This window comes from Epinephelus lanceolatus, chromosome 18 (assembly GCF_041903045.1).
Source record: "Epinephelus lanceolatus isolate andai-2023 chromosome 18, ASM4190304v1, whole genome shotgun sequence".
NCBI lineage: Eukaryota > Metazoa > Chordata > Actinopteri > Perciformes > Serranidae > Epinephelus > Epinephelus lanceolatus.
The window spans coordinates 33,840,413-33,954,579 of NC_135751.1; the positions used below are offsets into that span (position 1 = coordinate 33,840,413).

A 114,167-nucleotide genomic window follows, 5' to 3' on the forward strand; every position below is an offset into this window, starting at 1 on the left:
ACTTATAAACCAAGAGAAAGGCGAATCTGTATCTATGCATACTGTAGCCTCTCACATGGCCTACCGAGAGGCGTTTTTTTTTTTTTCTTCCCTTGTCTCACAAAATGTTTTAAATGTTTCATTGAGTACAACAAAATATTACTTGCTTTTTTTTTTTTTTTTATCGCTCTCATTGCCACAAATGGTGTTTTGAAAAAAGGAAAGAAGAAAAAACTTTAAAAATCTCTTTTTTTTTTGGTTGAAGATAATATTTTAACAGTGCAAAAGTCGTCCACATTTCATTGCCTTGATCCTAATTGTGTCCGAAGATGCAACAAGTCAAGTGGCTTCTACCTGTTTACAAATAGAATATGATTGTATTGTTGTACTGTTTTTTTTTTTCTTCCTTTTGGGTCGGGGAGGGAGGGAGGGGGGTGCTCATCTGAAGTTCCTGATCTGATGAATCGTGTGTGTGTGTGTGTGCATGTGTGGATGCTCTGCACCGGCATATGTGAGTTGTACCGCTGGAGGGGAAGGTGTCGGGGTTGTGTGCGAGAACAGCGTGAATGTAAATCCACCAGTGGCGTTTTTGTTGACAAAATACACGTGTGAATAACAGATTTACCAATCTACCAGTGATTGTTTATGATGCACAACTATCGGGGAAAACAAAAAGCTTCAGAGAGTGCGTGAACGAGAAGTCAGCATTAGCGAAGCCATGGACCTTAATTTCTTTTCTTCATCGTGTTATTATTCTGTGTTAAGCCTGTGTGTGTGTGTGTGTGTTTTCCCCCTCAGATATAGGTTTTTATTTCAGAAGTACTAGAAACGTCGGCTTAAGTTGTGTTTTTAAGTTTAGTCGTGAATATTTAACAACTTCAAAGCAAACGTAGTGAGACAGAAACCTTGAGTATTAGCCAGACTTGACAGTGGTGTGTGCCAGTATTGAACTGCTCTCTACCAAATAATTCAATCATACAAAAGATTAGTTTACTTAATTCCAGATCTCTTTGCTTAAACTATATATATATATATATATATATATATATATATATATCTTATTTGTATTTGTTTTGTTTAACAAATGTTATCAAGTGGAACATCTGAACCATGTTTGTCATGTCTTTTTTTTTTTTTTTTTTTTAAGTTAACTTAATTTGACAAATTGAACTGAGGAGCCTTGGATTTTGCACTTGGGGTGGATTAGAGGAAAAGTCGAGCAACGGAGAGCAAAGCTTGAAAACGGAGGGTCGGACAGACGGCTTGGCGGTGTAGTTTGGACTTTCAGGTCTGTCGAGGAGGTGCATCTGTGAGAGTATTGTGACAGGGTAATGTGTGTGTGAGTTTTTGTGTGTGTGTGTGTGCGTGCGTGCTGTGACTAGAGAAGATGGTGCTTTGTTGGCCCCGGTGAAGGGAGCGAGAGAAGAGGGAGGGGGCTTTGTCATCCTCCTCTCCAGGTTTACCTCTCCCTGTTCACTGGGCCGGCTGGTCAGAGCGGCGACCTCGCCATGCCGCCTGAACTGAGCCAGAATGTAGCTGAAAACGGTTTTAAAAAGTATAAACGATGACTGGAGACTCGATCTGCCTTCTCTGGCACCTGATCAGCCTCAAACATGGAACCACCCTAGGGCTGGGTATCGTTTAAAAATGTCAGTACCAACACCCATGAAGTGATGACAGTAGGGTACTTCATTTAACACCCACAATGTGAATGGAGTGGCGTGTAGTGTAGTCAAACCTTTAAACATTTTGCGGCATCTTGGCACACTGAACTGCCGTCAATACACCGTGGTTGACTTCACGTCACAGACTGGGTTGTAGCTTCAGCTGTGGGACTGCGAACTCTGCGCCGGGTACATATACGTGCATCCACTCTGCCCCAAGCACACAGTGACAGCGCTAACTGTTAGCAACACATGGCTAGTGTTACCTAAACGTTATTAAAGGATTTAATGGCAGAGTCAAGCTGTTTTGGTGTCGGTTTAACCGTTGACATCCCTAGAATATTTTAACTGGTCATGTATGTCGGTTTATAGATTAATTTTACTCCACTTCACTGCACTGCGTGCCACCTAGGTCTGGTGATGGTTAGCTAGCGGCGCCGCTCATTCTGTGATTACCGCCAGTAATGCCTCATGAAACAGTGCTAAATTGTATGTGTCATAACCAGCCACATGGCTTAAAATTTTCAAAATTTGTGTTTCTTGTTATGGTTGTTACTGCATCGTGTATTTTCCTGATTTAGCTCTGTTAGCATCATTAGCAGCGTCAGCATGGCTAGTGGTGCTAACATAATTAACAGTGCTAAAGGGGTTTTGCGGCTCAAATTGAAGCTGTTAACTCAGTGGGGCTACCTGGGGGGAGGCTGGAGGGTAGCCACCATGTTTCCGCAGCAATGTTGCTAGCTAGCTAGCTCCCACCCGACCCAGTTGTTGCACAGTGCAGAGTGGCCAAGACTCATGTTAGCTAGCCAGTGGAAACCAGAGGTTGGGCAGTTTGCACCATGTTTACGTGGCAAATGGCTGTCTGTCAGCAAAGTCAGCAGAGAATGAAATAAAAGGCGAGACGTTTATCATAGAACATTGAAATTACACCACCTCTACATGGATAGTGCTTTGAAATGTGGCGGTAAAGCTCACGGAGTCAGCCAGTTAGTTATCTGTTGATGCGTGTTGAGCTATTGAAAGCAAATTACCCACAACTGACATCCGTAGTGTCTGTGTGACTTTGTTGGGACTGTTAAACAGCTTAGGTGTTAGGTAGTACTAAATGGGCAGACAAGAGAACAACAGCTCTGGTAATGGCAGCAACAGAAAGTTTGGCAGTCTGGCGGGGATTTTGGATGGTCCAGGATTAGACTCTGACGCAAAAAAAATGCAGGGATCATTTTCGATCAATACCCAGCCCTAGAACCACCGCACGGACAAATCGAGTGACGCAACCACTGCTCGTTGTTTTTGTATTTGAATCAGTATTGGATTGCTGCTCCGACTGCGCCTGATTGTCATGGTGATCGCTAGCTTGACTGAAAACGAGGCGAGGCTCCTTGTTGGCTCGTAGTGACTCAGGCCAAGGGGATGTGACTTGTGATCGGCTGGTTCTTCCTGGCTTTTCAGGGACACAGGGTTACACTTGCCTCTTTTGCCGGCTCATCCAGGATCAGCTCTCCCTCCTCCGACTCCTAAGCTTAACTACAGGAGAGGAGACACAAAACTGACAGGAGGTCAGGGGCAGGTGAACTCTTTTAATAGTCGATATTCCCTTTCCGCTCTTGATGGAATTATTTTACACTTCGTTCATTCTGATTTTGGCAATGCTTCTCTCCGAGCGCTGATTTAAGGGTGCAGTTTGGTCCCTCATCAGTATGCTTACCTTAACCAATTAGCGGGACGAAAACTGACCCTGATCAGCGGCTCAGGAGGCTCTGCTGTTAGAGAAGGGACAAGCAACGTCTGTAAATGCCTCTCATTGATGTTAATGTTACTGTTTTGGTTCCCAGCTTAATCTCGCTCTGTTTCTGTCTCGTCCAATCTACTGTTAGTGTGTGTGTGCGTGTGGGAAGATGCCCAGTCTTGTGCGGAAACTGTATGTTTGAACACATTATCATGCCAAATCGAGGAGGGAGGGTGAGAGGGAAGGAAAGGGATTGATAATTTTCTTTTTTTGTGGTTGTTGTGTATGTGTGTGTATGTGTATTTAAAAAGCTGGACAATGTTAAATGCTTGAAGAAAAAAAAATGTCATTTGCAAAAAGGACGATGTGAGGAAAAATCTTTCAGTAAGTGAAAACCACCATGAGCAATGTACAATCCCCAGGGCTGCCAAGCAGCTTCCCGACAGGGCCAGACGAAGGGGGGAGGAAAGAAGGAAGGATAGTAAGGAAGGAGGGGTAGGAGAGGAGGGAAGCTGGCTGGTGATACTCTACTACTTTTTAAATGTGTAAGAAAAAATAATGTGACTCTTGTTTTTCTCTTGACTTAACTATCCTGTGAGCAAATGCTATATTATATCATAACACACACCCGATGGCTCCTACTGTCGATCAACAGGCTATTTTTTTTTTTTTGACACAAAAAAAACAAAAAACAGAAAAAACAAACAAAAGAAAAAACACAAAAACTGTGAGAATCTGCTGTCTTTTTTTGTCATTTTACATTTAGTATGAATACACACAAACAAAACCCTGAAAAGCTTTAGTCTAACCAGCACAAAGATGTGGGGCGGGTGGGGTGGGCGGGGTATCAGAGGGCGGGGCGGGCGGGTTACAGTACAGAGGGGAGGGATGGGTGTCGCTCAGAGAGACTATGCAGTGGAGTGTTGAACCCAGGCTTCCATGTCCACCTTGGGTTTTTTGCTTTCTTTAAATAAAAAAACGACAAAAAAAAAAAATCCCAAAAATTTTTTAAAACACAGTTGAGATGGGATTCCCAATAATATTCCTCAAACATGTTGTGCCATCGTTGAATCGTACTACTAGTACTAATAATAATAATAATAAAAACTGAAAAAACCTTTATTACCTAGCAACCGTCGGGCCAGTTGTAGCAGGAGAGGAGGACAGGTTAAGATTTGCAAAGTCCATTTCTTTTATTTTCACAGCTTGTCCCCTCGATACGCCGCGAGGGGAGCGAGGCCGGTGAAACTGCAAATTTTACACAACTACAATGTTTTTTATAGAGATTCTATCAATCCACAGTGTGTAGTTGGATCACCTGTAAACCTATTATGCACATTGCTTTGGGAGACTGTTGAACTATATATATATATATAATATATATATAAATATATATATATATTAATGAGAATATAAACGTACAGTGTCTATAATCAATGAGAGGGAGTCTTCCTCTCTTACAAACAAAACAGGAAGTACCTTTTTATTTTCAAATGTCTTCCTCGGGTCATCAAAGGATTTTATCTTAAACTTCGGGGGGAAACTGCACTTTTTGAAGGACAATCTTTATTTGTATGGGTATAAAAATTGACAAAAACGAAGTCGCCTGATCTTAACAAGGTATAGAAAACCAACTCCAGTGTGCTCTAATAATGAATGTCTCCTCTGATGCTGTCTATTTGTTTGGTTTCATTTAATCTTTTTATTCTCCTTCCTTTGTTGCTTGGTTTGTTCTGTATTATTATTTTTTTCTCTTATTTTTTCTGGATTTTAGTGCTCTTAAGAGAATCTGTACTAAGGTGTAGAGTAGTAAGTAGTAGGTCTTCTGTTGGCTGTACTCGTATACTGATTACTGTTTGTAACCCTCTGGCTCCTGCAGCCGTCATACAAAGCTGTAAAACTTGGGTACAACCCTCAATAAAAGACTAACAATGACTCAGCGGTTTCCACCTGGACTCTTTATTTCTCCTCGTCTGCTTCTTGGTAAAACCGTTTCCTGGTACAGTAAAAGGAAATTATTTTCTGAACTGACTGGACTGATGTAGCTGATGTATTATTTTTTACCTTTACCCACTTCGTCATTCATATCCACATTACTGATGATTATCTATAAAAAAAATCTCATTGTGTAAATATTTTTTGAAAGCACCAACAGCTCTACAATATGGTTGACATCAAGGCATTTGGTTAAATAAATTTATGTTTGATTGTCTCCATATTGACCAGCCCTAGTAATATCTCCCAACATTTAATTTTTTTATTTTATTTTTTATTTTATTTGTTTGTTCCTCACATGAAAGTGGACAACAGAATTTGCACAAATACAAAGGAATAAATTAAATAAATAAATATCCCATACAAGTAAACTTTTATCAGCTCAAATCAATTGATCATTAACATCCAGTTTAAATTTCAAGTGCATATTGACAATTTTTTTTGCATTTGTACATTTTTTTTAAATTGATGAGTATCTGTACAACCTTTCAAATCCTGTAGTTGGGAATTCCATATTTTTACATGATGCTATGTATTTCTGCAATTTCCTCATGTTGTTTTTCTCTGACAGAAAACTTAAGTCTAAGCCTCAAATAAAAGACAATTCATCAGTTTATATATGACAAGATTTCTCCAACTATATTTCACGCTCAATATTTTACTGTGAATTTGTGTCTGCTCTTCTGTCTTGAGAGAGACTCTGGTAACTTTGAAGACTTTTTGCAAAACTTCATTGACATACCAAAGCTTTTGTGAGTTCCACATTTGTTATAAAGAGCAGTGACATTTGTAAAACATACTTTTGACAAGTTTCTGTTAAAGGAGGAAAAATCCTGCAATCTTAACTCCTGAGAAATCTGCAGACCCCCGAAGTGGACATGGAGGAGGAACATGACTCAAAATTTTTCTCCAAAGATCGCAAAAGTTTTTTGTAAGGAAATGCAAAAGTATATCTTTTATCACCCATTTACCTTTTTTTCTCCCCCATCTTGTTTTTTTTTAACCCACATGTCCAAGTGGCGCTGTAGAGATCCTAAAAAGAGGGGAAGCATCTTTTTACTTAAATTGTTGTATTTTATATTATATGCTTAAGTAAAGTCTCTATCTAAAAATTAACCAGTAGCTACAGCTGTCAGATAAATACAGCAGAGCACACTATATTCCTCTGAAATGAAGAAACCATAAAGTACCTTAAAACTGTACTTAAGTACAGTTAAGCGATTTTGCCTCTCCATTGCACCTGTTGTCACTTTGATTTGCACCAAAGCAGCTGAAACTGATTCACAATCACTTGTGCTTCCTAAATAGACAGATTGATTTCACTTAAGTTTAACAGCCTTGGTGTTAGACTGTGGCCATGAAGTGTTCCTTTAATTTGTTTAAGCAGTGTATTATGATACCACTGTGAATAGTCTTAATGCTGAGGTCAAGGTCGGTTATCACATTCATTAAATCTTGCTCCCCAGAGGGCGCTGTTAAAAAAATTGGTTGGCATTTTAAGGATTGGGGTCAGAGGTCACCTACAGGGTCACTGCAGGAGAAAGACAGTAAGGTGAGGGGCCTTTGTTTTCCATGTCAGGATGTAAATATCCAGTTAATCTAATCTCACCCAGGCTTTTATACAGTGGGTTTATAATCAAATAACTAAAACCATCACAACCTATGAAGTTGGAGCCAGTTTCTTTTCGTAGCTAGGCTACAACATGTGGTTGTTAGCTTAGTCGCTAGCAAAACACCCAGTTGGGGATGCTTGTCACATTCGCTCGGGGTTGGTTGTTGCATGTGTTGTTCTTTACAACAGAGGTTCCCAACTGGTCCAGATTTCTCAGCCATCTGTTCAAGGTCCACACAGTTTAATATATTCAGTGTCTATACTTGTGTTTGGCCATGTTGTTGAGCTAGTTTGCTGTCTCTGTTAAGTAGCTGTCCTTTAGTTGCTCACTCTGCAGCAGGAAACAGCACTTCAGATTAAAAGCTCTGTGCCAGAAATTCACTGTACTTCAAAATTAAGTGTTTCCAAGTCACTTATGGTCCATTCAGAATCAACCTGTGACCCATGTTTGGACCATGACCCAGCAGTTGGGAACCACTGGTTTAGATAGTTCTTTTTTTTAGCTAGCTGTTGGGGTTGGTTGTCACATATATTGTTCTCTATATGGTTCCATAAGGATATAAAATGTACTTGTAGGAATATTTTTTCTTGCTTATGTTGTCTTGATGCAGGTAGTTGCATGTCATTGAAAAATTAAAATGAAATTAAAACTTTAAAATTCATTTCTAAGATTGCCTCTATTTTTTAGTTTTCCCCATGAAAACATTACAGCAACCAAACCCATAGTGTGACTACCTACCTACCCTAAGATGGTGATGGTTGCCACAAGCGCACAAGATGTATTTGATGATCCATATGATTTCAACATAATAAACTTAAGGAGAATAAGGCCCTGGTCACACAGAGCATTTTGCAGGTTGCAGAACATGAGGCGCACCACTGCCTTTTTTGAAAGAAACTAAATGCCATCACCTCCTTACCTTAATCTTTCCGTGTAATCAAGTTACTATATATGTATATATTTCACAGTAATCAGTGTGTAGTTGCTGACATGTTGAGGCAGAGGGTGCTGTCTGTAGCTCTGGTTGAGGGTGAGAGGCTGTCAGCAGATAAACAGAGATCTGTGTGGGTACATGAGACCCTAAAAAAGAGGCTGGGTCATGGGGAGTACCACCAGTTGGTCCAAGAGCTTCTCCTCCTTGATGGACGTTTCCAGGCATATTTTAGGATGACTCAGGGGCAGTTTGACAACCTGCTGTTTATCGTCAGGCCGTATAGCTCTGGGTATCCAACAACCACTACCACCAGTTTCTCCTCCATCTCCATCCACCAACTGTTAACTTGTTGTCGTGACCACCACAGAAGGCCCGCCTCTCAAATCATCTGATTGGACAATGGGGAAAAAAGATGACGGAGATGACGTGGGGCGCTTTTCTGCTCTGAGCTGAAGTTTTTTCAACTCGAGGAGTTCGGAGCGCTCCAAAAAAACGCAAACAAAAAGCTTTGTTCTTGTTAAAAACAATGACAAAATAGTGCCTCCAGCTGCTTAAACACCTTCTGTGTGATCAGGGCCTGAGGTCACTCCAGTCCTACTTGAAACTGTAGACTTCCATTACACATTGAAAGGGAATTATTATAGCTGCACTTTGAGATTCAAATTTAAGTAAAAAATGTGACAACTAACCCTGTTCTCCCCTACTGTTGGTGCCATTTCACTACGTATCAGTGTTTCCAAACTCCACTGACGTCCTATTGGCACATGAAGCTTCAAAAAACAGCTGTAATGTGACAAACAATGGAAAGACTAAATTATAGTATTTCTATGGACTGTATGCTTTTTTTGTAGGCTAGAAAAATGTGACCTTCAGACTGAGACCCGCTTGTTTAAAGTTGTGTCAGAACACTGTCTTTATTTCTGAGTTTTGCATTTCAACATTCAGACCAGGCGTCAGTATCATACAGCATGTGTATTTATTGATCTATTCATGTGAAATTATACATCGGAACCACGTTGTTGAGCTGGAAGAAACAAAAAAAAATCAAAACTGTGAGATAACCTTTTTTAATGTTTTATCTCCAAACTCCCAAAACACGTTCATTTAAATACAGTTAAACACGAGACACGGCAGCTGACGTCAACGATGCCGCAAGAGACAGAAGAGCTGACGGGGAGGAAGTGGGAAATGTACTTCCTGTGGGGTCACGCAGGGGTCAACCTCTGGAAGAAATAAAGAATGTTGATGAGCATCAGACGTAACAATAAAAGGCACTTGTGTGACGTCAGAGAGGAAGGAAACAAAGACTCACCTCTGTGGTGAACTAAAGAGCAGATTATTCATACACGTCCTTCTTGTCTGCGATGTACTGTACAATGTCCTCAGGACTCATCAACTTCTCTGCTTCTGCGTCAGGGATCTCAAAGCCTGCAGGAAAAAGACAGAATACAAAAACTCAGGCTCATGTTTTCTGTTAAAAGCTGCACTTGAACGCACCACAGAGACTAAAGCCAACAGCTGATGGCTGCAGAAATTTACTGTACTTCCAAATAAAATGTGTTTTTTACAAACTTGAAATGTTTGCGAGTCACTTGCGATCCATTTATAATGGACATGACCCACCAGTTGGGAACCACTGGTCTAGGCCATTAAGGCTACATTCCATCAGCATTGTGTGCGCTATTTTGCCCTGTGCATGTCCTTGCTTATCGATTTCATGAACTTTCTGTTGCTACATAGGACGCAGCACTGAAGGACCGTCCTCAAAGCTGCTCTCCTGTTGGCGAACGGTCAGCTCAACATCTGCCCAGTTAACGCGAGCAAACGCAGCAGCAGCAGCTGTCCCAACAAACTCCAGCCGACACCAACACGGCTTAGACTCACAAGTCAGTCTTTAGACGCTTTGCTTAACTAAAGACTGATGACTTTCTCCCTGATTTTGTGTTTAGATGGGCGGATACAATTTCAGAGTTTAAAAAAACTCCCTACGTTGCAGAACCAATAGTAAATCCGCAGGGCAGTCCTTCGGTGGCTCGCTGAACTCTTGTGCTTGTAAACATAGTCCCACTAGAAACACGTGTAGCGGTACAAAATGGCTCAGCCGTACTCGCAGAAAATGCCGTCAAAGTTAGTGGGTGTTTGTCGCGTTTGCGGCGACGCATTCTCGCCAACTAAAAGAAACAAACATAATCTTTTACAAGGCCATGACTCATCCGTCCGGCCGGACTATAGAGGGATTCGCCTTGTTGTTTACAAATAGCCTACTTCCGTGTAGAAAACCAGCAGAGCTTTTAGCTCTATATATATATATATATATATATATATATATATATATATATATATATATAAGCTCTGCTGGTTTATATACATCACATTTTTCACGTCACTGTATCACTGTTTAGACTAATCCGATGTTTGTAAAGTCTATAAACACAATGACTGAACAAACATTACTATTTCTTAGCTGTTAGCGGTGTCTGTAATAGGTAATAACTCATTAAACGGTCCGTGAAAAAAATATTTTTTCCAGCAGATATCTTAGTTACAACATGATTGAGCTAGCAAAGCAGTTTTGTGTTGCTATGTGTGGTATTTATTCAGTTTTGTGAAATCACAATGTCTAGAAAGCATCAGTGGCTGCAGCTGACAGGGACAGCTAACACTAGCAGCAAAGCTAACATCAGGACGTCATCTGTTAAAAGCCTCCTGTTGTCGGATACGACATGAAACTACTCCAGTTAGCTCAATCATGTTGTAACTAAGACATCCGCTGGAAAAAATATTTTCTTCACGGATGAGCACACGTTTGATAAAATGGAGTTAAATCTCTCGGCATCCATTTTCAAGCCCTCTGTGTGTTTGTTTCCTTGCGGACGAGAAAAGGGGGAGCGCACATTTCCGAGAAGGCGTGTCCTTTTCAAAAATGCAAGAGGCGATGCTTTGTTGCCGGCCGTTTTTGCCGGTGTGTTAAACACACTTTAGAAAGGATTGTCCCCAGACTATCAGAAGGCGGAGATCTCTGATTGTCTGGTGGCGAGACTAAACACGGCTAGGCTTTGTTGTTAAACCTGTTAGGTGACATTAGCTGTGTGATGCTGTGTGCAGTATCCTGTGCACCTCTGACAGACTAGCAGCTGCATGCACGGCATACTGACTCACCAAACTCATCCTCCATGGCCATGATGATCTCCACCTGGTCCAAACTGTCCAGACCGAGGTCTTTCATGAAGTGGGAGGATGTCTGCAGCTGTGGAGCAACAAAGTCACACAGACATTAAAAATGTAATTTATTTACGATCACTTCAGCTTCATTTCATTCATCAACAGATGAAAGAATATTTAGCCCATGTGCACGTCTGACAGTTTCTGAGCTCTCACCTTCTCTGGGTTGATCTTGTCGTAGAGCTTCAGAACATACATGACACGGTCTTTGATGGTTTCTAGGGTGAGGGGGGGCAGGTCACCATACTGTCGGCACAACACGCCCACTGAGGGGATCTGAGGAGGAAGAGGAGGGGGGTCAGGAGGTGAAGGAAGGTCGTGGAGATGCACAGAGGGCAGAGACGTGGTGACCAGAGAGAGATAACTCCTGTGGTAGCCTAGCTTGAAGCCATTCATGCTCACTTCCTGTGTGTGGGTCAAAATATTGGCAGTCGAGCACAGAACTAGCTTTTTTAGCTCTTGGTGCAATACGAAACCAACTTCAACATGTATCTGGTTTTACTGCCAAATATATTTGTGCTGGTCTTGACCACTCACATTATCAGGTGATGTTTTTTTAACTGCACAAAACAAGAGATCCAGTGAAGGTGCTTTTAGTTACTTTGGTCTTGCTTTGTCCTACAATGACCTGAGATCAGTCAAAACTGTCACTATTTTTTGAAGCTTATAATTAGCTCCTGTGTGTTGTCTTGCCTCCCTTTATAACTATTTTAACGTGACTTTAGATCAGGGGTAGGCAACCTGAGGCTCCGGACATGCAAGCAGCAATTTCACCTCTCTCCAGTGGCTCGCTGTCGCTTTGTCAAAAAATATAAGGAAATTAATATCACCGTTTTTTTTAATAAATAACATTTTAATTTTCAAATTCTGCAGCCTGGCACTTTCTCCTATAAATTTTGCTGCACCTAAACAGCGGTGACTTGTCTTCAGTCCGTCTAGTGAGGCTAGCTACGGCAGCTACAGTTTCCAGGAGGGATACAGGAAGTGGATTTTTTGCCAGTATCTTGCCGATATATAACTACTTCAAGTCTCTTCTGTAGTGGAATTACCATCATATTATGCATGCATACCCTTATCATGATGGCCCACCAGCAGATGGAGACATGACATACAATTTTCAACATATTTAATATTCATTCATCGTGCAAAATAGGAAAAAGCGTGTTGGCATGTAGTTCATTTTAATGCCAATATCGGCCCACACCCATGACGTGCCGATATTATCATGCATCTCTAGTTTCCTAATCAAAAAAAGAGCATTGCTGGAAAATAGAAAATTTGCATTTTTGTGCTCTGTTGTCTTCCTCCCTGTTCTCTCTCCAGGTGCTAACAACCTGATTACTTCCCACCGTGTGCATCAGTCTGCTGATTGGTTACCTCATCCTTTCAGCCTACCTGTCCTCAATAAAAGGAGCACGCCTACAGAGTTAAAGCCTCTCCTTTCTGATCGTCTGCACTGAGGCTGACTGGGCTGCTGCTGTTTTTTTTTATTAAGGTATGTGGCGGGAGGCTGAGGACAACAGGTGAGTGGGTACCCTGTACATATCCCTCACATAGTTATTTCGTGTCTAGAAACACTAAGTTTATTGGTTGTTGTCACCCTTGTATTTGTTTGGTGAAGCTCTTTTTTAAGGTTTTTCGTTTGTGTTTTGTTTAAGATGTTAGTTGATGCCAGGTTTTGTTATATTGGTAACTTTTATGTGGCACCACCACTTTGTCCCTTCCTCCCCCACATTTGGACGACCTTGTGTTACACTTGTGAATAAATCACCTGTTAATTTTTTACACTTCTACTCTGATTCCTTCAATTATTTGATTGTCCTGTTGTTGTCTTCGCTCTTCAAAAGAGGACATAAGAGCATGGATAGATTTATTTGCTTTCACTGCCAATAATGCAAAGTTTAAATACCAAATTATTAAAAATGGCTCACCAGGAGTGGCCACTTTGTGATGAAACATATCAGTAGATGTTCACTTAGACCTATTAGTAATAATAGGCTAATCAAGACTTAACAGGCTGTGTTACATTGTAAGATTTAAATGTGTTTTGCAGCTCCAGAGAGATTTTTTATTTATGTGTTTAGACCAAAAATGGCTCTTTAGATGGTCAAGGTTGCTAACCCCTGCTTTAGGTAATGCATGCAACATGACATCATCCTCATTGTGAACAGCATGTCATTTAGGCATCACTGAAAAAGTTAGCATGCTGTGCACACCTACAATACTGTACTTGCATTAACAACATTTACACAACACAAAAACACAATTCATCAAAACAAGCACTGTTTATGTGGCAAAGCATCATTAGCACTGCCTCAACTAGACTTAGTTTTACAGTATCAAAGGAGATTAGGTTTGAGTTGAATCATCCCCTCCAGACTACAGGTGAGAAAACACAAATGTGTCTCAATGGACTTTGCTAACTAGCTAGCTCGCTAAAAAGCAAAACATGGCCGTTGTGTAATCAAAAAATGTGACGTTACAAAACTCGGTGGACTTCTGTCACGTTATCGCACCGACAGAGTTACACTCATGGTAAAATAACTGCCTGCATGCCATAATGAACTTTAAGCGGGCTAGGTTAGCCTGACATGTTTGAAAGGCGTCGGTAGGTCACAGGAGGGAACGCTAGGCCACGACTGTTCAATGTTACCGGAGACTCACCGGGCTCTGTCCGAGCCACCGCGTCCTCCGGCTGTCTGCGGCGAAGGAGAGAGGTCGGTGGACGGCTGCTGCCGGGGCGGCAGCGGCTCTGAGTGCCAGGTTACCCGAGGACAGCCTCAGCGAGGGCCGGGCGAGCGTGCGGACACACTGCTGCAGGACACGGGCCGCCATGACGGAAAGTAGTGATTGAGTTCCCAGCATGCACAGCGAAGAAGAAACGGGGTCAAGGGCTCTGTTGTACGCATGCGCATAACACAAACTGCGCCTTATTTTGTATTTTTTTAAATTTTATTTCTGATGTCTACAATGTCATATACGAAACAGACCATTAAAAATATATAGTTATAAAAAATACTTTGAGAAAATGTAGAATACGAAGGTGACGAAAGCGAGGATTCGGATCAGGCAAGACCAATCAATCACAGAATCATATTACGGATTAGTGATTGATAATTACCTAGCCAGCTGACCTGGATTAGCAGGATAATTCAAAAATTCATATAAATTTACAACTTTTATACGATACAACTCAACTATAACAAATACGAATGGACTATTTCACTTGTTTGTCTTAACGCAATCCATCGATGATCTGGCGCTCAACTCATATTGTCTGACAAGTCATTCATTTAGTTGGCAGAAGACGACGCTGAGCTCTGACAGCAGAGCACAACAGATTGTCATTACTGAATTATCCCCAGTGTTTTAAATATTTTATGATATCTGTCATATTTATTCCTAACCATGGAGTTATCTGAAATACTGTACAACAAAGCGGAGTACATTGAAACGGTAAGGTGTTTGATTTTTAGCCGTTGTTAGCAAGCTAGTCGCTAGCTATTTGGCTAGCCGAAGCTAACGGGGCGTTGGGCGTTTGGTCACTGAAATCATTGTTTGTGCTCAGTTTTGATCGAAAATAAAGACAGAAACACACTTTGATGCAAATATTAATGCTGTATGTTGTATTTCAGGCTTCTGGCAACAAAGTGAGCAGACAGTCAGTGCTGTGTGGGAGTCAAAACATTGTACTCAATGGCAAAGTAAGGAAAAAAACATACAGTTACCTGCAGTTATGATGTTATAAAAATACTCTTTTGGGCTGTGATTTAGCTTACTGTGTGTGTGTGTGTGTGTGTGTGTGTGTGCTTTGTTAATGTATTTATCTATTTTTATTGTATCATGTTGAAACCACACAGTTATCTTCAAAGAGGACAAGACAGAATTATACAAATGGGTTATCGCAACAAGCGGCAAAGACATATTAATACATGTAAAGCATGTCAAATTTCTATCTGTTTTCATTGCTTTTTTGTTCCTCCATCCATGTAATGTTTCAACATAGTGTGTGATTTCTATTTTGATTTATTTATGTTAATTTGTGTGGCATCTTTTTAGTCCATTTGTATAAGTGAATGTGATATATAAAACGGAGCTGTTCAGTCTTTTAGAAGTGTATGTTGTGTCCTTCAGACTATTGTCATGAATGACTGCATCATCAGAGGAGACCTGGCTAATGTCAGGGTGGGCAGACACTGTGTGGTGAAAAGCCGGAGCGTCATACGACCACCTTTCAAAAAGTTTAGCAAAGGGTAAAGAATTTTTCTCTTATGCCAAATTGTTGTAGATTGATTTGTAGAATGATCAGTCTTGTCCAATTGAGTATTGTCTTTGTGTCAGGAAATTACAGGCAGAATTACATTTTATTTTATCTACCTAATTTCTGGTTGCTTCATGCATTTAAACAAACACGTAAACTTCATCTCTCCCTTCAGAGTGGCGTTCTTCCCGCTGCACATTGGAGACCACGTCTTCATTGAGGAGGACTGTGTGGTCAACGCAGCACAGATTGGCTCCTATGTCCACATTGGCAAGAACTGTGTCATAGTAAGTGGAATAAAAGAACACACACACACACACACATATGTATATACAAGCAGAAAAGGGAGACATGACAGAGACAAAGCTCTGCCCCAGAAGGAGAGAGGACATGAACAGGAGCAGTGTGTCTTCTTGCCTCTGGTGAAACAGTCACATGGTGGTCATGTTCAGATTAACTGAGAGCAGCAGCAAACTGCAGGCAGGCTGCTTTGAGTGGGCACAGACTTGAGATGGGATATGAAAGGGACACTTTTAAACATATTTATTAATTTTATTGCAGTGAAGCAGTCTTGCCACAGCTGAAGTAGATATAATTTAATTGCCATTATCTTGCAAGATTCCACAAATGAAAAGGCTGAATTCGAAATTGTTATATATGCAGAGAAGTCTGTTAAGTGTGCATAAATATACAGTTTGTCTTGATTGTGGTTTCTAAAAACGATGATTATTTTCAATATAAAACAATATGTTGACTTTTCTTCATTTTACAATGTAACTGTGCCCATGAGATGTTACCACAGCCCAAACACTCAACCCTGAAACGACAGGTACTTGACTGTGCATCAGATCATGAAGCCAGCTAATAAAAAATCAGGAATAACTTACAAAGGTGGACATGCAGGGTAGACTTTATTGCATTTCCTGATGTTTTGGCAATATGGTGCATTTTTAACCCTTTGAAACCTGGAGCGACTTCACTTTTCTTGCGCTGCTTTCAGATACCTTTCGCAAGTGTTCAAACCTTTGGTGCTCTAGATCCCTATATTGTTCTGAACAGCCAGCCTCCATTATTAACCACGGTGTAATAATCAGAATAAATCAAACACTTGCAGTAAGTTAAAGCATGTGACTCAGTAGCGGATGTTTGTTAACTTGTGCTGTGTACTGTGTGCAGGGTCGTCGCTGTGTGCTGAAGGACTGCTGCAAGATCTTAGACAACACCGTGCTCCCTCCTGAGACTGTGGTGCCGCCTTTTACCGTCTTCTCTGGATGTCCAGGTCAGCAGCAGCACACAAACACACACCTGAGTAGGGCTGGTTTCAATATTATAATACTTCTATGGCACAGGCCGAATTGCTTTCATACTGTCGAGTATCGAAAAGTGCCTTTTCATTCGGTACCAAGTTGAGATACATCAGCATCAGTGAGCCAATAAGCAAGCAGTATGGTGTACCAACATCTAATAAAGCTGGTGATGGCTTTCTAACATTACGTGTCATAGAGGCACAAAGGAAAAATGCTGTTACACCCAGAGATGGGCTCACCTCTGTGTGTGTGTGTTGCATTTTGAGAGGCCCGACTACAGTGTGCACTGAATACTGTAGGTGTACAAATATCTAAGAAGAGATCAAAAGTCTGGCTCCATTTTATCAGGCTTGATGCCAATAGTGCGCAATGTGTTATACACAAAAAGGACATTGTTGGCAAGACTGGCAACATTGCAAACTTGATGAAACACTTGAACGTGCATGGAATTATTAAGAGCATGAAGTTGCTCCACGTTCGACTGGAAGAAGAAGTAGAACAGACCGCAGCCATCTTCCTCTCAGCATCAAGTCCACCTCACATTACGGTGTCTCCTTCGAAATCTCCACCACTGGATTTACTTTGATCTGAGGTGAATGAGGACGGCACTATGCCGGGATTTTAGCAGGTAATGTTTGGGAAACACAAAAGTTCGGCCAACATGGACATGGAAAGGTAATGTTACTGTAATAGCAGTGACTTAAACTGGGACCTGTGTTACGTTAGATATTTTTATTTATTGATATTATGTTAGCAGAAAATAGATAAATAGGTTTCTTTTTTTGTTGTAAAACTGCTTTGATTGTGTAGAAATGCCAAGATACCCAAACAAAACTACCGTAGCATTGTACCACAAGGTAGAGTGTCCATATAATGTTTTTTTCTGGCAGATTTTAGACAGGAAGTACTCAGAGCGGTCACACAAAAGTCTGAGCGCTCTGGAAAAAGATGCTGGATGCAGTGCTGTTTCTGTAAGTGACAGTATATGGTCGCATACACTCACCTCATTGGGGATGACTGATAAAAGATGCTGGCGCTCAGGAAAAAAGAAAAAAAAAAAAAACACCACATGGACACTAAGCCTGATGTGTTACTTCATTTTCTTTTTGTTAGAATAGAATTTATTGTAAAAAAAAAAACTGTCATCAAGTCAAGGTATCGGTACTGGTATCGAAACATTTTTAACAATACCCAGCCCCACAGCTGACTCCTCCACTTTCTGTTTATCTATCACGTCCTGACTTTTGTTCTTCTGTGTCTCTCTCAGGTCTATTTTCAGGAGAGCTCCCAGAGTGCACACAGGACCTTATGATTGATGTCACCAAGAGTTACTACCAGAAGTTCCTGCCTCTCAGCCAGATCTGAATCCTGCCCCAAAACCATCAGCAAGATCCACACCCTCTCCAGGTCACGGCCAGGGTCTCTCATCAGAAATGGATTCTGAGAGCTCACCTTTTATCCTTCACCTCCCACAGGCCCTGAGTTTCTCTGCCCAAGAACAAACATCTGGTCCTATTAATGAAGTGATTCTAGTTTTTGAGTAGAAGAAAAGCACATGATGATACAATCTGATAAAGCTGCAGAAGGTAGTTTAGTGTTTGCAGCTCCAAATTGCAGTGAAAGTCTTTATTAAACTGTACACAGCATGCTCATGTTTACCATCCCAGCTGGTCTGAGACGTCCTCAAGGGGCACAGATCAAAACCCTACAGGCACTCAGTTTTAGTTTGGTTTGATTTGTATGTTCATGTAGTCCAATATTTAATCCTGGTCTGTGGAGAAACTCGAGAACTTCTGTGGCTCAATTCGCAGCTGTGGGTGAAGATGAGGAGGTGGAGGAGCTCTGACAGGAAGGAGGTGAAGGGTGGAGCTTGTAATATATTATACGACCCCCATGGACCAAAACAATAGCAACAACAACAGTTGTGTTTGAGGATGTTGGCTGTATGTGTGTGTTACTCATGACCACATTTCATTTGGGAAACAGAGTTCACTCATCAGGAGAGATATTCTGCTTTTGTCTCTGTCATTTGATTTTTTTTTTCTAATGTTGAAGGACTTGTTTGCTTTTTTGTCACTGGCGCTTGTAATTTGTCATGAAACTTATTTAATACTGATTTTTATTATTTCATTATGTTCAAATGATCAGCTGTTAATTTGACTATGTGTACATGTGTGCAGGAAGCCCCCTGTGCTTTGCCTTTATCATCTTCTGTGAGCAGCCAACAGCCAGAGCCAACGTCTGAAATAGTGACGCAGTTAAATAAATATAAATGCTTGAAAATCTGACACATGTGGACTCTGCTCTGTCTCTGTCCTGTCTTAACCCTCTACTTTTTCATCCAGTAACTGCTTAAGTTTGTTTGTGACTCCATGATATCAGCTCCAGAGCATTCATCTTGGATTAAACTGTTATTTTAACGGATACAAAGACACCTGCCATTTCTCATGGACTTTATGTAACATGCCTCGTGGGGCAGTGTTTGATTGTAATGTGCAGGCGCTCATCTCTGTTGCTGCTTTCATGCTATTCTGCTGATCCTCAGTTGGTGGTAGTAATGTGCAAAGATGCATTTCAATATGCCAACAAAGGCAGGGAAATAGTAGAGTGCTAGCAAGTAAACATGGGGTGTGTTCCAAATCGCGTACTTTTTACTTTTAGTAGGTGCTGCAGCTGCTCTTAAAAAGTACGTCCTGCTGCATGCCAATATGCTACTCTCATGATGATACGCCCTGAACTTTGACCCTCTTGCTTTTATATCCATTACCATTATATGCCTTACCAAGTTCGCCAGAGATGCAGATCCACCCGGAGAGCTCTGCTGTTGTTACTTTGCGATGTATGTAGTCAAACTGTAAAGTTATAACTGCACAGATTATAGATTCTAACATTTTATATATGTGACAGTGAAATTGCATCTGCATGTCCTTTTGTTTGTAATATTTATGATTATTTTGCTCACTTAATCAGTATTCCTCTTATTACTATTCAACTGGTCATCAGTTACTTGAGGACAATGTCATCTGTCACTGTGACTTCTGACAGCTGTCAATCAGCTGACAATGTGCTGTCATTTGGCTGCAGCTCAGCTGATGTGACGGATTGTCCGCTGCGCAGAGGATTGTGGGTCAGAATAGCCAGAAAAGCATGCTGGCTTACATACTGCACAATCAGCTGGATGTAGTAGAACATCCCGGTATTTTTGGCATACTGCAAACTGACATACTATGTATTGGGACATAGTAAATCTTTTCCTGGCATAGCTACTGTATAGTTGTAGTAGTAGTGGTAGTATGGGGACTGGAACACATGGATGTAATTAATGCAGTATTAACAGTAAAAGAATTGACTTTGCAGATGTTCATGGTGAAATAAATGTGTTCAGCAATCCTCAGGGATACACACAGTGTGTTTTGGTGAGAAAAACTGCGTGCAAAGAAAATTAAACGGCCACTTTAAGCTAGTAGCACCTTTAAAGCTACAGTTGGGAACTTGATTGAAATAACGTTGTCATATTTGTTGAAACTGTCACTATGACAATGTTCTGAAAGAAGTACATGAGACAGACCGTCCTCCTCTTCCTACTGTGTCTAATGGAATTTCCTTGAGTCAGCAGCGCACCAAAAACAACCGATCCAAGCAAAGTAAGGCAGCTGCCAGTCACTGTACACTGCAATCCAACTGTCAAACTAAGGAGCACTGATCAAATAAAAGCCATTGCATTGTGTATTTCTCGCCTGGGATGTTTTTAGAAATATATTTTACTGTACTGTTTAGCTGTTAAATGAGAGAGTTTGTGGGCGATGCTTGGTTTTGGCTCGACTGTTTCCAACATGGCTGCCAGGTCATAAATCTTCTCATTTTACAGATAAACTAGTGGCGCGAGGACGTTATGACGGGCCCTAGTGCATGCTATCACGCATGTATTGTCTTGACACAAATACAGATTTGACATTGGACAACATCACCCAGCAATCTGAATCACTTTCAAGGGCTCGTTCTCTCTATGGGCCCCCCCACCCCACAGGCCCCAGTGCAACCGCACTGCACTGTTTATATTTAAGCCCCTGAACAGTACACTAAAATATGTTATGGAAAATATCGGAGGTGAGAAATAGGAATGCAGTAACAGAATCTTGATTCATATTTGATCAGCACTTTCTAGTTTGACAGTTTGACCAAAGTTCATGAGCAGTGATTGACATGATTCACAGTTGCGTCAGAGATCCCTTGTTTATGATTCATTGCTTTCTTTCACTTTCATCAGAAATGCTACAAGGTACTAGAGTAGACAGAGGAGTTTGATTTAGTGTTGTGAGAATGCAGTGAGTTTTAGGAAATGTGACAAAAAGATATTTAAAAAAAAAAAAGATAATAATAATAACCAGCTGCAGTTTAAAGGTGCCGTGTAAAGTTTTCTTGGAAACAACAGTTAACCTTTTTTTTTTCACCAAAACTTTACGTGTGTATCCTTGAGGTGTGACAAACCTGTTGAGTTAATTTCCTTCCACTTAAAACATTTGCAAAGTTTAAATCAATGGCTCTCGAATGGTGTGCCGTGATCCAAATCCAGGTGTGCCGTGGGATTTTGTGATAAACACACATTATTATTGCAATATTCAACGAGGCCTATACAAAAAGTTATAAATTAATTTTTAACCGACTGTATCAGTCTGTTGTGCACAGCCTTTTACTAATAAAGCGGCAAACTCTACTTACAAAATGTAATTAACTTTAATTTAAAAAACCTCCACAGGGAACCTGTTTGTCCCTGTTCATGTGGGGGAATTTTAAGTGTGCAACACATCACTTCCCATTTAAACAGAGGTGCTATTGTTGCTTTAATGTAATTTTAAAATGTTTGAAATGAATTCTTGAATCATTATGTCAACTGTTATTTGATTTCAGTAAATAAGAACAAACATTTATGTCGTGATGAGAGTGTTAACACGTTATAGTTGCTATTGTGCACAGATATAAATACAGGTGTGCCCTGAGATTTAGGTTCGCCCTTTGGTGAGCCTAGGGCACAAAAAGTTTAAAAGCCACTGGTTTAAATGCTGCATCATTACTATCCATGTTTATTAGTCAGCAGTTTTCTTACTGTCTGCCTTTGAAGGCACATCACTCCCACCTGTTGTAGAGTGGAATAGTGTGAAACCACTAGCTGGACTGTTTGAGTCACCTGTGCGAGAAACAAATTGGAAACCCACTCATATCAAAAACAAAAAACAGCTTCACAGTGCTGCCAGAGGTCAGAAATTGCGGAAGGAACCTTTAAGATGGTAGAAAGCCTCAGAGATGGGCAGGAGTAGACAAATTTAGGACAGCAGTTTTCATCAGAATGTTGACATTGAAAATAAAACACTACTGCATCAGAACTGGCTGACACAGGGGTGTCAAACTCATTTTAGTTTCTGGGCCACATACAGCCCAGTTTGATCTCAGATGGGATGGACCAATAAAACCATCAGCTCCAATATTGTCACTGTTTTGTGTAAAGAATTACAAGTACATTCTGCAGACGTTCATCCTTTTACAAAACAGATGAACAACCTATGTTTGACACCCCTGGGCTAACACAAACTCCACATGCTTGTCTATGTGCATGTCCTCATCATAGATTCATGAGCAGAGCTAATGCCATGCGATAAAGTGTTTTTTTTTCTAATGCTGTCCTCTGGTGCCATCTAGTGGCCTAAAGAGTGCTAAGGTAAACGTCACTTGAATTAATTTAAGTCCAGACATGAAGCCACCCGAAACTGAGAAACCTCAGCTCTGAAATAATGTACCAGACCTGCTTTAGTCACAATCTCACAATGTTTAATGCATGGCTGAAGTGTTTTACCCACCTGTGCATGTCAACTAAATCAATTACCTGTACAGTTAAATCCAGTGTTTTTTAATAACTTTAAAGGCCCCTCTAACTACAAAATTAAATAAATAAATCAGTCACTTCAGTCCTTCTCTCTCGTACATGGCTTGTGAAATGTGATTACTTTCAGCCTCTGGACTATAACTGGCAAATTAGTCGTTACATGCTCACCGCTCCTAATTTGCATGCCATAAATTTGCAAACTGCAACCGGATCTAAAAGGGTAACCTGTGGTGGAAGTTCTTGAGTTTTCAGTTTCTGCAAATATGGTTAGAAATGAAGACAAAAATTAAGCCTCCTTGCACTGCATGTAATTTTTTTTTATAGCCAATCAGGACCTCTTGGAGGATTGTCACTCTCCTGTAGTAAACAGAGCAGGGGTCTCATTTATAAAACAGTGTGTAGGAGCCACACTAAAAATGTGTGTATGAACAAAAGCCAAAAATATTCCTACAATCAGGTTTCTCCTTCACCATCTGCGTCGCTGATTTCCCATCACGGGTCAAAGTTTCTCCCACCCAGTCTGTCTTTATTCATCACAACTTTTGCGTGGGAAGCAGTGTACGCCTCTTTCAGGCCTCGTTTTGTGCGTACGCAGTGTTTATAAATGAGACCCCAGAGCTTCAAGTTGACAAATATAAAAATGTGTGTGTACATGTTTAACAGAAAACCCTTAAATTAGTGAGCAAATCAGATTTAAGATAAAACAAAACTCTTCATTGTCTTTATTTTAATGAAACATAGTCCATCCAATTGCAACTCAATGGTTTTATTTCTTTTACAATGTGAACCACATATATCATACCAACAATTAAATGTTAAGTATATAGATTAGCCATTTATTACTTTTTAAACAAATAAGTATCAAGAAACAGCTGATAATAGTGTTGGCTCCAGAGACACGTGGCATGAATCAGCCTTTTTGAAACAATGTGGATGAAGGCCGGTGACTGGCTCAGGGGAAGAAAAGAAAAACACAAAGTGCCCCCTCTATTATAACCAGGCTAATCAATGGGGGGGGGGGGGGGGGGGGGGGTCAACGCCGCAGGTTGAACAGTGGGATTAGAAAGACGGCACAATCCCACTTGTAGCCAACTCTTCAGTCTGAATTTTAAGTTAATTTCCCCGTCAGCAGACGTTTCACATCTTCCCTTTAGCTGGCATGTTGTCATGCAACAGAAAACACTGGGAGGTTTCAACTACTAATTTGTAACAACACGTGCCATTTGGTTTCAGTCATGAATGCTACCAGTGCCAATGCGGAGCGTCAGACAGGAAACAGTGAGTAAAGTGTCTGGAGGAAGAAAAACTCAATTTAATGAAGAGCGTGTGGACAGGCTGTCAGCTCAGTTGTCAGGATTCACTCCATAGTCTGCCCTGAGCAATCTGCAGAGTTCAAAACTGTCTGGCGGACACTAAGGCCACATCCACACGGATACGTTTTCATTTTAAAACGCATGAGAACAGTCTCTGAACACTCAAGTATTTAGCACACTTTCAGAAATGATTTCCGTCCATGCTAACATGCCTGAAATGCATATCAATATTAATGTACACTGGGCATGCATGTGTCGGTGTAAACAGGAAGCAGGTGGTTTACTCTAAGGTTGGCTGCTTAGATACAGAAAATACTACGGATATGGTGAATACCACAGATTTCTTTGCTTGGACCGACACTGTGGTGGAACTGTTGCCGCAAGTAACACGAGTATAAGACGGTCAGGGCAACAGAAAACAGATTGGGAGTCACTGTGTAGCCAATATGCTGCCATATTAGAGGGTAGCGGGAGCGTTATCCCTTGCTAGAGGAAGCCATGGCGACGTGAAAGGAGTACCCACAAAAGTAGAATAAATAAATGTAAACCTAGCTATGATGTTTTGAATTGACATTTTAGCTGAAGATCGAATCAGGAAGCAAATGCAGATGTCTGTGTCATTGTTTCCGGCTGCCCAGACTACAAGAGACATGTATAGCTTTCATTTCAATATTTCAAATTCCATTTGAAGCCTTCACGACACGCCCCTACAAACCGCACCCACCTCCTAGACAAACCCACCAATGTAATGGTTATTTAAACCTTGCTACAACGCTGCAATAATCCACTTTATAATTCATTACACACAAAGACATGATTCATCTTATGAATACAGAGATGTAACCTATACCATTATGCTGACCTTTAACACCCGTCTTAAACCTAATACTTTATAGTTAGCTAAATGCTAACTTAGCATTTTCTTCAAGGCTTTTGCTTCCAGACCAAAGAGCGAAGGGGGCTGATCATGGACTAATGTGTACATACAGTGGGAAAGTCATGGTGCGACTCCAAAACGCAGCCAACCAACATTTTCAAAAAGGACCCCATTTTCAGGGATCCAAAATGGCGGACTAGTGTGGACACCCAGCATAAACATAGCAATAGTTAAGCATTTTAAAATGAAACATATTAGTGTGGATGTGGCCTAAATATGACTTTGAGGGCGAAGTTCCTTTTCAAGAAACATTGATCCTTCCTATGTCATTCACTAGACCTGTGCTAGCTGAAGCTACCCAGAACTTTACAAGACATTGTTTGCTTTTTAGACAATTTTAATCCAAGACTGACATGAATCACTTTCTGACCCTCCTTCACAGTAATCAGATGCTCTCTGCTCGCAAATCAAATCTCACTTTTCCAATATGACGTTGACGTTTTCAGTCTAATTCAGTGGTTTCACTTAAACTCCTAAAACACAGAACACTTTATTATTTTTTTTTTAGACAGAAGAAACAAATCTCAGCCTGGTTCTTTTCTTCTCACTGACAAGCCAGCAATCATGTATGAATATAAAAGCAAACCTATAACGCAAAAATGAAATCTGTGACCAAACTGTAACAGAAGTTAAAAACTGGCATGCTTTATACAACTAAAGAAAACCCACTTTCCAGGTCGTAAAGGTGAAGGGGAGTGAACAGGTCAACAGAAAGGAGGAAAAACAGAGCAGGAAACATTGACATCTTACAAGTCAGCGACAGCGGGTATTAACAGGTTAAGTTGAGGTGTTTACGCCTCACTGACAACTTACTATGGCAGGGCATCACTGAGAATATATAGAATTGATTTGATAACTAGACAACTCAAGATTTTCTTTTTATAATTTACACTTTGTTAGCTTCCTATGCTAAATCAAAGCATATACCAACGAGTTTATTACAATTTAACTCCAATAATCTTTCATTACGACACTAACATCAGTTTATATTACTTTACAAACTGCTAAATAAACCCAAATTTCTGACTCGTGATATCAGTGTCTCCTCTCCGTTCCATAAGGATGGAAGGCAATGACCATTTCAAGAACGAAACAAGCTCCGAGTTGCATCATCCTGTACCAAGTAAAATCAAACCCATCCACGTCTTATTAATGCACACGCCCCTTATACAAAAAGCAGACAGTGTCCCAACACCCCAATCTCACACTCAACCAAATAATCCAGTTCTTCATGTGCACTGGCTGGCATGCTTGGCGGGTCTGTTGAGAAATGCTACCTTTGTAAACATCTCTGTGATTCACGCTTTCTTTACAGCACCAATTATCTTCCAATAAATCATCTGTCTGACAGGAAATGACTCTTGAGTCTTTGAATACGAGCTGAGCCCACACGCAGGAATGCTCCACAACTTTATCAAACACTTTTGAAGAGTTGCTGGAACCAGAGGTGTGCGTGACGGCCCTGTTTCCAACTTTTTTCTAAGCACCAACCGGTAAATAATGCGTGGAGTGACCACAAGCAGGCCTGTCGAGGGCTTGATGAGGCTACAACTGGGATACAATGGAAGAGCCGATTTGTTTGCATGAGTTAGAGGTGAAAGCTAAGTGCAAAAATCCTTATTGCAACTCATCAGAATAATCACAAGATCACATAAAACAGCAGCTGCTTTCGTAATAAGACTAGGGTAAAAGGGGGAGAGGGCGTCGCAGTCAGCAAACGGGCTGTCTGACAAGCTGTATACACAAAGAAAAAAAAATTCCTTTCCTTTATCCTCAACAAAAAGAAAAAACAAGGTGGAGAAAGAACGCAAAATTAACTTGGCTATCACTGCTGCAAACAGTGGCAACAAACCTAGAATTTAACACTGGTGGTTGAACTTAAAAACAAAAAGGGTGTCTGGCTGAACTAAATCAAGCCACTGTTGAAGCAGAGTATTAGCAAAGAATAAAGTTACATGCCATCAACCTAGTAGCCAGAGATGTGTAACTGGTTACAAGCGGCAAGTGAAGCAGGATGACGTCACAGATGTGCTCCTACTGGGTGATTTTAGCTCCGCCACTGACAGGCAATGTCAACTGAGAGCTGCGATGATAAAGTAACAGATAGAACAGGTGGTTGTTTGACGCAGAGGTGAGTCTCTGACAGAGTCAGGTCGGACATTTGGCGAGCAACTTGATTCGCTGAGTGAGACGATTTGATCATGGCCCTCACTTCCTTATTAAGGTGGTGGGTGAGGATGAGTGAGGTTAAGGGAGGGAAGGGCACAAATGTGTCAAGGATCAAGTGGCTTTTACTTGTCAAGTAGCACAAGGTGCATTTTCACCCCTTCGAGAATGGTCTGCGACCCCAGAATGAGTTCCTTCGTTGTCTCCTTTCCGGGGCAGCAATGTCTGAGGAGTGTGTGGTGTCGTCCAGACCTCCCAGTCACACACACACACCCATCAACGTTCTGATTGCAGATCAGTGATTTGTAGTAATGTTGTGAGGAATGGAGACAAGGAAGAGAATTCATTCAACATCTAAATGGACCGAACTGAGACCTTCAGTCCCTGTTTTCATTTTCAGCCCACGTTCTTTTGCACAGCCAGGGATCTGTCCATCTGTCCCACATAAGCCCATCCATCCCCCCTCTCCTCGCCTTGGCGTTGAAGGCTTTTCCCTCACCCCCTCACACACACATAGGCAGGCGGCAGATCAGATCATCCTGTTGCGTTTGTGTGTAGGGGAGTCTGTGATGACATCACTGCACTGGGTGGAGTTTCGTTTCCTGGTTCCTCCCCCTCCAGCAGAGGCAGAGCCTGTAGAGTCCAGATGCAGTGCCATCTCTTCCGAGATGAAAGTGTTCAGGTCGACGTCTTGGAGCCCGTTGCGCCTGCTGCGGCACACCGGCCCCGAGCCAGAAGATCCACCTACACCAGCACCACCTCCATTACTGCTGCTCCCACTCACATGTGTGGGAGACCCTGGAGCACCGGAGCGCACACTGATACTCGCCATGGCTCCACTCAGACCTGTGAAGGGAGGAGGGGACAGGATAGAGAGGAGAGAGCAGCATCAGACCAAGGGCATCAGTGGATGGAGAAATGCAACGGATATCATATGAAAATTCTGATAGCGAGATTAAAAAAAAAGGATCCAAAAAACCCTCAGTCAGTAGCAGCTGCAACTATTCATCTCCATTATTTATGGACTTTGCAATGAGGCAAGCTACCTTTGAATGAAGGCTACATGTACATCAATGGCGTCTTTTAAGTGGACGAACAGTGACAAACAACCAAGCACATCATTGTATCATCATCATCATCATCACCATCAATCCCATATTCATCATATTTGCACGACCCCAAATGACAACCGTCCGATCCAAGTGGCATCAACACACAGGGGCAGAAAGATGGTGCCTCATCTTCCCAGAGAGGGTATTTGTGGGAAAAAATGTTTTGCGCTGCTTAAGCATGTCAGTCATCAAAGCTTAAGTGTTCATCTCTAATCTTAAGACATGAAGGGAGTGTCACTTTTTTCCTCTGAGATATAACCAGCTCCTTGGGGGAGCTACTGAAATGTGTAACCGGGCAAGACGTTCCCTTGTGATGGGAAGGAGACAACACGTAAACAACCTTATCATTTGTCAAGGTCACTCGCTCAGGCCGTAGCGTCAATGGCTGTTTCCGTCTCCAGGTCATCGCTTAGTGCCAAAACTTAGGCTGAACAAAATGACTCTTAACTCGTCATAACTTCAGTCATGATGTCGAAGTGGCACGTATATCTTCAAACCACAGTATGGTAAACTAACGGAAAAACAATTTCTATCCCTGAGGGATGTAAATCATAAGCTTCGTCATTATACGATACAGATAATATTGGTAAATATCCTTATTGTCTTTTCTTACCTAGCACTGAGGTGCACTTGGACATGTTGCCTGGGAATTTGAAAATATGGGTGTATTTTTAAAATTAAAGTGTGAATAAGTGTTTTAATTTTGCATTGATAGTATTGGATCGTTAATCATTGAATCATTATATCAATCCATGTTGGTGTAATTGTTATACCCCTACTATCCCCTTATCCCCTCACTGTAAAGATTAGAGTGTTCTCTAAATGCTCACGTACTGTATGAACTGTATTCATGATGCACTGCACGTCTGTTAGAAATACAGAGTTCATGTGTGTCACCACACTGAACAAACATTCTGTGAATTTGATTGTTAAGAGTTGGCACTGGACAGAAATGTGAAATGCAATTTGTCCATGTAAAATCAAAATGATTTTGTCTGCCCCAACACACAGACACTGGTTGTGAAATGCAAAAGGTATCTGATAACTGAAACCCCCTGACACAGACTGAACTTGTGTTTCTGTAACCTAAACCACCAAATGCCTAACATCATCCATGCTAACCTCAGCAGCCATTTAAAATGTGGGGACATTTAGATAATGTTCTCAGCACTCGTGTGCACCGACAGTACAGCAGAAATACCAACATACAGTAAAGAAACTGCATTACAAACAAACAGCAGCGTCTGCATATTTAAAACCAGGGTCATTATTAGCGGACTGCTTTCGCTTGTGCTTAAGTGGGACGTTCCCTCTCACAAACACACACACGAGGGGCTGAGAACGTGAGGCCCTCTTTCACCATTGGCCAATACTTACACACCCGTGCGTAACATACCCTTATCTCTGCGCCATATGTGGCAGAGTACGATTACTGAGGGACAAGCATGTGCTAAAACACTCTCTCGCACACATAAAAAACATGCTGCACCTCAGTGTTTAGACTTATTTTAACATTTTATAGTTCTGCTTCAGGTGATGATAAATGAGCCAGCTGGTATGTATGAAAGACATTTTCACACAAACACTCTATAACACATTGCCAAACCTTAAATAGCCTTATAGAACAGCAGTAACACTGATTTTCTATCCAACAATGTGGCTGCCTCATGGGTTGTAAACCATGCCTCTGATTTGGTGGCTAGAATGACTACTGGTGTGTAAGCTGTGTGCCATGCTCACACTTAACTCACCATGCAGTGCTATGGCCTCCCTGAAGGGCTGGAGGTCTGCTTCCACAGATGAGCCAGTCTCCGCTGGTGAATTAGCCCGGCTGGGGGCCACCATAGTCAGCCGAGGGTTAGCCCTGCTACTCCTGTGTGGTGGTGCTTTGCCACATAGAAAGCTGATAAGATCCTCCCTGCGGATGGTTCTCCGGCGCTTTTTCACCCAGGCCAACATGTCCTGCAATTCAATACAGGAGTGATACATCCATTAGTTAAGCAAGGTTTAATTTCATTAACAAACACTAATGCATTTTCCCCCCTTTCAGCACTCCTGTGCTCCCTAATGTAGGGAGGTGTTATATCACATTTTGTTCAGATACAAGAGAATGGAGGTGCTTAACAAAGGTAACAGAGGAACAAGACCCACCCTATTACGGCGCTGGTGGCCTATCTGGATGCCCCGATCAAAGCTTCTCTGATGGGCTTCAGCACTCTCTGCGATGGTGAAAGGCATCATGAAAATAATCATTGTTCATTATCATGTATTCCAAAGCAGCGCAAACATGTATGGTAACAGTGACAATGTTTTAGTCCAAAGCCAGAAACCATTAGGAAATCTTAGTATCATGGATTATAACGTACATACTTTTAGCTCTGTTTGTTTTTGTGACAACATAAAAAAAACATGACTGGCAGTTTTTAAATCAGCAGCAAATTAACAACTCGCTAGTACAACTCTACCTGGGAATCCTTTGCCAAGTTTTGAGGAATAAGTCCACCAAATTAGGAGTCAAGTCCAGTACAATCTCATTCTTACAACTGACAACAAAATATCTCTGTTTCACCAGTGAATTCCTGACATTGTTATAGACTTTTAAATGCAGTGTTTTAACCCTACAGTGAACATGCCTTTCACTGCCATACAATAACCTACAAGCCCTGTCACAGACTGATCAATATGGAGCTGATAAGAGTGTTTACATCCTGTCAGAGGAGCCTAAAAACATGTCAGTATTTACAAGTACAATGACAGCCTGTTTGGTGTAAGGAAGCACAAAAACAACAGTAGGTGTAGTAGTTGGCAGCAATAAATCTTGCTCAGAGGCACAAGGATGGAGAAAGGAGTGATGTGGTTTGATACCTTTGTAGAGGTTGGTAAGGGCTGTTGCAGAGTTCTGAAATGGCACCCACAATGACAGGCCCTGCTGATGGCATACTCTGTCTGTGGGAACACAGGAGAAATATGTTTGGTTTCTATACATTACATGCTGCCATAATTTCAAAGCAAAGCAATCTTGACTAATGTGACCAAAGGACAACAGAACATCTGAGAGCCACTACAGCTTGGTGATGACAGGGTTGACGTGAAGATCATTTTCATTCGCCATTTTGTCTTACATCTACAATTGCAGGGACAGGGTTTGGCATAAAAATAACTGTCAGCCAGCGCTAGATGGCCAGCTTGGCAGCAGCTTGTTTAGCAAGAAAGCACCGACACACAAACTTACTGCCCTCTCAGCAGTAAAGTTGCAGAGCCATGTCAAACATGCATGTCAAACACGGATAGACTTAACAAGTCGAGCTCTGTCAACAAGGACCGGAATGTAATGCGTCTGAAAGCACCACAGTCGCAGCATACTGTAGACAAACCAATATTTCCACAGCGAACCAATACTATCCTCGCCATTTTGTGATTATAACGCTAGCTTAACTTGCGCGTTGCTAAACAAACTGCCCACTCAGCGGCAAACCGGGCGTTTTGGGACTAGAGTATATTATGTGGCGTTAACTTTATATCTTTAAATCACATTTCAACAGCTAATCGCGCCCGGTGTAACAGATGGTAACACTGACAGTATACAAGAGACTGTCATCTGGGAATGTCGCGTAGCTACGGTTGTTGTTACCATCGCCATTTTGTAACTAGCCTGGCTATCGTTACGTTAGCTATCAGCTGCTGTCTAACTTGGTGTCAACAAGCAGTCTTATTGACAAAGGTTTTCATATTAACTTTAGCAGCTTAAATTATGCCAGTCCCAATAGATATGTTTGTTTAACAATAAAACGAAGTGTAAAACGTCGGATTCGAGTTCATAACTATTTTTTTTCGCTGGCTAACACAGCTAGCTAAATTTAGCATTGCAAAATCAGCTGTAAACGTTACCCAGTACTGGCCACTGAGTTTGCTAACGAGCTACTTAGCATTCTGCCGACAGTGACGCTACCGTTAGTTCACTGTAACGCCCGGTAAGTAGCCAGTGTGCTAACCAACAAGCCAGAAGCGTACTAGCAATGTAGCGTTAACTATAGTTAGACGAACAGTCAAAAAGACAGCGCTGATTTAAACCTTTGTATAACTGTGCCACAGCAGTGGCGGAGTTCTGGAAGAGATGCCACAGTTTTTCTTGATCGTTGTCGGCCTCCTCCTCGCTCGGCTCCCTTTGCTCCGCTTCGGCCAAGCACTGCCGCTCCCATTTTGAGAACCAGTGCTCGGGTCCGTGTTCCTGTATCTCCGAGTCTCCGTCTTCCTTCTTTTCCTCCATTTAATGCACCTAAACTCGAGTAAAACGCGGCTTTATGTGTTAAAAAATGAATATACGGACCCCGTATGAAGAATTATGTTAATAAATTCATGAATACTGTTAGCGTTTTAATATTTCGCACTACAATACAACGCAGTTCCCTATCCTAACTGCCATCTGTGAAGATAAGCTTAGCCAACTATTTTTCCTGGTAGCCGACGTCGAAATATATACAAGCAGACTACCCTGTTATGCGCTTGACCCCGCCCATTTTACCAGATGTCAGCTATGATTGGCAACATGAGCACTGCAGGGTGGGCTCGAGAGCCTTTCTCAGAATGTCATTGGCTCTTGGACACGTCCGTCACAGCATTGACACAAAAGAACCACCGAAAAAAATCCCCATTTACTAAAGCTTGCGAGAGAGCGCAAGATTTGTCGTGAAAACAGCGCAAATATAATATAATATAATATAATATAATATAATATAATATAATATAATATAATATAATATGTTTTAGAAGATACCTTTTAAATAAAGGTTATCATCAATATAATTTTCTGTGAATTTATTCATCGCCCCTCGTTTTAATTCAGAACCTATAGGCAAGAAAATGACTTCATTTATTATATCATATAACATATATATCATATCATAACTTCTATATTTCCACAGCAACAACCTCTAATATTAGCTGATAATTATGAACACCCAATAAATCCACATATGACTCTCTCATGATGATTTATCCATAATATTTGATGTATTTATTTTTGATGTTTAATAAAAAATACTTTAATAATGAGCACTAACCATAACATAAAATGAAACGAGATAGACGAAAGTGAGACAGTCATTTTAAAAAAACAAAAAAAAAAAAACAACTGCGACGCTATCTCAGACTGAGTCCTGGTGTAGTTCTCTCTTTATCCACTGCAGGGTGCCATTTACTCAGATCTGAAGGTTTGTCTAACACAGACACGCACAGTCTGGTGTCAACACTGCAGATATGGACCAGTACAAGTGTCAATAACATATTGAACAGTGTCTAAGTAAAAAGATAATTAATGACTGGACGTAGATTGTCCCTCACAATGGTTATATTCAATGATATACAAGTTGGTAAGTTTCACCAGTGAGTAAAGTGACATTTTTATTTGTACTGTCATATTTCTCTCTCTGAGCTGAGTCACAATTATGCATGGAGGCTTGCACTGTTGCACTTTTAAAATTTATCAATTTATGTATTTGTTTTTGTATGTATATGTATTGGCTATTTATTTTGAATAAATAAATGATTTATTACCTGATTTTGGCAAACATCCCTCTACGAAATAAGTGAAAAATGGTCTCATCCGAGGAAGGTTGCAGGCTATTTTTGGTGGATGGATAAACTTATTTTGGATAATCTAAATTAGAACCTAATTTTGGCAACTTACCCTACTTTAATTGAGCCTTGAATAATACAGTACTTGCAGCAAAAGTGGGAAAACACCTGTTAGCAGCCCCCTGAAATCTTGAAGGACATCACAAGATCATGCTGCATCACATCATCAACAAGATAAATTAAATACATGTGTAAATAAGTGAGTAAATTGAGTAAATTACATAAAATGAAAACTAGACTAAATGCCACAAAGCAGCAATGGGCCCCCATCAACAGAGTGCAGGTCACCTAAGACAGTATAGTGGAAAGTATCCTATGAAATGCTGTTCCATAATGTAAAGTTGTAAAGTACGTTGGAGTAAAAAATGAAATTAAAATAAAATTAAGTGAAATTAAATTAAATAAAAAAAATCCTGCATTCATGTTTGTAGCATGACCCTTCAGTAAAATGCACCCCCATTTGAAAAGGGGCCCCTGTCTCCTGTTAATGGATAAAATGTGTTTTTTATTATTTTATTTAATGGGTGATAATATGCTGTTCTTCAAACTCCACAACAAACAATACATAGAAGGTAGCGTTAGCGCCACTGGAACTGGATCAGAGAATATAAGATGAACATATTTCATTTGTTGCCTAAAATGTGCTGTTTCATATGTGTTAAAATAGCCATTAATAAAATAAAGAAGAAAAACTTCAATATAACAGGTGATTTCAAACTTTTGGATTTGCATTTCAGTGCATGCATTTCAGTACCACACCAGACAACGATTTCCCCCCTGTTCAAGTCATTGTAAATCACTGATTGGGCCCTCAGTGCAACATGCAGTCACCAGTATGCCTAGGCCCGTATTATCATTCTTATAATCTCCATTAATCTAATAATTTTTGTACGTACTTTAATATATTCCCCTGTACCCGATGCACACGCCTGATCCCTATCATTTAACATGGATGTGAACCTGGCCGGGGATGGGCCAGTGTTTGGATCTCCATGCGGATGTGACATTTCAGAGAGAAAAGCGCGACCGCCATTTTGAGATTTACCTCAGACTCAACACACATCACAAACCACGGGAGGAGCGGGTTGAGAGCCACACAGCTCAGGCTAACATTGTATGACCGGGCACATTCCTCACCACAAACAGGAGGTTAGCTCGAAATGCAACCAGGTGCCGCGTTTTGTCGTTTATCGTGTTAGGGCGGTTTGGGGGAATTGTTTTATGTCGGGCCGTGGCAACTCTCATCTCCGCGAACTTCCAAATTAACATCAGTGCTATTCCGTATTGGAAACTGGTTTGAATGGATAGGTTTTTCCTCCGCTCTTCCCCAGACGAGGGACAATCGGAGGAGCACACGGACTGGGGATATCGCAGGCAAAGTTGTTGAATGTGTGTCTATAGCAAATGAACCGTTGTTTTCATTGTTGTTGTACCTATATCAGCAGTTGGCTGCCTAGTGTCAGGTAGCTTAACGCTAGCTATAAACAGGGTATTTGTTCCCCAACATACAGGTCGTGCTGTGCGTTGTCTTATTGCCCCACATTTCCCGGGGTAAAGCCGGATTGATTTAGCTAATTTCAGCGGGCCTCCCTCCTCGGAGCCCCGGTCCATCCATCCCACCCCCCGCCGTCAGCCAGCGACTCGCACCCACCAAAGGCGCCGAGATTGGGCGAATAGCGAGCAAATACGTCCGCGTTTCTCTACCCGCTCCCCCGCCGACCTCCCCTCCTCACTCCCCGGCGCTGACAGCGGACAAGGCCGAGGTCGCAACAGAGCAGGCCCGGCCGCCGAGGCTCGACCTGTCCACCCCACCTCCGCATCCTACCACACCTCACCAGCAGTCCAGAACCCGGTTCCCCGCCGAGCCGACCCTGGACAAGGTCGAGGCTAACAGAGATAACAGGGAGCACCGCATCACAACCACAACAACAACAGCTGCCAACATGAACCACCACCATCACCACACGCAGCAGCAGCAGCAACAGAAAGCCGGCGAGCAGCAGCTCAGCGAACCAGAGGACATGGAGATGGAAGGTATGTAATGGTGCCAAGAAGGGTGAAGGGACACTTTACAGCCTATTTTGTCACGATTTAACTGCTGCACGTGAAATGCATGGAGTTTCATTTGTGCAAGCGGAGCTCAACTTTACAGTAAACACGAAGGCCCGAAGCTAGCTAGGATAGCCGGCTGCATTTTTGCTGATTGTGCGTCCGTTGCAGCATACTTGTGTGGAGCTGACCTCATTTTGCGTTATAAGCGAACGGAGCTTGAATTTCTCTCGGTATGCTTGCAGTAGTCGATTGCTTGTAAATAACCCAAATGAGCCGTTCAACCTCTGTCAGACATTAGCCACGGAAATCATTCATTCGTTTCGGTCACTTATTTGCAAATAAACCGTTAAGTTTTTGTTAACGGCCGTTTGCTGGAACAACTTCTCAGATGCAGTTTGCCAGATCATCGCAGTTTAAAATCAACATGCAGTCATAGAAATCCAGGCCCGCTAATTGTTGATAACCTAACGTTTAATGTTTGTAAACAGTGTGGCTGTTAGTCTGCAATTAACATGGAGCCATCGCTAGGTAAATTAATCTTGCTATGGTGCTTTGACTTCACAGTGGGCTTTAGGTTGATTTTGACAGTTATCGGCGCCCGCGTTTCTCGTCAAAGTTAGCTATTTCGTAAACAAAGTAACCGTTTGTGTCTGATAGCACAAAAATATCGCCCTTTAATAACAGCTCGACATTTAACGTTACGCCAGCCTTTCGGAAAGATAGTGTGTTAGCATCGTGTCTTGATGGTTTGTACATTAAATACGGGCCTGCAAAGTAACGATGTCGGTTAACAACAAGGTACAGTTTGTCAGTTTGACACCTAAAATGCGAAATCGGCACATTTGACCCCTCAATATGTGTAGTAAATACTTTCAATACAGAGAGTGCCGGGTGTCTGTTTTATTGCTGTGTGTCCTCATTTAGCTGGTAAAACGCAGTGTACATTGCTAACGAGACAGCTAATTTTAAGCTAGCCAATTAGCCCCGGGGCCCGCTTCTTTGCGTTCATTCGGCGGCTAGCATGCTAGTTAGCTGGTCGGCTAACACTCACGGAGGGGGTGTGTGGCGTTCCAAAATGGTGGCTTGTATTTTGCAACGTTCGATTCAGCTACTGCCTGAATGTTAGGCCTTGAATATTAGCTTCACGCAATGTAGATTGTTTCCCCCCTTTGCCCTAATTGCTGTTTAGCGGTATAATGTACCAACTCTGGGTGGTATTTTTTGTTTAGCATTAATTTAAGCGTGTTAGCTTGTACTTGTGATGCCAGCTAATGTTGGCTAATAACGGCCTGCAGATGAATATGTGTGCGGCTAGTGTTGCTACATAGCTAGGTTGCTAACGCAGATGCGTCAATCGTGATTTGCTAAATTGTGTGCTGTAACAAGTTTAGTCATGCTGCCAGAGCAGACGACAATGTGTCAGACTGAATGTAAATCAAGCTTTGGATTAGTTGTTTGCTAGTTTATATGTTGACGTTTGGCAGTGTTATGTCAAACAGCAGTGTTGGCAAGTAACGGTAGTCGCCGCTGCGGTAAGCCAGGCCCGCACAGAGGCAGCGCGGGGATTTGCTGCTTCATTGTATGGACGACCAAACGGCATGGAGCTCGCCATTTTTAATGATCTGTGTTTTTGTTAGTCAGCTTTGTAGTCAGGGCCACCTATGTTAGCGTTTAGCAAGCGATTCACACACTGAACATCTGCCCTAGTGTTTTATAAAGTTTTTATTAATGTCAACTTTGGGCAGAGTGGAGGCTTTGAGGGAGCCTTCAGCATCACTGCGTCATTTACTCCCAGGGATTTTATTATTTGCTCACACACACATTTCTGCTTATTATCCGGCTTCACACAATATACAGCATATCTTATTTAATTACACAAAAGAGCAATTAGAAACAGCCCCAGGTGTCATTTATATTTTTTAATCGTCCGTTTTTATACTTGTGGTACTACTAGCAGGTGCACTCACCAGACTTCCTTACCCCTTAGTTGCTGGTTCACCCTTCTTGGATTCCCTCCCAGTGCACTGCAGCCTTACAAGGACATTGAAAACAAGTTGACACAATAAACTGCTTTTTTGTCTGACTGCTCATAGCAACAGATACCAAATTTGCTTCATGGCGTGAGGGTCTGTACACTTGCAGTGGGGTTAGTCCATCATCTGCTCTGCATATCTAAGTCATTTTATCTGTTTTCCACAGCAAAATATGCCAGGCTGTTGCTACCACGCAATCAATCTAGTGGTTATGCCTGTAGCAGCTCCTCAAACATGTCAGAAATGAATTGAAAACAAACAGTATGTTATTTGTCAAGGGATATCTCATGAAACCCAAGTTGTCTAATAGGACACGATTAACGACTAAGATGCTATTGAAATCATAAAAGGTATAATTCCAGTTATATTATTTGTCTTAGGGGTTTTTTGTACTGTAGAGAAACACAATTGATGTCTGATGCATCAAACAGCATTTCAGCATCTTAGTGCCAAGTCAGTGTAACAGTATCAGCTGTGTTGTTATAACCTTGTTGCTCTAGGTTAAACACATCTGGAGTTGTTTTTCTCTTTGCCCAGCATACAGTTGTCTCATGGGAGAAAATTCGTCTTGATGATGATGAGGACTTTTATTTGCTGCTTTCCCCCTACAGGCGATGGACTTTAAATCATAGGAAAGATTAGAATATGAGATAAAGAGATGTGTTTATACTTTATGTTTACTGTTACTGTTGTAGTGCAACAATAGCGGGTATTCAGATCAATTACTCTGATGCTTCCTGTAAAAATATCCTGTGTTGAAATGCTTGTGATATTCCTCTTCCAGACACCTTCGTAGTTTGAGTGACAGGAAGTTCTACATTAAACCTTCAGGCATTTTTCTCCAATATGAAATTATTGGCACTCCATCCAGCTCCAGCTCGTGCAGATTTCAGTGATCCATTAGGATGTACTTCTCAGAGGTTTCAGGATAGACTGACGGAGTAGGCGGGACAAGAAGTTGTCATGGAGTTGACTGACAGACCCCATTAGCAGGGCGTAATCCACTTGAGGAAAGGAGGTCAGCCTCCTGTAGGACTCGGTCAGTAACGTTACCTGGAGATACACACACACCACTGACACCATTGCGTCTGTCAGCACGGGGGAAGACAAGGATCAGAGATCCGTATGAAATACAGTGTAAGAGACAGACTGACACATCAACACATTTGGAGACATATGCCTGAGTGCTCATATCAGTGCTGTCGTTACTCTCAAGTCTGGCTTCTGTTGCGTCATTGTCATCATCACAGGATCCAGACAGATTTCACTCACTTCCTTGAAGTCCACGCAAAGCTCCTCTGTTCCACAGTGTTTTGATAGACGAGACCGTGCATCGAGCCGCCTCATTATTCGGCTGGGATAATTGTTGTCCCCTGCGCGCGTGTGTTTTTGTTTGAGCGATGACTTGCGGCCTAATCCTGCATTGTGTCCATAATTACCCGGCCTACTGTAATGTCGCATGGTCTTTGTCGCGCGCGCGCGCACACACACACACACACACACACACACACACACACACACACATTCTGTCTGCGTTGCCCTCTCGCTGACACACAGACTGGGAAAGAAGACTTGTCATGCTGTCTCAGCAGGGTTTTCCCAGTGAAAGTATGAGAGGGGAGAGGAAGGATCACCGTGTGTGGAGATGCCAGAGATAAAGATGAAAATAGTAGTTGCGGAATTGCTTTTTTGCTTTTTGATACAAAAAAGTCTGATCTTAGTTGATGCTGTTTTTGTGCTTTGCGCTGATTATGAGATTATAAATCTGTCCTGCTCTTTAAAGCGTGCATATATTCACAGAATCCTGGCAAAACAAGCTTTATGAGAACATAATCTAGCAGATTGTCTGTTGTAGTTACAACTTTTAGTTTTAAATGGTAATTACTTTTGCTCAATTATGACTTGTAAACATGGAAGAAAATGAACACAAATGTGATAGGAAGCCTTTTGTGTGGCTTTTTTTATGGCTCGATGGCATATTGTATTGATTTTGATATGATAGTTTGACATTTTGTAACCCCTCGTTGCTGACCTGAAGTCATATAGTTGGCAAAACTGAAGAATTTGTCTTTACCTTAATATATAAGTTAGAACCCTTCAGACTTATCACATTGTTTCTCTCTTTGTACAGCTGGGGACACAGACGACCCTCCAAGAATCCCGGCCAACCCGGTGATCAATGGTAACGTGGCCATGGCAGATGGACACAACAACACAGAGGAGGACATGGAGGATGGTGAGGATGATGTTCTCTTACACTGTAACAAACACTTGGCTTATTTGCTTGTTTGGAAGCTTGTGCTGTGAAAGTAATTGTCATAATCCAGGTTTAACATCATCCTGTGAATTACTCAACTTAATTGGCTGTGAAGTCGTTAGTCTCCAGTTGCACCTGGGCTTGTCAGTGAGAGCTGGAGGAAAATTGTTCACTGTTCACAATCTAACCTGCCCCCCCTGCTTTCTTACTGTGTCCCTCCATCTTTCCAAAGACACCAGTTGGCGGTCAGAGGCGACTTTCCGCTTCGTTGTAGAACGCTTCAGCCGCCTGAGTGAGTCTGTGCTCAGCCCGTCCTGCTTTGTCCGAAACCTTCCATGGAAGATAATGGTGATGCCGCGCTTCTATCCAGACCGACCACACCAGAAGAGCGTGGGCTTCTTCCTGCAGTGTAACGCAGAATCAGACTCCACGTAAGTGTCCTGGTGGGACGAGGGATTTAGGGGACACTGCAGAGACACACAGGCCACATCCACACAAATACTACTAATCTCTGTACACAAAAACATTTAAGCACCATTTTAGAAATAATCTCTGTCTATACTAACCACCTGAAAACACCTGACTGTTGATGTACACTGGGCATGCAAATGACTGTCCACTCTGCAGATGGTTGCTTCTTTACAGAAAATATGACAAAGATGGCGAAAAGTAAGACCAGAAATTTCCTTGCTTAAGCTTGACAAGATGGAACTTTTTACTGAAAATATCCATTGTCAGAGGCGGCCATGGTGATAGGAAAGAAGGATAAAATCATAAAGTATGCAGACCTAGCTAGAATGTTGTGTTGTTGTGACAGATAAGATCTAATCAGCATGCAAACGTGGGTGTCTACGTCATCGTTTTCAAAGGTTTCTCATGCTCCTTTAATGCCACTTTCTGTACACAGTCAGTTTGAACATTAGACACTATTAGCTGAGGACATACACTGCAATTAAACATTGACATAATAGCGCAAGTATAAATTGCTACCTTCCCTAGCACTAAAAGTAAGAGGACAAAATATGTTTTTGATTTTGGGACGAACTGTCCCTTTAAGCATCCCCACAGCATGATACTGCCACCATGCTTCATAGTTGGCATGTGTTGTTTCTGTGTGACCTTCGGATCATTTCAAACGTAGTAGAAAGCCCAACGTTGGTCTCATCAGACCATCAAACCTTCTTCCAAATTGACATACCCTCCCACATGCCTTCATGCAAACAATAGCCCAGATATCATAATAGGTTTTTCAACAGTTTCTTTCTCTTTGCTGCAACTAGTGAAGCACCAGTGTAACAGTTTTCTTAGCCATGTGACCCCGCAGCTCCTTCAAAATTGACATAAGCCTCTTGGCATCTTCCCTCACTAGTGTTTGTTACACACAGACACTTGACAAGGAGGGCGGCCAGCTCTTCAGAAGTTCACAGCTTTGACATATCCTTTCTTTTTAGGGATATCTTTCTGTCCTCTAATTGGCACTTTTTCAGTAACCTTGTCTGGGTGTATTTGGGGCAGGCTTTTGTCTTTATGATGGCTTTTGGCCAGGAAACTGAAAGTTGTTAGACCTTCCAGATGTCAAAGCTTGATTACACACAGATGATCTCCAACTAAATAAGAATGCAGTTTCCAAAAATGTTTGGCTGCTTTGATGGCGGTGTGTTTATGTAGATAAGATGAATACTTGTGCAGGTGGTTTATTTTGTATTTGGAATTTACTTTGAATTCAATTTGTAGAAACATTGTCTTTTTGGATGTTTTTCCTTTTTTTAGACTTCAGCTCACTTTGATTTCATTGCAGACAACAATCATAATGACCTCATCTTCTGGTACACTGTATACCTCTCTTTTGAGTCAGAAGGTATTCTTTAAAGCCACCAGCAAAATACAAGAAAGTAATAGATATTAGCTGTTGGGGACCCATGACCTTGTCTTTGCTTTTTGATCACAGTATTGGTTACTGTGTCAGCTTGTTGTTTGTTTTGCGACATACTAGATGCAATAAATCAAGGTCACAGTTCACTAACATGGTCTTTTGTTTTAGCAATATCAAAGCGCCATTGTTTAAAAATGTATCAGCTGCTTTATGCATTGTTGAACGGTGTCCAAAACCTACTGGCTGTGAATTTATTTGAGCTGGCCTCACATTAATTACATTTTATGTGAAACACAAGATCAGGTTTATAATCTCTAATGAATGGCAACAGAATCTAAACTAGATAACGCTCAGTCAGACGGCTCATTCCTCATCCATGCCTGCTGAATTCCTTAACAACAGAATGTGTTAAATCTCCAGCTAGATCCAGATCTGTATCAAAAACTCACATTATGGGATTTGCTGGAATTTGCTTTTTCAATTAAGTATGGTTGTTCATGAGCAAGTGGTTTAATAAAGATTTCTGGATTCTGTTATTCCAGGTCATGGTCGTGCCACGCGCAGGCCATGCTCAAGATCATCAACTACAAAGACGATGAGAAGTCTTTCAGCCGCAGGATCAGTCACCTGTTTTTCCACAAAGAGAATGATTGGGGCTTCTCCAACTTCATGTCCTGGAGTGTAAGTACACACACTGACAGAGCTATCGATGGTAGCTTTATTTTAATTGCCAGATCCATTTTTCAGATGGGACAAGAGCCACCAAAGAATAATTGGCTTTTCCGTTTGAGAGCTTTTTAATTTTTATGTACCATAGCGCTATTTGCTCATTGTCTTTTTGGATCTCTTAATCATAAATAAAGGTAAAAATATCAGTAAATGCTTTTACCTCTACCCATTCCTGTTGATATGAACTGTTTGGTGGTGTGTTACAGGATGTGACTGATCCAGAGAGGGGCTTCATTGATGACGACAAAGTCACATTTGAAGTCTACGTCCAGGCAGATGCCCCACATGGAGTGGCGTACGTAGCCCCTTGTTTTTTCTCTGGGGTCTTTTTGTTCTGGCTTGGGTTTTCTACAGTTTTATTTTTCGTGTTTGGGGTTTATGAATTCTAACAGTAACATCTCCTTTCTCTCTGTTACCAGATGGGACTCTAAGAAACACACAGGCTACGTTGGACTAAAGAACCAAGGAGCTACGTGCTACATGAATAGCCTGCTACAGACACTCTTCTTCACCAACCAGCTACGAAGGGTATGGTTTTATCTCTTTGTGTGTCTTTGTATGAGGTGCAGTGTGTTTAACATTTTAATGCAGTGGCTTTAGCTGAGCAGATAAATGATGTGTATTACATGTGTAAATATGGACTAGCGCTTCAGTTGAATGTTCATGTGTGTTTATACCTTTTGTCCACATGTTGACATGTGTCACAAATGTTGAAGGCCATCCTCAAATATAGCAGCGTTTTTTCTTGTCCAGTAAAAAAACAGGAAAATCTGTTAAGTCTCTCCAGTAATAATATACAGTGGAAATAATTTCCCTTAGACATTGTTTCCTAACAGAATTTTGCTTCGAAAGCTCCAGAATGGACGGGGAACATATGATTCTTGAAGTTAAAATGAGGAGTTATCTATATGATACCTCCTTATTTCACAACAAAAACAAAATTAGGTGGCAGATGCCCAGTGGGAGATCATTAGGGAGCTGAAAGTTTCTGGTAAATGACCATCGCTTAGAACAACCTACTTGCTGTTGGCTAAATTGTGTGTCATTTTGGTGATTATCATCATATAAAACATGTGTTTTCTGTTCTAAAAGTACAAACATTGGAAGATAGCAAGTGCTTGCCCATCTTTTAAGTGGTTACGTCTCCAGTCTGATCTCAAGAGCACAGCTGTTAGGGATGTGGTTTGTTGACGTGACATAACAGAAGTAGCCACAGTGAAGACATTTTTCCACCAGTTAATAAACTCATGACAACATCAGTGTTACCACTTAAACCAAATGTTTGATGTTGGTCGCTGATGCTCACCATAGAGCGATATAATAAGTTACTGCTGATGTAAACCAAACATTCCCTGCTGCTTCCGCTTCACATTAAAAACATGCAACTGGTGAAACACAAGTTGACTTAGGAAATACAGTGTGTTTGTCAGTGAGATTAGCACTACTGCTGTTGTTCATCAAAAATGCATTTGCAAAACAAGACAGCTGTCTTTTTCGGCATTTGTTGACAGCGATATTGCAGGGAGTAATAGAACAAGAATGGGCAGTCACAGTGAGCTGCAAGATGAAGAACTGCACACTTCCAGCTTCATAGTGATCTAAGCAACCTCTTTTCCCTCATTAAGATTATCTAGTTCCCAGTAAGCATTGGGTTAAAATCTGAAATACTGCTAAACAGGTGCATGTGCTTTTCAACTTGACATCAAATCCTCTGGCATCGTCTTGTCAGTCAACTCTCCTTACTCGTGTCATTTGATAAATCTGACTCATGCTACTTTGTACACTGACATTCACAACTTGCACGTATGGTGTAAAATTCTCCCCTGTGTGTTGTGGCTTTTCCCATTAGTATGAGTACTTGTTAATGTCACTCTACAGCTGCTGCTGATTCTTCTTGTTGCACTGATATCATTGCACCACTATCATATAGTTTCACTGAGACCCTTTAAAGGAGCAATGTGTAGGATTTAGTTGTATCTAGCAATGAGGTTGCAGACAACAGACAACTAAGTAAATACCTCTCTGCTCGAGCACCCTTCCTTTTCCAAGTGTGTCAGAGAACCTACGGTGGCCATCAGGTAATGTAAAAACATGAAAGGCCCACTCTAGAGCAAATGTTTGGCTGTCTGTTCAGGGTTACTGTAGAAAGACGGGGGTGCAGCATGGCAGACTCCATGGTAGAGTACCCACTCTCCATGTAGCTATGAAGGACTGGAAGACGCAACGATTCATAGTTGTGAATATTATATCTGATTTCTGCCAATTTATCCCCTTGAAATCCCACACACTGCTCCGTTAATTCACCATAGTCTTTTTTCATAGCTTTATTCAGCAGGAGCTCTAAAGTGACTTGTCATGAAAATAAAGTTTTTAAATGTTGTGAAATTCTTCACAAACAGTGAGAATCTGTAACCTCCATCTGACAGTATCACTGTCTAAAACTAATCCTGGTGTGACTCTCTCCCCAGGCGGTGTACATGATGCCCACAGAGGGAGACGACTCGTCCAAGAGCGTTCCCCTGGCACTGCAGAGGGTTTTCTACGAGCTGCAACACAGTGACAAACCTGTTGGCACCAAGAAACTCACCAAGTCCTTCGGGTAGTGTAGACTTTCTTAATTGACAGCTCACCTTTCTTTTGTCTGACTCAGCCGGAGGCGAGAATGGGAAGTAAAGCAAGTATTTATTAGGGGTGTAAATCACAAGTTTCTTCACAATACAATATTGATTCTTTAGACAATGGTATGATATTTGCTAATATCACAAAGTCTGCCACAGTACTGTTTCTATTCGATTCAGGATATTGCCTGATGTTCCACGATTTGGTTTTGACGAGTCAGTGCACGCTTGTAATGCTGGGACCAGACGATTTTTTGTAACTTTAAGACTGTTGAATATTATTTTTAGTAGAATTTTAAGTGGTTACCAGCCTTTGTAGCTCCTGCTCAGTGAGGATTGTATCTAACTGCTTTGCTTTGTTTTCTTTTTCCTCTGTGAAGATGGGAAACACTAGATAGCTTCATGCAACACGATGTACAGGAGCTGTGCAGAGTGGTGAGTTCTCTCATCCTCTCTTACAGAATGTGAATGTGTATACATGCTGAATAATGACTGACTTACTAAGTGTGTGTGTGTGTGTGTGTGTGTGTGTGTGTGTGTGTGTTGCAGCTCCTGGACAATGTGGAGAATAAAATGAAAGGCACTTGTGTCGAGGGAACCATCCCCAAGCTCTTCAGAGGAAAGATGGTGGTAAGTTTTCTCTCTCTTTACCTCTTCCTGTCTGACTTGTACTGAAGCCCTGAAAGGCAAGAGAGATTTATTTTTCTGCTGATCGTTTGTCCACTTTTTTAATTTTATGTTTTTGTTATGTTTTGTTTGTTTTTTAGCTTTTTTTCACAAATGGGGAAAAATGAAAAACAACGAATTTCACACTTGCCTCTCAGGGTTTCGACTTGTCCTCATGGTTGCGGTCACATTTTGTGTAGTTCTTAAAAAAATTCATCACGTTATAAAAACATAACTTTAGTGAGAATTGTACTGTTTATTTATTGAAGGTAGAGTACACAGTAATGCCAGTTTAGCATGAATCATGTCAGTGAGGGCGTCTAACTGAGCACAGGATGTAGCCTGGAACAAGGTCAGTTTAAGAATAGAAGGAGGTTAAATCAAGAAGTGACCCTCTTAGAAATCATATTTTTGACTTGCCAACTGTATCGTACAATCTGACCTCTGTGTGTGTGTGTGTGTGTGTGTGTGTGTGTGTGTGTTACTCTCTAGTCATATATCCAGTGCAAGCACGTGGACTACCGGTCAGAGCGGATAGAGGACTACTACGACATCCAGCTTAGCATAAAAGGAAAGAAGAACAGTGAGTAGCAACATCGAAACAACTCCTTGGCTTTGCTCACACAGTGGAACAGTGGTGCTGCACCATCAGTAAATGTTTTCACGGGATTGCGTCGCTTTAATCGGACTTTTCACCCTGACATTCACTGTAATGACCTCAGGCTGGTGTTATAATGGGCTCCTTAGGAGAACATACTGCGACTCTAAGTCCCTCATTCCTTCTGCTGTCAGGCTGCTGAATGCTGACAGGAGTCATTTTAAGGGAATTATTTTTGGCCCATTTATATATTAATAGACCATTTAAAACTTCATAACATAAACATTCTATAAATGGGTCCCTCTGTGTTTCCTGTTGCGATGTTTAATACAGTAGCTGACAGGATGAAAACAGGGACTAAAGCTGTCCCTCTAGCAACAGAAGCAATGAAACGGTCTATATTATATTTATTAGGGGTGACCCTGCATAGTTGACTATTAAACGATTAGATCTGAGGAGCCTAATTCGACTGTCAATCTGGCAGTCATATGTTGCAAGCACAGGAAAATGAGATTATGTAATAGAGGATAAATCCATTCAGGCCCTGTGGGAGCACTGAGTGTTTGATTTTTATTTTAGGTACAATTGCTTGGTTTCTTTCAATATATTGTAGCATTTTTAAGCATAGATATATTAATCAGAGCACTCACAGGAGCTTAGCACATGCTCAATATTTTTGGAACTTATGAACAATTTTCTGTTCAAGTTTGAAACCTCCCCCGGACCAAACAACCAAACCTTGGTCAAATGAAAAAATGGGGGGTATCGGTCCAGATCAAACTGAATCATGGTCGGGTTTGTTTTTAGTGTAAAAACAGTTTTCAAATGGTTCTGACTTTAAAACCAATTATAGGAAGTTTTCACAGGCTATCATCGAGTAATGAGAGCAGCGCAGCACTTCAGTGTGTTGTGTGTGTATGTGTGTGTTTTAACACCAGAGAGGGTGACAAGGCTGCGCTCAGAGCAGGCAGGTGTCGGCAATCGGAGTAGAGGAGAAATTAGCAGTTGTCAAGTAAATGTACAGCGTAGGTTTCAGTTTGTCCATGAACAATGCAACATAACAAAATGAGCAGTGGTAGCACATGAAGGAGACAGCTTTGGAAAAACTCCCAAAATCTCAGACGCCTTTCAGTTATTTAGAGAGAGGACAACAGCCCATCTACAAACCAGTCAATGTAGAATGAGACGCAGCTAACTAAGGTGATGGCGACAAGACGTAGGTATGACATGTATAGTCTTCAGTGCAGTGGGTCGCAGTCCAAAAGTGGGTTGAAGGTCCATTCTGAATGGACCACAAGTGACTCGCAAATGTGTTTGTAAAAAACACTTTATTTTGCAGTACTGGCATAGAGCTTTTATTTTTAAGTGCCATTTCCTGCTATTGATTGAGTGACTAATGGACAGCTACTTAACAGAGACAGCAAACTAGCTAGGTGACGGGGCGGCAGTAGCTCAGTCCATAGGGACTTGGGTTGGGAACCGGAGGGTCGCCTGTTCGAGTGTGTGTCTTTCGGACTTGTGTGTTAATGACAACGGAGTGAAAAAATTGAATTTCCCCTCAGGGGGATTAATAAAGTATATAAAATAAAAAAATATGGCCAAACCTGTGTATGACGCTGAATGTATTAAACTGTGTGGACCTCTAAATAATGACTGAGGAGAAATCTGGATCCCGGGGCTGCACCAGTTGGGATCCACTTGCATCATTGCAGTGTGAAATCTGACTTGAACTCTCAGGTGTGAAAGGGCCTGAAGAGAGAGTCTGAAGGTTTGTTTACAGCCACGGCAAGCAAACAGGAACCGAACTAAGTGACACTGTCCGTCCGTCGGTCCATCTCCTCTGCTTCCTCTTAATACTATGGACAGTGATGCTGCCACACACGCACACCCCCAACACAACAAACAGCAATGTGTTGAATGCTTCCTGCTACAAATTCAATTCTGAAGCCAAATCAAAAAGAAAAATAGTTTAATTGTGCCAACTCTTTTGTCTGTTGTTAAAAAAATGGAAACTAATGTCGCAAATGAGAATAGGCAACACTTGATAAATGAGATTCGACTGTGTACAGTGTCTAATAGTTATAGAAATGTGTGTGTCAGCAGACATCTGAAATGACTGTTACACTGGGTTATTTATATGATTGTTTATTTTATTTACCTCTGCTCATTGTTACCTGGTATTGACCCTTGTTTCAAATCCGTGCCTTTGAGGTTTTGGATGCTGTATGTAGGGACCAGATAAGCTGCAAATGAGTTGCTCTTTTTGGGACCAGAAAAGTTGCCTCACTCTAAATATATTTCCTCACACTATAAAAATATGTATTTCCTGCTGCAAGAGTCTGTTCACTGCTATTTACACTATATAAGAAATGGACAGCTTTCCTATATATAAACTTAAATATTTTCATCTGTCAGTAGTTATATTTTTAACTAATATGGATTTTGTCTTGATCTCATCTGTGCCTTCTGCTCATTTCCAGTCTTCGAGTCATTCAAAGATTATGTTGCAACCGAACAGCTAGATGGAGACAACAAATACGACGCAGGAGAGCATGGCCTGCAGGTGAGGCTTCGCAGTGCCTGGATCTAAATTATTTATGTGTCTTTTTGTTCTAGTTTATTTCAGTTTGCTTACATTAAGTGTTATGTTTTGTTTGTTTCTCATTAGTATTTAAGTCATGTCATTAACTGCTAATTACGTTTGTTTTGCTCCACAGGAAGCAGAAAAGGGGGTGAAATTCCTCACCTTCCCTCCAATCCTCCATCTGCAGCTGATGAGGTTCATGTATGACCCACAGACCGACCAAAACATCAAGATTAATGACAGGTAGAACAGAAATACCTCCCTTCACTCTCACACAGCTGTCACTGCATGTTCATTCTTGTAATTGACTTGCTTTTATATAACAGGGTGTCTGTAAATAAGCTATCGTTTGGATGTTGCAACCTAAGATTACAGGAATTTCTTTAGAAATAAAATACATACATTTTATAAACCTAAATATGAGGTCATTATCTACCGGTGGTCCCCGGTGAACTCCGTGCCATACTCCTGACACTGGCGCCTTTGCCAGGTAACAGCGGCGCATAGAGCTGTCAGAGAGCCAGAGGTGAAAGCGGGTAGGCGGGTCAAGTGTCAGATCTGTGATGAGCGCAGGAACAAAAACACAGACACTTGACTGATAGTGTGATAACAACATCCAAAACACAAGGTTATCTCTCAGTGGTTTCTGTAACATGGGAAATCTTTTCAAAGTTAGTGACACAACACCAGTGTTTAATATAAGATAGAATAAGATGGTGTCCCCCCCAAATATGACAATAGTGAGTTTACTGCATCCTTTCAATTTGTTATTCTTCAGGGTCGAGGTGAAATTATGTTTTGAGAGTTTTAACCTTATATGTTTGAAACGGCGGGCAGGTGCCGGCAAAAATTATTACTGGTCCATGAAAGTCATGGAAAAGTTTTGACATTTTGTCCATGAAAATGTGTGGGAACCTGTTAGAGATGGTGTGGCCAATATTGCCATAAGTTAAAGGAGCAGGCTATTTCCAGAAACAGCACTTGATCCTGTGTCATCTGAACAGCACACTTTGACCTCCTGCACCAAGACGGCGAGAAAGTGAGTCAGTGAGAGTGTTTCCTGTAGGACGTATCATTCTGCGTAAAGCTTTGAGCGAGCTAATGGTGTTTTAATAATCCGCCACGATAATGGGACACTTTCAGAACACACACACACGCGCGCAGCCATCCAGAATAGCTAATTTTTTCTTTTCAACAAACTCTGAGTCATCCTTGTGACGCTGCCACTGGCACCTGGCCCCCTGAGGGCTTTGTATGCATGCGCACGCACACACACACACACTCACACACACACACACACACACACACACACACACACACGCACACTGCAGTGCCACTTTACCTTGAATCATGAGCTTAATTCTTGCTTTTTTTCTCGTATGAATGTTCCTCCTCTCAATATTTGACCCATTTCAATCCTCTTTTTTTCGACCCTTTCATTCATCTTATCTTTATTTCTGCCTCCCCCTCTCTTTTTTGTCCTCTTGCCTTTCTGTCCCATTTTCTCCTGCCTGTCATCTCCTTTTCTCCCCACTCTCTCCCCCCTGCCTCTCTCATCCTTGTATTCCATCTTCCCTTTCTCCCTCTTCTTACATGTCCCCTTAATCGCTCCTCTCTGCTTCTCTTTCCTCCTCTTTTTCTCCTCTGTAGGTTTGAGTTTCCAGATCAGTTACCTCTGGATGAGTTCCTCCAGAAGCCAGACTCCAAGGACCCAGCCAACTACATCCTGCACGCCGTGCTTGTGCACAGCGGGGACAACCATGGCGGTCACTACGTCGTCTATCTTAACCCAAAAGGAGACGGCAAAGTGAGTGTCAAGGAACCAATAGTGAGGACAATTTTTTTTTATCCACCTTACACCAAAAATTCTGTGGGCATGGTTGGGGTTTCTGCTCTCATAATACTGGTGATAAACTAACACGCGGGTGCTCAGCTTCCTTAGATATGAGATCTTCTGTGTCATGATGAGTGAACTTCATTTGATATAATGGACTTCTGCACTGAGATCATCTACCATATTTGCGCATATATATATTATACGCAGGAAGAATTTCTGCATAGAGTTTTTATGAAGCAGGGATGGGCATTTTAAGTTTCCTCCTTACTCCAGTACTTGCAAATTATTATAGAGTATTTGAGTACTTGGGGAAGAATGAGTCTAATCTAAGAATAGCAAAGTAAATTGGCCAACAATGGAATACAAGTGCAATTTCTAATTCAGATATTGATCTACCAGGCTTTAATTAGCTTTAAATTTGAAGTTACCGTAACCCCCCCCCCCCCCCCCCCACCTCACCATCTGTTCCCCGATTTGGAGTCTTTTTAGTGTGTCACATTTGCCATCACAGACAGGCCAGAAACAGGCTAGTTAACAGTAGAAAGCATCAAGGAGCCTGGTGAAAACTTTACAGTGTTTACTTCTTTTTGCATATCTCTTACTCAGTCTTGCTTTCAAGCTCGGTGCAGACTCATTTGGACTGATGTTTGAGTGCTGCTTGGGTTGAGAAGGACGGTATTTTGTGGTGGTGTGTCATTGCATTTCACCAGTAAGGGGCTAAAATTAGCGCATGTTTTCATCAATGCTGATCAAAGCTGTGACTACTGCAGAGTCATTTGACCTGGATGTGAATGCCGATTGTAACCTTTCCCAGAGGCTTTTTCATGCTGTAAAAAAGGGCTGTTGACATGTGGGAGGTTGTGCTGTGATTACTCTATATATTAATACTGACATCCAATTGAAGTACTGGAGTAGACATGCCCATCCCTATTATGTAGACCTTAGAAATAAGAGCTAAAATAATGGATAAGCAGAAACGGTCAGTGCTAAAGAATAATGTCAAATAGGTATATATGTTCTGTCCATAGAACATTGTCATTTTTCTGCTTCTGGCTTTTAAAAATAGATGCCACAGCTAAGATAAAGAAGTAGCTGCCAGTTCTTTAGTGACAAAATATTCCAAAAATATAAAACAAGGTGTTGAAAACCAGGTGAAGCACTTGCTGAGCTACCTACTCAGACTCAGGGTTTTACAAATAAGCCAGATAAGCTACTTAAAAGAAGACCAGAATTAGCTACATAGTAGGATAAAGTTTGCAGCTCATAAACATCCTTTAACATTTTTATTTCTCTAAGGAAAAGCCCACATGGTGTACCTTTTTAAGCATTTTAGCTCAGTCCTCATATTGTCTGTTTTTTCCACACACAAAAATTAAATGTACAAATCCCAAGTAGTCGTATGTCTAAAACCTGCTTACACACCCACTCTCCAGTGAGCTCATGACTCTCACACACGCATTAAAGTGACGTCTGGAGTTTAATTTATGATTGATAGAAAAGGTTGGCTGGTTGAGCACCCCTGTGCTAGTTATCCTTTTAAGGGGAGGTCAATGGGAAGTTTATGGATATTACACCATAAAATGATATGGGGAAATGAGTGTTGGTTTTTAGCATTATTCATTTGCATGCCTTGGGGTTGATTTAAAGCCTGACATAAATGGTTGTCTTAAGTGTCTTCTGGTTTTCTCCCATCTCCTTCCCTGGCTTCTCTTTCCCTCTTCTCCTTATCCTCCTCTTTCTCGCCTCTCCTCCTCCTCATCTCTCCTTTAACCGCACCCTCCCCTCCATCTTGTCTATCCCTCTCTGTCTTCAGTGGTGTAAGTTCGATGATGACGTGGTGTCGCGGTGCACCAAGGAGGAGGCCATAGAGCACAACTATGGTGGACATGATGACGACCTCTCAGTGCGCCACTGCACCAACGCATACATGCTGGTCTACATCCGCGAGTCCAAGCTCAGTAAGTAACACACAACCTCTCCCTCTGCCTTTCTGGCTAATATTACCAGAAGCTTGGGCTTAAGAGACTGTCCCATAAGTACATGAATGATTCTCCTCAAGTGCCCGCGCTAATCTGTCCTTAAGTACAACACTTCATAAATATACAGGGTAGTGTAATTCCTGTTTCCAGTTCTTTCTGCCTTACTGACTACATCAAACACAAATGTTACTGTGCTGCACTCTGTCTGCGAGGTGATACTCACTCCCTCTCTCTCTCTGAACCAGGCGAGGTGCTCCAGCCGATGACTGACGTGGACATCCCCCAGCAGCTGGTGGAGCGTCTGCAGGAGGAGAAAAGGGTGGAGGCACAGAAGAGGAAGGAGCGCCAAGAGGCTCACCTCTACATGCAGGTCCAGGTAGGAAACCACAACGGCTGTTCGAGTGCACTTATGTGTTGCGATGCTTTGCAGACTTTGCTGTTGCTTTAAGAGTATACATCTGCCATTTTGGCTTCACGTTTCACAGAGTGGAAGGTGCAGTGGGAATCTGGAGGCTGTCCTGACATTGTTGTTGCAGTGCTGTAAAGTAGCTGAAGCAGTGTAGCACTAATGGTGCCAAACCAGCAGATTGGGAGCTAGCAGGCTTTGGTCTTACATACTGTGTGTGAGGGATGTGCTGCTCATTACATTAAGTCTGCAAGAGTGCATAATTACTAAGAGTTAGAATTGAGATGGGACTTAATATATGTTGTGTACAGCTTGTTGAGATCTCGACTGTTTAACACGATTACTCATTGATTTTGGAACATACATACATTTATTGAAAAAGAACTTTTGTCTCTGGATTTTCTAGAACATAAAACTTTAACTGAGAAAATGAGAAAGAAATGTCAACAAATATACATGCCACATGTCTGTTGTGTTGGCAGAGTATTCAGCTGTACAGGGCAGGCAGTGTAACTCTGGTGAAATGGTGATGCATTGGCATCATGTAACACCTGTCCAAAGTGTTTACCAGTTTTATAAATCCCTTGTTCCTCGCAGTGCTCATTGGCCACGTGTCTTTTGCGAGAAGTCTGTGATGGTATCTGTTATTTCATCATATCTTTAAGAGCTGTATGGGCAGGCAGTTGTATTATAAATAGTGTCCTTAATCGATGACTTGTGTTGCGGTGGAAGAAGTCAAGGTCTCTTTATGTTTCACTGTATTTTGCTCCTTTATTGTTTGGGTCATAAACCACTTTGTGATTTGATTTAGTATGACTAAGCAATTTGGTCAGATTGTCTCGTAGAGTGGACAACACGGTGCATGAAATTTTGCACAGTATTTGTTGTTGTTCGTCGTTGGAGTTCTTGAAAGCAAAGTGCTTCCAGATAGCAGAAACGTTTTAACTAGGGCAGTCTAATTAATTACATGCTCCACCCAAACTGGTCTGCAGTCCATTTTGTAAGGGTGTAGTTAGTTGGTCACAGGTAGACTTGGAGGCCGTTTACACGTACACGGTGATTTTGATAAACGGAGACATCTTCCTTCGTTTGTGCCCTTCGTTTACACGCAAACGGAGATTTCTCCTCTGAAAACGAGTCTTTCTAAAAACTCCTGCCAGAGTGGAGATTTTGGAAAACTCCGGTTGCGCGTTTGCATGTAAACTGAGATAAACGCAGATAAACGGAGTTATAGGCAGCCCACGTCACAGTATGCGCCGGAACTTGCGCCTGTGTAAAAAGTGCGACCTATGTTGCTATGGTGACAATGGATACATGGAAGGCTTGAGCTTCTCGTTACACTGCCACCTACAGGTTTGGCATGCTCTTGTGTATATAAACACGGGTAAGTGTAAACGAAGATCTTTTTGAAAACGGAGACGGTGAAATGTCCGTTTATGAAAATAGCCGGCAACGTGTAAACGGCCTCTTGGTTGCATCTGAACTCCTGGTTGAGTGTGGCTTGACGAGGCTGGCAGCTACCGCTAGCATCAGAGGCTGTGCTAGCTTGGACCTCCGGGGTTGCTGCTAAATGCTTTGCGTTGAGGTGATATTTCAGGCTTGAACTACTTCGATGGTACGAAAATTCCTTACTGCAGAAATCGCAGAGGATGGTGCTCCTATCAACAGTTCCATCTGATGTTTTTTAAATGTAAATGTTCGATTCATGTGGCCGAGCAATGTCGTCTGGTCAGGTGACAAAGCTACTGTGGCCTGCAGTACTATAATCGTTTTATCTTGCATCTTGTTTTCATAATCATTGAAATCAAAAATTGTATTAAAAACTAAAATTTGATTTATTGCCCAGCCCTTATCTTGTGTTATAGTTGATATGACCATTCCAAGATCTGTATGTATTTTCTATCTGTCCAGGTATTAGGGGGTAATACAAGATGAAGATAAAACTGTGCTGCTTTAATTGACTTTCAGCATTAAAAAAATACTTCAAAATAATTTAAAATCGGTTAGATATGTTTAAGAGTTGAATAAAAACTACCTTTAATCTGACCAGCAGAGTATAACATTTAAAGCTTGTGTGCATTAGCACTCCATCAATACAATTTTACCTTTTATATCAGATCCAGTTTTACCAGTTACCAGTTATATATTGGCACATACACTGAGGGCTCTTCAAGCAATCAACAAAATGGCCAACCACACCATTTGTGTAAAGCAGAGTCCACAGTTGTTTTCTCTGATCGAGAGTGACCTGGAAGCAGCAGGCAAGACTGTGGGCACTTCAGCTGAACTGTGGCCGACACTGTGGTTGATATGGTGAGAAGAGTGATAATAGGGAAACGGCTTGTTAAAAGATAAAGGTTTATCGTGTTCAAAGATGTCAGCTGCTCTGCTTCATATTATTCGGTCAAGTATCGCGTTGAGACAAAAGGCTAATTTCGCTTTATTACTTTTCTCTGGAGAGGCAGTTTTAGGACAATAGGGAGAGACTTCTTTTCTCATTTGTTAAAACTGATCTCAGCAGAGGATCTTAGTTCAAGACAAATGCACTCTCACTTGTTTTGTGTGTGACGTTGTGTCATTAAGACAAAATCTGAAAAGTTTGTGTGCCCTTTGTTACTAAGTTTTTGATTAAAACAAGCTGTGCAAGATATGGATGTTACTCATGCAGTTTTAAATGTGTATAAAAAAAGGTATATCCAGTTTTACCATCATTTACTAAGGTTGTTTTCTTGTCGTTTTCTCCACTGGACAGATAGTAACAGAGGACCAGTTCTGTGGGCATCAGGGCAACGACATGTATGACGAAGAGAAAGTGAAGTACACAGTCTTCAAGGTCCTCAAGAGCTCTACGCTGCAAGAGTTTGTCCAGACCCTCTCCCAGACCATGGTGAGACACTCAGTAGTGTGTGTTTTTGATGCAACTGACCTGATTGAAATGTATTTATCCCACATACACAGTATGTTGAGTCACTGCTGTAAATACGCGAGCCTCTATCTGAGAGACGGTTTGTTGATTTTCCTGTTTGACTATAATGTTTAGGCTCGTAAACCAGTCACATGTGCAGAGCAGAGCACACGTAGACATGCATTAATTCTCCCTCCCACATTAAATTAACTCAGCTTTTGATTTGCTGCAGGGTTTCCCACAGGACCAGATGAGGCTGTGGCCCATGCAGGCCCGGAGCAACGGAACTAAGCGACCTGCCATGCTCGACTACGAGGCTGACTGCAACAAGTCGGTAAGTGTCTGTGTTTCCGGTCGACCTGCTTATGGGTGTCACCTGTATTGGTGTTTTTAGTGCTCATTGGACATTTTTGGAAAGAAGATGAGAAGCTACCACTGTATCTTTGCTGTGCTTCCAGTACAGATATAGTTATGGGACATGTTTAATTTAGGTTACTTCACACAATGGAAGCGGGATATGTGAATCTGGACGGGGTGTATCCCATATTGAGACCTCTCAGTCATGCTAGGCGAAGAGTAGCGGTTATGATAGTGACCAAAACATCTATCAGTGGACAGTCACTGATTCTTCGAGCCCCCTTTCAGCCTGACTTGCATTAGGGCTCTTGACACTTTTGAGGAGTGTCGTTCAACTAAAATGAAAATTATGCTGCTGCGAAAGGTGTCAGTCGTCTCCATGGTACCCAGACACCATCCTCCAGGTGGCTTGTTCAGTTACAGTATATCATCCCGTTTAGTATATATATCATTCTGTCAGCTGTTTGTTTTGTAACTGTATCTGCTTTACTTTGGTTCTTTTGCATTTTGATAGTGGAGGGATTTGATGAAATCAGTTATTTAAAGAGGAAGAGATTTAAAACTTAATTTTACTGAGAAGTCAACAGGAGCGCAACAATAAGGGTGGTCTGTGCATTCATTGAGCCTAACAAGGGAGTTACAGGGCGAATAAGTGATGCAGTGTGACTACCCTATCACATTGCATGTCCAAATATGACAGTGTCCCTGACAGAACAAAATTCTTGACCTGTCACTACAACTACTTTGGTTGGGCGATATATTGTCCCAGAAATAATTGCAATATTATATTCATTTTGAAACCATTTTATGCCACTAATACAATGATTATATAAGGGCATAATAATGTAGTACACTCTTTCAATCAGCAGTTAACTTTTGATTCTTAAGAATATTTAGACATTGGAGTTGAATTGTGAAAAGAACATTTAATGTACTTTTTAAGACTAAAAAAACAAGGTTATGGAAGCTCAGCAGTTACCTTCATAATCCGGCTGGTGTGCTGCAGTCGGCTCCCAGGAGTGGACGGCCTGGTGGCCAGGCTCTTTGCTCGTGGATTAACATAGTGGAGGATGAAGTTGTTGGAGGCTAAAACTACAAATGACGTGCTCTTTGGGCTTGTTGCCAAAGGTTGGCAAGCTAACGACTATCAGGACTGTGAGTCTTCCACTCCAAAAGTGCAGAAGCAGGGGACCAGTAAGCTACGCTGTGTTGTCTGAAATGTTTTAGTTTTCTTCAGACTCGTGCAAGTAGGCGTGGGTGGAGATGTAAACACAGTGGGTGATATCGAGGTCAGCAAAATGATTGAGGTCGTGTCAACAAATTGTACAATAAGTCAACACCAATTATCCTGAAAGGCCTCCTAGTGACAGTCTTTTCTGTTGGACATACGTGATTTCAGTTGAGAGATACTCGTCAAAAGTGTAGAGCGCCCACCATAAATCAGGCTCAAGTGTATAACACGAGCACTTGTCCCCATGAATGTTTACACCACTGTCTTTTTTTTTCAAAGTTGGTGCATGTTTGTGTTTCAGATGATCGACTTGAGCGACAATGAGAACCCCTGGACAATATTTCTGGAGACGGTGGATCCGGAGATGGCAGCCAGTGGGGCCACGTTACCCAAGTTCGACAAAGACCGTAAGTCCCGCTCGTCGATCCTCGTCCAGCTCAGTGTCGGTTTCAGCAGTGTTTCACACGTTGTGGCACTTTATTTTGTTTATGGTATTCGATTTAGAGAGTCAGTGACTCGTTCTGTAGGTGCCAATGTCTCTGACAATTTCAAGCTTATGCAGCATGACTGCTACATCATTCTTCCATTTAATTTTCAAGGTTTATTTGTTTCACACTCATTTTGCATTCAGTTTGTGTCGGCACAGCCACACTGCAACTGGAAATATTATAAATGCTCCTTCACAGGTTATGATCACTGAGCTTAACGCTGTGTGAAACGCTGACAAATGTATTATAGTAGTAGCTTAAGGTAGTTTTTTGTGTGTTTAATATTTTAAGTTTAGCACTAGTTGTGGTTATGTAGGCAATTTCTTATGTAATGTCTTTGTCTCTTTCTCTTTTTAGATGATGTCATGTTGTTCTTGAAGATGTATGACCCCAAAACCAGAAGCTTAAATTATTGTGGACATATCTACACACCTATTTCCTGCAAAATAAGTAAGTGATGGCGATGTCCTAGTCTATTTTAAGCCTAACTCAGTCATGCTTTATATAAAATGCCTTGAACTTTAAGATTAAATCATGTTTGTGTTGCTCTCTGTAAACAGGAGACCTTCTACCAGTCATGTGTGAGAGAGCAGGGTTTCAGCAGGAAACTAGCCTTATCCTCTATGAGGTGATCTATTTATGTAGCGCTCACTTGCTGACACATTCTTGTCTTTCTCTCACTTGTTCTCACTCTTCAGCAGCTCCTTCACACTCGTGCTCCTCTATCTGGCACACAAGCTTTGTCTCATAAACTTTCCTGTGCAAACTTTCACACTGTCGTATGCAGCATCTCTCTCCTCTCACTCTTACCCATCTGTAGTTGCGTGTTTACACATCCTTAAACAAATACTGTCATGCACTCAGCAGGCGGCTTCATTTGACTACATTTCCCATGATGCCCTGTGTGTTACAGGAAGTAAAGCCCAATCTAACAGAGCGGATACAGGACTATGATGTCTCTCTGGACAAGGCCCTGGATGAGCTCATGGACGGGGACATCATTGTCTTCCAGAAGTAAGACCAGTCTTGTGTGTGTATGTGTGTTTAACTTGTGGTGTGTGCAGTGTGAGCTAATTTATATCAAAATATATTTTGAACTTCACAGCTACATGGCTGAGTTGTTATATTTGCTGTGAAGGGTTAGCACATTGTATCAAAGCCATCGTCAACCAAAAACAGTCTTGGTTGACTAAAACTCTACCTTCTCTTCAACCAGTCGAAAGCGTTTTTATTCCCCTGAGGCCAGCGTTGCATGGGGACTTTGGAGCGCCGCAGATTGCTGAGCGTCTATTCTAAGTGCTGTACGTTTGCCGTATTTCTTGGTCAACAAGACTTAAAAAATGATAAACATTGCAATCGTTACTGTCGCTTTTCACTCAGCCTTTCAATCACAGTGGAGAACAGGTGGAAGAAATACCACAAAGACCAACTGTCACATCATGCATGAGTGCTAAAGAGAGTGTTAATGGAGGAGAAATTATTGCTGATGGTCACATAGATAGGCGGGTCCAACCTTTCTTTCTATGTGCTTCAGCCATCCCTTCATCCAGAGCAAGTACCTTGTGGATATTCCTTATCATAGCAAGCTGTCGCACCTAAAATGTTGCGTCTCCAAAGCACCCTGGCACTTCCGGATAGGCATTTTCAGCCAGGAAAAAAACACTTTGGTGGACACAAGACACACGGCCTCATGAAAGTAACCACCATGTCCGACCAATGAGAATTTGGTCAGATAAGAGCATGTTGACTACCAGAAGGTATCAGTCCTACAACAAACGTTGCAATATGCCAAAAAAAGGGCAGTGAAGAAAACTGCGTGAATGTAAATATGTCTAGATTTTTAAATAAAACTTAAATGTATCGTGAGGAAAGAAATGCAGTCACCACTTTTGTTAGATGTCAAAGATGCACACAGTGTGTTTGGAGATGGACACTGAAGATAAACAGAACTTCAGTTTGTTAGAAGAAAATTCCACACGTTACTCTAACCTGAACTTTTATGATTTGGTTGTGCGCAGTACGATTTATTCAATTCTGTCCCAATAAAACACCAGAGAGACAGACAGAGGACTCTCATGTCTCTGGACGATTACTGGTATTTCTGATGAAATACAGAGAAACAACAGAGAGGTAGGAGAGGAGGAGGAGGGGGTGCGAGAAGTGTGTTGGTATGTAGTGAAAATTCTTGGTTAGTAATGTCGTCACTAGGGTTAATAGGGGTGTGATTTTTCAGGATTATTCCAGATTTTCCGACTTGAGAATGTGACCCACGTGAATCAAGCAAATCATGAGCTGCTTGAGTGGTAATAGAGAGGATTTGAGGACGTCTTTATAGGCTGAAATTTTAAGTTTGTTTGCGTTCAGCTCCAGCTAAACCTGTTGAAATTACAAGTCAGTGACAGTAAAGCTACAAAGTTACCTGGGTCTGAAGCACCACAGGTTAGTAAATGCCAGTAAATAGTCAACACTGGCCCCCAGCTTACAACACAGCTCTGCTGATGGGCGCCTTGTTTCTGTTTGTTCATTACTTTCTTATGACATGGTCAAATTGCATTTCTGTCCATCATAATTTTACTTTAAAGTGAACTTTAATAGCGTTAAAGCTGGAGGCTATCAAGCTGGTATTCATCTCACTTGATGGCACTGACTATTTACTGGTGTTTACTGACCTTATTGGCGCTGTAGATGCAGATAACTAGGTAGACACGATGGATCTTTTTGTCCTTTGCCTCTGTTGCTTTATACCCCTCTCCCAACGTGTCAATCTGTCTCTGTCTCTTGCCTCCCATTGTCCTCTCTGACCTCTCCTGTCCACACTGCACGTTCTGTACTTTAATTTACACACTCTCCTACCTTCTTCCAACCATTAAGGGACGACCCAGAGAATGACAGCAGCGAGCTGCCAACGGCCAAGGACTACTTCCGGGATCTCTACCACCGAGTGGACGTCATTTTCTGTGACAAGACCATCCACAACGACCCCGGCTTCGTCGTCACGCTCTCAAACCGCATGAACTATTTTCAGGTAAGGGCCACTCAGGCACTTTTAATGAATGCTTGGGGGGGGAAATAAGGTGGTAATTTCAATGTGTTTGAAATCAAATATTTTGGTAATTTACTGCTGCTTTAAATGAGAAGTCAGCCATGAGTAAGGAAGGACATTTAGGGGACACTGTTCTGCCCTCAGACACAGTCAGAGAGTTGATCTGTCAAATATCTTTTATAAAAGTTCTAGTGCTTGATACTGTGAATGCTTAGAGCCTGCCAAGTTCTGAGCTTGATGTTTTATGAATTTTATCCTCAAATGTTTCTTTTCTTGTAGTCTCCCTGCTGGTATTTCAGTTTGCAGACACAGATGAAATCTGACAGGCCTGTGGTGATCCTCGATTGTAACGTTTGTGCTGTTGTTTGTCTGTCAGGTGGCCAAGACAGTAGCGCAGAGGTTGAACACAGATCCCATGCTGCTGCAGTTCTTCAAGTCACAGGGGTAGGAGGCTTGTCTCATCCACACACACACACACACACTCACACAGAAATAACAGTCATATGATCACTAACGTTGACACACACCCAAGAGGTGCAAACTGTGTGAATGTAGTAAAGCTGTGTGTAATCACATTCAAAACACAGCACTGAAAAAGCCATGAGGAATAAAACAAATCTCATTTATTGTTTTTAATGTGTTTAAGGAGTTTTGTAATAAAAAATTGGTGCATGAGATTAGACACAACAGGAAAAAGATAGAGGACGAGGGCAGGGAGAGCTCTAGCATTTGTTTTGAAATTCACCGATTGTGCTTTTGCTGTGGACTAATTATTCCTACTTTAAAAGTTCAACTTGCAGTGTTGTTTCACTCGCAGTGTATGAAATGATAAGTGTGGTTTCAAGGTCGTTCAGGATGTGCTAGAATACATTTTTCATGCTGTTTTGTGGCAAAAGATCATGATAAACGGCTTTATCACAATAATCATTATAAGACTTTCCTGAAATACTACTATCGGTGCATAGTGCAGACGTGTTTCCCCTGTAACTGTAATGCCAAAAATAACGACAACTGATGAGTGTCTGTGATAAGTTCACGTGTCTATAATAACAGCAGGACAGAGTCTGTTATCTTAACTGCTAAAGTCAGTGGAAAAGGTGATGTGAAGATGTTGTTGGTAGGCTACCGCTTACACACAGGCTCAGTGATGAACGTCATGCAAACGTGCTAGTGGTGTTTTGGTGTTTTTAGTCGAGCCAGACCAGAGAATGTTCAGTCACAACAGATCAGTGACGATGTTTTGTCCTTATTGTTCTCTGTTGTTTGCTGGAAGTGATGCAGTATAGCTCCAGCGGTTGGTTTTATGTGGAGTGAGCCCCGCGCCAAACTCCATCTTAAAAAAAACAGCCTTTTAAATGTTTAAATGCTGCATGGTTTGTCAGCAACTGGTTATATGTAACCCAGGAGTCAATTCAGTCTTGTGTGCTCGTATTTATTTGGCATACAGTTAACTCACCAGGCAAGATTTTGTTTCAATGAAAACTCAACTCCTGGCATTTGCGTCTAGCGTTGTAACAAAGAAATGATATGAGTAGCAGACGAACCAGCTTAAAAAGTGTCATATTCTTTGTGGATAGGTGCTGTGCGGTTAATCTATTTTATGCTGATGTGAAGAGAGTTTAATGTGGATATCGACAAGTAACTGATAAATGTTGAGTAACTCTTAAATATTGACAGAACTTAAAAATTTTGAATTTGTGAATGGAGTCTGGTGTGGCGGTAGGCTGCACCGGCACACCTGCCAGGCCAAAGCGGCCAGCTTAGGGGAAACTGTTGCAGAATGATGGTTTGAATGAACTAACGTCGCTAAAAGCACCATAAACAAAAGCATGCTGGTTGTTTAAAGGTAAAGATGGTCAAGTAAAAGTACTGTTCCTGTTAGATCCCATGCACCCAATCATGATCTCACATGTTATGTGGTATGTAAATGTAATTTAAGGTAAAATTAATGATTGTTAGTGTGGAATTTTTGGTACTTTCAGTCAGGGTTTATGATCCAGCTCCTGTCTAAAAGACTTCTTGTATTTTAAAATGGTTGTCCCAACACTGAGCAAACCTCCTGCGGACGTACAGAAAGAAAAACATCGACTGTGTTGTCATTCTCATTCTCCTCAGCTTATGTCATGTTTGCCTTTGATTTGCGTACTTGCAGTTGTCAGTAGAAATGTTGCGTAACCTGTCCCCCCCCACCTTTCTTTGTTGTTTTCCTCTAACTCCTCCCACTCTGCCTCTGTCCTGTCCTCCTCTCGACCCCTCCATCACTCCTCCGCTCTGCCTCGGCATCTCTCGGAATTTTTCGTCTTCTCTTCCTGTTCACCCACCTCTCCCTCTTTTCTCTCCTTGTCCACTTGCCGTTTTCTTTTGTCCTTTTTCCTCTTCTGTTTTTTTTCCCACCCTCTGTTTCTCTTCTCCTGTCATCCTTCTTTCCTCCCCTTGGTCGTCCTCCCCCCCTGCCTGGTGGTGTGGTGGCCAGGTACAGGGACGGTCCAGGGAATCCTCTCAGACACAACTATGAGGGAACGCTGCGGGACCTGCTGCAATTCTTCAAACCTCGGCAGCCCAAGAAACTCTACTATCAGCAGGTAGGAGACGTCTGCCAGCTCTGGGACCTCAGGGGGTGGTTTGTGTTTAGTGTATTTGTTTTCTTTCCCACGAGTTCTTGGAAGTATATTTTGGCCCATGATGGCTGCTTTCATGCCAAAAAAGTGACTTTAATGTTTGAAGCAGTTTCTTAGATCTGTCTGTTTCTTGTTTGGCCTTTTGCTCATCATGTCTGTTTTACTCAGACCTTGTTTAAGTTTCTCAAATGTGAGAATTTCCTGCATTTCTTGGCTTTACATTAGAGTAAATTGAATATTATTGGCTTTTGGATTGTTAAAGTTGATATTGCAGTGGGCCTTTTAATGTTTTATAAACAGATTGATTATTTGCATGCAGCCCTGCTTTAAGATTCATTATTTCCTCTTGTGCAATTTTTGGTGTGTGTGAAATAACTCAGATTTAGTGCACAGTTTCATTATGTCTATATGATAAACCAGATTTATGTCAAATGCTGAACCAGTAGATATTTCAACAAGGAGGTGTCCTTTCCTGCCAGGCCAACTGCTCAATAAAGCTAACAAAGCTAAAGCTACCTTAGTCCCTGATCAGACAGAGCTTTTTGCTGGTTGCAAAACACAACGTGCATCATTCTGCCTTTATTTGGCAACCACCAGATTACCTGTCCTTGGCTTGACCTCTATTTTGCTGTGAAGTGAACTCACAGATCGGAGCTATTGCGGCTTCCACATAAGTTAAAAAATAGCCTCCCACAGAAGCCATAACGGGAGATATGATGAACTATGATGAGCCTGTGGTTTAATTTAACTCAGCGTTTGATGATTCAGGGTTCTTTAGTTCGAGAACCCCGAATCATCAAACAAACTTTCCCCAAATAAACAGGCCTGTACAAAAACAAAGTTCAAATCAATGGGGTTTAAAGGACTTTATCAAACAATAAAAACTAAGATTAACCAAACAGGCATGGGTTAAAGACTGTAACCCTGTGGCGTCTTCCATGCTCCACACCCACTTCAGCACACCCTCTTTTAATCAAAGATTCTTGAGATGCCAGGTCAGGTGTTGCATTTAAGTGACTGAAAAAATAATAGGAAGCTAGGACTTTAATGGCTTTAACAGGTACCTTAAAATGTGCATCAAAAAGGACAGGCAGAGGGCACCTTTTCAGGCTGTTCCCAAGTAGTGCATTAGTTACAGGAAACTAGAAAACCATGTGTGTACATGAAAACCCTCAGAAAGAGAGGAAATCAACAGCTGATCAAGGAGCTTCACTCGGCACATGAGTCCGGGACAGTTTGACAGTCTGTTTTCAGTTGTCGCAGCCTAATTACAACGGGTAAATAGTAAGAAAGTTGTTGAGGCTTCGTTATGTTTGCATATGTTTTGCAGCTTGCGTAGGGCAATGCTAAAAGTGGGCTAACGTTAGCTGTATGCTACTACTTGTTGCCATTGCTACTACAGATGGCCCACCACTCAATTTATCTGATTGACAATATGAATGATGCTGGATTGAAGTTTTTTCAGGGCACTAGTGCACAAAAAATATGAGGCGCTCATCAACGCAAAAGCAGCGAGGAAAATGCTTCACTCTCATTGTAACAATTAAAAAAAAAAGTCTCCCTACGCTGCTAAAACGCGCTCTGTCTGATCAGGGCCTGAGCCAGCTGACAGCTGTCATCTAAGGTAGACAGCTCTGGGTGTAAGAACAAGACAAACTTCTAGAAAAGATTAGCGACACGCTTATCATCTTCCATCAGTATTCTTTAAATAAACAGTAGGTACGTGCCGTCTCTCTGGCAGTTTAAAGAACATATTTGTAGCTGTCCAGATAAAGTGTAAAGGGAGATCCCTCTGCAAATGGAAAAAGCTTTGTTGTGTGCACACGGATGCACCGCACATTTAATTTTGATTGGACTATGTGGGATCTGAATTATGGAAACACATCTGACCACAGAGTGCTGCCAGCCAGCCATTAACATTTAACTGCTTCTCAAATGCAGCTCGCAGCCGAACTTGTTTCTGATTGTTTCTCTCTCTTCCTGCGTCCACAGTTAAAGATGAAGATAACAGACTTCGAGAACAGGAGGAGTTTTAAATCCATATGGCTCAACAGCCAGTTCAGAGAGGAGGTACAACACACTTTTAAACACTCGTTCACACACTCACACTCCCCTTGACAAATGTGTCACGACACAGATGTTGCTGTGATTCCAGCACACAGGCGTTAACTGCATGTGTGTGTGTTGCAGGAGATCACCCTCTACCCTGACAAGCATGGCTGTGTGCGGGACCTTTTGGAAGAATGTAAAAAGGCAGTGGAGCTCTCTGAAAAAGGCTCTGAGAAGCTCAGGTATGCACCCCGCAGGAGTGTGTGTGCGTCTGTGTGTCACTGTTTCAATGTCATCTGTTTCTCCATGTTTGACTAAAATATATCTGGGAAGGTTACCACAATAAAACAGTGCCTGCCAGTGAGTTGAGCTCCAATTGTGGCCACTGATCTCCATCTGAACATCATGGCAAACTTAAAAGACCCAGAGACAAACATTTTCCCAGTTTTTTTCCCAGTTTTAATCGTGTCCCTGAGTTAATTGATCATTTATCTCTTGTTATACATAAAAAAAAATCAGCATCTGGGTATTTTTCCATCAAAATCCCCATCTTTTCTTTCCCTGTAAAACACCTTCAAATGTTTGATGACTCATTCTGCACTCGGGGGGGCTCACAAAAGTTCACCCAGTCAAATAAGATTCTGGGTGAACACCGATCATATAAAGCCGCACCTCCCCCACAGTGTATCTCGGGTTAGAAAGAGTGCAGTCTCATCAATTTCAGCCTGTATCCTAAGCTGTTATTTTAGGTTTTGTTGAGCTGTTTTTAATCTTTTTGCCATTCAAAGTCCTTTAATGTTTGCAAAATACAGTTTGAGCTCATTAGCAGGGTGACAATTATCCAAAAACACATTTTAAGTACTTTAAATTATGGCCTGACATCACCAGACGTTTACCTCCCCCCTGCCTTCAGAGGAACGCAAATCTAAGGCATTTTTGTAAAGATGTCGTCTTTAACAGTTCTGGATTTTTTTATATCTGCATCCAATTAATATTTTTGTGGACTAATACGTATGTCATCCCGTTTAATGTGATTTTCTGCTCGGAGAAATCAGTTTGTCTTTTGAAAAGCTGCTGTAGAGAATTAATCCTGTCTCCCTCTGTCTCTCTCTCCCCCACTCTCCCCCCCCCCTGTAGGCTGTTAGAGATAGTAAGCTATAAAATCATCGGGGTTCACCAGGAGGACGAGCTGCTAGAATGTTTAAATCCGGCTGCCAGCCGCACCTTCAGAATAGAGGTATGTGCGAATGTGAGGCCTTCCCTGTGTGTCTGTTTTTAGTGCTTAGTGTATTTTTAGTCACTCCTCCTCTGAACGACTATCAGTGAGATATTTGCATTTTTTGATCCGGTCCGCTCAGTCTGTCGACACAAGCAGGCACTTTGGCAGCCATTGTTCGCAGGGTTTACGTCTTCAAACTAATATGTCAGAGATGACTTTCAAACTGGTCTGAAGCACCAAACTCCGGCTGAAAGTCTCATGTTATTGAACTACACCGTACAGTAAAACTTCAACCACTGGAGGTCAACAATGACAGAATTTCTTAAATTGCTCTTGAAAGTACCGGGCTAATTTTAAGCTGACCACTGGTTACACACACATTTCACAGGCAGTAATTAGAGTAACCTGCTCTAAAGTTAGAAAGTGCAGTGTTTCCCACAGAATCAGATTCTATTTGTGGCGTTGCTGCCCAGTCGAGGGTTTGATGCAGAAACTGTGTTTGATCATGAAGCCCAGTGTTACTGTATAATTCTCTAATTTGTTAGTAAAGTGTATGAACTACGCAGCAAACTGAAGTCTCTACTTAGAGACAAACACACAGACAGGACGGTGACTCATATAAATGGGTTCAGCGTGGGCTGAATGCGCAGGTCCACTTTATATACGTCTGGTGCAGAACTGTCTGTATCGTCTCTGTGCTGTATTTGTGTAAACCATTGTAATCTGGTCATGGGTCACATCTCTTGCCCTCTTCCTCTCCGTGCACTTCTCATACTTCTGCTCTATACAACTGACGTCACATCCAGTAACTACTAACGGCAGAGTGCTGACTTTTATTCAACACACAGCTCTACTTAGTCATTGGTGCAGCTCCAGTCTGCATTTGTTTTTGCCGTCTGTGGTTCGGCAGCTGTCAGTGTTGTCAGGCTGTTACTCATGACGTGTTACACCCAGTTCAGACCAAAGATTCACAACGAGATGAAACCGCTTTAGAACGTTGCAGAGAAAAGCTGCAGCGGTGTGAACTGACCCGTCTGAGCTCGACTCAAGCCGGCTGCTGATGGTGTCACCTGCAGCTCAGCTGGTTAAATCACTGGCTGCTGGTTTTAGAACGTAAAGCACATCGCCTGTTTCCACAGCCGATTGGCTTGTAGGGAAGTCCGCTGGTCAAGTCAAAATGACTGTAGACAGTGTGTTTGCTTGCTGCAGACGGTGCTCTGTCCTAGCCGTGCCGGTGTCGGGCGGTGGGTCATTGCTGCTGCTCCCTGTATGTGCTCATGCCCCCTCACACACCCACATTCTCAATTGGTGCTGCTCACCTGTGTCTGCCACAATACAGTTCTGACCCTGTTATCAATAAGAGATAAAAATCAATCGCCCATTTAAGACAAACAGTTACATAAGCAGCTCCAGATATAAGACCAACACACAAAAAATAATAACTGATTAAGTCCAGTAAAGTTTACTTTAAACTGACTCTGCTGATTTTGCCTTCAGGGCTTTCTGCCAGACATCTAATTTTAACCAAAACCATTGTCTCTTTCCTAAAACTTCAGGGCCGTCTGGCTTAAAGCCCTGAAGGCAAACTTCTCCCAGCAGCCATAAAACATGGATTAACAACAGCATCACTTAACAAAAGATGCTCAGTATTAACTGTCAATGTCCATAGTCAAACAGTAGTGTTTTGCTTGTCACCCATTATTATCTTAAGCACTTTTACATTGCTTAAATTAGCTTAGCAGCTAGCAGGCTTTTTCTCTACTCACAGCTTAAGAAATTACATGTATTATGGGCTGACTTCCAGCTTACCTGGTACAGCAGGGTGAATTTCAGCCTGCACGCACGTTTTTCAGCCCAACATAGTTGAAACAGAGAAGCTAATGTTGCTGTAGCACTAAGTTAGCAAAGTGAGGTAACCAGCCAGGCAGGTTAGTTGTGTTCTGTGCTTCAGCATTGTTTATATACAGCATGTGCTCTGTCTGTTGACCCAAATTTTCTCCAAAATGCAAAATGTCTCCACACTGCTGATTTATCCCCATGAGGGGAGTAAATATTGTCATTGTCTCTTTCCTGGCTGCTTGCCATTATCTGCGCTGTTAGACAGTGACACAGAATTTTCAAATGAAGGCATATCCTGGGACGGCCTCTAGCGTAGCGAGTGTGGGCTGAGTCCTTTGCTTTGCTGTCACTCTCTAGCTGTACTGTTCAGGGTGTCCGCGCGGTCTTAAAAAGTATTAAAAGTTGATAAATCAAATGTCGGAAGATTAAAGCCCTTTAAAAGCATTAAAAAGTCTTAATCACGATTTTATGAAGTATTAAATTTTCTTGGCATTCAAGCTTTGACAAAAAGTATCCATGAATGTATAATTTATTTTCCTCCTTGTGACTATCACAAACAACGATGTGTAGGTAGTCACACTCGGACTGCCACTCAGGGCCGTGCGCGTACCTGTGCGACATCACGCGACGGCGCACATCCAGGCTCCAAACAGAGGTGCAAAAGATAATAAAAAATCCTTCTCATCTTATCTGAGTTCTGTTGTATGTTTGTGCTCCATAGATTTAATTGCAAACTACAACTGTTGTTAAAGATGCGTTGCTGCTAACGACAGCTTGACGTGGCGATGAGGTCTTAAGGTTTTTTTGGAAGGTCTTAAAAAAGTCTTAAAAAGGTATTGAAATTAACCTCAGGATTCCTGCATATACCCTGACTGTCATCGATCAAGATTGATGGATAGTTACACCCCTAGTAACCAGTCAGATAGTGCAGTGGGCGGGACATTGAGACGGGCTGCTTCATCATCAATTTTATTGGCTATCAAATTTTATACGGTGAAAAAAAAAAGAAAAGTAGTCAATGCTGATATTTTCACCAAGAATAAATCAATGTAAAGGACGCACTGAACGCACTTGTCTTAATCTCCACTCCCTCACTCTTCTTTCCTTCCCTCGCTCAGGAGATTCCTTTAGACCAGGTGGACCTGGACAAGGACAGTGAAATGCTAATCCCTGTCGCTCACTTCCACAAGGAAGTCTTTGGCACCTTCGGGATCCCCTTCTTGCTCAAGATCAGACAGGTGTGTATGTTTGTACATACGTGTAAAAGACTCATTAGTCTGTGTAACATAATGTATCACTCAGTTGCTTAACTTCATGCTCTGTATGTCCCTGACCCTCTCACACACAGGGCGAGTCATTTCGGGAGGTGATGAGGAGGATCCAGACCATGCTGGACATCCAGGAGAAAGAATTTGAGAAGGTAAAACACCACACTGGTGAATCATTGACACATGAAGTGTGGCAGAACTCCACACAACCAGTCAGTCTGAATATTTTTACAGTATTAAGTGTCCTGTGGGTAAACACTGGTCAGCTGTCGACTAACTCATGTTTGTTCGTTCTCAGTTCAAGTTTGCGATTGTGATGATGGGGCGGCATCAGTACATCACTGAAGACGAATATGAGGTCAACCTGAAGGACTTTGAACCACAGCCAGGTATTTACTGCTTCTGCTGCTAACACAACCGCTGCTGCTGTTACTGTTACTGCACTAAAGGTAGTGATGTCACAAGTGCCACAGGCTGTAGCCAGACTCAGGGAGATCGATCATTTAAATGAGGCCACTGCGTTGGCAAAATCAAAGTCTGCAGAGCACGAGGTTTACTTCTGGTCCACTTAGTCTGCAACTTGGTGCATTATCTTTCAGCAGTGTTGTGTTGGCCGATGAAAATCATGCATGAGCACATTCCTGGTAGATTCCTTTTAAGCAGAACTTCTTAATTGAACTTTTTACCATGTGATCACTGAGACAAAGGAGAGATGGATTGGAACCGTTATAACTCTTCAGTGTTTTAATCCTGTCTCACACCCACAACCAACACGACCACTTGGCCAGACACTATTTATACCGTGTTACCAGAGCCTGCTGAGATGCTGCTTCTCATACAGCGCTAAAGTCTGTGTCTTTTGTCTGTAACTACACAAGTTTTATGCTTAGGCTAAAATTCTTAAAAGGAAATGATGTAGCTTTTGTGTGGATGTTTAAACAGTAGTCAGTTGAAGCAATACATTGCTTAGTGTGTGCCATATCGACAAAGAAAGTGTTCTCCTGCTCACTGAGCCAGCCGTGCCCACATGTACCAGAATGCATTTTATGCGAGCCCCTGACGCCTTCACAAAACTTTTGGTGCGCTCCATTTGCACTGGGAGGTCAGAATTTAGAAATTTCAACGGGAACAAGATGTCTGATTTGTGACTCGGAAAGTTGTAAGGAACCTCACAAGCCGTGACCTCAGAATCTAAGATGGCTCCTCTGCGCATCAACGGTAGTGAAAGCTGTAGCAATGTACAGTTTATTAGCACCTTTGTGTTATTTGTGTCTCATTAACACAGTCGCACACACCGCCCTATCCAACTTGTATCTGTGGATGTGCTGCTACAGTGTCTGTATGCTCAAAATACAGCGTAATGCAGTTATCTCCTATTGCTGACAATGATTAACCTGGCTACAACTGGTATTGCTTGATTGTCTGACTTGTACTGGAACATAGTAAACTCAGTTGTGACGTTATCCCATCCCCAACCTCCAACTTCTGAGCTAAATGGAACGCAGCAATAGCCTAAAGTGATGAAAATACTCACTCATACCCCTTTACCACCACAGTAGCTGGGATCCTTGAACTGGCTTCGTTCATGACTCCTTGAACCTTGGTGCTGTGTATTGAACCAGCCCGTGTTTCCACCAGTTTTGAGTGAAGCCATTGTGATCGAGGATGTGTCATCAATGGAGGGCATTGCACAACACACAACAGAAGTGAACAATTAGAGCAAAATTGCAGATTACATTGATTACTCGCAGTCTTTTATTGTTAGTACAAGTATTTGTTTTGAGCCAGAAAAAAAAACAAGCATAGACCAAATACTGATGAGACCAAGGCACGCTCTTTGACGATTTCTCACTTGACTTCTCCATCCTTTCTTTCCAACCTGTACAATATGACACGCCCACTGATGTCGTCATGGTTTGCACTTTACGTCAAGGAAAACTTGGCATTTCTCGGAACCAACTTCCCGGGTTCTGAACCAATTTATTTTTGGTTGAAATGCTCTGAAGGGTTCGAAATTAGGTGCAGGAACTTTAAGTGGTTCCATGTTGGTGTTATGGGGTGTCTAGTCTGAGTGGGCGGAAGTTCGCTGCATAGATCAGCCTCTCATTGGGCGGAACGAGCCACCCGCTGAAGTCCCGCCCTACCACCCCCGGTTGTCATAGTCAACAAACGTCCTTTACTAACTTTTGCGGTGTTTGATCTTGCGGGGATGTAGCCATTTTTCTGCCATGGTTCGCGTCCTGTAGGCAATATTTTTGTGGGCGTGTTACACCAAAACCTGTTTCCCCCCAGCAATATTTTTGCAAGCGCACCGTTGCTGTGGCACCGCCAAGAACGATTGTGATTGGTTGAAAGAAATAGAAAAAGCCGGGGCGTTTTTTTCTCCAATCTTAAAGTGAGAGTCGGCGCAGCCAGACCTTTCTTTTCTTGAGAAAGGTCTGGTGAGCGAGACTATGGGGTGTCAGTGGTCACCTGCCCCTCGTGGCCCTGCTGGTCTTAGTTGTCTTTTCCAGTTTACCTTCAGCATCTTGAACAGGGTCTCCAGCACACCTCTGTCCAAGTGAGAAGGCGAACTTTAGTCTATAGCGATCTAAGCAAGGGCACCACCAGTCTGTGTTTGATGGCGGCAGCTCAGGTTCTGGAACGTCCCTGCCGGTCATATCCTTTTGCATGGCTCATGTAGTCGCATTTCTTTAACCATGTACTCTGGCTTGAATAAATACAGCTGAATATCCGAATCAGCCAAAACACAGAAGTTTTGTTTTTGAGAGGCATCTAGAGTTCGCCCTCTGGCCACTGGAGGCTAGAAATCAATGCTGAAACAGCTTGTCGTCCTCAATACGGGAAGCTTCCTCAGTCAGTATAGCACGCACTGAGGAATTTATTGCTTCACCACGAGTACTGATTGGACAACCACACATAAGGTGGCTCTTTTTCCCCTTTAAATATTCCACACTATCACAGCGATGGTAACTTTAATCACGAGACTTGACGTGTAATGTCCTCTCTGACCTGTCTCCTTCCAGGTAACATGTCCCACCCGCGCCCCTGGCTAGGGTTGGATCATTTCAACAAAGCTCCAAAGAGAGGTCGCTACACCTACCTGGAGAAAGCAATCAAGATCCACAACTAAAAGCAGCCCGCCCTTCCTCTTGTCCTCCTCATCCTCCTCCTCCTGCTCCGCCTTCCTCCCTACCTACTTTAACACACCATAACCACAGACTGTAACCAACCGTGTGTGTGTGTGTGTGCGTGTGTTTGTGTGTGTGAGACTGTGTGGGCGTGCGTGCGTATGTGTGTGTGTTCATCACTTTTAACACCCTGCCTGGACACCTCTACAGCTCTACACCGGCACTATGTCTTCAGCGATTCGGATCTTGCTGCAGCTGACGGATTATCCTTCAACCACAAAATAAACTGCACCAACCACCTCCTGACTGTCCATTTTGTTTATTTTCTGTCATTTTTTTTTTTTTTTTTTAAATCGTCTCCCTCCACGTTTGAGGCTGTTCGGTTGTTTTTTTTGTTTTCCTGGCTTCTCTACCTGTTGACTGCCTGTTTTTATTTTTTTGCCTGTCTGGAAGTGGGAGAAATAAAATGGGATTTTAATATAAAATGCGCAGAGAGGGGAGAGGATGTGAGACTCAGTGTATATATAATATATATATTATTATATATATATTATATATATGTAGTATATATAAATCAAATGAACTTCTAGACTTAGTTTTTGTTTCCTTCTCCCACCTCACTCAACAGCTTTTTTTCCCTTCAGATTTTTTTGGGGGTTGTTTTTAATAAAGAGTTGTTTGAAGAGGCGTCATGCTGCTGTGTGGAGAGTTTGATGGAAGGATGTTTGCGAGGACTAACTGACAGAAAAAGAGGGGAGAGGGCCCGGTGGTCTTTTTTTTTTATTTTATTTTTTGTTGCAGCTGCAAACTGGCGTCCATCCTGAGGCTCACTAGTTGCCCTGATGTGGTTCTTTATATTTTCTGCTCCCATCCTTTTAGTGCAACAAAACAAGTATTCCCGAGTTTACACGCAGTTCTTTCTCACTTAGTTTGGTTGGAGGAAAAATGAATTTTTTTTTGTCTCTTTCTGCAGATCTTGTATAATAAAATAAAAATCCACAGCATCTGTTTAAAAATAAATGGGGGAAAAACAAGAAGGAGGAAATTTGTCTGTATTTCATCTTGCACGTTGGCACTTAATGTCAGAGGTTTCTCAGGACTGGCAAATGTACATTTTGGTTGTGGTTTTGAGTTGCTCAGTGACTTTGAAGGAACACACACATGCACGGACATTACCCCCCTTGACTTTCTTCCTTTTCTTTTTTGTTTTGTTCATCAGGGGGTTTAAATGTATTTCTCAGTCATTCCTCTGAACGCAAACACACACACACGAGCTTCGTCATCTTGATTGAAACTGTCGCCTCCAGGTGGTTGGGAGCAGTGACTGCGCTGTGCTTGCTAGGGAGCTGCAGACGCTTCGAGCCGGCAGGTTTGAGGATTGTGTAGAGACAAAACCAGCATTGTAAGAAACACTTTAAGCCCTATGAATTTATTTTTCTTTTGTTTCTTTTAAAGCACAGATGGAATGCTCCCCTAATAGCGCATAGCTGGCTCTGTAAAGACAACATTTAAGAATTGTATATTTAAAAATATGAACGTGTAAAATTTAAGAGAAACACACGCCTTTGTTGTTGGGTACAGAAGGAGCCAGGTGTTCATATTTCTTGTGTGTAGGGTTTTTTTTTTTCTTTTCTTTTTTTGCGTTCCTGATGTACCATTGACGATTTTTTTCTGTTACATTTGGATTTATTTTTCTTTTCAAAACTAACTGCACTGGTTTTGTCTTGTTAAAAACGTGCAGTACAAAGATGACCTGCAGAATCACACCTTAATTTGATCTTTTCCAGTTTAAAATCCTCAGTGTAGCAGCAGTGTACGACAACTATTCCTGTATATTGCCTTTTTGCTGGAAAATGTATGTTGAATAAAATTTTCTATAAAAACAAAAACACCACTCTGCTGCTTGTCCACACCGGTGTTTCACCCGAAACACTGTTCGTCCAACGAATAGCCCAACATCTGTTATCTTAGCATGAAGACTGGAAGCGGATGGAAATGGCTAGCCTAGCTCAGTCTTGAGGCTCATTTATAATACTCCCCTTACGTACGAAAATAGATGCGTCTTCTTCAAACATAAACAACCTTCATACTTAATGTGTCCTTTATGTTGGCATAGATACAGCCAGTAGATGCCACTAGAGGGCAGAGTCAAAAGTTAAAGAAAAGGAGGCGTAGTATTGTACCTTTAAACAGAGGCAGTGTTGTAGATGGTGGCGGTCTGTACGGCTGTTGATGTTATGTAATGCACATCTTGACGTGGACTGAGAATTCGTTCGTTCCGCTTTGTCGTCTTCTTGGTCTCGGTCATATCTCGTTTGAACTATGCTACACTTCCTCCACAATCTCTGGTGGCAGGATTCCATTTTGTCTGTATCCGTAAGTTTTCAGAAAACATGCACAAATACGGATGAAATGAACGCAGACCCTGTGTCCTCATATGAGGACATTATATTTTGGGTTTCCTTGACCTTACACTTCATTCTACTTAACCTGTTGTGCTCATTTGTGGACACTTTTTGTGCCATCTAGTGGCAGTAAAGGCACATGACACTAATTCAAGTAAAAACAAAATGGCAGCCATCTCTGCTAAGTCAGTCTGCAGCCAATCCCGACACAAACGTGGACAAAACCTTATCAAATTTTATGGTTTACACTTGTTTAATTCAGATTAATAATGTTTGTAGTTTGATATGGCAACAATTTTGAACAATTTTAGCAACAGTAGGAAGTTAAGACACTTAATCAGGAAGTACTTGTTTGGAGACATTGGCACGTTATCGTCTCAATTGAGGACATTGGGACTTAATTATCTTTGATGATGTTAAGTTTTTATACTTAGCAGGTCCTACTGATCCCAAATAGCTAAGAGAAATAAAAAAGTTTACCAAACAAAAGTCTGGGTCTCAGGACATTGAGCATAAATGAGCCCTTAGGGTACCAAATTCTTCCAACCAGCATCTCTTAACGCTCCCTAATTAACAAGTTATGTCTAGTTTGTTTAATCTATACAAAAGTAAAAACTATTCAGTGTGTTACAGGGAGTGATGTGCCGCATTACTTCACTACTTAAGGCCAGAATCCACTGAGAAAAACAGTGATTTAACATCACTGAACACAGGAGCTGCTGGTTGACCACTGCCTTGATCAGTTAATTTGTTTGTGTTAGTGTGATTCTGGCATATAAAGGGGTTACTTCAGATTCACCACAGTCACACAATAACACATACTAACGAACTGATCGAAGCAGAGATACCCCAGCAGCTTCTATGTGCAGCGTGCTAAAATTACTGTTTTTGTCAATGGAGTCTGGTTCATTTCCTGTTGGGATGGCTCCAACATCTGCTTTGTAGAAACGAACCACCAACTTCACCATCATGTCTGATCTCTAGTCTGGAGGAGGGCAAGAAAAAAGGCAGAACTAAACAGAATCATAGCAGAGTAAATCATACATATAGTCTACTTTTATTGGGAAAATAATGTCATGAAATAGTAAAAAAAACAAGTCCAAGCATACTCAGTTTTATCCAGGAGACGTATACACTGATATTGTATCAGGAAAAAGGAAGATTATTTTCAACGAGCTAGATCAAAAAATACAAGTATTTCACAGTAAACTACCTGCAGATGTTAGCCTGGCACAGAGACAACCAAAGAAGGATTTTAAATATTCAAAGAATTTGGCGCATTGTATTTTAAGTGTCTTGTATAAGACAAAAGTAATGGGATGTTATTTCTCATTTCTGTGACTCCACCTCTGCCGTCATGGTTCTTCACAGCATCGTCTCTGTGAAACGTGCAGCACTCTGTCGCAGAGGGGGCATGTGTGGTGCACATCCTTGCACCTTTTTGCGCAGAAAGGAATTGGAAGCAGCACCATGGGGACGAGGCACATGAGTAGCCTGCAACACACACACACACACACACACACACACAGTTAGTGTCAGGTAGCTGTATGCAAGAAATAGGAAAGCTTTACAAAGTTTAACTCACTTTTATGAAGCCAGTTTTACTGTTTTCGGATAAACAACCACATATTAATCCACTTTACCGAGATGTTGTAACTGTTCACAGTGCCTAATCATTCAAAATGTCCAGGGGAGCATACCCCTAGATGGTTTGCTTAATACACTCACTGGCCACTTTATTAGGTACACCTGTTCAACTGCTCAACTGCTCGTTAATGCAAATAGCTAATCACATGGCAGCAACTCAACGCACTTAGTCATGTAGACATGGTGAAGACGACCTGCTGAAGTTCAAACTGAGCATCAGAATGGGCAAGAAAGGTGATTTAAGTGACTTTGAACGTGGCATGGTTGTTGGTGGCTCACCAAAACTGGACAATAGAAGATTGCAAAATCGTTGCCTGGTCTGATGAGTCTGGATTTCTGCTGCCACATTCAGATGGTAGGGTCAGAATTTGGCGTCATGGATCCATTCTGCCTTGTATCAACGGTTCAGGCTGCTGCTGGTGGTGTAATGGTGTGGGGGAGATTTTCTTAGTACCAGCTGAGCATGGTTTAAACACCACAGCCTACCTGAGTATTGTTGCTGACCGTGTCCATCCCTTTATGACCACAGTGTACCCATCTTCTGATGGCTACTTCCAGCAGGATAACGCACCATGTCACAAAGCTCAAATCATCTCACACTGGTTTCTTGAACATGACAATGAGGTCACTGTACTCCAATCTCTGAGGAATGTTTCCAGCACCTTGTTGAATCTATGACACCAAGAATTAAGGCAGCTCTGAAGGCAAGGTGTACCTAATAAAGTGGCAGGTGAGTGTAGGCTATGTGTCCCTCTAAATGTTGAAACAAACTTTATGCCCTTGCTATGACCTCAGGTTAAGATTTGAGACAAAGCCCCGGATCTCCACCGCCCCTGGTGCGCCGGAAGTACGTTGATCTGGCCGTTCCAAAACACGCGCCCTGACGCATACACTCACCCGAAGACGATGATCATTGTGCAGATTATCCAGGCAAACTGTCCTGCTTTGAATGAGATGTTGGTCATGACCTGCTGCTGGCAGTGGGTGCACGTCGTCATGGCGGGTTCGCGCCCCAGCTCACGTTGGTCGATTACAAAGGTCGCTCTGGCAGCTCCAGGTTTGGCACTTGATCCAAGTGTGCCTCCTCCGCTGGTGTACACTGATGGAGGAAGAGGGTCGGAAGAAGCAGAGGAGGAGAGGAGGAGGTGAAACAGGTAAGTTTCTGACTTTGAACTAGATAAATGTTTCCAGGAAGTGTAACATCAGCTGTGAGTTTACCTGGCAAGGCAGTGGAGGCGCTCTGCGGTGGGTGTAGGGGAGGCTGTAAGGGAGGACATTTAGGAGGGTGTAAGGGAGGATCTACTGGGTTGTCGTAAACAGGGGGACCGTCTAATGGACAAGAAGAGTAAAGACAGAGAAAAACCAGACACAGACACAAGAATGAATGAGCCATTCAGAAAATGATGATGATGTTGTTGCGTGTGAATGTGGTGTGTTCAGGTTCACCTGGTGTGAGGTAGGAGTAAAGAGGAGGGTCTATTTGTAAAGCTGTCGTCATTGTGCTGCAGAGACAGACAACACAGACAAAAACATTATTACAAATGGTTCCTTCTGTTCAGACAAAATACACCAATACCCTGTGAGACATAAAAGGTCAGAACTAAAACAATTTTCTGTCTCCTCTCCTCCTCTTGAGACAAATGTGATGCTCCTTTCTGCCACTAGATGGAGCCAAAGCACGAATACAAACATCTGCTCTAATGAAAGTGTCATCTCTTACCGACACAACGTTAGTCAGCGCTAGAAGATCCACAGTAATAATAATAATAATATAATAATAATACATTTTATGCATAGGCACCTTTCACGACACTCGAGGTCACCTTACAGGCAAAGACTGAGGAAAAAATGACAGCGGATTAAGTCAACGAGATAAGGAATAAAGTAACATAAAATAAGTTAATAAAAATAATAACATTACAACAAATAAATATTCAACAAAACAAAATTACAGTGAAAAAAATGATGTGTAAATAGTGGATCTGTGTGGCTCAAAGGACGGGAGTCAAACTGAATAGGCGATTTGAAAGAGGGAGGGAGTTTCAGAGGCGAGGAGGCAGAGCAGCTGAAGGCTCTAGACCCAATGGTGGTCAGGCCGCCTGGTGGGACAGTAAGGTGGATCGAAGAGGAAGACCTGACAGTGCAGGTTGGGGTGTGGATGTGCAAGAGTTCGGAAAGGTACAGAGGAGCAAGGTCGTGGACGGCCAAAAGGTGAGGAGTAAGATCTTAAAGTCAATTTAACCTGGGAGCCTGTAGCTGCGAGGAAGTAAGTGGATGATAAACAGAAGGGGACCCAAGACGGAACCATGGGGAACACCGGTAGTAACTGGAAATGGCTGGGATTTGAGTGTTTTGAGCTGGATGAATTGAGTACCAGATGGTACCAGTCAAGGGGTGTGCCAGTGATTCCAATGAAGGGCAGTCTGTTAAGGAGGATGTTGTGAGAAATTATGTCAAAGGCCCGAGCACAAAAGGGCCCAGTGGTTCCTGGCATGGTCCTGTCCTCCTGGAAGTCAGCCATCTTGAATTCTGTGTGTTTTTCATGTATTTTAAGAACTTTTTTGAACTCCTCCTTGTGGGTTTATAGGATTCCTTTCACATTCAAGTGGTAGAACTCTCCGACTAATGTGGCGCTAAATTACAGAGGAAAAATTAATATCCTGAATCATAATGTCATAGGTTATGTGAGAACACGTCATTTTAGACACTTTACAGGTATGGAACAAAGATCCCGTGGATAATGAGTGAGTGATTAAGAGCTAAAAGTTAATTAACCCATAACTGAGAAAATTCACACATTACATACACACATTATCCTATGACATATCAGTAAAGGAGAGCTTTTTGAATCTTATGGCAGCGAGCTGATTGTTTTGACCACCAGGTTGTAACGTTGGTTAACAAAATGCTAAATTCCATTTATTGTTTCCAGGTCAAGGTGCAGAGGAAATTCTTGTCATTCTTTAAGAAATGACAGACAGCCCCAGCCGTGTCCTCAGCCAGGAGGTCCATACTGCAGCAAGAGGTAAGTTATCTTGTGTCTTGTAAGTTGACGAACTTGGAGAGAGTCACCAATGTATTTTTGGAGTCTCACAGACAGATGTTAAATGTTTGGGACGGGGGCGCCATCTGCCCCTGTGACCCGGCTTCAGATAAGTAATAAGTGATGCAGCCTTTTAAACCAGGAAAAGAGAAGAAAAGGAAAAGACAACAAACATAATATCTAAGGTGATATTATCTCATATAATGATATTGATGTATTATTGATACATTACCCAGCCCCAGTAAATGCCTCTTGGACGCTCTCTGTCTGACACACCCAAATATGTACATAAACCACACGCACGGTCAGGTTTGACCAGCACACATGCCACGTACATGACTCAGATGAGTGTCAGGGTGTTGTCTAAATGATATATAATACATATATATATATATATAATATATAAATATTCCTACTAGGTATGAGTAAGAGGAAGTTTTAGTGAGGGAGAAAACATCTGTGACAGCTGCGGACATATTGTTCGATCAGCAGCCTCTGACTTAATCACTTTGTGGTTTTATAGTGGCAGATGGATTTTTCAGAAGCTGCACCCAGACACTGCCTCCAACAGCAGCCTCATGTCCCGTCAAAAACACCAGCATGGCAGCTATTTGGGTGTTACACCTACTGACTCTATTAGTTTCATGGTGATAAAAACACTTTTACCTCTACGCCTTTTTAAATCAAAGTCTCTTTTACAAAGGATCTTGAACCCACTAGTGCTGCAGTTTCTTGCAATACTTTTCCAAGCATTATTCTTTCTCACTCACTGAGGTAAAAGAAATGCCAAACAATCTTATTAGAAAAAAAGAATCTGAGGCTGCTGGGAACAACTGTTCCTTTGACTAACCCAGGGTTTCCCAAACATCAATTTATTTGTGGCTCACTGCCACAATATCAGCATTTGCCACCCCCATTTAGATTTTTTGGAGCTGCGTTTTTCTCCCTCTCACGGCAGAAAATACTCTGGGCACATACGCAGCAGCACAGCGCCTGGCGAGGGCAGTGAAAGTGAAACTTAACCGTTTGTTAATTCACATAGTTTTAGTGTTGCTCATCGTTTTTAAGCACAGTTTTGGATGAGACCAGTTGCATCCCATGGAAACCACACACCCCTGCTGGGTCTAAATTTGGCAAACAAAATTCATTTTGGCCAGTGGCTCTCAGTTCAGCCCTGTGTGGAAACTGTTTTGAAAATGTAAACTCTGAATGGACAGATAGTTTTAAGCATGTGAGAAAAATTGTAAACTAGGGTGAAGGTTTTGATGACAGTAATTGAAAATGCGCTTTTCCTGTGTAGCATTGATCAACTGCAGCAGTATAAAGTTACACATTACTGCATGTGGGAGATTAATTGCAAGAGAAAGGATGGGATCTGCTGTTTGTACTGTAATTTCTGAAGAGATCATGTCATTGTGATATAGAGACGTAAAAAACAACTTCAGTGAAATGTAAATTACTGTGGCCAGTTCAGCATCTGACCAAATGTCTCCCCTTCTGTTACTGAGATATGACGCTGAGTCACGGCCAGAAAAGTGTTTTTGCAGAACATTATGATGTCACAATGAAGTTGACCTCTGAACTTTTGAATATTGAAAGTCATTATCTTATCATTATAACCAATTAGACATGTGTGACATATGAATTTTGGCCAAAAACATGTTATGTGAAGTCACAGTGACCTTGACCTTTTACAACCAAATTCTAAGTCTGAGTCCAAGTGGACATTTGTGCCATATTTCAAGAAATTAACTCAAGGCATTGTTGAGATATTGTGTTCTAAAGAATGAGAATGAGATGGACGTAAGGTCACAGTGACCTTGACCTTTTACCACCAAATTCTAATCAGTATATTCCTCAGTCCAAGTGGTCGTTTGTGCCATATTTGAAGAAATTAACTCAAGGCATTGTTAAAAAATTGCGTTCTCAAGAATGAAAATGAGATGGACGTAAGGTCACAGTGACCTTGACCTTTGACCACCAAATTCTAATCAGTATATTCTTGAGTCCAAGTGGATGTTTGTGCCATAATTGAGGAAAAAACTCAAGGCAGGTTGAACAAGAATTTTAATTCTGATCTGAGATTGCACCAAAGCGACTGAAAAAACTGCACTTTTGTATTTTTTGTCCTTTGGTCCCAAACAGCAAAGGTGTAAATGTGAATCCTGTCCAGTCTCTTGCAGTCAATCTCCCACATGCAGCACTGTGTAACTTAGTTCTGTTGTGATTGATATAAACCATACAGGGAAAGTGCATTTTAAATCACTGTCATCAAAACCTCGGCTATACTTCACATCAGAATATACAAAGTACACTGTGATGTTAACATGACAAAGCATTTTGGCTATCTGACTTGCAAACAGTGACACAAGCACTTGTCTTTCTTATGGCTTGACATGTTAATTGACGTAGAAATTTTTCTTCCTGATGTTCCTGTCTGTCGGGCCACAGAGTCCCATCCACATCACAACAAATATCTTCCCTTGCAATGCAACGCGGAAATAAGGTATGAGGTATGAGGTATTTAAGAGAACTGGTTGATCATTGATTGGTTGAGGCTTCACACATTCTCCTTCAATGGTGAAAGTCAAGATTCACCTGAGAGCAACACATGTACCAAAAGTCTAATAGAAATGTATAGAAACAATGCTTGATATATTATGAGAACTGGTTCAGCGCTTTTGCATGTAATGACTTAATGCATGTGATGATGTTTTGGGGGTTAAGACTATTCATCAGAGAACCAGTATCATACATTTTCTCAACATGACACAAGCAAATGCAACCCAATCACTGTTGCACTGTGTGTTTCTGCAAACTATGGATACGTCACATTCGTGCTCGGGATGCACTGTTTGTGAAATTCTGGACCGATACCGACGTTTAAAATAACAATTTGGCCGATAACTGATACCAGTACAGATGTTTTTGTTATTTATTCTCCCTTTTGTGTCAGGGAAACAAAAAACATAATTATTAAGAAAAATAACTGAACTGTTTTAAAGTCATTTCATCCTTCATTACAATACCATTCAATGAGCACACCACATTTATGAAATAACCTTTAAAATTACCTTCTTTGTGATGCACCATCTGCATTTGGAAATGATTGAACAAATTCTACCAGATCTGGCAACCCTTTATAGACCACCACTTCAAGAAAAACTCCATCCTCCAACTAGCCTCTAACACAATTTTTTATTTTAATTTTCTTTTTCTTGTTTTCAAGCTTCAATCTAACTTGTGTGCCATACTTGTCTTTTTCTACACATGTATGACAACTCACCCTTTAGAACATTTTTGATTTGTTTAATATTTTTTATATTTTTCTATCAGAAATTCTGTATTCACTTTTATACGACTGTCATTGGCTGTTTAACTTTGAAACCCCAATAAAAAAAGTTGGAAAAAATGATCTTTCACATGAAAAACATGATAAAAACGGTTTACTACTTAGGATATATGTATATTTTAAATATTTATTTTATATAAGTGTGAAAACATAACCACATAACAAAATTCCCCACATTTGAACAAGGGGTTTTGAGAATTTCACTTCTGATCTGAGAGATGAACCAAAGCGACTGAAAGCCACAGTAATTTTGCACAAGCTCGCTCATAAAACAGAAACAAAGTCAAGAAGTGAAAGAGCAACTCAGCCATTTATCCCAGACCAGTATTTCCACCCCGACAATTAGCTTTTCCTGTAACTCTTCCTTAAAACAGACGCACACATTGCTGCCGAGAATCAGGCCGGAAGATATGAATAAAATGTTGACGCTGCCGAGAAACACAGAACCACATTTTAGAAATACTTTTAAATTTACTCCTTTCGAGTGATGTATTTCCTTAATTTTTCGTGTATATCCAGTCATCACTTTGTAAATCACTTTCAACATGATGTCAGTTTTGTTTTGTTCCTCAGATAAACTCACTCGACAGATTTCAGAAACATTTGTGCGAAGCAGCAGTGACACACAGAGAAGCATGCAGCACGGTCGCATTCCTGCAATAGCACATGGCATTTTTGGAAAGTGAGGACATTTTCGGACAGACCTTCAGAGGACAGTTTCAGGTTTAAGAATTGGTCAGGTAAGAAGTAGGGTCAGGTTAAAGGTCAGGTTAGAAGTAGGTTTAGGTTGGGGTTAGGGGCTCAGGAATGCAGTATGTCATCATGAGTGTCCTTACAAGTATAGAAGTACAGCTGTGTGTGTGTGCGTGTGTGTATTTACAGATGAGTACTTTTGAAGTCCCTTTATTTAAACTGCACTTATACTCAGTAATCTAAATCTGAATCTAAACTTTGCTACATTTGTCATTTATAAGTCATTACAATCGTTAATCAAGGTCAACGTGGCCTCAACTTGGGAAGTTTTCTATTTACAAGTGAAGCAGTGTTTTTAAACACAACATGATGAAAAATATATTATTTTTAATATTTTTGATGTCCATAAGTCCATAACCAAGCATCAATATGTGACGAGGTCAGAGTCACGTTTTTCTTCTTTTTTTCTGTTTTTTCTCAAAACACCACTTTTCTCCTTAAATATGACAATTTTTCCCTGAACTAAGGGACTTACTTAAGGGTAATGCACAGAATCCCTTAGAGGGTTTCTTTAATTAAGTAAAAATATTAACTCATTTACTGCTCTGAAAGATTTTACAGTGGTAAAATACTAAAAACCATTTGTTTGCTTGCACTCAAGCCTGTGATACCAAAAACCCTTTGTGCAATTGTTCAACTAACTTTAAGGGATTCCTTAAGTATTAGACCAAGATAAGAAGAAAAACTTAAATACTTGAATACATGAATATTTCAAGGAAACCTGAAGAAAAAGACGTGTTTTGTGCGACTGATTTTATTTTAAGAAAGCCTTAAGATGGACTTTAAGGAAAATCTTAACTGAAGGTGTTCTGCGCGACAAGCCCCAGATATTTTAGGTACTTTGAAGTACAGTGAATTTTGGGTACAGAGCTTTTATTTTAAAGGGCCATTTCCTACTTACTACTTAACAGAGACAGCAAACAAGCTCGACGACATGGCAAGTATGATGCTGAATGTATCTAACTGTGTGGATCTTGGACTAAGGACAAATCTGGAGCCTGTGGCTGGACCAGTGGGGAACCACTGAACTAATAAATGGCGCTTGTGTAACGGTTGCATCGTAGCAATATCACATTGAGGATGTGTCATTACACTGAATATCAACACGGCTGTGATTATTTTTGGCACTCGGCCACATGATACTACTTCCTCGACATCATAACAACTGTTTTGTCAGAATCTATCACTCCCTCGCACACCTTTAAAATATCCAAATAGAAAGTAACTTGTACTTTGAGTTATTTATTATTAATCAGGGGCTGATTGCACAAAACACCTTAAGTTTTCTCCATGAGTATGACACTTAAGACTTAATTTCTCCTTAGCTTAGTTGCACAGAATCCCTTAAAAGGTTTCCTCAGTTGAGGAAAAGCATGAACTCATTTACTACATTGAAAGAGATTTTGCAGCAGATAAAGTTTCCATTGAGGTTGTTTGTTTGCTTGGACTCACGCTTGTGACGCCTGTTATCGTCTCACTAAGTTGGCCTATAGTTGGTTTCTCTGCCTGATTTTAAAGCTCTCATAAGTGCAAGGATGAATGAGTCAGTTGGGGCCTGCCATTGCGCAGAGGTGTTCTCATATTTCTACATGTTACTGTAAATCTTTTATGTTTTTATCGTGTTGTTGTTTGGCTGTAACTTTTTGTGTGCTGCTGTCTTGGCCAGGTCTCCCTTGTAAACCAGATTGTTGATCTCAAAGGGACTTACCTGGTTAAATATGTGTTAAATAAATAAAATGAAATAGTTAGATAGTGAAAAAATGGCAGAAGAAAAGAAGACAAGAAAACCATACTGGTCAGAGGAGGAAAAGATTACACTTCTGGAGGAATACAGTCATAGAAAGCACAAACTACAGTCAATTTGATCCCCAAAAAACAGATATCGATTGTAGGAAGATTTACAACAAAAAATGAATTCAGTCAAATCTTAAGTGTAAAATCAAAAGCATATCATCGGGTTCTCATAGGTACAGAACACTCTCCTCAGGGTGTGTTAGTTTTTGTTGCAGTTAAGATAGAGTCAGAAGTACCTTAAGTTTTGTTTTACCTTGCTTTGGTTGCTAAGATATTTTGTGCAACAGTCTATGGATTCCTTAAGACCAAGACGAGGAGAAAACCATAATTACTTAAATCAACATTGTAAGAAAACTTGAAGGTGTTTTGTGCAACTGCTTTTATTTTGAGGAAACCTTAACCAGGACTTTAAGGAAAGTCTTAACTTTGGCACTTTTTAACTTTCACTTAGAGAGAGTCATGAGATCAATCCAACAGCTGTTGAGAACAAATTTAAGAGTCTAACCGAAAGTCGGGTATCAGATTTTTAGTCTGACCGCAAATCAGCCACAGTACAGTGCAGCGTATTTACCTCACATTACTATAAAGTAATTTGAACTATCATGATAACACGTATCACTTTAGTCAGGGGTGTCAAACTCATTTTGAGTTCATGGGCCTCATACAGCTCAGTCTGATCTCAAGTGGGCTGGACCAGTAAAACCACTGCATAATAACCTGTAAACCAGTGGTTCCCAACTGGTCCAGCCACGAGGTTCAGATTTCTCCTTAGTCATTAGTTCAGGGTCCACACGGTTTAGCACATTCTGACAAGACACATATACATATGCACTTGGAGCTTCACTTTAAACCAAAACCAAATACCAGAGCCACTGAGCAAGAGCTGCATGCACCCTGGGCTACACCTGTGGCTGCACGTACTGTTCAGTACCTCGAATACCAAACCCACAAATGATCAAAAAGATAGCAAACACAAACATGAAGCAAAAGGCGGCAAACTACAAGAAAATTGTCCGAGAAACAACATCAAAATCAAAATTACTTCCTTCTTGAAAATATTCCTGCAGGCTGAGCTGAAACCAAGAATACCAGTTGTGTGTGATCCTGTTCCAACAGTGAAAGGACAACAGATTCATTAGCAGTGATTTAATATCACATTAAAAGCTAAAGACGAATCATCTGTCCTTCATATTTTTCATCTTCTCTCTCAACTTTCAAATAACCATAAATCCTTCACGCCAAACTACACAAAGTGCAGCCTTACCTTGGTGGGGTGCTGCTGTCAGTGTGCAGAGATGTGTGTAAACTGCTGCTGATGGAGCGCAGACAGATTTCTGTGACATCCACCTGTCTCACCTGTACCTCTGCAAGCCTCTCTCTGGACACGCCCACAGCCCTTCCTCCTGTGGGGGCTGTTCCTGCACTCTGGCACCACTGTGCGCCTGTTATGTATCAATATATGGTGGGAATGTCTTTATTTATGCGAAGGAAAACCTAAAATCAAGTCCAAGTCAAAACATATAATAGAAGATAATGCAGTCAGACTTTCAGGCATTCTGTTTTGCAGTGGTGGTGCAGTGGTTAACAGTGTTGCCTCGCAGCAAGAGGGTTTGCTTGCGGGCCGGCTGGGGCTCTTCTATGTGGAGTCTGCATGTTCTCCCCCAAAAATCTGCCTGCCCTTATTGCTGTTGTGTGCATAATGTTATTCAGACTGTTATTTAGATACTCCTTAAAAAATAACTTAAGGTTTCCTCAGAAAAAAATGAGCACAAAGTCACCTTTGAGAGCAGTGTGTAGGATCTAGTGACATCTAGTGGTAAGATAGCAGATTGCAACCAACTACAAATATTTTTCCTTGAGTCTCTTGAGTGACTGGAGGAAAATGCATGACTCTCCCGGAGGGATGGGCGGTGCTGCTAGATGAAGGGCCAGAATCACTGATATTGCTTCTGATACAGAAAAACTTTTAGTAAGGAGTCTTAGCTTAGGAGCGATTTAGGAAAGTTCGTAGAGCAACTCTGAGCAGGAAAGGGACAGAAACTTTGACCTCAGTGAGGAGGTGTGGTCGACCCTGTTGCTGGGTAGGATGCATTCTTTTAACAGATGTGATTGGTTGTCACAGACATGCACTTTTGTGAGCCTGCAGGGTGTGAGGACACCCAGTGGAAATGAGATGAACTACATCACAATATGAGACTGAAAGTGTCGTCATTGTTTGTGTGATCACTGCTGACGGAAGGTTGAGACAGACTCAAGCTATTACTGCTGCACTGAGACATTTTTCCAGTTTACCAGATATCTTAGTATTGCGATCATTATATATCTGGTGTTATGGTACTATTTCATAGAATGGGAAATGTGTGTGTATCCCTAATGAGATCGACCACAAGGATAATTCCTGCTAATCAGTAGGATTCTATTGACTTACTGTCATCCAGAGTTTGGAGACTATTTCTCCGACCTCAAGGTTTCTGACATTTTCTCCTCTGCTTAAGAATCTCTTGAGCTTCCTGAAAGACAGTTTTTCACCTCAGGAGCTCTTGGACCTCGTCTTAACTTTAAGGGGAAATTCTAAGAAAACGTCACTGGGAGCAACTCTTTGCATTAGGAAGCTTTGTGAATACAGTCCCTGATTTGACTTGAATATCAATTTCACTATTTCCTGTCTGAGCCTCTCTGAACAGACTCTCCGTGTCAGAGGTCTGGATGCTGAGACATTTCCCTCCTCCCTTCTTTTCTGTGTCACCACCAAAATCTCTTCCTCGTGTTTTTTCCCTCTTTCATTTAAGCCAGTGCTGCAATTATGAGTCAGATTATTAGTCAGGCTCGGAGATACTTTACGCATTGAACATCCACAGACAGCTACGCAAATGCGGACTTGTGGTTTTATTCATAGTACAGTTTAGGGTCCACTTCAGCCGACTTTGGGGCTCCAAATAACCTGTTCATGTACCGTCAGAATTGATAATACGACTCAAATTTTTGTATCAGGCTATGATAAATGGTGAAAGTTGGGCTTTTTTTAAAAGATGACATGCCTCCCAAATCTGATGATTTAGGGGTTATGATGGTATTTAAAACAAATACAATATATTATCTTACTATATAATGACAAAAACTCTGTGTGTGTGTGTGTGTGTGTGTGTGTGTGTGTCTGTTCCACGTTTTTCTCCTCACTGACTTGGTCAATCCATGTGAAATTTGGCACAGTGGTAGAGGGTCATGGGAGGATGCGAATGTAGCTATATTACATCAATTGGCCAAACGGGGGCGCTATAGCAACCGATTGAAATTGCAGACTTTGAATGGGCATATCTCATGCCCCGTATGTCGTAGAGACATGAAACTTTGCACAGAGATGCCTCTCCTCATGAGGAACACATTTGCCTCAAGAACCCATAACTTCCGCTTATATAGATTTTCCGCCTTTTTGAAATTTTTGAAAAACACTTAAAATCGATTTCTTCCTAGGAAGTTTGAGCGATCTGCATGAAACTGGGTGAACATAATCTAGGGACCAATATCTAAAGTTCCCTCTTGGCAAAAGTTGGAAAACTTACTAAAACTGAGCTTCTATAAGGCAATGAATATTGCGGAGGGCGTGGCTCATCACATAAAGGTGTATAACATCTCAAGGGTTTCACCCATCACCACGCAACTTTGTAGGCATATGACCACACATAATCTGAGGGGACCCCTCCATTATTGACCCCATCAAACAAAATGGGGGCGCTAGAGAGCTAATTTCTTATCTAGGCCTAACTGCCATATGGATTTTTACTAAACTTGGTAGATATGTAGAACAGGACGCCTCAAGGTGACTGGAGAAATTTAACTCTAATTGGCAACTGGGTGGCGCTATAACAACAGAAAAATGCTTAAACATGGCTAAAATGCGACCGATCGCTGTGGCTCCCCCTGTGGACCAATGTTTGGGTTTTGTTCTAATTTTTGGTATGACTAAGTCATGGTATGGTATGCTGTACATAATCATGGAAACTGTCAGTCAGTCATTCTGTCTGTCCCATGTTTTTCTACTCACTGACGTGGTCAATCTATGTGAAACTGCACATAGGCATTGAGGATTGTTATAGGTAGATGGTGACAAAGCTACCAATGGGTATGGACTAGTATATTGTATTGTAATAAAATACATCCATTTAACGTTGTGTTCGTCCTTTAAGCCTTAATAAAAACACACAAATCCCTCCGTAGTGCTTTAAAAATGATTTGACATGCAGTCCCCTAGTCCCTGAGTTTTTTTTTATTTTATTGAGAACAAAGTTGTTCCATAAAGTCTGTTTCCCTATAGACAAACTAACTAGCTGTTTGACATTGGCAGAGAAGAGTTGGCAAATTTTTTTCATGGGCGCAACCCACATACTCAGCTCTGCTGCTCATCCCACAAATGCATGTCCCTTACAAATGTGGCACCATTTCAAAGGTAAATAAACAGGCTTTCCAACAGTATAAGATTTATTGCTGAGAAGCATTGTTACAACAAAGAAATAATCTCCTTAATAATTTCCTTACTTTTTGTGCTTAGTTTAGTTACAATAAGCTGTCAATGTATTTGTTGGCTAGTCTGACTCATTGGATATACACTGTGGCTATAAGTCTGCCATTGGGCAGCTCATTTCTGCCGACATTCTCCCTTCTTTCCGCTATCTGTGTATTGTTTCCACATTCCCTTCACTACAGAAAACAACAACCTCTGAGCTAACAACTCACACTTTGGATTGTGCAATGAGGCATGCCTGTTTTCTTGTTTCGGGGAATAGCTGTACAGATCTGTCTACAACAAATAAAACAACTTGTGGACACACCTCTGAAAAGCTCTGACTCCATCTCACAGGACTCTCAAGCCTGCTGTTGATTCCTTTTCTGATTCGTCCAGTTGGAGTTGATTTGCCACATGTTTTAACTCTGACAGCGGCATGCATCAGTGACAGTGACCTCACATATTTACCGATCGGTTCTGCGTCACAAGAGTTTCTGTCTGTGGTTTTAACGTGTCCAGTGAATTCGTCCAGAGCTGAGGTATAGTCATGCTTCACCTTTAAGGCACTGGTTATCTGAAGTTTGTCTTTTATTAATCACTAATGCTGAGTGCCGCCTAAGATGATTCATTTGTTTAAAGAAACACAAACAAGCCAGAGCATTTTTTCCCCTTCAAGCAAAAAGATAAGCATTTATTCCAGACTTTTCTTTAATGCTGACACAGCGCTGTGGAGATGAATCTGAACAGTTTTTTTTTCCCTCACAAACTGTGTGGAGTTATAGACAGTATGTGTGTGCACATTCAAGCCCCTGCTACATGAGGCTCAGTTTGTTAACAGAGAGAACCACCATATGTGACCCTGCAACTATATAATCATGCAGTCACATTGAGGATTCTCTCAGAAAGTATCATCGGGATTGATTCTGAGGTTAAGTTGTGACAATCACGTCAGATGAACAGGTTTCTTTAAAATTTCAAATGAACAGCACCTCGAAACATAAAGTATTTGATCAACTTTATTTACAGTCCTTCATTTTTAACAAGTTTCTGAAAAGGAAAATAAGGAAAGATTGTTTTCTGTTGGAATGAGACAAAAATAAAACGGCTCCCAAAAAGTGCATGGGGTGTGCTTGATATAATAATAATAATAATAATAAAAAAAAGTGAGCACATAATATATAAGCTCTGACAACACAACGACTCCCAGTCTGTTTCCTAATTATATGATGTTTGATTTACTTTGGCCAACGCAGTGGCTCATCCATAGAAATAATTTACACTTAAATTGTGACCTTTCTCTGTCAGTTTCATAAAAATGGTGCAGCTGATAAGACAAAGGTAACAGGATGTTATTTCTTATTTCTATGGCTCCATTTCTGCCCTCATGTTGGTCATTTACAGCATTTTCTCTTTTCAACGTGCAGCACTTTGTTGCAGCGGGGGCACGTGTGGTACGCATCCTTGAACTTATTCATGAAGAAGGGAATCAGGCAGCAGCACAGGACTAACCTGCAAAACACACACACAGAGTTAGTGTCATGTGGCTGTATGCAAGAATTTGCTTTGTTTTGACCATTATGCATTTGTAATTTCGATCACTTTTTATGAACTGTACAGAAATGATTGGGGTGTGGAGGAGGGTTCAATCTTATATTTGATTGTAGAAGAAAGCAAAACCTCTCCTATTGTTGTTTTGATCTAATTTCGTTGTTGGAAATAAAGCCTGGTGCAGAGACAGGGTTGTGGTCCTTTGCATATGGCAAAATGCATCTCAGTTGCTTTTTTTGAGATTTATATCTTCATTTTTGAGAGAGAGCCGCTTTCCCAAAAAAATGAGACTACCCTCCTTTCAGCAAAAACAGAAAGTAAAATATCCTCCACCTTTTCTGACCCCCAGTACATTTACAAAAAATACATTTACAAAAATATATTTACAAAAAATGCATTTACAAAAAATGTATTTAAAAAAATACATTTACAAAAATACATTTACAAAAAACATTTACAAAAATACATTTACAAAAATATATTTACAAAAATACATTTACAAAAAAATATATATACAAAAAATGCATTTACAAAAATATATTTACAAAAATACATTTACAAAAGTACATTTACAAAAGTATATTTACAAAATACATTTACGAAAAATGGATTTACAAAAATGAATTTACAAAAAATATATTTTCAAAAAACATTTACAAAAATATATTTTCAAAAAACATTTACAAAAAATGTATTTACAAAAATGAATTTACAAAAAATATATTTACAAAAATGAATTTACAAAAAATATATTTTCAAAAAACATTTACAAAAAATGTATTTACAATTTTTTTCTTTTTTTTTTTTTACAAAAATATAGTTACAAAATGCATTTACAAAAAGGCCAGCAGTGCCGAGAGTATCACCTTGAATATCACGTGACTGAAACATCAAGTTAAAAATATCATAATGACATGCAAATTCAAGGTGAAATTGTAAAGAATATATTTTTATAATTCATATATTTTTTTTTAAAAAAAATCAAAAAGAAAAATGTAATAAATGTGGTGTCATTTTGTACTGGTTTTGCAGCGTGCTGTACTAGGTTTCTGTAGAGTTACATGTGTTATCACGTGATCTGTTGGGCAGCCACCATTGGTTGTACATATAGAGGTGTGTCTCCTTATCTTGTTCATGTCTGATGACGGGCTGGTGCCTGAAACGTCACATGTGGTAATGCGATAATAAAAAGCCTTAACAACTAAAGGGATTCTGTTGACAGGAACATTGTCAGAGGGCTTTTATTTTGAAATGGAAATAGGAAAAGTTGACATTTCTTCATATCTATGAGAGATATAGACACTGAAACTAGTTAAAGGTGGTATAATGTCAGCAGTAATGTCATCTGCTGCACCATGCCTGAGCAGCACTGCTCATGCGGGCAGTGTGGCTGCTCTATCCTAAAATGGATGGCGAAATAAATACGAGTTTCCATGATGCACAAGCGCTGCTCACAAAGGCAGTGTGGCCCAGACTTAACAGTGTATGTGGTGTAAGAAGGTCTGAACAAGTCATCAGGCCCTGAAATGCACACTTACCCGCAGCAGATGAAGAGTAGGCACATCAGCCAGGCATAGGTCCCTGCTTTGTAGGTGACATTGGTCATGACCTGCTGCTGGCAGGAGGTGCAGGTTGTCATGCCGGGAGAATCCCCCAGCGCCCCATCGTAGCTCACAAATCTCTTTTTGCCATCTCCATCTCTGAGGTTGCCTCCTCCACTGGTGTACACTGATGGAGGGAGAGGGGAGAAGTAGAAAGTGAAGATGAGAAAACAAGAGGGAAACAGAAGAGTTATCAAACCTGTATTAGAGTTAGGTTTTTTTGATGTGTGTTTCCAGGAAGTGTAACATCAGGTGTGAGTTTACCTGGCGTGGCATTCGCGCTCCCCGCTGTGCTTTCGGGAGGGGTGAATGGGGTGTGGACGTGGTAAACTGACACCGGCCTCTGAGGCACGTCACCTGGACGAGAAGAAGAGGAAAGACGGAAAAAGCGGAGGAGAAGAGACGGAAACAAGTTAGTGAGCCAATCTGATGATGATAATGATGATGATATGTGAGCATGGTGTGTTCAGGCTTACCTAAGTAGGGAGGTGGGTTGGTTTCACTATCTCCCATTGTGCTGCGGAGAAAGAGCACAGTAAGAAAAAGACCGCTACAAATGGATCGTCCTTTTCATTAGCAGTGTGAAACATACCGAAGATCTCTTTCAGAACTTTTACAATACATTCCCATGCACCCCCTCCCTGCGACAAATGCAATGCTGCTTTCTGCCATTAGATGGAGCCAAAGTCTGGCTAAACCATCTGCCAGGGCTCTCATGGACACCTCTGTCGATTAGTTGTCGGCACAGGGTGCTCATACTGCCTTGTATGGATGTTTCTTGTCAGTATAGGTGGGAGACACCAGGGCGGGACTCTGCCTGGGGTGTAATGGCTGACATGTTTCAAATCTTTACTCAGCCTCCTTGTCTGTTCACACTCAAAATGCTTTGAGGACTGCTGAGACGACGCAGTCAGAGCAATGATGATCTATCCGAAAAGTCTAAATCACCCCTGACTCCTTTCTCATTTTTCTGTTTTCGCTCATGTTTCATTGGTGTTAGAATTGTTGTCTTCTTTTTTGTTAATTTGACCGCAATACTACTTGTAAAATTGGATTACACAAGAACACGTGACAGCATTCTGTATCAAACAAAACAGTGGTTATATTCATGCTGCATCGTTCCTGTGAAGCCTTGTGCACGCTAAATGGCGGACTCCGCCACCAACAATGAAAACTACAATACAGAGAGTCATATTCATTGAATTTCTATTGTCTAAAATCTGTCAAACATAAATACTATCAAAAACAGGCCTTCGCTTGATTTAGTGGCATCTTAGGTTTCAACCAGCTGGAACTTCTCCCAGTTAGAATTCCCTCAGTGTTCAGGAGGTTTTAACTGGGAGCCGAATTATCCACAGAGGTCTCTTACTCTCCACAACAAACAAACCAGGTGATTAAAACCAGTAAAAACACTGAATAAGCAGTTTCATGTTAAAAATCAGTGTTTTTCCAATGCTGTTTGGCTCATTGTGGAGGGGCTGCTAACTACGGTGGCTGATGCAACACCACCCTATCTGGAGCCAGTGCTTGGTTTGTCCATTCTGGGCTTCTGTAGAAACATGGCAGTGCAATGTGGTGATCTCTGTAGACGAGGACCTGCTCCCTATGTAGATTTAAATGGCTCATTCTCAAGTAAAGAAAACATAATGATTCTTATTTTCAGGTGATTATACACTAAAGAAAATATACTTATTATATTCTATTATATTCTATTTCTGCCAATATATCTCCCTAAATCCTGCACACTGCATCTTTGATTTTGAGAATTATATCTTTAAGATGGACTCTTACAACATGACATCCCACTAAAGAGTCATAAAAACCTTAACAAGAACAGTTTAATTAAAGACCCAACTACTGGTTGAATGTCTGTCCATAATAAGACAGCCATGTCAGTCCTGAGGATTGACAGTAATTACAGTTATTACTCTTCAGCTCAGGATCTGGATGAACTAACTATCTCTGTGTGCAACATGACCTCATTAAAAGATAATTAGCATTCATGTCATGTGAGACCAATCAGACACGCAGTGCCTCAGTATCACTTCATAATTAGGTCACCACAGATTTTCTGCCCAGTGTATAGAGAACACTGAATGTTTATTATTATTATTATTAATATTATTGTTACTATAATTCTTGTAGCTTTGAAGTGACATACATATTTTGAGATTTTGTACTTCTTGGAGAGATTTGTTTTGATGGATTCATACAGTTATGTCATGACTGTAACACTGTGTAGATTTGAGTAAACGTGTTGTTTATACTTAGTTATCAGTAGTATGTTTAATCTGCTCGCTTAATCAAGAGATCAATAACTTAGGGCACCCAGTGGATCAGTAGCTATGTCCTTGCCCCAGCAGCTGTGGGTTTGACTCCAGCTCATGGCCCCGTGCTGCATGTCATTCCCTCTCATGCTCAACCTGTCCTGTCCCAAGCCATAATAATCATCCCATAGTGCCCTGATACACCAAGCCAATGGTCAGCAATCGGTCAATGTCAGGCCGTAGATGAGCGTTTGTTGCCATGTTTTTTGAGGTGTGTCCCACACTGTTGGCACTAGTTGGCCTTTGTTGTCTTTTTGTTTCACCCAAATCAGCATTTTGAATCAGCGTCGGAGATGGTAGGGCCCGTCGGTGAATGAAATCACTCTAATTGACAGCTCAGCCCAGCGCACGAGAAGAGAAGTGAGGAAAGTAAACAACCACTGGGGTGTGCGATTGAAACAAACTTGCTATACTAGCTTTGATATTTTTTTTAGCAACTGAGCTCTTTAGCAGAAAAAAATCAGAATTGTTTGTTATTGTTTGCTAGCACGGTCAATGGTAAATAGACCTGCACTTGCGACTTCTCAAAGCACTTTAACATTCATCCATACACACACACTGGGTGATGCTACCACCTTAAACACACTTACACGCTGACGGAACATTTTGGGTTCTTGCCCAAGGATGCTGCAACTCGTGGAGCTGGGGATCGAACCACCAATCTTCCAATTAGTGGACGACCTGCTCTACCTACTGAGGCACAGTTGCCCAATAAATATCCTTTGTTCCTTCAAGATCAGGTTGTTTTGTTAATGTGCTAACTAGCGTCTTGAATCTGTCCTGCTGGTCCTCTGGTTTTCCTTTTTTAATGACAAACTATGGCAACCTGCTGGTGCAGAGAGTTATTTCCTCTCACACAGGTGCAGAATACACGTGCTTGTTGGCCTATTATTCAGTGCAACTTTTTGGCCGAGGCGCAGGCAATGTCAAGTGATGCACAGTCAGCCTGCGTTGCCACAAGTTCTTTGATGTTGGATGGGCCCATACAGGAGAAACTAAGCATTCATTTTCCCACACAGCACACGGTGCACACACTTGACTATCATGTAACATCCTCTCTGTCTAACTCTCCCGCATAACACACTACCTGACCTTTCTTTTCCACCTACACACACACTTTCCCCCCGCCATACATTACATGCACTGAGGTGTTGCCATAGTTCATCACTTGGGGAGATGACAGACAGTTTCATAGTGTCTCACACACACACACCCCCCCCCCCACACACAGTGCCTGTATACACCCATATGTTGGTGCAGGAATGCGACCGAGCTGCATGTTTCTCTGTGTGTGTTGCAGGCCGAGGGTGTGTCGCCGCTGCCTCGCGCTAATCTCTCTGAAATCTGTTGAGCGAGCTCATCTGAGGGACAAAAAAACCTGACATCATGTTGACAGTTTTTATTTAAAAAGTGATGACTGAATATACCCGAACAAGAAAACTGGGAAAATACTACACTGTTTTTCCAAAATGTGTTTCTCCACAGCTTCATATCTTTCAGCCTGATTCTCAGCAGCAGCCTGTGTCTGTTTTGATGAAGAGCTACAGTAAAGGCTGACTGTCAGAGTAGAAACACTGGTCTTGGATAACTGGCTGAGTTGCTCTGTCGCTCATTGGCTGTGTTCCACTGTGCTCTGAGCAGCTGTTGCGGCATTAATTGGAAACTTTGGGCGTGTTGGATTCAGGTTAGTCAAGGAAGTAGTCGCTTCCAGCCGCCTCAGATTCCTGTTTTTCTATGATTGTTTAACCTGTTTTTTTTAATCTCAGTGAGCTGTAGCAGTCATGGTGCTTTCAAGACCTCTTTGGAAAAAAAGACTTAAGTTTAAAAAGTATAAATCCAATCACAACAGTGTTTCTATCACCAAACAAGTACAAGTAGCAGACCCAAATCGTTGCTCTGCTGTTGTTTCTGACATCGGACAGGACATGACTCTTCTGATAGAGGCAGCGTTTGGGTGCGGCTTCTGAAAAATCCATCTGCAACATTGCAGAGATACTTTAAAGCCACAAAGGGGGGAATTTAGAGGCTGCTGATCAAACAATGCGTCGTCTGTGAGAGCAGAACGAAGCACATGACCTCGGCTCAGACGGCGAGTGCTTTCTCTGAAGCTTCATCACTGAGGCAGGTGTCTGGGAGGAAGAACTGGGTGCGACTGATCGAGAAAATCGGCCCAGTTTATGAGCCAGTTGTGAAGCATGACTCCCATCCATCTTATTCTGATGACAAAGTAAAGGAACCTCCCAAAGTAAGTGGATGAGTTAAACATGAGTGATTCACCATTCAGCTTTTTACAGTGTAATTATAGAACACAAAATTAGGACATGGGGTGTTTTTGATTTGAGATAAATAATGATAATAATAATTATTATAAGTATTAGTAGTAGGAGAAGGGGTTAAGCATAAACTTAGATAATCTAATTCCAACAAAAGAAGGGTGTTTTACAAAGATTTCATAAATGATACCACACCAGTTCTCTATAGATTGGATTCATGTCTTGAATATCTAGTGTTAAGGATTCAGGAGGATATATTGGCAGAAATGGATGTATAGATGTAGATATACCCAAAAATGAGAATCATAGTGCTTTGTTACCTTAGAGTGAGCCGTTTATATCTACATAGGGAGCAGGCCCATGTTTCTACAGTGGCCCAGAATGGACAAACCAAGCACTTGCTCTGATTAGGGCCACCCTTGTTAGCTGCCCCTCCGCAACGAGCCAAACAGCAGCAAATAACTGCTTTATTCAGTGTTTCTACCAGTTTAAATCACTGTGTCTGTTTGTTTTGGAGAGGAGGAGACCTCTGCGGATAATTCAGCTCCTGGTAAAAACCTCCCAAACATCTAGATCTTAAGTTATCAGAGAATAAAGGTGAGCACACGTTAGCAGGTGCTGGGCTAGTTGCCTGTTTGCAACAAGCCGAACAGCATTGGAAACATGAACATGAAACTGCGTTATTCAGTGTTCCTCGTGGTTTAAATCAGGGGTCTCATTTATAAGCATTGCGTAAGCAAACAACGAGGCCTGAAAGAGGCGTACACCACTTCCCATGCAAAAGTTCTGATGTATAAAAACAGACTTGATGGGAGAAACTTTGACCCATGCTTACAGACATTTTATAAACAGGAAAATGGCGACACAGATGGTGAGGTGGAAGCCTAATTGTAGGAATTGGCTTCCCTATGCATTGTTTTATAAATTAGACACCAGGTCTGTTTGGAGAGGAAGAGATCTCTACGGACAAATCGGCTCCTGAACGATGAACACTGAAGGAATTCTAACTGGGAGTTCACACCAGCTTTTTAGCTTTTTGCAATCTGGAATCCTCACTGCTTGACGCCACTAAATCCCACATACTGCTTCTTTAAGCCATTTCTTTGTAATTATGTTTGTAGCAGCTTCACTCATTGTTCCAAATTATTGTTAATTGTTTCAATAAAATTCGTAGATATTTAAAGTAGAAGCCCAAAAGGAAGTCTGTCCCACGTACAAGTAGCTTTTGTCCCAAATATAGTCTCCAATTCTGTATAAATCGTACATCAAAAAGTATTTACTTTTGAACAGGCCCAAGTCTAGTGATAATGTTTAGCTTTTACTGAGCCACAGTTCCTCCAGCAGAGTGGTGACACCTCGGAGCAGGTGTAATGAAATGCGTACTAAGACTCTTATGGCCACAAATTTTGTCCAGACGTCTTCTGGAATGAAGCTGTTTCCCATTTTTGTTTAATGTAAGTAGTACTTGCTTTCTTAACCCTCTAAAGTCCCACATATAGTCTTGAAATTACTTTAAGTCCTGAAATTGTCCCAACGGCACCAATAAAAGCTTTTCAAAAGTTGTTTTAAAAAGCCTTTTACTCCCTAACATGGACTTATAGCTGATTACTTGGTGTTATATTATAATAAAAGCTGTTTTTTCCCAGAGAGCCGACGTTGAGTTCAGCGAAACTCGCTCTCTCTGATCCCAAGCAGGATGACTTTTCATTTTGGCAGGTTAACACCCTGAAACATCTGAGTCATGGGTGTGGCCTTACTGTATGTGGCATCTGTGCTGGTCAAACCTGACTGTCACTCTCTGTCTCTCTGTGTCTTTGTGTGTTTGTGGAGAGAGGAAGAGCGATAGAGAGGAATGTTGTCATCATGTTTGCATTTTAATGATCAGCTGACGAAGGACGGGGGCAATTTAGAAGTGGAAATTACCCAATCACTCACTTTAGAGTGATACGTGGAGATAATTCAGCAGCTGTTGAGAATAAGTTGAACTCATTTAGAGCTCAAAAGTTCAACCAAATGTTTTTTTCCTAACTTGAGCCTTTAATTTTCAGTCCGGCCTCGATTCTGATCTGACCTCAAATCGGCCAAAAGCTATACATACTAATATACTATATATTTTTGCGATCAATTGTTTAATGTTTATATTGTAGGCGGGAAAGGCAGTGTTGCAGTCACAAATGTGAAACGATACAAGAAAAAATTTGACATTTCTCTGCCCCCTCTCATTTCCCTTGTTGGCTTTCCCCTGATCCCGTCCACCCCAACCCAATAAACCCTGACAGGGAGAGACCATAGTGCCGCAACTGCAAATACAAGTAGCTTAGTTAAGTAAGGCAGATATTGACTAACAATCACAACTGACTTCGTAATTATTATCACCATCATACAAGACAATGTACATGGACTTAGAACAGGCACAAACCAAAAACATGCAAGAAATAAAATAAAATAAAATAAAATAAAATAAAATGAAATAATTAATAATAATATTAAAAATTCTTTGACATATATATGACTGTAAGACAAAGAGAAATACTGACCATGTTTTAGCACAAAGAAAACATTTTGCCATCGGCTCAAAATCTCAAACACATGAATTTGATGTCAAATTAAATAGCTTAAACAAAAGCGACTCAAGTATCAGATTAAGTCAGATATCAGAGTGAGTTTTTGTTAAATTTTGAAGAGCGATGTGTCAGTTGTTTTGAGTTTTTCATATTTGATGTATTGCCTCGCCCCTCCGTCCCTTACGTTGATTTTTTGTTCGACATTATTGTGTCTCAGCACCACTTTCAGAAAGATACAGTCATTGGTTTTATGTATAGCGTTACAACTTCAGAGCTAAACCTTCTTTCTCTGACTCTGACAGCATCAAACAAACCACCACCTATGTAAATCATGTTTTATCCTACTGTCACTGATACCACTATAGAGCTGCTACTATGACGACAACCTCCCATACCATTATAGGCACTACTGCTGGAGTCCGTTACAGTAACATTAATTGTGATCGACAGCAGATCCTGTCTCTTTAAAAACACAATGTTACAGTCCCAAGCAGGAATAACCAGACACATGTACATGCACTCAGAGCTTAATGCGCTAATAGTGGTTTAGCTGAATGGCACGTTCACTTTAAATCTGGAAATACCAGAGTATTGTGAGCCTCTGAACAAGAGCTGCATGCACCCTGGGCTACACCTATAGCTGTACATACACTTAGAAACCTCAAATACCAAGCTCGCAAATTGAATTAAAAAATAATGTGAACAGAAACATGAAGAAAGAGAAGGCAAACTACAACAAAAGTGACCAGGGCTAAACTTTAAAATTAAGATTACGTCCTCTTTAAAAAAGTTCCTGCAGGCTGAGCTGGAGCTGATAAAACCAGTTGTGTCTTTGATCACGTTCCAACAGTTAAAACACAACAGGTTCATCAGCAGTGGTTTAATGAGAGATTTAAAGCTAAAGATGAATTATCTGTTCTTTAGATTTTTTCTTCTCTATCTCTTATTTCTAACAGCTACTCATCCTGCCTGTGCATTTAACATATTGTTTATTTGCTTCAGACCTCACACCAGTAAACATTATTTCCAGTTTTAAATCCTGTCTTACACACTCATGAAACACAAATCACACACAGCCTTACCTTGGTGGGGTGCTGCAGTCAGTGTGCAGAGATGTGTGAAAGCTGCTGCTGATGTAGAGTGCGGGCAAATTACTGTCTCGTCCACCTGTCCCACCTGTACCTCTACAAGCCTCTCCTTGGACACACCCACAGTGCCGCCCCCTCCCTGGGGGCTGTGGAGTGGAGCGTCAGACACTTCATTTCCTGCTTTCTTGTAAATTCTTGCACAACTTTGTGTCTTCACTGTATCAGTTCATGGGGGAAATGTCTTTACTTGTGTATAGGAAAACACACATTTTTGGATTATCAGAACATGTAACGCAGTGAGACTTTGAGGCATTTTGTGGTGCTTTCAGATATTTATTATCCAGCAGCGTGTGGCACCGGCTGTACGTCAGTTCTCTCTTAACTTAAATGTTTATTGATAATACATCAACAGAGCTTTCACAAATAAGCGGAATGAAAGTACCGCTCTCCCGCTCAAAATTAGTATGATTGTGAATAAATCATTTTAAAAAATTGTCAGGTGTGAATTGAACGTTCTGTTGACCTCTGTGTCTGACGTTTGGTTACAGCTTTGGTTATTAGTCAAACATAATCCATTGCCAGTGTTGGGGTAACCCATTACTAAAGTAACACATTACAGCAATATATTATGTTTTAGCAGCAACAAAGTAATATTACACATTACCAATGGCCTTCGGGTAATATTATCACATTTACAGCTCTACCAGGCTCCACTTCCACCAGTACGCCACCAGAAAAAATAGCATCCGAAGGTTGTTGGGTGTTGTCATGTCATTACAGGCTACATAATAGAAGGGCGCCGGTGATCAGCACATTTGGGTCATGTCGCACTGTGCGTTATCGTGTTCAGTGCTTTCCATTAATATACCTGCAATGTCTTCAACATATCTCATTATGCTTTGCGTTCTAACTGAGGATTCCCACCAAAAGCGACATAGTCGCCTGCGGGTGCTCTGGTCGCTCTGACATCGCTCACACTGCCAGCTCCAGCAGAGGCTTGCAGTGGCCAAAGGGGCGGGGCCAGGCGCTGCAGTTGTGTCCATCTAGGCTGACTGGCTGTGCACTTTACAAGGATGAACAAATATACTATCATTTATGTCTTCACTATATATTATTCATGACTGTCATTACATAATTAAAATAACGCTAATAAACACAGTCATTGAGTCTAATTATTATGATTTTACCCTCCTGTTGGCACGTAGCCTATATATATAGCATGTACATCTTCGGTTTCCTCTTTCACCATGGATCGCACTTCCGGAAGTCTCCTTTGTATTGCATCGGCGTATTTGCTGAGGAAACGCAGGGCCCGGAGCCGTCGGCCCATCTGGGTCCACAGAGTCCTGCACACCCAGTCTGCATTTGGATGCTGCTTCAGCGGTGGCGCTGCTCATTTGCATAAAGTTCAGCTTCTCTCAACTTCTACTTGACACTTTGGTCGCTGGCATCGTACCGCTCACTGCAGCCGACGCCCCTGACGTCCTTCGTCACCCTTCGTCGCCCTTCGTCACCAGCGTGCATTGAAAATGAATGGCTGCCGGCTGCTTATGACGCTCATGCAGCTTTTGGTGGGAATCCACGGTAAGGCTGCTAGAAAGTGGCAGAGATAAGGAGCTGGCCTCCAGTTTGCTTTTTCCTTGATCTCAGTGATCGGCACATCTGGGTGATGTTAGTAAATGGTAAATGATAAATGGACCCACACTTGTATTTTCAATTCAATTCAACCTTTATTTGAATTCGGAGGATCATTGCTAGCAAGCCCTCATTTACAATGATGCCGCAATGGCACCTCTCTAGTCTTTCGACCACTGAAAACACTTTTACACTACAAGTCACATTCACCCATTCACACACATATTCATACACTGGTGGCCGAGGCTACCATACAAGGTGCCACATGCCACTCAGTTATTTTAACACCCTCACACACCGATAGAACAGCTATCGGGGCTATTTGGGGTTCAGTATCTTGCCCAAGGATACTTCGAAATGAGAGTCACACGATTAGTGAAAGAACCATAATTTTGTCTCTGGTGCTGCCGTAGCTGATTGGCACACTGGGAACCAGTATTTGGGTAATTCTATGGTTCGGCCACTGTTCCTGGGGGCCTGACCTGCTCCCTATATATATGAAGGGCTAACTCTAAGTTAACAAACACATAATTCTTAGTTTCAGGTGATTACACACTAATTAGAAGGACTGTTAGGAATATTATCTTCAGTTCCTGCCAGTAAATCCCCTCAGTCCTACACACTGCTGCTTTAAGTCCTGTCCTTTGGATATTTCTCTAAGTACTCTATAATAGTGCCTTTATGTCCAATAATTCCTTAAACTAGGTAACTAGGCATTGCACAATCATCCTGAACAAAAAAGAAGAAACTCACACTGGGTTCACACTGGGCACAGAAGTGTCCTGATTTGTTAATTGACCTGCAGCCGCCCATCAGAAGTCCCCTGGCTGTTCACACTAGAAGCGTATTTCTCCACGCCAGTCAGCAATCGATTCTGCTCTTTGCTCTGTCTAAATTACATGTACGTATCTGTGTGTCTGATAGTCTCTCTCACTCTCTGTTTAGGCACAGCTGACAAATATTAGGATGGGATGCATATTCTACCATTTATCATAGTCAGATCAGGCACGATGTGGTTAGCACTGCCACCTCACAGCAAGAGGGTTCTTAGTTTGAACCCAGGGTGGGGGATCCCTTCTGTGCAGAGTTTGCATGTTCTCCCTGTGTCAGCATGGGTTTTCTCCAGGTACTCCAGCTTCCTCCCACAGTCCAAAGACATGCAGGTTAATTGGTGACTCTAAATTGTCCGAAGGTGAGAATGTGAGTGTGAATGGTTGCATCCAGTGTGAACAATCCTTTGAGGAGAGTGATGTTGTTCCAAACATAGTTTTTCAGGACAGGAGGAGCTTTATGTATACACTAACTGACAAGCAGTTACTGCGAGATTATAGATTTAATTGGCAGTCTGTTTAAACTTGTTGGACAACAAACTCACACAGGATTTAGAGCACCCTGCTTTCCCCCAGATACTTATTGTACTTTGCTTCATTGCCGTTTGCTCCTTCCAGTCTGTTTTTGGAGTACATACGTCCACAGTGTGCCTGGTTGTGCATAGAGTCTCAGAATGTCCCAGTCGTCTTCTGAACAGCATTGGTGAAGTTTCTCTCCAGAGTGGAGCAAGAGGTGCACCCCCAACAGTTTTGTTTTTTTACACCACTGGATTCCACAAACTGTGTGAAGTCACAGACATGACTCCTGCCTGACGACGATCAGTTTGAAAACAGAAAGAATGAACATCCTCAAACTCATATGTGTCCCTTTCTGTAAAACCATCAACTCAAGGATTCTCCTGGAAAGCATCATTGAGATTGATTTTGAGGCATAAGATGTGACGATCCCGTCAACGGACAGCTGCTTTGTTAAATATGAAATGAACAATACCTTGAGACAAAAAGTATTTGATCAAGTTTATTTACAAGCCTTCATTTTAACAAGGTAATGTATGCAGAAGTTTTTGAAGAGGACAATAGGGAAAGATTTTTTTTCTGCAGGAGTGAGACAAAAATAAAATGGCTCCCAAAAGGTGCATGGGGGTGAGCTTGATTTAATTTAATATAAAAGTGAGCACATAATATTTAAGCTCTGACAACACACTCCCAGTCTGTTTGCTAATAATATGATATTTGATTTTACTTCGGCCAACGCAGTGGCTCATCCATAGAGATAATCTACACTTAAACTGCGACCTTTCTCTGTCAGTTTCATAAAAATGGTGCAGCTGATAAGACAAAGGTAACATGATGTTATTTCTTATTTCTATGGCTCCATTTCTGCCCTCATGTTGGTCATTTACAGCATTTTCTCTTTTCAACGTGCAGCACTTTGTTGCAGCGGGGGCACGTGTGGTACGCATCCTTGAACCTGTTCATGAAGAAGGGAATCAGGCAGCAGCACAGGACTAACCTGCAAAACACACACACACAGAGTTAGTGTCACACAGCTGTACATAAGAATTTGCTTTGTTTTGAACATTCAGCATTTGTAGTTTTGATTTGTTGTTCACTTTTTATGAACTGTACAGAAGTTATTGCGGTGGGGAGGAGGGCTGAATCTTATATTTAATTTTGTAAGTTTTTGAAAATAAAGCCCTGGTGCACAGACAGCATTGTTGTCCTTTGCAGACGGTCTGCTGGGACTAAACAAATTATTGCGGCCATGCTAAAAGGCTGACAACCACCCTGAGGCACACACTCACCCGCAGCAGATGAAGAGTAGGCACATCAGCCAGGCATAGGTCCCTGCTTTGTAGGTGACATTGGTCATGACCTGCTGCTGGCAGGAGGTGCAGGTCGTCATGCCGGGAGAATCCCCCAGCGCCCCATCGTAGCTAACAAATCTCTTTTTGCCATCTCCAGATTCCAAACCTGCATTGAGGTTGCCTCCTCCGCTGGTGTACACTGATGGAGGGAGAGGGTAGGGGAGACGAGAAGGGAGGGCGAAAGAAAGATAGGATGAGTAGGGTTACTTAACTATCCATCCATCCATTTTCTAACCCCTTATCTTCTTGAGGGTCGCGGGGAGGCTGGAGCCGATCCCAGCTGACATTGGGCGAGAGGCAGGGTACACCCTGGACAGGTCACCAGACTATCACAGGGCTGACACATAGACTCAGACAACCAATCACACTCACACTCACATTCACACCTATGGGTGTGTCACCAATTAACCTATCCCCAACCTGCATGTCTTTGGACTGTGGGAGCAAGCCGGAGTACCCAGAGAGAACCCACACTGACACGGAGAGAACATGCAAACTCCGCACACATAAAACTGTGTAAAATCCAAATACTGATAAAGAAAAAATAAGAAATGTGTCAGGAGAGGTCAGGAAGCCACAGGCTTGTACAGATCGACCTTCCCTAAAAACAGACAATGATAATAATAGGGGAAAAAGTAGACAAAAGAACTAAACTAACATTATATGGGAAAATGACAACAAAAGATAAATGACAACAGGAAGCACAATGAGTAATCAGTGAAAAATAATCCAAGAAACAATGCAGAAAAAAAGAAAAAGGGGGAAAAATATATTTATATACAGCTCAAGAAATAATTAGACATCATGACATAAATGTAGCAATTATTTCCTTTTAAAACATTTTTTATAAGGATGAAGAGCTCTTGACAACATGTACTTTGGTGTTTCAAATCTGTCCACCACAACATCTAAGGGAGTGGTGGCAATGTTTTGTTTTGTAAAAAGGAAGGTGGAGCTGATTAACCTGTTTAGTATTATTTGAATGAAATTTGGAAATAAAGTTAAAGACATTGCTAAACAATGGTGGTAGAGAAAAAGGCAAGAACAGATATTTATATATATGAACATACGTACATATCTGGTGAGTATATATATCATATTCTTAAAGAAAGTTCATTTTCTTAAACAGTGGAACAGAGGCCTCAATAAAATTGGAGGAAGTTGCCAAATTAAGTTTATGCAGACTTGAGGGGTATGTATTTGCCCAAACGATATCACCATTAATCAAATTGGGATAAATCATGGAACAATATAAATGTAATAAAAAAGAAACATTTACAAGACTTTATAATTTGCTGATGATCCTCAGTGACGTCACAATTTTGTTATAAATAAAATTAATGTGTAGTGCAATTAAATTTTTGTCAACTAGAATGCCTCAAAAATGAGTGTGAGAAACTTCAAAAATGTCTTTTCCATCCATTGACACTCTAGCATAGTCCCTATCATATTTCCTGCCTCTTGACACAAACATAACAAAATTGGATTCTTTTTACATTTAGTGAGAGCTCATTGCAACTCTCACCTTTCTCTCATTTGTGTTATTTATTAGAGTGTTTAAAGTCATATGTGGTAAGATAATGTTGGTATCATCTGCAAACAAAATGGGAAAAGAAAATTTACATACTACTGAAAAATTATTAATGTTATAAAGAAATAATAGAGGTCCCAACATAGATCCCTGTGGTACACCATGTTATATAACGTGTATATAGCATATACATTTATTGTCACATATTGTTCCCTGTCACTCATATAACTAGATAACCATTTTAGTGTATCACCTTTGAAGCTGTTTTAATTTGGCTCACAAAATATCATGGTCAGCAGTGTCAAACGCTTTAGAGATATCTAAAAATATACCACATACAAATTTGTTATCATTTATAGCTGTATGTCTGTATGTTGTCCATGAGTTTTAAGACTTCCATAAAGGGAGAGTTATACTTCCTAAATCCATATTTGTGCTCATATAAGATGGTATTCTCATTTAAATGCATTGAAATTCTGGTGTGAATGAATTTTTAAAGATACAGGGTGATAGTTTGTAAGGCAATTTGGGTCACTAGTTTTGAATAAAGGTATAATTTTTTTTTTTTTCCACAATCATTGGGAACCATGTAAGTTTCTATAAATTGTCATAGTATATGAGTGAGAGGTTCCAGTATGTAATTAGATACCTCTTTAACCAATGAGCTACTAATTTCACCATGGCCAGCAGCATCCCTTATTTCATTTAGTTGTAGTAGCTCAAATTTTAACTGACATGAATACTGTTGTTCTAAGAAGTCTAAAGGACTTATGTTAAAGTAAGGGGTTTGATGGAAGTGTAAGATCAGGTGGGAGTTTACCTGGCGTGACATTTGTGCTCCCATCTGGTCTTTGGTAAGGGGTGAATGGGGTGTGGACGTCATAAGTCTTCACTTGAATTGAAGAAGAAGAGGAAGAAAGGAGGAGAAGAAACAGGAGGGGGAGTGACAAAAACAAAAGTTAATGAGCCAGTCTGATGATGATAATGATGATGATGATATGTGAGCGTGGTGTGTAAAGGTTTACCGTTGTAGGAAGGGGGTTGTGTTGGTTGTTCACTGTCAGTCATTGTGCTGCAGAGAGAGAGCACAGGTTGTTACAAATGGTTCCTCCTTTTCATTAGCAGTGAAGACAAAATAAACTAATACCATATGAAACATACTTAAGACCTTTCTCAGAACTTCAACAACACTTTCCCATTCCCATGTAAATGACTGTCATTGCTTATTGAAACACATTTAGTGTAAAGTGCTGCGGCACATGTACTGTATTATTTGGATGGTTCTCGTCAGTGTTCCTGGTTGGAATCTCATGGATGAGACTGTCTGGGGTGTGATGGCTGACATGTTTTAAGGCTTTTTTTGGCTGTACTGCAGAATGCAAGGCTGGCCTTGTCCACCTTATTTCTAGCCCCCATGATGCTTTGCGTGAATTATGGGTACAACTTCCACCGCTGACCGGGAATCAGTATTTTTCCTAATGGGAAGCACGTGAAAACGTAGTGTATGCATTAGAGGAAGTTGTCCATGAAAATACTAGAAAAATCGTGTCCTGTATTGATTCAGTACTGGACAGTGCATTTTATTTTTCAATACAGGACATTCCGGTATTAACGTTATACAGTGGGGGGGCAATCTGTTTCTTTTTTGTAGGTAGGTGATGACAGTCATGTTGTTGTTGTTGTACAGTATCACAGCTTGGTCCGGTAACCTCTCTGTGCAGTTACAAAACAAACTCTTTCGATTGATCCATACAGCATGGAAAATAATTGGTGTCAAAGAGCACATTTCCATGCAGAGTGTTTTTGAACAGGCTACTCTAAGTCAAGCCAACAAGACTGTTAATGACTCATCTCATAGTTTGCATACAGAGTACAAGCTGCTGCTCTTTGGTAGGAGATTTAGAGTGCCGCGTTGCAGACTGAACAGATCCGAAAATTCATTCATACCTATTGTCTATAAATCTTTTAAGTAATGGCAGATAAAGCCAGAACTGGCATTAGTCAATCTTGATCTTGATCTTGACCCTGAACTGTACCTTTGCCTACAGGAACTATCCCTTTTTGTTCTGGCTGCATGTTCAACGCTGATGTTGAACCAACAATTTAGCTCAGTCTGTTACAGACGCAGACAGCACAACATGTATCAGAGCTCCATTAGGACATTTTAGAAATTGCTAATTTAATGTTAGTTAGATATCTGTTGGAAACAAAGAGGACTTTGCTAAACTGAAGGCAAATTACTTTCAAAAATAACTGCTGTTAGCTACTAAGATTAGCCTCTGGGATTAACTATAGTGTGTAAATAGGATAGACTTTTTCACACAGGCATTGTCATTGTCATAGTGGGAAAATCACAGGTGAAACTGACATTAATGATGGCTCAGTTCCATTAAATGTCTCAGTGAGCCAACATACACAATGCCAGGACCTCCCATAAGTGGAATGCAGCCATCATTAATGTTATCATATACACCCATGCTCTTCCTATTATGACAAGTCAAAATGTCTGCTGTGTCTCACTGGAAGTTGCACCCATAATCATTTCTACAGTAGCATCGTCACGAATAAGATGGATAAATGCAACATTCTGTCTGTCTGTCTGTCTGTCTGTCTGTGAGTGAGTGGTGAAGAAATGGTTCATATGTGTTTGTGTTTTTGTTTGCAAGCACATGGCAAATATCATTTGTTCTTTCAACATTGGGTTGTGCTTTTAATGTGCTAACTAGTTTCTTAAATTCATCCTGCCGATACTGGAATTTTTGAGTGTGACTGATGGAGAAAAAATGGCCCAGTTAATAAGCCAGGTATGAAGTATATACAGTAAGAAACATCCCAAAGCAAGTGGATGAGTGAAAAATATAAAACAGACACCTGCCAGTTTAGACCTTTAGGTGATTCTCACATCTGCTGGTGGTCTTTCCAGAGAACAGATTGCTGATGTTGAGTTCAGTGAAACTCGCTCTGTCTGATTCTAAGCAGGATGATTTTTTTATTTAGGCAGGTGAACACCCCGAGTGACTTCTGAGTCACAGCTGAGGCCTTATTGTATGTGCCATCTGTGCTTGTCAAACCTGACTCTTTTCCTTTTTGTCTCTGTGTGAGAGCGAGGAAGGAATGTTCTCATGTTTACCCTCATGATGTGTTTTAATGATCAGCTGATGAGGGGGTAATTTAGAAGTGGAAATTACCCAATCAACTACTTATTATCATTTAAGAGAAAGACATGGGGTCAATCCAACAGCTGTTGAGAACAATTTGAACTTGTTCAGAGCTCAAGAGTTCAACTGAAAGTCTCTGATTTTCAGTGTCTGACCTTGAATCTGATTTGACCCCAAATCAGCCAAAAACATGCAAAAAAATCCCCCAAAATAAAGGTCGGCACACAATACTGGGCAGTGTAAGTAACCAGTCAGTCAACTATCAGATTCAGAGTCTCAGTTTTTGTTTATTTTGAATATGTCAGATGTTTTGGAGAAGAGTTTTTCTTAATTCTGTGTACCGCCTTGCCTCTCCCTGACCTTGACATTTTTTACAAGACATTATTGTCTCAGCACCACCCTTACAAAAATAATCACATCATTGGTTTTATTTAAAGCATTACAGCCTTCTTTCTCTTAATCTGACACCATCAAATACACAAGTAGTGTATTGAAAACATATTTTATCTTGATGCCACTGTTATCCCTCTTTTCCGCTAAAATAAGCACATGTATGCAGGTTTTTTGAACACGGGTAAACCTGCTAAAAATGGACGATAGACTCCTTTCCCATTGCCAGGACACCAGAGCTGAGTACACACTTCTTCTGCAAACAAGTATGCCACGGTGTCACGTTCGATGCCTGGAAACAGGTTAGTAGCAGTAGAAAGCAGCATGGAGGCCAGTGAAAACTTTATGCTGATTACTTAGTGCCGGGTGTTGTGTTTCAGTCAATGCAAATCAGAGCCGACAAATACCCATGGCGACTGCAGTCATTTGACCCAGGTGTGAAAGCTGAGTGTAACCTTTCCCATCACATTAATGACCCAGATGTTAGCGGCTGTTAGCGTTTTTTTTGTGCAGTAGAAAGGGGGCTTTATTAAGCTGCTACTGCCAGAACTACGGCAAAAACTAGAACTAAAACTAGACTAGAATCTGTTTTTGAAGTGTTGTGCGAAGTTTTGTTTAAATGATTTGACAGCCGACCCTGCAGCAGGAATGACAAGAGATACACACATACATGTACAAGGAGCTTAACATCCTAATAATAGTTCAGCTGAATGGCACGATCACTTTAAATCTGGAAATACCGGAGCCACGGAGCAAGAGCTGCATGCAACCTGGGCTACACCCATGGCTTCACATACTGCTCAAAACCTCGAAACCAAACCAACGAATTATTGTAAGAAGGAATTTAAAAATACACAAACACAGACGTGAAGAAAAAGGAGGCAGACAACACTTAAAGTGACCAGGAAAAAACACTAAAATTAAGATAACTTCCTGTCTGAACATATTCCTGCAGGCTGAGCTGGAGCCGATAAAACCAGTTGTGTCTGTCATCATGTTCCAACAGCAACAGATTCATTAACAGTGATTTAATGTGAGATTTAAAGGTAAAGCTGAATATCTGTCCTGTCTTGAGAAACTAAATATATTGATGCTGGATAGCATGTTTCTTTTATCTCAACTTTCTAATAACTTCCAATTCTTTCCCGCCTGTGCATCTAATGTATCGTTGATTGGCATCAAACCTAACTAATAAATTTAACTCCTGTCTTACAAACTTGAGAAACACAAAAGCCGTGAAGTTAAACCTCTTTTATCCAAACTCCATATTAACCTCTGACAGTCTTACCTTGGCGAAGTGTCAAGTCTGTATCCAAGGATGTGTGATGCTGCTGCTGATGTAGAGTCCAAACAGACTGTCACTTTGATGTCCACCTGTCTCACCTGTACCTTTACAAGCCCCTCCCTGCACACGCCCACGGCCCTACCCTCACCAACAAAGACGTGAATGAGTCACTCACTGGTTTAGGTGTAACTTTCAAACACTGTACTGATCGTCCTCTTAACGTGTTCTTTGTTTCTGGGAGATTATTGAGTGTGTGTATGTGTGTCACTCTCTTAACCAGTTTCCCTCCTGCTGATTTGTATTCCTAAAGCAGACTACTTGACCTGACACATGCTCGAGCTGATCATAGTTTTTGACCTGGCATGTGACTGTAACATTTGAGTGACATGAGTTTACTTGTGGTAATATGCACTTACATTTTGACACATTTCCCAAAACAGAAGTCAGAATTCAGTGTATTTGCTAGCATGGAACAGAATTACACGACTGAACGCAAAGGACACTCAGAGAGCACAGACCTCCACCAAGGCCAAATGCCCCATCTCTCAATGCTGACCAAAATGAAAAATTATTTCTGTATTCGCCGCGTGATTCAGATCCATTCCAAAATTAAATTGGTCCGTCCTTGGCCCAAGATTCTTAAAAATCAACCCAGAAAGGCATAGCTGATATGCCTCTGCACCAGCAATTGCCATAGCCAGAGGCATTATGTTTTTAGGTTGTCCGTCCATCTGTACATACATTTATTCCTCCCAGAGTTCGCACAAATATCCCATTAGACTCAACTAGTAACTGATTAGATTTCGGTGGTCGTAGGTCAAAGGTCAAGGTCTGTCTGTCTTGTCTCATTCTTGTAAACATGATATCCCAAAAACACTTTGAGGGAATTTCTTGAAATTTGACACAAATGTCCACTTGGACCCAACCATGGTGGCCCTAGGTCAAAGGTCAAGGTCACGGTGACCTTGTCTGTCTCATTATTGTGAATGTGATATCTCAAGAACATCTTGAGTGAATTTGTTTAACATTTGGCGCAAATGTTTTCTTGTA

At 41.3% G+C, this 114,167-nt stretch overlaps 7 protein-coding genes across 9 annotated transcripts; 2 read left to right on the top strand and 5 right to left on the bottom strand.

Moving 5' to 3' along the window:
• Positions 1-8,871: 8,871 nt before the first annotated feature.
• Positions 8,872-14,004, bottom strand: ndufab1b (NADH:ubiquinone oxidoreductase subunit AB1b). Its single transcript, XM_033645603.2, has 5 exons — positions 13,801-14,004; positions 11,293-11,412; positions 11,074-11,161; positions 9,227-9,342; positions 8,872-9,137 (listed from the first exon to the last, which is right to left on the bottom strand). Exons 1-4 carry the CDS (start codon positions 13,999-14,001, stop codon positions 9,251-9,253), a joined length of 501 nt encoding a protein of 166 aa, XP_033501494.1. The 5' UTR covers positions 14,002-14,004; the 3' UTR covers positions 8,872-9,137; positions 9,227-9,250.
• A 402-nt stretch (positions 14,005-14,406) lies between these two features.
• dctn5 (dynactin 5) lies at positions 14,407-18,992 on the top strand. The gene is made up of 6 exons (XM_033645602.2): positions 14,407-14,592; positions 14,772-14,840; positions 15,271-15,389; positions 15,573-15,684; positions 16,574-16,676; positions 17,972-18,992. The coding sequence occupies exons 1-6, from the start codon at positions 14,545-14,547 to the stop codon at positions 18,067-18,069; spliced, it is 549 nt and encodes a 182-aa protein (XP_033501493.1). The 5' UTR covers positions 14,407-14,544; the 3' UTR covers positions 18,070-18,992.
• Positions 18,993-23,274: 4,282 nt separating this feature from the next.
• On the bottom strand, positions 23,275-32,589 carry hapstr1a (HUWE1 associated protein modifying stress responses a). Its single transcript, XM_033644987.2, has 5 exons — positions 32,182-32,589; positions 30,976-31,056; positions 30,262-30,329; positions 29,862-30,072; positions 23,275-27,844 (listed from the first exon to the last, which is right to left on the bottom strand). The coding sequence occupies exons 1-5, from the start codon at positions 32,375-32,377 to the stop codon at positions 27,528-27,530; spliced, it is 873 nt and encodes a 290-aa protein (XP_033500878.1). The 5' UTR covers positions 32,378-32,589; the 3' UTR covers positions 23,275-27,527.
• A 2,178-nt stretch (positions 32,590-34,767) lies between these two features.
• Positions 34,768-75,413, top strand: usp7 (ubiquitin specific peptidase 7 (herpes virus-associated)). 3 transcript variants are annotated; one of them, XM_033644473.2, is made up of 31 exons: positions 34,768-35,778; positions 39,961-40,065; positions 40,319-40,517; positions 42,502-42,640; positions 42,895-42,983; positions 43,108-43,216; positions 45,157-45,287; positions 45,687-45,741; positions 45,856-45,936; positions 46,465-46,555; positions 49,051-49,133; positions 49,288-49,397; positions 50,805-50,982; positions 52,805-52,949; positions 53,216-53,346; positions 56,129-56,263; positions 56,514-56,615; positions 58,171-58,276; positions 58,715-58,807; positions 58,918-58,985; positions 59,271-59,371; positions 61,229-61,382; positions 61,777-61,844; positions 63,874-63,982; positions 66,011-66,088; positions 66,209-66,309; positions 67,205-67,304; positions 70,244-70,363; positions 70,474-70,545; positions 70,692-70,782; positions 73,420-75,413. In XM_033644473.2, exons 1-31 carry the CDS (start codon positions 35,688-35,690, stop codon positions 73,524-73,526), a joined length of 3,342 nt encoding a protein of 1,113 aa, XP_033500364.2. In that variant the 5' UTR covers positions 34,768-35,687; the 3' UTR covers positions 73,527-75,413. The 3 variants fall into 3 exon arrangements, with proteins under 3 accessions (XP_033500364.2, XP_033500365.1, XP_033500366.2); XM_033644474.2 differs by having other exon boundaries at positions 63,880-63,982; XM_033644475.2 differs by having other exon boundaries at positions 50,805-50,961.
• Positions 75,414-76,970: 1,557 nt separating this feature from the next.
• Positions 76,971-87,880, bottom strand: LOC117268073 (lipopolysaccharide-induced tumor necrosis factor-alpha factor homolog). Its single transcript, XM_033644236.2, has 5 exons — positions 87,783-87,880; positions 79,023-79,078; positions 78,795-78,905; positions 78,474-78,675; positions 76,971-77,423 (listed from the first exon to the last, which is right to left on the bottom strand). Exons 2-5 carry the CDS (start codon positions 79,072-79,074, stop codon positions 77,285-77,287), a joined length of 504 nt encoding a protein of 167 aa, XP_033500127.1. The 5' UTR covers positions 79,075-79,078; positions 87,783-87,880; the 3' UTR covers positions 76,971-77,284.
• Positions 87,881-92,017: 4,137 nt separating this feature from the next.
• LOC117267928 (lipopolysaccharide-induced tumor necrosis factor-alpha factor homolog) lies at positions 92,018-102,521 on the bottom strand. The gene is made up of 5 exons (XM_033643999.2): positions 102,415-102,521; positions 94,645-94,685; positions 94,433-94,525; positions 94,106-94,295; positions 92,018-92,528 (listed from the first exon to the last, which is right to left on the bottom strand). Exons 2-5 carry the CDS (start codon positions 94,679-94,681, stop codon positions 92,411-92,413), a joined length of 438 nt encoding a protein of 145 aa, XP_033499890.1. The 5' UTR covers positions 94,682-94,685; positions 102,415-102,521; the 3' UTR covers positions 92,018-92,410.
• A 3,367-nt stretch (positions 102,522-105,888) lies between these two features.
• Positions 105,889-113,278, bottom strand: LOC117268940 (lipopolysaccharide-induced tumor necrosis factor-alpha factor homolog). Its single transcript, XM_033645723.2, has 5 exons — positions 113,121-113,278; positions 109,310-109,356; positions 109,105-109,176; positions 106,691-106,892; positions 105,889-106,398 (listed from the first exon to the last, which is right to left on the bottom strand). The coding sequence occupies exons 2-5, from the start codon at positions 109,350-109,352 to the stop codon at positions 106,281-106,283; spliced, it is 435 nt and encodes a 144-aa protein (XP_033501614.1). The 5' UTR covers positions 109,353-109,356; positions 113,121-113,278; the 3' UTR covers positions 105,889-106,280.
• Between the last annotated feature and the right edge of the window lie 889 nt (positions 113,279-114,167).

What these genes read in the sequence shown, in the direction of transcription:
- ndufab1b (XM_033645603.2), bottom strand. Translation starts at nt 14,001, where the DNA reads ATGCTGGGAACTCAATCACTACTTTCCGTCATGGCGGCCCGTGTCCTG. An exon ending in GGTGGCTCGGACAGAGCCCG is followed by an intron (nt 11,413 to 13,800) that starts GTGAGTCTCCGG and finishes CTTCCTCCTCAG; the next exon opens with ATCCCCTCAGTGGGCGTGTT. An exon ending in ACAAGATCAACCCAGAGAAG is followed by an intron (nt 11,162 to 11,292) that starts GTGAGAGCTCAG and finishes GTTGCTCCACAG; the next exon opens with CTGCAGACATCCTCCCACTT.
- dctn5 (XM_033645602.2), top strand. Translation starts at nt 14,545, where the DNA reads ATGGAGTTATCTGAAATACTGTACAACAAAGCGGAGTACATTGAAACG. An exon ending in ACATTGTACTCAATGGCAAA is followed by an intron (nt 14,841 to 15,270) that starts GTAAGGAAAAAA and finishes TGTGTCCTTCAG; the next exon opens with ACTATTGTCATGAATGACTG. An exon ending in CGTCTTCTCTGGATGTCCAG is followed by an intron (nt 16,677 to 17,971) that starts GTCAGCAGCAGC and finishes TGTCTCTCTCAG; the next exon opens with GTCTATTTTCAGGAGAGCTC.
- hapstr1a (XM_033644987.2), bottom strand. Translation starts at nt 32,377, where the DNA reads ATGGAGGAAAAGAAGGAAGACGGAGACTCGGAGATACAGGAACACGGA. An exon ending in TGTGGCACAGTTATACAAAG is followed by an intron (nt 31,057 to 32,181) that starts GTTTAAATCAGC and finishes GTGTTCCCACAG; the next exon opens with ACAGAGTATGCCATCAGCAG. An exon ending in CCTTACCAACCTCTACAAAG is followed by an intron (nt 30,330 to 30,975) that starts GTATCAAACCAC and finishes TCACCATCGCAG; the next exon opens with AGAGTGCTGAAGCCCATCAG.
- usp7 (XM_033644473.2), top strand. Translation starts at nt 35,688, where the DNA reads ATGAACCACCACCATCACCACACGCAGCAGCAGCAGCAACAGAAAGCC. An exon ending in GATGCCCCACATGGAGTGGC is followed by an intron (nt 42,984 to 43,107) that starts GTACGTAGCCCC and finishes CTCTGTTACCAG; the next exon opens with ATGGGACTCTAAGAAACACA. An exon ending in TCTTGCTCAAGATCAGACAG is followed by an intron (nt 70,364 to 70,473) that starts GTGTGTATGTTT and finishes TCTCACACACAG; the next exon opens with GGCGAGTCATTTCGGGAGGT.
- LOC117268073 (XM_033644236.2), bottom strand. Translation starts at nt 79,074, where the DNA reads ATGACGACAGCTTTACAAATAGACCCTCCTCTTTACTCCTACCTCACA. An exon ending in CGCCTCCACTGCCTTGCCAG is followed by an intron (nt 78,676 to 78,794) that starts GTAAACTCACAG and finishes TTCCTCCATCAG; the next exon opens with TGTACACCAGCGGAGGAGGC. An exon ending in ACAATGATCATCGTCTTCGG is followed by an intron (nt 77,424 to 78,473) that starts GTGAGTGTATGC and finishes TGTGTGTTGCAG; the next exon opens with GCTACTCATGTGCCTCGTCC.
- LOC117267928 (XM_033643999.2), bottom strand. Translation starts at nt 94,681, where the DNA reads ATGGGAGATAGTGAAACCAACCCACCTCCCTACTTAG. An exon ending in CAACCCACCTCCCTACTTAG is followed by an intron (nt 94,526 to 94,644) that starts GTAAGCCTGAAC and finishes CTTCTCGTCCAG; the next exon opens with GTGACGTGCCTCAGAGGCCG. An exon ending in GAGCGCGAATGCCACGCCAG is followed by an intron (nt 94,296 to 94,432) that starts GTAAACTCACAC and finishes TCCCTCCATCAG; the next exon opens with TGTACACCAGTGGAGGAGGC.
- LOC117268940 (XM_033645723.2), bottom strand. Translation starts at nt 109,352, where the DNA reads ATGACTGACAGTGAACAACCAACACAACCCCCTTCCTACAACG. An exon ending in GAGCACAAATGTCACGCCAG is followed by an intron (nt 106,893 to 109,104) that starts GTAAACTCCCAC and finishes TCCCTCCATCAG; the next exon opens with TGTACACCAGCGGAGGAGGC. An exon ending in CTACTCTTCATCTGCTGCGG is followed by an intron (nt 106,399 to 106,690) that starts GTGAGTGTGTGC and finishes TGTGTTTTGCAG; the next exon opens with GTTAGTCCTGTGCTGCTGCC.